Genomic DNA, 131,633 nt, shown 5'->3' on the forward strand with positions numbered 1-131,633 from the left:
CCATACACTCTATAAAGCTGGCCTTTAATGAGTGCTGGAAAGAAAACATAGCTGGGAAAAAATAAAAAAAAGTTATGGAGGCTGGTGTTCTAATCAGAAGAGTGTTCTTTCTATTCAGAATAACACACCATGGAGAAAAGTACAGCTGTTAAACTAAAGATGGATCAAGCTAATTACAAGACAGTTTATTTTAATGATCTCAGAGGATTTATCATTTCATATGCATAAAACATGCATATGCATGAGACATAGCCAAATATGGTTTGAACTTATGTTCCTCTACCAAGGATTTCAATCAAACAAAATGATTGCATTTAATGCATACGCCTACTGGTGAAATTAAGGTTCTATTTAAAATGCGACAATTGCTAGAATTTAAAACCACTGGACAGATAAATGTGTAGATTAACTGCATTTTCATGGATAGTTTCTTATTTTCAATACAGGCTCTAGACATTCCATGATAGTTATTTTATGTAGATTAGAAAATGTGTGGCTCAGCTTCATGATTTAATAGAAGAGTTTTGAAAGCTTATGCTATGCTTAAATGTAGATTTTCTTGTTGCTCTGCAGATCTTGTTTTTCTTTAAGCAGTTTTGCCAATATTTTAAAAGATTGTGAAAAGGAAGTCGGGTAGCTTAAAGGAATTAATTTATGGTATGTAGTGTCAAAAAGACAATGTACCATTTGCAGAAATAAGGATAAACTTTAGCACTTTTCATTCAATATTGTAAAAAAAAAAAAAAAGTGTTAACTTTCCCCTATATTAACCAGTTAAAACACTATGCAACATCTGCACATTTATATCCATCACACTACTACATACACTCACCGGCCACTTTATTAGGTACCCCATGCTAGTAACGGGTTGGACCCCCTTTTGCCTTCAGAACTGCCTCAATTCTTCGTGGCATAGGTTCAACAAGGTGCTGGAAGCATTTCCTCAGGGAGTTTGGTCCATATTGACATGTTGGCATCACACAGATTTGCGGCTGCACATCCATGATGCGAATCTCCCGTTCCACCACATCCCAAAGATGCTCTATTGGATGGAGATCTGGTGACTGTGGAGGCCATTTGAGTACAGTGAACTCATTGTGATGTTCAAGAAACCAGTCTGAGATGATTCCAGCTTTATGACATGGCGCATTATCCTGCTGAAAGTAGCCATCAGAAGTTGGGTGCATTGTGGTCATAAAGGGATGGACATGGTCAGCAACAATACTCAGGTAGGCTGTGGCGTTGCAACGATGCTCAATTGGTACCAAGGGGCCCAAAGAGTGTCAAGAAAATATTCCCCACACCATGACACCACCACCACCAGCCTGAACCATTGATACAAGGCAGGATGGATCCATGCTTTCATGTTGTAGACGCCAAATTCTGACCCTACCATCCGAATGTCACTGCAGAAATCGAGACTCATCAGACCAGGCAACGTTTTTCCAATCTTCTATTGTCCAATTTCGATGAGCTTGTGCAAATTGTAGCCTCAGTTTCCTGTTCTTAGCTGAAAGGAGTGGCACCCGGTGTGGTCTTCTGCTGCTGTAGCCCATCTGCCTCAAAGTTTGACGTACTGTGCATTCAGAGATGCTCTTCTGCCCACCCTGGTTGTAACGGGTGGTTATTTGAGTCACTGTTGCCCTTCTGTCAGCTCGAACCAGTCTGGCCATTCTCCTCTGACCTCTGGCATCAACAAGGCATTTCCGCCCACAGAACTGCCGCTCACTGGATGTTTTTTTCTTTTTCAGACCATTCTCTGTAAACCCTAGAGATGGTTGTGCGTGAAAATCCCAGTAGATCAGCAGTTTCTGAAATACTCAGACCAGCCCTTCTGGCACCAACAATCATGCCACGTTCAAAGTCACTCAAATCACCTTTCCCCATACTGATGCTCGGTTTGAACTGCAGGAGATTGTCTTGACCATGTCTACATGCCTAAATGCACCGAGTTGCCGCCATGTGATTGGCTGCTTAGAAATTAAGTGTTAACGAGCAGTTGGACAGGTGTACCTAATAAAGTAGCCGGTGAGTGTATATAAATAGCGTTGGTAGACTGATAATCCAGCATCACCTGCCTTTCCATTTGTTACCCTATTTTGGACACTGGTTCAGTAGGCTACCACAGTGAATGGAGCACCTATAGAACAATTAAGATTATATATATATTTTTTTTGACACTGTACATGTCAGGATGTGAAATGCTAAGACAGTTTGCAGGTTAGCATAAAGCCAGAAGTGATAGATTTCAGGTTTGAGTGCTGTGTCGAAATGGTAACTAGAAATGATCCTTTCCTGAAGTAAAACCAGGTGAATGGAGTTAGATTTTTTATGAAAGCATTCAAGATGCAAAAAAAAAAAAAAAAAAAGCTGATTTAATCATCTAAATACTGTTTAAATCATTTTTATCTGTGCAACAGCAAGGACAAAAGGCTTGATTCTCACAAAGAGGACTTTATTCCACAACTGACTGCAGAACTGAAGTCCTGCAGACAGGAATACCTTCACACCTTAATCCATCCAACACAAGAACAGAACAGGGAGTTTACCAAATAAAAAAAAAAGAATTGGTCAACAGATTAAATCCTTTTTCATGTGGGACGTTTCCTCAGGCGTGATGAGGGGGGTATGGATCGACCATCTGATGGAACTAAGCAGAATCGCAGCTCTTACATTTTTACATTTATAAAACTCTGTATAAAGGAGAATAAGGGCAACACTGGTACATTTCAGTCATCTGGTTGGTTTACTCCTTAGAGGCCATGTGGGCCATGAGGTCGCAAACACGATTGCTGTAGCCGAACTCATTGTCGTACCTTAAACAGAAGAAAAAATAAATTAGCATCGTTTTTAATAAATGTGGTTAGATGGATATTGATGGAGGCGCACCATGTAACAAGCTTGACAAAGTGGTCGTTGAGGGCAATGCCAGCGCCAGCATCAAAGATGGAGGAGTGAGAGTCTCCATTGAAGTCTGTAGAGACAACCTACAGGAGAGCAGGGAGTACAAGGTGAACAACTTTGATTTAAGTTGAAGAATTATTGGCTTTGGATGCAGTAGGTACATTTGGCTTATATTTTTATATTTTGTGATTTATGGCTCTCCGTCTCATCAGATATGTTCCTGCCATAGCTTTAAGTCCAAATTCGCAATCTGCAAATGTCCTAATCACAGTGCAAATCTGGGTCAACACTAAAAGGCAACCAGAGCAAACCTACTGGATGCTTAAGCCCAAAGTTGGGACATAATGAAGCAAAATGTGACATCAGGGTGCAGACCTGGTGCTCAGTGTATCCAAGGATACCCTTCATGGGACCCTCAGCTGCAGCTTTCACAACCTTCTTGATGTCATCATACTTGGCCTGTAAAAGATAAGAGTGCAACCTAAATCATACATTTATCACAAGAAACGGCAAAAGTGAATATAGAAATGAGCAAACTTACTGGTTTTTCCAGGCGGACAGTCAGATCAACCACGGATACATTGGGGGTGGGGACACGGAAGGCCATACCAGTCAGCTTGCTGTAAAATCGGCAAAGAAAAATTAGAGTCACTTAAGCAAATTAACATAACCCTCTTATAGACAAACATGCTAAATAAAGTGAATTCCACCCGCCCCCCAATACTGACCCGTTGAGCTCGGGGATGACCTTGCCAACAGCCTTGGCTGCACCAGTGGAGGCAGGGATGATGTTCTGGCTGGCACCACGGCCATCCCTCCACAGTTTTCCAGATGGGCCGTCCACAGTCTTCTGGGTGGCTGTGATAGCATGGACTGTGCTCTGATGTATTCAGAATGAAAGAGGAGCATTAAACAAGCCGGGGCAGCTAAAATACTTTGCAATAGAGTCAAATTCTCACCATCAGGCCCTCAACGATGCCAAAGTTGTCGTTGATTACTTTAGCCAGGGGTGCCAGGCAGTTTGTTGTGCAGGAGGCATTGCTATGAAGACAAAATTAGAGATTGAAATACATATTTAAACGTTGTGGTGCTTGGCAAGTTTTTTTTCTATTCATTTTAAATACGCAATTCTTACCTGACAACCTGGAGGGATTTGTCATACTTCTCATGGTTGACGCCCATGACAAACATTGGGGCATCAGCACTGGGAGCAGAAATGATTACCCTCTTGGCACCACCCTTCAAGTGAGTCTAAAAAGTGATACAAAAGTAGTATAAACCCAGTTGATGATCAGCCATTAAGGAGTGTCATTTCATGCAGAAGGCATCCTCATCTTCCAATTTTATACTCTTTTATGAAGGAGCCTATAATTTACTTAGATGTATAGCAAATAAAGCCAAATTAAATAAGTTTCAAACCTAAAAACGGAGACAAAGAAAATTACACAAAACCATACACTACCACTACAAATAATAATACGCATCCATGACCTTCTACAAAGGAGAATTTTAAAGCTGTGCTTTCACTTGTTTATTAAGACTTAGTGAATTTAAGGCATAATGTCAACTTCTGAAACAGCTTTGAAAAGCTGTAGATTTTAAAAACTTGTGTTCTCCTGTTTTAGAATAAGAGTGAGGACCATTTAGGTCCTTAACCTTTGGAGTGAGGACATTTTGGCCGGTCCTCATGAGCAATGTTGCTCTCGTAGGTTTAAGGCTCAGGTTAAGGTAATGTTAAGGTTGTTCTCAGGGTTAGAGCATAGAAAGGGGTTAAAATGACAGAGGAAAATAATTCAATTGAAGTCAATTGGAGTAAATGCCAAGAAGGTATGTTTACTACACATTTTCTTTGATCCAGTAGTCCCTTAAAATGTCCTACATGCTTTAGATGCTCGATCACATGAACTAAAAATAACGATTCACCAACTTGAGACTTTATGGCATGATGAAAATAATAGGATATACAGGTGCTGGTCATAAAATTAGAATATCATGAAAAAGTAGATTGATTTCAGTAATTCCATTTAAAAAGTGAAACTTGTATATTATATTCATACATTACATACAAACTCATATATTTCAGATGTTTATTTTGTTTAATTTTGATGATTACAAATGACAACAAATGAAAATCTCAAATTCATCATATCAGAAAATTAGAATATTACTGAAGACCAATAAAAACAAAGGATTTATAGAAATGTTGGCCAACTGAAAAGTATGAACATGAAAAGTATGAGCATGTACAGCACTCAGTATTTAGTTGGGCCTCCTTTGGCCTGTATTACTGCAGCAATGCGGCGTGGCATGGAGTCGATCAGTCTGTGGCACTGCTCAGGTGTTATGATAGCCCAGGTTGCTCTAATAGTGGCTTTTAGCTCTTCTGAATTGTTGGGTCTGGTGTATTGCATCTTCTTCTTCACAATACCCCATAGATTTTCTATGGGGTTAAGGTCAGGAGAGTTTGCTGGCCAATTAAGAACAGGGATACCATGGTCCTTCAACCAGGTACTGGTAGCTTTGGCACTGTGTGCAGGTGCCAAGTCCTGTTGGAAAATGAAATCTGCATCTCCAAAAAGTTGGTCAGCTGCAGGAAGCATGAAGTGCTCTAAAACTTCCTGGTATGTGGCTGCGTTGACCCTGGACCTCAGAAAACACAATGGACCAACACCAGCAGATGACATGGCACCCCAAACCATCACTGACTGTGGAAACTTTACACTGGACTTCAAGCAACGTGGATGAAGTGCCTCTCTTCTTTTCCTCCAGACTCTGGGACCTTGATTTCCAAAGGAAATGCAAAATTTACTTTCATCAGAGAACATGACTTTGGACCACTCACCAGCAGTCCAGTCCTGTTTCTCTTTAGCCCAGGCAAGACGCTTCTGACGCTGTCTGTGGTTCAAGAGTGGCTTGACACAAGGAATGCGACAGCAGAAACCCATGTCTTTCATACGTCTGTGTGTTGTGGTTCTTGAAGCACTCACTCCAGCTGCAGTCCACTCTTTGTGAATCTCCCCCACATTTTTGAAGGGGTTTTGTTTCACAATCCTCTCCAGGGTGCGGTTATCTCTCTTGCTTGTACACTTTTTTCGACCACATCTTTTCCTTCCCTTCGCCTCTCTATTAATGTGCTTGGACACTGAGCTCTGTGAACAGCCAGCCTCTTTAGCGATGACCTTTTGTGTCTTGCCCTCCTTGTGCAAGGTGTCGATGGTCGTCTTTTGGACAACTGTCAAGTCAGCAGTCTTCCCCATGATTGTGTAGCCTATAGAACTAGACTGAAAGACCATTTAAAGGCTTTTGCAGGTGGTTTGAGTTAATTAGCTGATTAGAGTGTGGCACCAGGGGCCATCAATTTTGAACCTTTTCACAATATTCTAATTTTCTGATATGATGAATTTGAGATTTTCATTTGTTGTCATTTGTAATCATCAAAATTAAACAAAATAAACATCTGAAATATATGAGTTTGTATGTAATGTATGAATATAATATACAAGTTTCACTTTTTAAATGGAATTACTGAAATCAATCTACTTTTTCATGATATTCTAATTTTATGACCAGCACCTGTATATAATATAGAATAGTGAACTCTGGGGGAAATTTTAGCTATATTTTATGGGATCAGTAGTGGAAGGATTTAAGTTTGTAAGTCTTCAGTTCATCGCAATTGCTTTATTAAGTAGCTGCCCTGCACCAGTCAATGGAATTTCTCATTTAGTTTAATGCTAAACATGGTAGCTGCTTTCCAAATTCAGTTTAAAGCATCAGGAAATAAATATTCCCAATATAAAAATCTTTTAGAACTCCGATGGATTGAGTGCTTACTGAGGCCTTCTCGATGGTGGTGAACACACCAGTTGACTCCACCACATACTGGGCACCAGCCTCACCCCATTTGATGTTAGCTGGGTCCCTCCTGTAGGGAGGAGGATAAAGCAAAGTTGTCTCCATCAACTTTTTTTCCCCCAGGGGTGTGTAATGATGGTTTTACCGTGCATCCAAACTAACAGAGACACTGGGAAATGAACTTACTCATGGAAGACTGTGATTTTGTGTCCATCGATGACCAGCTTGTCTCCCTCAGCCTTGACCTCGCCATGGTAACGGCCGTGTGTGGAGTCATACTTGAACATATAAACCTAAAGAGACCAGATTGCATTTTGTTTCCCATCAATATAGAACACATTTACCAGTGGTTGCTTAACATATTTTAGCCCAGACGACAACAATTTCCTTTGCTCCCTAATCCTCTACAATGGGAACCAATTTAGCCAAAAAAAAGAGCCCATACTTTTCAACTTTTTCTCCACATCAAGTTATCTTGGGGAAAATATTCAATAATAATACCCTTTCTTGTAAGTATCTGGTGTGTCTGGGATAAAAGGCAGTGTTCTGAAGAACATTTTTAACCTACCATGTACTCCAGGTCAATGAATGGGTCATTGATGGCGACAATCTCCACCTTCTTGGTGGTGAAACCAGCACGGGTCACCAGACGACCAATGCGGCCAAATCTGTAACAGGTGAACAAAAAAGCACTTCTTACTTTAGGCCTCTAGATGGCAACATGATGCCTCCTCAATCTGCTGATTGGCTTTAGTTTCAGTGAAATTAAAGGTGGAAACTTTCATGTAAATACAGAACTGAGTCGGTCAAATTTAGTTTGACATTTATTTAGACCCTGGGGGGGATATGGTTCACTCTACAAGTGAAGCCATTTTTCAACCATGTGGGAACATAGATAACACCCCAGGAGACATGAAACTGCAGTCAAAGAAAGGCCAGAGTTCGGGAGGAGGGGCAGGAGGAGGTTGTCGGTGAGAGTCAAAATGTTTTTCAAATGTGGTAATCCTTGTGACGAAAGTGCACAGTTTAATCAATGGTCAAGTTAATATTTAACCCTCTGGGTCCTAAAATTTGGCCCCGATATGCTATCCTTATACGTCAGAGCTACTGGGATCAGGAAGTTGAGCAGGTAGAGGGGGGCGAAAAAAAACAAAAGCTTTGTGACCCAACAAATAGATTCAAGTCAGACTGTGTGTTCTGCAACTTCTAGGTTTGCTTCCATCAGCAGGAAAACTGAACAACCCCTCCTATGATGAAATTACTGCCCACAATGTTATCTGCTAAAGGCCAAAGTTCAAAGATCAAGAAAGTCACCATGAACAGTTGCTCAACAGTCAGTTTGGAGCACGAGCACCTGTGCATGTCCTCCATTAGAAAATACTCATGGCTGCAGCTGCTGCAGATCATCATGCCCAAAAAGCCAGCAGTAATAAGGCCTTTGTCCTGTTTAGCATTAAATAAAGTTGGTGGGAAAAAGAAGAAAAACTGATGTCAGGATCTGACAATCAGGGGAAAACAAAAATAAAACCTCTAGTGCCATATTTCCTGTAGTTTTATACAACTTAGAAGACAGACCCCATGCTAAACAAAGCACATAGATTTCTTTGCAACCCCTTTCTTTCCTGCAATTTGTATAGCCAATACCATGAAAACCCAAATACCGCTTTCCCTAAATTAAGTCCATTATTTTGTTGCCCACAAGCAGACAAATCTTGCAGTTTCTTCCCTTAGACAAACAATTATATAAATGCAAACATCTCGTTGCACACATGTCAACAATAAAAGAATCCTTCCATAAATTAACTCTACTTTAGACAAGTTTTAATCAAAAGCATCACTTATAGAGACCTAATGTCTTTTACACAGGTGAAAAATGCCCTTACCCATTGATACCAACTTTCACCATTTTGCCTGGGTTGGTCTAGTCCTCTGAAAAAAGAAAGAGTTGAATTCATTTACAAACATCTAAATCCTATTGTTCTTCAAATGTATACATTTTCTCCTTAGGCATGCAAAAGTGAGCAGACTACAAAAGAATTTGGTGAAATAATTGAAGGATTTTGATTTTCATTTAAATTAAACCAGATTAAAACAGTCACACCAAGCAGTAAAAAGGCCCAGCAAGTCTACAGTCATTTCTTTAATAGTTGCTGAAAGTGTTCAAATGCATTTATTCCATGCATGCAGTCAACAGGTGATCTAAATTATAGTAACCATGCAGCCTGCTATGTCCCTTTAGTTTACAGATGAAAACTTTTTCAATGAATTGCTTGGAGGTATTTACCGTTTGTGAGATGACTCAGTCTGTCTTGCGACTCCGGGTGTGAGTGGGGAAGAGCAAAGTTTAACCATGCGTTTTTATGATTTACCAGACCCAGAAGCCACGCCCCCTTTACAAATGGTCACTGATCCTTGTCCCACCCCTTTCTGAATGTCAAGGTCGTTAAATGCACTCTTTAATATTTCACTTTCAATCAAACTTAAAACTTTTCATTCTTTTTTTCCTGCTCTTTTTAATTTCTTTTTTAAAACTATTTAATTTGCATGAGGTGCCGGGAATTCTCAGCAGTCCTGATTTAGATCACCACACCTTAAAGGCCTCAGATCACAGGCTGAAAAAAGACAGGGGTCCCCTGCTGACCTTCTCAGCGAATGCAGCCACATGGAGCGAACGAATAGGTAGGGGGATCAAATCTCTGTCTTACTGACTGTGACATTTAATGTCCAAAGACCATGACCCTTCACTTGACTGACTCTGGAGCAGCTATTCTTTTCCTGCAGCCCCTATCCTTCTGCAGAAGTCAAAAGTTGAAACCTGATTGCTCAATTTCGCTCACATATGCCCACAGAAGCGTGCTTGAGTCCATTTACTCAGTTGAATTGTGGCTTTTGTGAGGCTATTTGGAAATACCTGAAATGATGCAATAAAAGAAAGCTGTATTTTCTTTTTAGGTAAGCATGCACAAGCACTAGCGAGGTGCATACAAAAGATTGTGCCTTCTGCTCCCAGATTAACTGCCTTCCCTTCTCTTCCCCTGCACACAAACATGACAAGGCTCAGCCATGTCAGCTGCTGTTTCCACATCTATTTTTGACTTTCTTTCCTGGTAACATTGTTGACATCAGAAAAGAAAACTGCAGAGGAGATTAGAAAATGTCAAATCTGAATCATAGCTATGTCCATTTGAACAAGGTCTGTGAGTTGAAAACCTTCCCTAACAGCATGGCCTTTCGTCACAACTGCATGTATCTTGAGTTCACAAAAAGAGAAAAATCTTATTGGATAACTTTTATTCTCCATCTTCTTGCAGGGGGCTGCAGACATGCTCGAGGAGTTTTTGGCAGCTGTCCAGTGTCCTGGCATTACTGAACTACCACAACCCTGAGTGCAAGCATGCCAGTCTTGGCCGCTACTTTAAGGTCAAAGAGGGGAATTAAAGGTCAGGCTAAGATTAGACTCTGGTTTGCTGGCCAACACTGGGCCCAAGTTATACTTGGTACGTAAGAGGTACCATAATCAGATTATATGTTTCTTCTGTTTTACAGTAGTGATGCTGAAGGAAAAGATCTTTTACTTAAGTTAAAAAGTTATCTCTAAGGTTTCAGCAGAGAAATCAACAGTGTTTAAGCATTTATTTTATGTAAAAGTATCTCCTTTTCTCTTAAATGTCTCTTATTGGGCTGCAAATGTTAAAACAAAATATATTTGTATCCATGCAATTTGACCTAAAGCAACAGGTCTACACCTCATTGCCCCATTAGGAAATAGGACAATGACCATATTGCAACACCGGGATAGGACAAATAGTTGTGTGCAGACTGTCTTGCAGTGCCATCTTGTGTTGTTGCATACAAACCCAACAAATTCATTTGTTTGTGGATACAACTTCAAAAAAATGGCCTGAGTCTTTGAACCTTTAAGTTCTTATGTTGCACACACTTTAACAACTATTTTATTTCGAATTTATGAGACAGATACACTTAATTTAGGCCACAAACTGTTGAGTAAAGGGAAAAATGTACTTATTGTCATAAATTACTAAAAGATTGTAAAGGCATAACTCATTTATAATTCAGACAACTCTACAATGAACAAATGAAGTCAGCAACAGAGTACACTTTTTGAATCGAATACAGATCTATGAACCAAATAATTAGAACTGAAGAACACAGCAGACCACTCACACAAAAACCTGCAGAAAATTAACAAAGCAGAATTATGTTATATTGGGTTATAGGTTTAGGTAAATCTAAAATAATATCCAAAGCTTTGGATGTGTCCTTCTTTAAAGACTGTTTAAAAGGAATTCCCTAATTGTGTTCCACACAAATTCTAAATGTTATAAAAGTATTTTTCTAGACGTGCAAATTCTCCAAATCATTTATGATTGCACTGTGGCGCTGAAATGATTTCAATATTATTTCAGGATATTTTTTTATGTCATCATGCGGCTGTCTTCAGCATAAAAAAGAAGAGAAGCTGCCTCTGCATTGTTGTCACCTCACGATTATATTTAGTGCCTTTTCAGACCCATGTAGCTAAATTTTTTCAAAGAAAGATTAGCAACAAATCTAGCATCCTTTCCTGTCTTGTTAGAGACTCTCATGACAACACATAGTGAACCGATTGCTCTGAATTTACTGTCTTTAGATCTAGTGAGTAAGCACCTCCCTCCTCCAAAATACAGGAACTCAGATGCAGCAGCTGCAGCCTGTGTCTGCAGTCAGAGAGCAGAGCGACTCTCCTATGTTTCTACATTGAACTTGTGTCACACATGTGCAAAGTTTCCATTGATCCCCCCAGGAGACCTGAACAATTATTTTTTAAAGAAATTCGCCGGACTAACTAACCAGGAGGTAGCAAGTATTGGTCTAAAATCTCTTCAAAGGCATCAAATGTGACACATGATGTGAAAAAAGTTTGTTTTTCTTCTTCCGCTCTGGGGCCGCCACAGTGGATTGGTTCTCTTAATTAATAGGAAAAATATATATCATTTTGGTGATCAGAATGTTATGTTCTGGCCCAAGTTGGAAGCCCACCTTGACAGAACCAGCATCCAATCATCTGGGCTTTTAGGATCTAAGAGCAAAAACAACCAACTCTCCTAGTGCCTGGTTTAAAAAGTAGCTTACAGGGTTCAAACACCTAACACAATCTACTGACAAGATTTATTTAGGAGGTGTGATGGACAATTATTCATACAAAGTAATTATTTTAGACAGTTTTTTTTCTTACAAAAACATTTCCTAGTTTTTCAAGCTTTAAACTAATTTAGCCTAAAACACTGGAGGACCCAAGTTCTGAATAAACACAGACATTTTAAAACTTGTTTTCCTAATCAGCATGATTACCTTTCAGGTTTCATTAAACTTTTAATATTGGACACAGTTTTTTTTTTTTGATGACTCATTATGGTTGTATTCATGCAGCCATGTAGGCAGTGCATCATCTCTCCAGCCTCAGATGGATCTTATTTTTATGTTTTGCTACAGGCAAAGTCTAGACATCCATTTTCATTGCCAGCAGATAAGGATTTTGGTTTTTTCCCATCTTTGTCTGAAATACTACATTTCACATTTTAGAGCTAATGTTCCTCTCAGGTTGGCTTCCTAAATGGGTTTTAAGGTAGTATTGTAAATTCTGAAAGTATTCACTCTTATTACATTTTGTTTCGTTACAGCTTAATTTCATATGGTACTGTATTAATCTCTGTCCTTGAAAATTGTTTATTAAGATAGATATCTAAGAGCTGCCCCACCTTTGGCAACAATCCCAGCCCCAAGTCATTTTCGATATGATGCTTTAAACTTAGCACTCATACATATAGACAGTTTCAACCATTCCTCTGCAGTACCTCATAAGCTACATCACTGTAATTCGAATTTCAGATCTCTTCAGATGTTAAGTCAGCCGTACGTCTGGCCACTCGTGGACCTAGACAGAGTGGTACTAAAGCCGCTGCTTTGAGATCTTAACTGTGTCCTTTGGGTCTGTGTGCTGCTGAAAAATCTGTTTTTGCCTCAGTCTGAGATCTTGAGCGCTCTGAATCTGGCTTTCATCAGGGATCTTTCTATACATTTCTGCATTCATCTTCCCACTAATCCTGAATAATCTGCCTGTTCCTGGTGCTGAAAAGCATCCCCACAGCATAATGCTGCCACCACCATGTGTCACTTTCTCTCTCGTCAGACAGGAGATTTTTTATAAGTAATATCAGAGTTCTTCAGGTGCTTTTTGGGAAACTCCAGATAGGCCGGCCCCCCTCTCTCCTCAGTGGAATTCTGGTGCTCTGACAGAGGAACCATGGCCCCTCTTCTTCAGTCATTTAGTTTAAATGGCAAGTCAGCTCTAGGAAAAGTCCTGGAGGCTCCAAACTTGTCCCATTCAAGAACAATGGAGGCTGCTATGCTCATTGGGAGCTCTAAAGAAGCAGAATATTTTCTCTATCCTTCCCAGAAATTGGAGTGTTAACACAATCTTGTCCCTGAGATCTACAGAAAATTCCTTTGACTCGGAGTTCACACTCTGACATGCACTTTCAACTGTGAAACCTTATATAGACAGTTGAGTGGCTTTGTTAATCATGTCCAACAAATTTTTGACAGCTGGACTCAATTTAAGGTGGAAAAAACATTTCAAGGATGATCAGTGGAAACAAGATGCTCCCTGACTCAATGTTGAGCAAAACTGTGAACATTTATGTAATTTTTTTTCTTTGCTGTCTATTCTTAATTATAGTGCTACAGTCTAGAAAATAACAAAACTTAAATTTTCATAATATAGTATTTTGTGTTTTATATATTTATATAACATATATGTTCTGTCTTATATATGGTATTTTGTGTTATAATTCTGAGAGCATTGATTACAAGGTGATCATAAAAGGATGCAGTGGAGGTTTCCCTCGCTTTGACTTTTTCAATTTTAGTAACAAAGAGACCACAACCTTCTAATTGTTTAATATGGATATAATGTCATTTCACCACAATTAGAGCTAGAAACTCTTTGGCTGATGGTTTTGCTCATGATCTTTCACAAACTACTGGAAGGTCAATGAATCTGGAAGGAGAGGATCAGCACGGATTGCCTGCTTTTCGATCAACATGTGGAAATAAGTTTCTGCATGGTGATCAAAATGAGTTGGGCACTTTTTCTGCGTGTTTACAGAAAAAGGTAAAGCATTTAAATACTGGCCTTCATACAAAATTACATGAAATTAGCATCAAATCTTGTGCTTTAGTTTGATGCATGAAAATATCACACTACTCACTAATTTTCTTACTCTAAAAGAACATTTCCTTCACATCTCTGGCAGAATTCTCCACTGGCAGCTTCATACAGTATGTAAACATGTTCTCGGTGTAGAACCACATCGGCTCATCTCACAAACATAAAATCGTTTTCACCCTCCCCTCCCAAACTCCCCCTTGAGAACTTTGCGTGTGTTGGCAGAGCAATAAAGCGTTTTGGACGTGGCAGCAGGTCCACGCAGCAGAATGACGGAGGAAGGAGTGAACTTCTTCCAACAGCCACAAGAACGTTCAATAAATCATCAAGTTAAAACAAGATGTCATGAGGATGCAAAGCTCCTCGCTGAAGGAGAAATTGAGATGACAGGTGTCAATAGGGAGTGAACCATGTGGGCTTTGTGAGTGGGCAAGAATTGAATTTCTATGAGCAAGAAAGCAGAACACCCCAAATGTCAAATCCATTTATTCATGCAAATCATAAGAGAACATAAAAGGAACTGCAGAGGGTTTACCAGTGCCATCGTCTTTGGATCCTCACGTTTTTGTTACACACAAAAATGTTAAATTGGTCTACATTTACTACACACACTGTGAGGATATCATGGGAACAGCTAACATTTTCTAATACTCGGTCTGGAATGAAATTTGAGGCATCTAATCTACAATGGCTTAAAACACATTACAGTAAACTACATAGAAACTACGTGTAAACATCCTGTTTCTGCAGGTGAAAGCTTGCTTGTGAACATATCTACGAAGGATGCCCCCAGTCTCATCTTTTCTTCTCTCTGCACTAACAGCCAAGTCCGCTCATGGACCCGATCCGGTCCAGTTTCAAGCCAAAGCATCCTCTGTTCCATCCTCTCCGTGACCTTTCCGGTTCCGCTTGCCTCTGACTGGCCAGGGCTCCCTTCAGCAGCCGGAGCCAAGGGGTCTCGGGCTCAGTCTGGATGTCTGCCCATTTGGGGAACTCGGCTGCTTTGACCCCAGAGGAGGAGGAGGAGGAGGCAGTGGACCGATCGTCCGTCGGGCTGTTTAGAAGGTTCTCCAGGTCGTCCAGGGTCAGGAGGTCATCGTAGCGCTCAAGAAACTGCTCCAGAAACTACACAGAAGGAAGGAAAAAAAAGGAAATCAAATTTTTAGGGTGTGCACAAGGGAGAATAATTCAATCAGCAAGATATTTAATTTTCTTTCAATTTTCCTGCACCACCCAGTTTTATCCTAAGCCACTTTCTTATTTTTTTTCCCTCTAGCTTACCTGCGAAGCATCGGGGGCAGGATGAAGAGCACGAGCCTCTGTCATCTCAAAGGGAGTCAGGAGGAGCAGAGCGGCACACAGCAGCACGGGGCGCAGCATGGCAGCGGGAATAATGATTGCAGATATAAGAAGTGGGAAATGCACTGGCTGCAGAGATCTGAACGCTGAAGAAGATAATAGAGAAATATTATTAGAGAGAAGTTTAGGTATAAGAAATCAAACTATGAAAAAGTAGAAAATCAATGATCGACAATGGCTTTGTGTTTCTGTGAAAAACTTTATTTTGGTTTTGAGAAAAATTATGCAGTGAAGCAAATAGAAAGCATCTACGGCATATAACTGAAACTAAAACAATTAGTGGAAAAAGAAAATAATAGATTTTTCTGCCCGTACTTTTTTGAATTTTGATTTAAAGCTAACTCCATATTTTCTTTTAAATCAAACCTATTTCCTTATATATATATATATATATATATATATATATATATATATATATATATATATATATATATATATATATATATATATATATATATATATATATCCTTATATATATATTTTTTTCTTTTTATATATATACAAAGAGCAATTAACACAGGTGTGTTCACTTGCAAAAAGTGACATTTTATTTTCAAGCTGAGCAATAGAAAAATTAAACAAATAAAATTTGATAATTTGATATCAAGTTTGATAAAAATAGAATAAAACTCCTGTTTGATTAAACTACATAATTGGGAAAAAAAATGTCTATATAGTCATTCAATTTGTCGACATGTAAATTGGCATTCTATTGCATTAAAACAGATGAGAGGTAAAAGATAAAAAAAGATGAGAGTAAACATTTCGTAAAGCTCACCTGATGTTTGTTGTCTCTCAGAAAGCTGGGCGTCTTCTCTTACAGTCTCTTCTCCATTCCCACCTTCTCGGGCTCTCAGCTTCCTCTCACTTGTTGGCACCTGCTGGGAGCATCAGTTTCTCACTCCGGCTGGCTCCTCCTCCTCGTTTCCACGCTGTGATGGACTTAGGAGAATGATTATGAGGTTGATGGTGATTGTCTTGCTCCTGCTTCTGTATCTGCTGGGGCTTCAGGCGGGATGCTGCAGAGGTTTTGTAGAGCCAGAGATCCCCCCCCCCCCCCCCCCCCCCATCCAACCCGTCATCTCCTTTCTCTCATCATCCTATCCTCCTCCTCATCTCCTTTTCTTTGGAGTGATGTCATGGCCTCGGAGAGACTGATTGTCATTGCCAAGGTGACTGTATGTGTGGTGAGCGCTCTGCAAACCCAACTTCAGCCAGAGCGTTCCACAGGCTAAGGTCAGAGGCCAGCAGGCAGCCCCGGCCTTGTCCCTGTTACCTGTATATGATCAGGTACCTAGCATGGACACCCTTAATGCACTCCAGTCACGACTTATCCTGAATTATACATTTACCATGCGCTAAAAACACTCAGCGCATATTAGCCTCCCTCTTTTCCCTTTGTCTCTGTAGTTTTTTCCCAGCATGTGCTGACCTCCCCCTCTCTGCTGTGTAACTTACAGTCTGTCAGTGCCATCTGCTCCTTGTACCCCCTGCTGCCAAATTACAACACTACCAGAAGCTGCTGCAGAATTCAACACACTGACCTTAAAGTTCAGCAGCCGCTGATTATTTCAAGTAAATAAACCTCTGCCTTTACCGACGCAATCAGACGTTAACGAGTGGGGTATCACAGAGCATACAAACTGATTCTTTAATTTTTTCATTTGTTTCCAGGTGCACCGTTGTGCACAATTGTATTTGCACTCATAACCCAAATTGTGCTCAGATAAACAAAGTTACCCCCTGCTGTGGCAAGTGTCTTTACATAACATATCAGAAAAATGCTCCCCTCTCATCTTTTTGGAGAGGACACTGTGTGGGAGACAGCGTAGGAGAATAGGGAGAGAGAAAGAGATTAGTGATGATGGTGGGGTTTGAACTACAGTGGTATGTGATGTCAGTGGAGCGCTGGAGGAAAAGTAGGCAGTTGAGAGTAGGAGGAGAAAAGGAGGGAGAGAAAAAAAAACACACCAGAAAGGGAGCAGAGGGAGATCTACAAAAGAGATTGATTACAGGAGGGCAGAAAGAGACAGCTAGGCAACGGAGATTCTATCAGACAAAGAGAAGAAAAATTAAAACCGTATCTTAAAAAAAAAAAAGATTGATGAGAAATACAAGGAAAATACATCTCCTACAAAAAAGATGAATACTCAACTTTATATTCTCCTCTTCTTCACATTTTGTCACTTTATCATTTGAGCTACAATATGTTTGTAAGAACAGGAAAATGTTATGTTAAGATAAAGAAGCTATTCAACTCAATCAGGTGTGATGTAAAAAAAAGTTAATACTATGTCAATTTATCGGCTGCAATCAGGCTCTAATCCACCCTTACTTTTAATTGGAGCCAATTTGGCAAAACTTTATATTTTTTTTAAAACTGAAAAACTATTTGTTTTAGATCATGTCATACTATCTTGGTAGAATTAAGACTGGCCTTTCACTAGGCCATTTATAGTCATTTTTATATTTTGTTTTTTGCCAGTCTGGTTTGCATCATCACCCTAAATACAAGCCATGCTGCCACATGTGCCTCTGCTGTATGTATGTATATATGTGTATGTGTATACGTGTGTATGTATGTATGAATATATGTATGTATATGTATTTATATATACACAGTTTAAATGTTTTATTCTATTTTATGAACCTCTGTAGTCCAGCGAACACTTATTCTGTATTTTTAAATCAGTTTTGAGGAGTTATAGCTGTTTTTATTTCTTTTTAGATTTATATTTTCCATTGTAGAATGCTTACTGTTGTGGGTTTTTTTTTTTAGGTAGACAATTTTAAGATCTGTCCAGGGACAACAGATGAAAAATAGTCTTTTGGCTAATTCTGGTGCATTTGCAGAAATGCTTTTTAATGTACACTGTCCCTGTCAAATAGGAAAAAAAAGCATCAGTATTTTCCTGCTAAACAAGCAAATAGTTCCATCAGCTTCCATCATCACACTGCCACCACCATGCTTACCTGCTGGGGGGGGGGATTCTGCTGCTGTTAGTTTTATGTCTGATGTAACAGGACATACCCCTTCATAATAGCTGCACTTTTGTGTCATCACTTAAAAAAAATACGAAATCCCCAAAAGTCTCTTGGATTATCAGGTAGTTCTGGGGAATAATCTGATAACCTGGCTTTTAAATCAGGCCTGTATTGTTGTAGATGTTATTTGGCCCCTCCTTGGTTGGTTATCACTGTGCTTTTCGAGCAAATCAGGTAGGCTCACCATCATTTTATGTTGATTGTCGTGAATAATGAATATTTATTTTACTCATGATTTTTATTTTAGCCCAATTAATACATTTTATTTCAATATTTTTTTTTTACTCAAAAAGATTTTAACAGACAAATATCTGATGCAATACGGGAAAAAAACACATGAATGAATGAGTAAGCTGAAAATGCAAACTATATCCACTTTAACAAAACTTTTTTTTAAACCAAAAACAGAAAAATAAATGAATTTTAAAGAATGAAAAAAAAAAATGCATAACCATAGCCGCTGCTTGTCCTTTGGTCAGGCTGAGGCAACAGCCTGTCCAAACACACAAAACAAGCAGACGTTCACAGCTGCTTCGAACAGTACTATAAATTTACATGACATCACCTTGCAGACAATCCCAACTGTCGGGATGGTTTTAAGATTCTCACAGTGTGAGAAAAATGCATAGAAATACCAACTTCTCTTGGTGCACACACAGAAACACACACCATGATGTACTCTGATTCAAGTATTAATAACATTTAGAGGGATTATAGTGTAAATGGGTCTGACTGAGGTCAAAGCTACATCTTTCAGTTCATTTGTACCTTAGAAAAACACTTGGAGCTAACCTGCTACTATCAACTGGTTAATGATTAGACTGCTACCTTGAATAACACCTGTGATCAGCTGCAACTTGCCAAAACAACTGTCCATTCCATAATGACCCTCTTTAAGCCACCTGACCAACAGCGTGCAGCACCATGTAGGAAGGGGGAGGCACCTGCTAACTCTATAAAGCTGTAGAAAGATTCACCTTCTGAATGATTTGGTGGAGCATTTTAAGCTTTTAAAGCCCTGACTTTATGAAGCTATGGTAGTATTGGCATCAGTAATCAGACCACGCCTAGTTAAGAGTTTACTTCAGTGTAGGATAGGCAGGGGAGAGATTCTAATGCTCTGGTTTAGTAAAAAGAAAGTGAAAAAGAAAGTTCATAGCCTAGCTCCTTATATCTGAGTGATTAAAATAATTCTGTTAGTTTATAAATCACTCAATGGCTCAACACCGAAGTAAATTACACAAGTCAGATAATGAGGATTACGTCTACTCTGCATACCAAGAACCAGACCCAAACATGGAGAAGCAGCTTTTAGTTCTTATAACTAATCTGGAATAAACAACAGAAAATTGTGAAAGTGCTAAAACCCAAAATTACTTTAAAAACGAGATTAAAGTAGATATTTAAAGTGACTTTTGATTTTTCCAGAATCAGTTCTAAACGGGCACCAACCCCTGTCTAAAACTGCCGGCACACATACGTATACATATATATGAACTGCTCTCTCCCCCACTACTCATACATTCTGTTCACCATACCAGAGACCTTGAATACGGTGTTCCATGTTTTCCTTTCCTGTCAGTATCTCCCACCCAGCTGTTTTTTTTACTGGTGCCTCTTTGCATAGTCTGCACCTGGGTTTCTTGCCCGTTATGGTAGATCTGTTCTCTATTGCTCTGGTGCTTAAGGCCTGCTCCTGTGCTGTCCTTCAGCTCAGCCCTCTCTAACTGTTGGTAGGACTTTGTCATATCAGCCGCTTTAGCTATCTGTTGTGGTTACATCCCATGCAGGGATTCTTCCACTGTCTGAGACTTTCACTGAGCAGGTCGTGGCTTTGGGCCGTCTTCCTAAGGTATTCTTGAAGGGTGGCTGTTTCATGGTGTCTCTGGTTCCCTCTAGGCCTCTGGCTCCTTCTTTGCACTTGGTGTATAGACTGCATACTGGATTTGGGGTGGGATCCAGCATGCATGGAGAACAGCTTTTGTGTTTTACCACCAGTGGCCTGAATTTCCTCATTATGCCAAATTATGATGGTTTTTACATATACATACACAACTTCTTTTGTCCTGGCTGAGCAAAGGCTGTCAGTTGTTTTTCTCAATTTGGTCACTAGAATAAGATCCATATATTACTTAAGGCACTGGCAAAAAAGTTTTCACCGTCTGCTGAATTGAAAACCACAAATAACTTTGGATCTTCTCTGAAGATGTTCTGTACATATGAACCTTTGTATCCGCTTTGACTCACACACTTTCTGATCAGATGTGTTGTCATTTATTCCCCATACTATTCAATTGTAGCCTTGAGAGGAAGTTGAGGAATCTTCAGTGCCTTAAACATTTTAAACCATATTTAAAACAGACATAAGAGAAAACAGTAACATAAAGACTAAATTTAATAAAAGTTTCTACTGTGGACAAAAAGTTGATATAGGATTTTCCATCTGGGCACCAAAAGGTACTCTCCTAAAATAAAGCTATGTGGAAGGCTACAGGTGTTCCAGGAAAACATCTCCCTCTCTGGCCAGATGCAAAAAAGTTTAAGAGGGATATCCCCAGGTTATCCAAAGCTGAAAGTTTTACAGAGTGCTTACTAACCACTGAGCGATTACTCGCTGATAATGTAATAGAAGCAGATTTCAGGAAATAGCCCCCTGCCTGGAAATATTCAAGGAATGCCTAGACTTAAAAGCAGGCTTTAGAGTTTACATTAATAAATTATAATATAAAATAGTACTATTATGACAGGTTTGTCAATATATTCATTACTTTTATAATTGTATCACTTTATTCTTTTGTATTACTCTTAATTTTCTCTCCTACTATACTGCAAAGTAAGCTACTTTTTTATTGTTTTAAGTTTAGTTAATGTGCAGCCCTTTGAATTGTCTTGCTACTGAAATGTGCTATAAATAAACTTACCTTTCCTAACTTTATGGAGCTTTGGTAGTGACAACAGCAATTGGAACACGCCTAGTTAGATTGCTTTAGTGTAGGGATAGGCTGGTAGGAGAATTTTACACTAATGTAATAAATTGACCCTTTGTAGGAAATGAACTCAATTAAACACAGATGCATAGGAACAAACTCCACCCAAATATTGGGGCTCAAACTACTCAGATTAAGTTTGATTTACCAACAGACTCGGCTGCAGCCTGACAGATAAAAGCATAAAAAATGACTTGATTATTTCATCATAAACCTAAACTAGTTAACTTTTCCCATTCAGCATCTCTGATAAACAAAGGAAATGAGCTGCCTGCCCTCATTCGAGGCTAGAACCAGGACAGTGGCTGCTTCAGAATAGAGCAAACTTGTGAAGACTCGAAAAGCACAGTGCTGGATGTAAGAAAGTAGGTTGAAAGAAGTTAATTAGCACAGGACCTTCCAACAGTCCAATTCACCACCGTAGGAGCTACCGTTGGAACAGCCCCACTCAGTTGAACAAAACGCCCTGGTTTTTACGTGTACTTTGTGCAACATGTACATTTAGGCAGCAGTGTACATTTTGGATTTATTATTAGAGATTCAGCCCTTCACTGTAGTCTCAGAATAACCATCATCCATGTGTCTGTCACATAATGATACAGAAGGCAGTCTGGATTCAGCACAGTATTCCATGAATAAGAGCTAACATGAGCTACAATTTGATGTTAATTCTGTGCATTATGAGATTTACAAATTTGACCAGGCTCTTGTCTTATGAAATTAGTTCCCTTTGTTTTTGCATGGCTATCCCCAGAAGCAGCCATGCAGATGAACAGAGGACCACTTGCAAAGCAAATTGAACTTCCTGAACACCTCAGCAGAAACAATTGCTTCTCATCTTCAAGCAACGTCAGTGATTCTACAAAGAACAAGACTTTTTTTTAGATGATATTAACTGAAACAGAAACTAGAAACAAAATAGAAAGGATTATTATGTCATAAACCACGATTATGGTTTTGGACATTGGGAACCAATGTCCATGTTTCATCTTGGCATGATCACCAGAGAGGAGGATGCAGTTTTGCTCATGGAACAGCTGTGAGACCTCTCTCTTATCTGCGACCCCCTCTCAGCCAACTGGCTCAACAGGACCCCTACCGGAGGTGTGACTTGCCACCCCCCTCTGTGTTGAGAACACTAAAAGACGACAACACAAGATCTTTTTCCGTGAAGCTGCCCGGGGGTTCACATCGGAAGAGAAAAAAAAAAAAAAAAAAAAAAAAAAACAGCACCAAGCCCAAAGGCCCAGATCTTCAGAAAGATTAAGGATAAGTAATGCTGATTGACTTTTTAGAACTGCTGCAAAACAGAGTTTTTGAAACGCATTTCTCTTGAGTTTCAGAACTTACGGAGCTGGACTAGAGGAGAAAGTCTCTGAAGATCCCTTGGTGCAAGTCTCATGGAACAAAGGGCAACCCTGCCTTTTGCTGTGAGCCTGCCCTGCTAAGCTGTTGCTGGATGAAAACTCAAACCCTCCAGACAGACATGGACAGAGGTTTGCAGGTCCCACAATTAGGGACAGAACAAACAAATCTCTTTTGACGCTTTTGATCATTTCATGCGTTTACTGATGAGTAAAGACAAAGCTAACAGGATGGATCCCATGCTAGAGTAATATGCTTAGAGCTGTTGTTGAAGCTTGGACAAGCTTTATTTCACTAAGGGTTTAAACACTGATATAACATTAGTTTTCATGTGTTTTCTCATGGGCTCATTACAATTCGATTACCAAGTATGACCAAAGGTCATTTAATGGAATCCTCATAGCTATTCACTGATAGCTATTTCAAAGAGGATAAACCATAATTTAACTAAAGGTTACTGGTTCCTGATTAAGCAAATCATTTAATAAAACATTATTTGGCCAAATGTTTTACGTTTTATTCACCTTATGTCATTGCATTGGGAATGCTGCCAGAGCTGAGCTGAAGAGAGGGGTCAAAGAGGCTAAAGCAGACCACAGACAACGGCTGGAGTCCCACCTGTCCAGTAAGAATACCCGTAAGGTGTGGCAGGGCATCCAGGAGATCACCAACTTCAGGGGCAGCGTCGTTCAAACTGAACAACAGGGAGCACAGCTGTCAGAGGAGCTAAACAGCTTCTTTGCTTAGTTTGGAGAATCCCAGCGGCCCTCCCCTGTCCCCTCCCCCACCCAGCGCTGACACCCCCCCACTCACTGTCCAGGAGCTCAACATCAGGAAGGTGCTCCTTGCAGTGAACCCCAGGAAGGCCCCAGGCCCAGACGGAGTCCCTGGCAAGGTGCTAAAAGCATGCGCGGGCGAGCTCGCCCCCACCTTCACCAGGCTCTTCAACCTGTCCTTGGCCCAAGCCACCGTTCCGTCCCGCCTGAAAACCTCCACCATCATCCCGGTGCCGAAGACGTCTGCCATCACCAGCCTGAATGATTACCGCCCAGTGGCCCTCACTCCGGTAATCATGAAGTGCTTTGAGAAGCGGGTTCTTCAGCACATCAAGGACTGTCTCCCCCCACACCTGGACCCCCAACAGTTTGCATACCGGGCCAACCGTTCCACAGAGGACGCCGTTGCTCTCCACTCTGCTGTGAACCACCTGGAGCAGCAGCAGAGCTACGTCCAGATGCTCTTTGTGGATTGCAGCTCGGCCTTTAACACCATTCTCCCGGACAGACTCATCATCAAACTGGGCTCCCTTGGACTCCCCCCTCTCACATGTGCCTGGATTAACAACTTCCTGACCGACCGACCCCAGGCTGTGAGAGTTGGCCCCCACCTCTCCTCCACCCGCACGCTGAGCATCGGCTCCCCACAGGGCTGTGTGCTAAGCCCCCTCCTCTTCTGCCTCTACACCCACGATTGTAGACCGATCCACAACCACAACCGGATCATCAAGTACGCCGACGATACCGCTGTGGTCAGCCTCATCTCCAGGGGCGACGAGGCCGCCTACAGAGAGGAGGTCCTGAAGCTGGCTGATTGGTGCTCAGAGAACAATCTGACTCTGAACACCAAGAAAACCAACGAGCTCATCATAGACTTCAGGAGGCACAGCCCTGAGCCAGCTCCCCTCTTCATCAACGGCGAGCAGGTGGAGAGGGTTCACAGCGTCAAATACCTCAGCGTCCACATCTCTGACCGCATCACCTGGTCAGAGAACATCACCACCATCATCAAGAAGGCCCGGCAAAGGTTACACTTCCTGAGAATCCTCAGAAGGTATAACCTCAACTCCGATCTGCTGCTGGCCTTCTACCGCTCCTCCGTTGAGAGCTTGCTGACCTACTGCATCATAGTATGGTTCGGCAGCTCCACCGCTGCCGACAGGGAGAGGCTGCAGAGGGTGATAAAGGCAGTGCAGAGGATTATCGGTCGGTCGCCCTCTCCCCTCCCTGACAGACATTTACTCCACCCGGTGCCTCAGCAGAGCCAGGGCCATCTCCAAGGACAGCTCCCACCCTGGCTCCACCCTGTTTGACCTGTTGCCCTCTGGAAGGTGCTACAGGCAAATGAGGATCAGGACAAACAGACTCAAGAACAGTTTCTTCCCCCAAGCCATTGCCGCCCTCAACTCCGACCTGCACTGACGGACACTTTTCACCTGGTTTGCATTATTCCCCAAGCCATTGCCCCCCCTCAACTCCGACCTGCACTGTCGGTCACTTTACAGCTGTTTTGCACTACCCCCCCCCACAAACACACAATCTGTGCCAGTACTGTTTACATTTCCTTTTAATATATTTTTATTTTTTTTATTTATTTCACGGTAGCTGATATGGAAGTCCCTAATCTCATTGTATCCGTTGCAAAATATAATGACAATAAAGGCTTTTTGAATTGGATTAAATATTCCAATCGCTCTAAATTTGTCAAAAGCTAATTTGATCACATCCCACATTCTTAGATAAACTTTTATCAAACACAAAATCCATCTTAAACTATAATATGGCTTTCAACCATGTTTCCCCTTCCTCTTTGTACATAGTAGTTTAGTTTCACTAGTTTTAGTCAAGAGATTTTATCTGAAATATGTTTGACTTAGAGCTGAATTATTTTTTTTTAAAATAAACTGTTATATTTTGAACAAAAGTTGTGGTGAATTTATTCCATGTATGTGCAGAATTGACTGTTTGACCATGATTTGACCTCGAATCAACCTTTCATTTATTGTTCTAACACACAAGTAGTAGGGCACATCTTCATAAACAATATATAACAGCCCAAAAAATATCTGATTAAATAAGATATTTACCACCCCTACCAGGGAGGGCAATAAACATCTTAAAGTATCAGAAAATATGAATTCCCTGCAGGCTGGGAATTTAATATAACAGTTATTCACAACAGCATGGAAGAAGAGAATCAGAGTTACTCTAAAAAGCTGGCGAAAACTTTTTAACTTTGTCATCTCAACATAGCAGTTTGATGATAATTCTCTGCAACTTTGAAACTGAGCTCTAAAATACTGATTGTTCACATTATAGAAATCAGCCTGTGTACTGTGTAGAGACAAAAGTGAGACAGGAACCCTCAAAGGTAAAATAACCCGCAGGTTTATTAAAAAAGCAGCTCTAAAATATAAGATGCATCTTACGACATTAAAAGTTATGAGGAAGCAAAAGGACATCAATATTTACAAAGATGTGAAATAGAAGAGAAAAAAGGATTAAAAAGAAGAAATCAGTTTCGGATGCGAGCTCGACGGGATGTGCGTGAGATGGGAGTCGTCACTTTGGGGGTCTCACACTCAGCCATTACTGCATCTGCAGGAAGATCAGGATTAGTGAGGTCAGTCATTTCTTCAGTCAGTGTGTTTAATCTGAATTTAAGAAAAAAACACTAAAAGAAGAAATGCAGCATCTTCTAATCATTTCAGATGAAAATGATGCTGTTAAATAGTCTAGTTGTACGTCCATTTTTAAGATTGGTAAGAGGAAATTTAATTACGATATATCTCAATTATTAGCATTAATACAGGTAGAATCATAATTACATACAATTTTATTGCCAAGCTGATCTCTGTCTGCAAGTTTGTATTTTTTGGATGAACACCGTGATGCCCTTGGCTCAAGTTTTATGCATCTGAGGGATATTGCTAACTTGTTATAATCAAATATTATCCACAGTACCAATTAAAATCAACAGTAAACAAAACAACTTTGTCAGGTAATTAATTGAGCTCAGAAACTTGGTTAATTAGGTGCCACAAGAAATCAGATTAATGAATTAGTTGTTTATCGAAAAAAAAAAAAAAAAAAAAAAAGGTTTAATAGCACCGTATCTGATTCTTTTGATGTAAAGTATTGTTTTCCCTTTTCCTTTATGGTGTTTAGTGGTAAAACTGTTATTAGACTGAAACTAGAAATTAATTCAAACTGAAATGCAGATTACAAAACATGGCAGTTGAAGAGATATCAAAGAAATCATTTTTAAAATGTATACTGAAAAGAAATAAAAACCTATTGGTCTCACCTTCCTCATCCTCTTCTTCATCACTGCTGAATGTGATTACAGGTTTCTTTGACTTGCGGGATTTTCGAGGAGTTGCAAAGCTGTCATCACTGTGACTGGAGACCGAGGGCTTTGTTTGACCTTGAGAAAAAAATAAACAACCGGTTCTTTAGTCAAAGACAGTTATTGTATATATACACACACACATGTTTATAACAACATTCATAAGGCTTCAGAATCAGGCAGTGAATTCTAACCTCTTCTTGATTTCTGTCGGCCTTTGGTGGGCAGAGGTGTACGAGTGCTGGTCTTCTCAGCTGATCCTCCTTCCTTTTGGTTCTCATCCATCTCAGGACTTTCTACATTCTCTAAGCCCCGAGTGTGAACCGCTGTCAGCCGCTTCTCAAAGTCATCTATCTGGGCCTAATTAAGATTTTTGTTATTACCACATGAATAAAGATAACCCGCTTCTCATGGGGGAGAAAAATTACAGGAAAACACCTTAAACTGAAGTTTAGCCCAACGCCGAAGCTTGGCTGTGATGGAGAGCAGAGGCTGGTAGACCCCAGGTTCGGTTAGCTTGTCGCTGTAACACTCCCAACATTCCTGCAGCCTCTTAAAGCCCCGCTCGCACATCGAGAGCAAGGACAAGGAAGTGGCCACGTCGCACCACTGACGCTCTGTTCTGCAGAGACAAGAGCATGAAATGAGGGTTTGAGGGATTAGAAACTAAACCCGATTAGTAACAACATAATGCACAGTAATTCTTGACTGACAAAGAAAAAAAACAACAAAAAGCTCATTTCTGATAAACATGTCATTGCTCCGACATTTGGACCAAATCTCATTTCCAGGAACCTTATGTCTAAATTCAGTTTTCCATTATATAATATCAGTGTCCTTCCTTTGAGCTCTGCGTATGGATAAAATATGACTCAGAGACTAAAGCCTGGCCAGCCCAGTCATTGCATCTACTCTCTCCAACTACACACATGTCTGTTTCCATGACAAAAGCAATGATTAGGAAGATGTCAGTGTACATAACTGGTGAAGCGAACTGTGAACTTGATTTAATTGTCACTCTAAGAGTAAAAATCCACCCACTAATTACAAACACATCCACCCCCACGCCACACACAATAAAACACTGCAAGACAGGCTTGGAAATTAGGAGTGAAACTAGTAAGAGAAAAAAAAAAAAAAAAAAGTTAAACAAAACATGCGGTTTTTGAGGAGAATGTGGGAAAATGAGGTACAATTTACTTACTTTGCAGTCCTGAAACGCTGACAGAGCTTCTCCACCAAAGACTCAGTTTGCCTCTCTTTAGTGATGTAGGAGAACAATTGTCTGAAAATACCAGAAAACGAAACAACTTTACAGTCCCCTTTAAAAGCTTACATTGCATCTACCAAAAGCTCTCAGAATTATAATAGCTTAGTATCCTATTCTGTAGACAGAGTTTTGGATAAGTATTCATATCTATTGGAACATAACAAAAAGCCTTTGCATGTTTATGAATTTATGGTGACAGACCACAAAAGAAATGGTTCTTTGTTAAAACTGACTAAAAAGAGAAGAAATTAAAATGCCAAAATAAGGGCATTCTATATTTTGCTCTTTCACATAAAAATTTGTTCCTGCAATGTGGGAAAACAAAGGAATGAAAACTTTGGTTATGCAATGACGCAAACAGATAAAGACTTTGTTCCTCTTACTTCATGATTGTGTTAAAGTCCTCCGAGCTCATTCCTCTCTCTGGATCTGACAGGCGACTGATGATGTCTGGCAGCAGGTTGTAGATGGCGTTATCCTTATGGGGGACACAAAGTCATTAAAACTATTCAAAGTCTTCCGTTTGAACAATAGATTCTAGGCCGGTCTCTATGTGTTCACCTTAGTAGCCAGCTCATTGAAGAAGTTCAGGGCAAGGTTGGCAATGTGCGGCTCTGGGTCAATTAGAAGCACAGCAACCTCACTGACATGGCCTTTGACCTTTAGCACATCCTTAAGCACCAACTGAGTAAGAACAGTCACAGCTGTCTGTCTCACAGACGGTACCTCATCACTCAACCTGAAACATGATGTAGAGGAAGGGTGGGGGTGAGGGGGGGACAAGTTAATAACCTGAGAGTTCTTTACCTTTTTGGTTCAAAGAAAAGGCAAACGAGGTAATTTCTTTCTCCAGATAAGGATATCCGTATGATTAACCTAAATGCTTGAAAACTGTAAAGCACAAAAAAAAAAATTTTTTCTGAACACTGCACTAATGTCTTTTTTGGAAATTAGATATTTTGTTCCATTCCTTTCTGCATTAAGTTCTTTAGGATACATCTGATTGGACACACACAGCCTTCAACAGACTCAATTTTCCTGCTTAAGATGCTTTTATCTGGAGCACTATAGCAAATGCTAGCATATTTATGCTCTTATTCTTCAAAAGAATTTGTTTATATACATACTACATACATATTACCTATGGGTTCTAGTACCAACAAAACCTAAACCTCTTTTATTGGGAAACTTTAAGGCTTTCATTTTCAACTTTAAATTCTATAACCTTGGTTTCAGCTGCACCAGAAAGTCTTAAATGTACAAAGTAATAAAAAATAAAAGAAACTACAGAAAGAAGTACTGTCTATACTATAGGTTGTTCTGCTGCAAAGATAAAACCGCCCACATTCAATTTTAGAAATTTGTTAACAGACATAAAATGGACATAAATCACTTTAATTTATGTAATCTGGGACACCAGTACAAAACAGGGAATTTTTAAGCTTTTGCACACTGGCAGTTAGTGGATCTTGAACACACATCTTTAACAATTTTTTTCCCCCCGGGAGATAATAAAATAAACTCACTTGTTTATGGCCTATTGTGCAGGACTGCGTTTAAGGAAGACCGTGTTTGGTAGAACTCTAAAATTATTTTGTATAAAAGTCCAAAATATATAGAGCAAGTAGTTGCATATTTTTATTTTGAGACCTGACCAGTGGCGGCCGACCAATGAAGTGTGGCGCCCCACCCACCCAATGACCCTGAGAGAGAGAGACAGAGAGAGAGACAGACAGAGAGACAGACAGAGAGAGAGAGAGACAGAGAGAGAGACAGAGAGACAGACAGAGAGAGAGAGACAGAGAGAGAGACAGAGAGAGAGAGAGAGAGAGAGAGAGAGAGAGTCTGACACCAGTTCAGCCTTAGCCTCACCAGAAAACCAAAGAACAAAAGCAACTAATTTTCCATTTCTCATTTGCACCAAAGAGCAGGACTCCTGGCAGAGGATCACACACTTGTACATGCCACTTCCTCATGCCAATGCAGAGGCTTACAACTGAAATGAACAGGGTAATTAATTCTTAATGCGCTTATCAGGAGGCGCCAGGGCAGCAGCCTTAAGAGCGGTGGAGGTGTTGCTGTGTGGGAGACAATTAGGAATACTATGAAATGCTTATCTTGTGGAAAACACTATGAGGGCAGTGACGCATTATAAAAGAAAATGTTCTTCATGTCCCAACTCCCCCAATGTGAACATCATCTACCATCATAATTAAAACTGCACTTCATAAAACAGAGCAACTTCAGGCTCAGTTAGCTGTGGAAATAAATAAAAAAAGAAGAAGACAGCTGGTAAAGAGCTTTTTAAATGCAAGGTACGTACAAAACACAAACCTTTGAATGTGTGACTTCGTCCAAAATTATTTCTGCTCGCTTGTTCAGCTGCACCATATAATTACAACCTACTGGTCATCGCCTCTAGTCGCAATTTTCAACAGTAATAATTAAGCCGTTTGTTGTCCTATAGTGGCCGATCCTGATGTGGCCTGAGGCTCTGCCCAGGCTCCTGCCTGGTAATAATTTTTTTTTTATCCCCCCCCCCTTTTTTTTTTTTATCTCTTACGGAATATCCAGTTGTTATGGCAACCATATAAGCATATATTACAACAAAGTTTTTGACAACATATAGACAATCTCAAAGCTACTATCTGTACAAAAAAAGTTAACTTTTCCAATCATTCGGCTCAATGGAGCAATCTGACAGAGGTAACAGTCCAATGGCTGAGAGAAACATTGAATACTGTGTTTATGGGATACGGATAAAGGCCGGTGCGTACAAGGATGTGTGGTAGTGGGTGGCTGCAAGAATAAAAAAAATAATAATAAATAAACTGCACACCCACTCAAATGACCCATCCATAGTGGAAACATTTTCTTGTGATCTTTGATCAAACAAACTTTTAAAAAGATAATTTTTTTTAATGCTTCGAAGACAGTTGCATAAAGATGAATACCAAACAGAAGCCTACCTTGCATAAAGATTTTGTGTCCAGGGCTCCAAAATATTTGGGAATCTGACCGTTAGGTCTCCCAATGCTACAATGGTGTTGGCGCGAACGACGGGAAGAGTAGATCGCTCCAGCACCGTAAACATGAGGCGGATGTTGTCTTCACACACTGATGGGCTGAAATGATGGTGGGAGAGAGTAGTAACACTGAACATATCAACAGAGGTACAGATATATCTCAATGATTTGAGCTATAAGTATTTTATCTTTTTAAAATTTAACTAATCTGGATATGACCCCATATTTTAATGGTTTACTTCTGTTACTTTTGTTCAATGTGACTTACAGAATGAAAATCATGAACTCTGCTTCTAAGAAAATGTTAATATTTTTAAAGACTAACTTTTAAAAATTACCTTGTTCTGCTATGGCCCTGGGTACACCTACTCAATCTGAGCAGTTTTGTTAATGGATGGAATTGCAACCTGTTTTCCAATCTCAGTAAAACCAGGTTAGTTTAGCGTGACATTAAAAATTCAGAGTTGAACTGCAGCAGACTGTTAGCAGGAGGAAAGAAAGTACAGCCAAGTGGGACTGTTTCAAATGCCAAAAAGCATCCAATGTTAAATGTAGCTGTACTTTGACCTCATAAAGGTGCAAGGAAGCCTTTTTCTACATTAATAAAACACATTTCAAGGGTAGTTCTCTCCTTTAGCAGTCATGATAATCAACCATTTAAATGTCTTCAAAATAGATATTTGAAGATAAGTTTAACTTATTACCAGCTTTTCAGAATCACTGTACCCTCAGTATTGCATTCCTCCTTCACAAGGTTAAGACAATGGTGCAAAAATGAGTGAATATTCATTTAGCCTCTTTTATACCTGATCATCATGTACTGAGACAGTGCCAAGCAGGCAGCAGTGTTGAGCTGAGGGTGGGAATAGCGCCCTGGGGAACTGCAGACTTTTACCAGAAGAGGAAGGAACGCACTCAGGAGGTTCTCCTCTAAACAGATCAAGAAACATTTTATGTTATATGAAGTTACTGTAAACAGCTAGAAACATGCAAGCAGAAAAAAGGCAAGAAAAACCAAACACTGAGGAGTTTTTAATTTACCAGCCAATAATTCCGTCTCACAGATTTTTCTGATGAGTTCTGCTTCAGTGTCTTCAGCAGAGGCACCAATTAAACCCAGCTCCTCTTCCATGGCACTTTCATTGGCTGCCTGCTGAATTAAGGAAAATAAAAATGGTAGAGGCTTATAAAGCTCATGCTGACAGTAAAAATGATAAACTTAAAATCTTTAGCCTTTTCTTTAGATCAGGGCCAGTGCTGCACCAGCTACTGGTATCAATTTGATCATTTACACTAATAAAATTATGTAATACCGTATTTTCATGACCATAAGGCGCACCGTACTAAAAGGCGCATTTTTTATATACAGGTACATGTCCTCTACTACCTTTAAATACCTCTACTGCGTATTTTAAAAATACAGCGGGCCCAAAACTGAGTATGACTGTGCTTTATTCATGTATTTATTACGAAGTATTAATCAAACCTGCGAGCTGGCCGTGAGACAGACATATCGCAGATGACACAGCGCTGTGATCACTCCTAAATTAACTTAAAATCCTGAAACCTGCCGACGGAATATGTTCGCTTTTATTGCCGGTATCCTGGTGCCTGCAGTTTAAATTATTTAGATGAAAAACACCTGCCAGCCACCGCGGTGAGGCTGCTGTTGAATGGATTTCTGCTGTCGGTGCACCGCTGGTATGTGGGGGTCTGAGCGCCTCCGACAGAAATAGATAATCTGGATGAACTGACTGCAATTAAGTTTTCAGGTGGCCTTTCTCACTTAAAAACATATTAAAACTACTTTATTCCCACTGATCACAGCAAATATAGCTGCAAGATTTAGATTATTTAGATGAAAAAACACCTGCCAGCCGCCACGGTGAAGAGGAGGAGACCCGCCCACAGGCTGCTGTTGAATTAAGTTTTCAGGTAGAAAAATAGAGCGGGAGCAAAACTGAGTATGTTTGTGCTTTATTCATGTATTTATTACAAAGTATTAATCAAACCCATCAAAGTCATCCTCCTCTGTTTCTGAATAAAACAGCTGCGCTAAATCAGACATGCCAGTTTCCCATTCTTCGCTGTCAGTCACTTTCCGTGCAGCGCAGCTCCTCAGAAATAATGCCGGCTTTTGCAAAAGCTTGAACAACAGAGCCAGCAGACACGTTAGTCCATCTACAATCCATCCGCAAACGGTGGCGTAACTTGCCCAGCGCTGCCTTCCACTTATCCTGAAACTGTGGTCTCCGTCTGTCATCCATCGCTCCCACGCCGCTCGCAGCCTTACTTTGAACGGTCGCTTCACACCGATGTCGAGCGGTTGAAGCTCCTTTGTCAGACCCCCGGGATAACGGCGAGCACAGCATCCATTTGATTCACCTTTTTTTTCCACATCGGCTGTGAGATGGGCACGCAGCGATGGTGATGCGTGGAAAAAAGCACCTGGTCTCCTCACATACACCTGCCTTTCATCCTCTCCAGCCTTTTTCATTTGCGTTAATGTCATCAGAGCGCTGTGTCTGTCTCGCTGTCAGCTCCCAGATCAGCTTCTCTGATTGGTTGATGCGGCGCGTCCAGCAGCAAAACTTCAATTTTTCCATCTCGAGCAGCAGCAGCGCGTTGGCGGTGCGTCAGATACTTAAACGCTCCCGAGGCGCTGCGGCTGCTGCTCAAAACGCGCTTTTTGCTGCACCTATACGCGCGTCAACCATTGACTTTGCATGTAAACTCGCTGCTTCTGCTGCACCTGCTGGGTCCGGTTCACACCGATGTCGAGCGGTTGAACAGCGAGCACAGCGTTAATTTGTTTCCCCATGTTTTTCACATCAGCTGTGAGATGGGCACGCATGGAGTCACATATTAACAGCGATGGTGATGAGTGGAAAAAAAACACACCTGGTCTCCTTACATTCAGCCACTCTTTCACCATCTCCTCAATGAGGTGGTCTCAAAAGTCGCAGTTACAACACACATAAGGCGCACCGCACCAAAGGGCGCACCGCACATTTTGAGGGAAAAAAAAGACGTTTAAGTGCGCCTTATAGTCGTGAAAATACGGTATGCTATATGCTATATACCGTTAGGACAAGTTTGGAACTTGGAGCCAAAGGCCAGGGGATTTATTTTTATTTTTTTTTTGGGCATCACTATGACCTGGATGACTGAGGATCTTCACCGGCGCATCATTAGGACTTATAAAATAATTCCATAAATTAAGTTTTCTCTGACTGGAAAATAGAAATGCTACGTACTACCAGTCATGTGGCTGAAAATTGTATTGTGGATTACTCATGTTTTTCTTTTAAATCTTAGTTTAGAACTTCGCATAATTATATTGTTGATAAAATGAGAGCTTAAACAGTCTTCTATTCATCGCTAAAGAGCCTCGGCAGTGAATTGTTCAATTGTTTTCTTCTGGCTGCCCACTGCTATGGATAAAGGCTCATTGTCTCATGCATGTGCCCAATTGTTCAGTTTCATCACGACTTGCAAAGGTTAAACGCATATACCGGTACCAATTCCATTTGTTCGTTTTCAAAGAGAAAAAAAAATACATGCGTACTATACAGAATCTTAAAAAAAAAAGGATTAAAATAGTCTTTTTAATACCAACAGGATTCTCCTGGGTATACATAAAGCTTGAATTAGACAAAAAGGTAACTTGGAACCATTAATCTCAGCTTTAGGCTTCCATTAACCAAAAAGTACAGAAGTCAAAGCAGAGATTTGATACATCAAAGAACAAAATCAAGGGATAATCGACCAAACTTTCTTTAAATCAGCTTAAAAAAAAAAGAAATTATGAGCCGTACCTTATCTGTCTCTCACTAAAATGAATCTCATTATCAAGCTACCCTGCAGATGTCTCACCACACAGCTGCTTGAAAGAGTTTCAGATAACTTTTTAAAAATATATATAATTACTTAAAATGACAGTAGAGATCTAGTTTATCCACCTTTCCCATATAAAACATTCAGAGATTGTTTATACTCCTGGGGTCGGTTCAGCAGAAACTGAATTTTCAGCAAGTAAAAATACAAAATTATACTGGTAAGAATTAATTTATATAAACCTAGAAATGTTTACACATTTTAAATGGCGGTTTGGATATTTATCAGCTTGGCTGAATATATATTTATTATATCTGATATACTTTCTTAATAGTCAAAATAATACAAATGCTGACCAGTAACAATAGGAATATCAAGATCTATAGTTAATTTATAGACATCAAGAATGTTTATTCTCGATAGGAAGAATATAATTTTGTTTGAAATGGTTATTTTGACAAGGAAAAAAATGGTTTCATATATCAGGAATACCTTCAAATTCATACGAGTTTACTAAACAAAACTTGCTCTTGACCAGGTTAGGTCAGGGGAGAATGTTACTACAGTGACAGAAGTTGAATAAAATCCCTTTGCGAAACGTCAAGAATTTCCCTGATTTCAGGTTCAGTAAACCCGCTTCGTGAAACGGAGCCCTGCTTGGAGTCCATAAACTGCAGTTGTATAAATATTTTACCTGATTACTATTTCCAATCTATTAAACTATATTATGATGATTTTTTCAGTTAAACAAAACAAATATATCTATAAAACAAAAAGGTCCCTGCAATAATGACTCTTTCATAATAACTATAAGCTAAGACCTATTTTTGTGACTTGGATCAAGTTACAAAAACTCATAAGGTGGGATTCTAATTTACAGGTAGATAAACATTCATGTCTTCTGAACATTACCAGATATGCTTAACTTATAAAGCTTTATGGTGCTAAAGCTCATCATTGTCTTCTACGTCAGCTCAAATAATTTAACTAGTTTTAACCCAACTTTACTTTTCTGAAGCAAGTTTACTAATGGCTGCAGTAATAAGTAGACAAAAATACATTTATTTAAAGTTCTTGTTTTTAATGTGCCATGTAAATAGATGGATATAGCAGAAATATAGTTATATACAGGACCTTGAGAGTATTTAGTTTAGGACCTATCCAAAAAAAAAAAAAAGGTGTTTTAACCTTGTATTTTACATATAAAATCCTTCAGAAAATGTCTTTAAATTCATGTTCATGTAGAGCTTGTAACATTATCAGTTTGCTATTATTTATTTACCATACTCTCTTGGTCTTTTACACAATAGGTAAAAGAACTGACCACAAAGGAGGCGAGACCCTGATTGTTGGGATACGCCTTTTGGTGGAATAGAGCTGGGCGTTAAGAAAGTAAAGTTTGCTAACGGTAGCACTCTGCCATGAATCATATTAATTCATTAAAGATAGCTTCTCAGGTTTGAAAAAGAGCACACTTATAAACATACAAAAAAATAAATAAATAGGCCACCATTACGATTCAGATTTTTTTTAGCACCTTTAAGTATGACTTTATCAACTAAGATATTTTAGCATGCTGCTTCAGACCTTTTGAGAGTGTTGTATGTTGCCAAGGTGCAAATCTACTCCCCAGATAGTAAATTTACCATGTAAGAAATTAAAAAGCAGCAAATATTAAAGGGGAGGTGTGAAGTGTTTGAATTAATTTAAATATTTTATTGGGGGTTGTAGAGGAGCTGGGTCAGCTCACTTCAAAATTAAGGCCACTAGTGACCCAAATATATCTTATTGGAAACAATCCACCAAAAACAATAAAAGAACTGGTATGACACTAATTACAAATTACAAGATACTTGCATACATCAACCCTTACAACATGGCAGAGAGCAGTTTGTCCTGAAACATAATTAGTCTGGTTGTCCCTATTTCCCCAAGAGCTCCATCATCAGGTGCTGAACACCTGTACAGGAGCTCATTACCTTAGCTTTACTGCCTGATCCTTTCTCCTTTTCCTCCCTCTCTTCGGTCTCTCCTCTCCTCCTCCGCAGCTCAGCGCTCACACTACGCTCAAGATGAGACACCTGCCAAAAAGCGACGCATCCACAGAGAGACAGCAGCTGGGCCAGACACACACAGTTCACTGCAGGGGAGAAAACCCATGTGGCCATGTGTGATAGAGACTGCACTGACAAAGTGCGCACGCACACACGTATTGCAGCATTTTTCAGACATTCATTTATGCCAATACTTTTAACTAATTCAACAGGACTAACCTTGCTCCTCTTGGTCACTGGAATCTTGAGATCCATCAGGGATTTGGCAAACGTCTTTGTTGGTTTCGCTGCCTTCAGCAATCTGATCAAGCAAGAGTCGAGCGCTTCTCTGGAGGAGTCTGGAGCACAGCTGGTCTGGGGATTCAGCCAGGAAGTAGATGAGACGGACGGCCTGTTCCATAAAACTCTGCCAGTATGGGTCTTCCATCACCACACCTTGAGAAAATATAGTGAAGACAGAAAGATTAGAAAAAGAAAAAGTGATGAGAAGTAGAGCTAAAAGACTAAACCAAGGGCACATTTCTTACCCTCAGCAACAGCTCGTGTCAGGGAGGTGAACAGCTGGTGGTCCTGGGGGAGTCTGAATGGAGCTCCTTTTGATTGCTAAAGGACAGAAAACAAAGCAATAACATGACTGACTTGAGCATTTATTGGTTTATGAAGCCAAAAACTGGACCTAAAGATTATCTTTAAAATTAAATCTAAATCACACTTTTTCAAAGTGTATCAAGGTAATAGAACAAAATCAGTGCTATTTATTGTTGTGCGAAACTCTAAGGTGGTAGAAAAATGTTTCCCAAAATATTTTTGCAAACAAAAATCAGCCTGGATGAATTTAACCCTTTAAAAATTGTTATTAGACAGTAAAAAGTCCAAACCTATAAATCATAAAAGCAGTGGAAAAAAAAAAGTCAATATCTATTAAAATGAAAAAAAAAAAAAGAAAAAAAAAAAAAAAAGAAAAAACTTTTTTTAAAGAGTGATGGCAAATTTTATTTTTTTGTCCAGACTAATTTCAAACACTTCATTGCGTTGTTGCATCAAATATAAATGCTTTCTACATTTTATTATCCATTTAACTGTTAAAACCATGGATAATCTCTCCTCCAGTTTTCAATTAAGTCAAACATTGAGCTTGTCCATTACAGGAAATAAATAAATAAAAAAAACAACAACAACAGGAGAATTAGAAAAGAGGATTAACACTTATGGTTCTCGTAGTAAAGCTTTAGATTTGCTTTGAAATGCTCCTTTGGAAGGGGGGTATAGTCAAAAGATGACATTTAAGTGTTGAGATTATTGTCTACGGCCAGAAATGGTTTACAAAGACTTACCCTGACATGATCAGTAATGCTGCAAATCATGATCACTGTGTCTCTTGCAAGAAGAAAGTCTTCAGTCACTTTTTCTCCCAAAGCCACAGAACAAAGAGTGTCTAAGTTACTGAGCACCACTTCTCTCTCTGCCCTGATGGAGATTCATACAAAGCATAGATATAATTAAAAAAGCATTTCAGAACAACACATTTATGCAAAGTCAGACAACATTGCCCAACCTGACCCCAGCTACTGTGCTGGTTTTGCCAGTTCTGGGCTGGGCCCAAATATGACATGTAGGAGGATGGGTTAGAAGAAGCACAGAAGGTTTAATAGGTTAGAAATGCTGCTGATACAGAATGAGGAGAAGAGGCAGTGTGGGTGGACTGCAAATACTCTACTCTCTCACTTTCTCGCTCACTCTTCCCCAAAGCAACAGTAATCTTGGAGGTAGATGGAACAGGGAAAGAATTATATTTTACATGCATAAAGATATATGAAAAAAAAAAGCCCTGGCAAAAAGCCTAGTTTTGTGGTCGTGACTTCAATTACAATGAAGAGGACCAGAGGCTGGGCTTCTGTTCTGACTAACGAGGATTTCCAGAATGTCAAGTAGCTGAGGCAGGACTGAAATGTAAAGAGGGGTGCTGTTATTCAAGCAGGAATAACGTGATTTTACATGTAATTTCACCACAAACCTGCTTATCCCATTATTCCCTCCACCCAACATTTAAACATGTCAAATGCAAGACCACTGGAAATGATTGCCTGGTATTCAAACAGATAAAATGTCATCTAAAGATACAGTTGACATTTGAGTTAAAGAGCTACTGAAATGGAAACCCTAATTTTTTTCTTTGACATACTGATCCTGTAAGCTTTCATTCTGGTACAAATAATATTCTCGGCATTTCATTTTATTTAAAAATTTGCAGAAAGCTTAGGTTTATCAGACACACACGTTCAGGATAAATCAGTGAGCAGAAACCACGACCACACACGAATTGTAGAAACAAGCAATAGGGCTCCAGTCAAGACTTCAGCTTCAGCAGAACTTCTTGTGTGATGATTTTCCCACAATACCTGCAATCATTACAATCTCCAAATCAAACTTGAACTATACTCTGCAAGTCAGTGTTTGCTTACAAGCTTTGCATTTTTGCTTTCAATTTTCTTCGCAGCAAAGGGAATTATTATCAAAATAAAACCTTGAGCACTGTGTTCATTTTAAATATCTTTTTTTTACATAAAATGCACTGTGCAGGGAATTCGCTTTATTTTTTAGCACACTAAACAGATTTGATTAAATGTAACCCTCCTATTATAATACTTGTTATTACAACCTCTTATATCAAAGCAAAATATTATTAAAACTGCACTTTTAATTCTCCTTCCAACAACAAAAAAAAATAAGGTAGAAGAGATTAAAAGTGCTTTTAATTTACCGTGCTGCCATGCCCAGCAGTAACACTGCAGCTCGCTTCTGGATCACAGAGGTTTCTCTTTTGCCAGTAAATCTTTCCCATAACACCTGAATAACGGTGGACTGGAGATTGCTGTCACTGCCAAAGAACTCCTGCACCTACAGAGACATAGAGCACAAATATAGATCCATATAGGTTTTTATATCCTAGATGAACATATCTTTAGATATTTTACATCATCATGCAAAATATTTGTTTTTTTTTTTTCCTTCTGGCATTTAATCCAATAATTACTCACAATTTCCTCCAGACACTGGATGGTACCCAAAGATGCATCCACTATCAGCTCAGAGAGACTGTCGACAAGGGTCTGGGCCTTCATTCTGTTGAAACGATCAGACAGGACTTTTTACTTAAAAGAATAAACAAAACCAAGGCTTTTTGTATGAAAGCAACATAATATTCATCAGCCATCATAATGTTGCAATTTCATGCTGCTCTTGCTTTCAATGAAGGATAACGCTCTGCTTAAAGTAGAAACCAGCAGGGACCAACAGAGAAAAATGCTACTGTAATCCTTATTAGAAATACCCAAGCAAACCGGAGTTAAAGCTAAATACCAAATAGAAAAGGCTAATTGGTATATGAAGCACATGGGATATATCTCAACAGGATTAAAAATGGATACAACAATATTCAAATGTTTAATTGTGATATCTTTGTAAAGCCAGATTAAAGTGCCTTGCATGTGCATTGGGGCTCCAGGAACTTTTACACCTTTTGCCATATTTCAGGCTTCAAACATAAAGATAAAAAATTGTAATTTTTTCTGAAGATTCAAAACAAGTAGGACACAATCATGAAGTGCAATGACATTTGTGTGATAAATAAAATACTGGAGAGTTGGGCGTCCAAAATGAATAAGAACCTTTATTTTCAGTGCAGCAATCTCTATCCAGAAGTTCAATCAGGATCTCTGATTGATCCAATGTTGTCCTAAATGACTGATGAATATAAATAGAATACACCTGATTTGACCGGATTTGGATACAAAAAGATTTCCCAACCTTTAAACATTCCAAGGAGCTCTGTGCAAGATATAATATTATTGCATATTATAATATTGAAATGTAAAGAGTATCAGACCACTGCAAATCTACAAAGAACCGGACATCCATTTAAACTTTCAGCTCAAACCACAAGAAGAATTATCAGAGATGCAGCAAAGAGGCCCATGATCCCTCTCGATGAAATGCAGAGATTTACAGCTGAGGTGGGACACTCTGTTCATAGGACAACAATCATTGGTATACTCCACAAATCTGACCTTTATGGAAGATAGATATTTCTTACAGATATCCAAGTTTTCCACAAATCTCCTGGGAGACACAGAACATGTGGAAGCAGGTGCTCTGGTCAGATGAAACCAAAAATCGAATTTTTTGGCAACAATGCAAAACGTTATTTTTGGCATAAAAGCAACACAGCATTCCCACTGCCAGACAGGGTGGTGGCAGCAGGGACAGGGAAGATGGTTAAAACTGATGTGAAGATGGATGGAGCCAAATACAGGAGCTTTGTGGAAGTAAATGCTGTTGGAGTATGCAAAAAAAAAAAATCTGAGACTGGGACAGAGAATTATATTCCGTAAAGACAATGTTAAAAAACATAAAGCTAAATCTACAATGGAATGGTTTGCAAATAAACATATCCTAGTGTTAGAATAGCCAAGTCAAAGCCCAAACCTGAGTCCAATCGAGAGTCTGAAAAGCAACAAACGCTCTCATCCAACCTCACTGAGCTACAGCTGTTTTCCAAGGAAGAATGGGCAAAATTGTCAGTCTCTTAATGTGCAAAACTGATAGAGGCACAGCCCAAGTTCCAGCTGTAATCGCAGCACAAGGTGGAACTACAACGTATTAACTCAAGGGGGCTGATTAATTTTGCAGACCCAATTCTTTTCAGTTTGATAATAAAAAAAAAAGGGTAAAATGTCCAATATATTTTGTTCCACTAAATGATTGTATCTTACTTGTTGATTCTCGACAATTACAATTTTATATTTTTATGTTTGAAGCATGAAATGTGGCCAAGGGTCTTTAAGTTCAAGGGGGCAAATACTTTTGCAAGGCACTGTAATCTGGTTCTTTGCATCTACTAATCTTTTAAATTCCTTACTGTTCCTTTTAGTTTGGACTTTTCTGCTGTCATACTGACTTTCAGACATTTTTTAAAGCACCCAACTATATCTCAATTTGGCATAAATATGCACATCAAGCTTCACTGTAATTTTTATTACCATTTTACTTGTATAACAGTCATTTTATTATTTGAATACTGCTGAATAAAGATGGATTGAGTTGAAAAGTGATACAACAATGAGGGGAGCTCATTGGCCTAGTGGGTTAGAGCGCCCGGTTCGATCACCACAGCCTTTGTGTTCCTGAGCAAAACTACTACCCACACTACTCCCCAGGGCCACACAATGGCAGCCCACTGCTCCCCAAGGGGATGGGTTAAATGCAGATACCAATAAAGGGATTTACAATACAATAAAATAACTTATTTTAAACAAGAGTATGACATACCAAGTTACAAGCCAAACATTACAGAGGTACAATTTGTTCAAATGCTTTCAGCTGAATTTGAGAAAACCCATATTAAACCTAAAAAGGAAAAAGCAATGCAGATTTTTTTAAGGTGCATACTATTTTATAGTTCAAAATCTGGACCAAAGAAAAAAAAAGTAAAACCATGAAAGCAGATGTGAAAGAACAACAAAGATCTGCAAAGTCTAAAGAGGTATCCCTAAAATCAACTTCTGTTGAGAAAATATACTATGTGTATATTTTGAATCAAACCTTTTGAACAGAATTATAAATAAATCAGGTGAACTACATACCTTATTGTGTCTCCTTGTGGGTTGAGATACAGACGCTTGTAGGCCTGGACGACAGCATCTTTAATGGCAGCATCCATTGACCACACCAAAGGCAACATCTTCCTCACTCCACCGATAGAGTTGGCAACACTGAACTCATGGACTGTAACACAAAACTGCACTGCCTCTTGGACGACTTCAAACAAAAACAAATATAGGGAAGAAAAAAAATTTGATGATTAGACTTTATGTAAACAGAGTCTACACCAAGCTAAAATGACATGTCCAAGTTATGCATTTCTACCTGAAGTGGTTTTCCAGTACAGCATGTTGTTGATGACTGATATTGCTCTTTCCACTTGCAAAGAAAACGTTTCCGTATCTTTCAAGTACTGCACCAGCATTTCTTGCTTCTTCAGCTCCCCTTCTTCCCCCTCTTTATCTCCTTCTTTTTGTGGGGTTGGTGGTAAATTCTGGCTGACTTCTGTAGCATCTTCCGAACCTTTGGGGCAAAAACCAGAGGTAAATTAACCGATGAGCAAACCGTGTAAGCTCAATACAAAACCTTATTCAAACTGAGCAGATTCTGAAGCTATAACCATACAGTAAGGTTACCTTTTCAAATCATATCTGAACAGCAAATTATTATAGGGCATTTTGGAGCAAAACAAACTTAGTAATTTATTTGCCATCATCATAAAATCACCAGGAAATTATATCTCAAATTGACTTTAAGTGGAGATACATTCAGGTTTTGATTAAGTGGAGCATAAGTGAAGGGTGAACACGTCTTAATTGTGTAACAGACTAGCTCTGATAAATCTTCATATAGATGGAGTCTTTTTAAAATTAGATTTTTTACAGTAAAAAGAAAAAGACATTAACTTTACTCAATAGCTACATAGAAAATAGGTTTATGGCCACATAAATGAGACCTTGTAATTGAACCGTCACACCATCAACACTTTTCTGATGTGTAATTTGAGGCATCATCAAAAACACTTGAGTCAATTTGAACAACTTTGTATTTTTTGAGATTAAATTAGCTGTTGGTGCGTGAAGTGTGAAGAGAAGTGTGGCTCTGACTGAGGCTTGCGGCAAATTATACTGTCATGTAGGCTAATAAAATATGGCCTGGTAAGTGAGAAAGTGACACTAAAATGTTTATCTCAACACTATGAGGAAAAGATAATTATATAGACTTGTGATCCGTTTAGAAATATATTAGCATTAAGACATTTTACTTAAGAGCCTTTAAAGATCCATAAAAGCCACTTTCAGGGTGAAAATCACAGCTAAATTATCAAATAAACTTTAATAAGAAAGTCTAGGGTCCATAGGATTAAAGTTATTTTCAGCAGTTTTCTAGATGGATATATGCCTAATCCTTTTGAAGTTACTGGTAGAATTTACAAAAGTCGTTTCCCTCCCATCACTTACGGGACTTTAACATACCTAATCATCTTACATGCTACACAAAGGACGACCAAAAAACTGCACAAACGATAAAAAATAGCTCTTAGTTTAAAATCGTCACGGTTGACAGATATTTGCAGCAGTCTCCATGGAGAAGCTGAGTGTTTTATTTTAAGAAGCAACATGCAAGATTTAGCAAGATGGACCAATAGTATATTTGGTAGAGTCAACATGAGGCTTTCAAAATTAAGTATTCTATACTGTTTAACCTTGGCAGCATCATGCTAAGAGTCTGTACAAGATTTATGGATATGCTGAACAAAAAGTTATCAAAAAAAAAAAGCCATCAGCAGATACTTCAACTTCACCCAAGATCAAAAGCTAGTGTCAATATGTGAACATTTCCAGGGTAACCATTACTTAGTAACCTTATTACCTTTGAAAATTAAACCTAGTGTGTCCATCAAGTGTTCAGGGGTGATTGCAGACAGAGAGGCAAACAGCTCTGATTCTGGGAAGCAATCATGAGCTTTTAGGCAAAGCTTGACAGCATTCCTGCAGAGAGATACGCAAACATGTTGAAATAGGATTGTGCAGAGCTGATCCTTTAGCGATGACACTAAAAGTCACATTTGACAGGTGATTAACATCACCTGTATTTGTTGACTCTGAGATACTGAGCTATCTTCACTGCAGTTGCTCTGTCATCATCCTCTGGTTTTTCCTCCTCCACATCACCATCTTCCTCATCCTCTTCTTCACTTGTGGGCTCCAGGGTTGTCCTGACAGCAACAAGGAGCTCGGGCTCCATGGCAGCCCACAGCTCAGACGCCTTAATCACTGGGACTACATAGACGCAAGGGAATATATACATAAATTTAGCATAACTCACTGACAGCTAGTCATGTAAAAGCTAAAAAATAAAATAAAATAGAAGCCAATGTGTTGAAAGATTAAGAAGAGCAACAAAGCAGACTGGTGGTCTATAATTAGTTATTTGAAGTATTTATGTTAAGCTGTCAAATGAAAATTACAACATCTCGAGTCAGACAGCAGCATTGAGTGAAAGTTAATTTATTATTTTTATCTTGAAATGCAATTCTGGGGGAAAGCCAATGCAATTCTGGGGGAAAGAAAACTTATTAAGTGAGTTAAAATACTGGAATTTTGTCTGTTCAGCATTCATTGGGGGCTGACTTTAAGGAAATCTGAATTAGCCCTCAGATTTTCAAAGAAACAGCTCATGGCTCAGTGAACGGCAGAAGGACCAAAATGGGGTTCTTGCATCAGAAGCACACCCACACACAATGTAGGCTCTATTCCTGAGATTACTCCAATGTGACTCTAAAGGAATAATTTGGATTGAGCCAAGACTGTCGGCAGGCCCTTACAGCAGAGCAGAAAACCTCCTCTGCACTACCAAGATTACCTGCCATTCAAAGGCTATAAGAAGCCAACCATCGTTCAGTGAACTCACATTCGCCTTGGTTTCATCACTGGGCACAAAATAAATGTATGATGAAAGAAATCTAACAGCAGCAGAGGCAATTGAAGAAAAATCACAGAGGCTTTGATTACCAGGTGCTTTTCCCTCCAGTTTCTCTTTCATTTCTCTGAGTTTTGCCGTTTCTTTTTCCAGTGGTTTCTTCAGATCTGCACTGCTCAGCTGGAAGAAAGGGGGAAAAAAGCTTTGTGCTATTGTAAGAATTGAAATCACCTCCATCGAGTCTAAATCCTACTAGCCTATATTACCTTGCAGCTGTAGGGATTGTGTGCAATAAATGCTGCCAACAGCTGGATGGCGCTCTTCACTGCATTTATAGATTTGTCCATTAACCTCCCCACAGCAAGCTCCATAACCTCACTGTACCGGCACAGAGGCAGGGCCTGGATAAAAAAATAAATGCTTTTATTAGTCATCTTCTTCTCATAATGTTTCAGGGTCTTTTCTAGTTGAGCTCTAGAAAACTATCTGCCATAAAATAATTAATATCTAAAATATAATTTAAAAACAGTGTTAGATAATCCAAAGGTGGCAGCGTAAGGTTAGCAAAGCTAAAGTTAGAAAATTAATGTCAACCAAAAGTAGAGCATGCAAGGAAAAAATGAAAAAGGGGAGACCGAACATGAAGCCTTGTTGAACAGCAAGATTGTAATCATTTTCACAATCATGCTTTCAAGCTCTTAAAGGAATATATAAAAAGAGGCGTACTTTGCTGTTGACAATTCGAGTGAAGACTTGGAGCACACGTGCTCTGACGTGGGAGTGGACGTCATGAAGATGCTCCTGCAATATGTCAAAGAAGCGGTCGCGGTCGGCTCTGCCAGACTCATCCAGCCCATCTCCACATAGGACTCGTACAAGGATTTCTCCCAGGACCTCGCACACAGCAACTCGCATTGTGTGGCTCTGAAAAACAGATGTAAATAAAGCTGTTCATTTGTTTTAAAAGCACTTATTTTTCTACAGCAATGAAAAAAGGATACAAAAGTTTGCCCTCAGATTACCAAAGACGACAGTCATGGCTCACAGAACGGCAAAGAGAGCTGGGTAAACTTTTTTGCCTTCTGCACACATACAAACAACACACACACACACACGCTGTCAGCATCAGCCCAAGCAATTACTCCACAGTAACTGTAGAGGAATAATTTTGGCTGTGCTAGGTCTCTGTCGGCAGGCCCTTACAGCAGAGCAGAAATCCTCCTCTGCACTGCCAAGATTACCTGCCAGTAAAGGCAAGAAGAACCCAAGTCTCGTTCAATGAGCTCATATTCGCCTTATTCTCATCACTGGGCAAACATGAATGAAACAAAAAACAAACAAAAACCCTGCCAGGTTGTTTAGGAGCCAGAGGCTGCTAAAACAGAAATCATCAGATATTCTCCCATTATTTCAGGTTGAAGGGACATAGTCAGTTTATATGCCTGTACAAAACAATTTAAATAAATGAGCACAAAACATTTCACTTTGATAGGATAAATGTTTTATTCTGATAGTGGCTAAAACCTTTTAATTTGAATAAAGTAAATCAAATGTTATTACCCTAACAACATCATTTTTGATGATCCATGAATATCTTATCTAGTCTTCTGGACTTCCGCAGATGGGACAGAAAATATTGAAAAAGATCATGTAGCCCATTGGGTGAAAATGTGGGAGCAAATGTCATACGCTACATTGGAATCCTCCTATTAAGTTTATCAAAGCATTTTTATGTGAATGATTTTCCAGTTAAAAAACCGTCACGGCCTGTTACTGGTACTACGTACATTATGATTTCCCAATATTCTTGTGGTTTAAACTTATTTCCATGGGAAGGCAGAAAGTGTCAGTGACCAGTATTTTCTCCAGCAGCATGGAGCAAAGAAAAATCCCTGTCGATCTCCTAAAAGAAGGCAACATCTGCTTACCAAAGTAAAACAATTTAGATATTCTGGGAAGGTCCATTTCTGGCCTTGAGTAACTCTGATATTGTGGGAAAATAAAGAATTGCCACCATCATTGTGATCAAGGTAATACACTTAAAACTATAAACCAAGGAAGTGTTATGCAGCTCATTTCATGCTCTACTAGAACTTGTACCTTGATTGACTAATATTGGATTGTTAACTGCATCTTTAGTTCATATCTTAACTTAAAATATCTGTATTAAAATAAAAATAAGTAGGAATAATTGTTGCATTTTAATTTTAAATGAAAACTGTTGGATCACCATTTTAATTTTTTGTGCCAATGTGATTTCATAGTGTTTTTAAACAAGGTTATCATACTGTGAGAATCTCATTTAAGATGAAGCTAAGTAAAGAGCTTTGTTCCCAATACAAACCTCTCCTTCCAGGTGGGTGATGAGGACACTAATGTTGGGTATCATTAATGCAGGTACAAGGCCACTGAGTTCTGAGAGAAAAGAGGAAAATGCTTTGACACCTGAACCCTCTCGGGCAAGCTCTTCGCTTGACTTCTGACCGATTTCCCTGAAAGGAAAAAAAAAAGAAGAAAAAAAAACATTTATTAAACATTTTAATTAAATTGGAGATCATAAGCTTCACAAGAATCTACAGACCTGATCACTTCTCCAATAACTGCTCGGACTCCATACTCTGTGCTCCACACAGACACAGCTTGTGCAAACACAGAGGACAGCTGCTCAAAGTGTTGCAGCATCTGAATGACTTTCACACTGGCACCTGAAGAATTTAGATAAGGAAAGGTTTAATAGAAAAAATAGAATATAAAAAATAAAAGCAAACTGTTGTGTTTATAAACTGCATTCACAAGAATCCATACAGTTGGACACAAACCTAAGAGGTGGTTGTATTTGGAGATCAGTACCCCAAGAAGGTGAGTTATATTATCTCTTGTGGGTTTGTTCTTGACGTGACTGATAGTTGGGTTCTCCAGTAACTTGTAGAAGCAACAGGTCACACAGCTGGGAGGAATTCAAGACATAGTTAATCATTTGCGTTTATCTTCTGTGTTAACAAAAAAATAAAAACAATCAAAGAAATTAGGAAAAATTATTAAGAAAAAAAATATCAAAGAGAAACACCTACTAGACACTAGGAACAAACGACTTGTGTGAACTATTTACTTTTGGACAACGTACACATAACAAAAAGCAACTTGACAGTTCCAAATTGATCCTAGATATAAATTCCTTTGTGGTTATTGATAAGGACACAAAGAGGCAAAAAATATGCTACTAAGGTAAATAAGTACTTGTGCTTAGCCCAGAGCTAAACTAAGAGCAAAATACCTGATAAATTCCTCCTCCACAAGGGAAAGGCTCCAAAGAGAGCGGATATCCAGCTGAAGGAGCTGGACCAGAGCCTGCAGCACACTTTCTCTTTCAGAATCCCACTGCAGCAGGCCTTCTTTACTACCTTTACCTTTTTTACTGCCCTGTTGTACACAAAGAAAGCAAAGTCTTTAAATTCAAAATAAGTTAAACACCTAAAAACTGGGAGATAAAACAGCATATCAACACACCATTCAATATATATCCTCAGATTACCAAAGATGAAGTTCATATCTGTCAAACCAACTGTAGAGACAATAGCTTTTTACCAGCTGATACAAAAACATTCACACAACAAACAAGAAACCACACACAGTGTTTTGACATCTTCTACAAATCCCACAAAATGTCTCACCATGGGATAGAGGTGGTAGAAGGTGGCAGATTTAATATAGGTGAGCCCTTACAGCAGTGTAATAAAACTCAATCACACTACCAAGATTACCCACCAAACATCTGATTAAAAGCCACAGTTTCTAGGTCTGACCAGATCATAAATAATGCCAACGTCTCATCACAGGATATTTTCACATGCAGAAAAATTAAAAACATTTATCTAAGCCACTGATAACTTCACCTTTCCAGGAGCTGTGATGATATTCTGTCTATAGGAGAGACTTTCAAGACTCTCGGTGAGTTTACAAAGCAGGAAGACACTCATTTTAACAGCATTTAGTTTTTCCTTGCGCTCTGCAGCTGAGAAGGATGTGGAGTTGAGAACTGAAGGCAGGGACACAGCCAGGCCATTAACCACTGAAAGAGAAACCAGTTAAAAATAAGTAAATCACGACGAGAATGTCAATTTTTAAGCATGTTTAATTCATGTGCATGTAAAAATCTAACCTTGAATAAGCAATTCCAGGGTATCCTCTTTTAACCCGAGTTCCAACGAATTAAAATGCCTACAAACAAAAGAGAGACTAAGCTTTGTACCTCAGTTATTGTTAGAAATAATTAGAAAAATAAGAAGACTTACTGTAGCACACTGTAGCCTGTGTCAAAATGTTCCAATATACATGATGGCCCCTGGCTCCTAAGGGCCGCCTTGAATTCTAAGGTAAAAATGAAAAAAATTTTACTTTTATATTTAGAATATTTAAAAGATGAAAGCATAAATGTAAAAAAATAATCATCTAAAAATAAAAACAGGAATGGAGAATAAAATGTTAAAAGTAGATAAAAATGACTCATTAAAAATATATATTAAAATGTATATGCTACCTTTATGTTAATTGTTTAGAGGTCAAAATATCAGAAGCAATTAAAGAGTATTTAAGAATTTTCTATTTATCTTTTCCCTCATTTATACTGCAAACAAGATACATCATAGCTCTTCTAAACGGTAATACAAATGGCTCTAGACAAAGTATTTTCTAGGGAATAGGGCAAATATATGGAATCGTATTTCTTTTCTCCTGCATCTGTAAAGAGAAAGTAACGAAGGAACCAGAACTATTTGGTTGTCAGAACTAATCATTTAACTGTGATCACAATGATTAAGAGAGTATGGCATCTAAGAACAGAAAATCAAACAAGAGCACAAAAAACTACCACTTACTAGTAAGGTGGGATGGTAGTTGTTTTGCTGGAACCACATCTCTAACCACATACTGGTTTATACCTCCCGTTTTAACCAGATCTCCAACACACACAGGTACTAAAAAGTCCCACGACATCTCTGCGAGACAAAGACAGCTCATATTAAGTTTATCAAAACCTTAGCCAAGTCACAAGCAAAAAAAAAAAAAAAAAAAGATTTACAACTAACAACGTAGCAAACAGGTCAAAATATGTGAAATACTAAGTGTAGAAGTTAAACTATCAGCACTGGTAAGAAATATAGGAAATGCTTTCAAGTAAATTAAATACAAAGTAAAATGTAGTCATGTACCCTCAACAGTAACAATATGCTGTTGTCAGTGCAACAAGCTACCAATGCTACCGAAGCTAATAAGCTAACTGTTCGCTATAAACCCGCTAGTCTACAATATTTTCCAAGTGGAAAAAATATCAGAAAACTCGGTTCTACAGGTTTCACAAGGTCAAATCAGATACATTACCGGCGTTAAGGAGCAACTTCGGTCCTAATATTAAAAGTAACCCACTGTTTCTGCGTCCTGTTCACAAAGCCTCCGTAAACGGTTTCTGTAAGTAGCTTTTCAAATTTACTGCGACCGCGCGCCAAAGAAATGAAACTATGACGCCATCCCGGCGTATATGAATCCTGAATACACACCGCCACCTACTGGTCAACTACACACAGTGCAGCGCGAAGTGATTGCCGTGAAAAAAAGACAGAGACCAGAGGAATGTTTTTTTGAGGTAGTAGCTGTATTGAAATGATTGACAGCCCCATCATCCCCTCAACCCGGCACCAATATTTCAGCTACAGAAATAAAAATACTCTTCAAGAAATGTCTTTAAGTTCTATGCAGCACTGAAATAAAAAAAAAAGTTAAATGAAAATGGCCTATGTCACTACGACATACATCTAATGCTGTCACAAATCTTTATCTTTTTCTTCTAAAAATAGTGTTTTAATTTCAAATAAGGGAAATATAACAATAAAAAAAAACATTTCAGGTTCATTTCATTAAGAATATGTAGAAAGTTTTTTTCTTGTATGTGTGAACATCATGTGAATACAGTATTGTTTCATGTTACAACTACAAAATCAAAAGGGCCAGCTGTAGTGTATATTAGTAATGTGGACAAAATAAATGAAAAAGTCACAAAAAGAGCACCAAAGATAGCTAAATGAAAAAAAAAACAAAAAAACATTTTCTATTAAAACAAAAATTAAATACGTTTGTAACCACCTGGCTCCTTCACACGCATCAGACCAAGGCAAGGATGTAAAACAAAAAGTAAAAAGCACCAAATGTCAAACATAAATGTGAAGCTAAAGATGTATTAACAAAACTTTTTTTCATGTTCCATTCAATGGATCTTTATTTTGGTCCACAGTGACCAGTTGAATCACTTTCTCTTTCTGTCTTGAGAGCAGCGTGGGCAGTACCTGCAGAAGGAGAATAAATGTAGTTAAGGTCACCTGTATGAACTCTAAAACATTTCTGCTACACACAGTGATGACAAATTGATTTTCCTCACCATTTTCCCCGTGGTTTGGTTGTTAAGCCCACACATGCAAAATGGAACCACTCGATGGAGCACTGAAAAGGAAATTAAAATACTTTTACTCGAGCACAGACCAAACAATTGGACTAAACCAAGCTTTTCAAAAGATGCAGTGAAGAACTGAAAGTTCAAAGTTGTATTTTTATAAGGATATGGCATAGGCCTTAACAACTTAAAATACTTAAAAATATATTTGCATCCAATAAATATATCAGACATGAAAAGTATATACATGCCTGTTTGATTTCCAGTTTTTATTATCTAAATAAAAACTTAAAACACTGTGGTTGCAGAAATGTGTACCCCTGTCTGTGTTTTCGTAATTAACCACTATAATGAAACTGAGATTACTTTAGAGCCATGATTTAAAGTAACCTACTAAACCCAAACATATAACACCACCTTTAGCAGTGTTTTCTAGCTCAGTCCTTTCTATGTTGAGATGCATGCATAAAACCTTTTTTCATGTTTTTCAAAATATCAGAGCAAATTTAGAACAAACTTACAGAATAATTTTTTTATTATACACAAGATGTAAATTCCTTTTCTAAACTTGTGCACTGTTATGGTCTTAACAATAAAATGTAATCCTCAAGTCAAGTTTAGATCTCAATAAATCCTTTTTTAAATGCATTCTATGTGACCAGGTTTATTTGGTTTAAAAGCAATCACTGGGGAAGCATACTAGGAGTACTGGGTGAGGAGTTTCCTAAAGACAAATACACAGCAGGATACCCTCATATGTTGTTAGCATGTGGCTACTGTTGTTGCATATAATTTACTTCGCTGCAGAATTCCATTGTTTGCATACTTTCAGCATGTCTGACAATCAAAATGTGGCAGTAAATAGATGTTTTTGGCTGAGTATTTTTGCAAAGGAGAGTGGGCGATTAATGCCTAGTCAAGATGCTCCTTCCTGATAGATTAAAATCCAATACGGCAGGTCAAAATGTGATTCAACCAAGAATTAGTTTAAGGCTGTTACGTATATTTCATTCAAATCCGTGTATTTTCACAGACAGCCAGTTTACATGCAAAGTCTATGGTGTTAACCGCATTATCACTGGATATCTTCACATCAGGTGAAGCTTGTTTTTGAGTTGAATGCTGACGCAAACCCAAAGCGGCAGACGCCAAAGCTAGGAAATCTGAATTTGTCCTCCACTGGCTGGGAGCTGGCTGAGAGATAGTCACTTGATCCAAGCCGTTATCACTCCTCCTGCAGCAGTGCTAGCATAAAACCATGAAAAATAAATAAACGTATTTATAATAGGGTTACACTGCACTGCATTTACATAAAAGGCTAGGATAATCATAGTTTACTGATGTATAAGGGGACCCTTTGTAAAGCTAGAGCAGCCTATTTGTCCTCATTAGTGAAAGGAGAATAAGAATAATCCTAGATATCTTTTTAATACAGTTGCCAAACTCACCCAGAGCCATAGCTCTGTTGAACCGTCCATCCTACCTGCCCTTAGCAGTAATGATTTGATGGGATTCTTTAAAAAAAGGTTGATCTTATTAAAAATAAGATCCTTAGCACTCCTCTAACTACTACTGGTTTATCTCTGGAAGGCGAGGCAGTATCTGAGGTAGCCATAGAATATTAACCAGGTTCAGACTGCTTTGATCAAGTTGAACTTTCAGACTTAAAAAAATCTGTTGTCTTCATCTAAGCCTACAACTTGTATGTAGTTTATTTAAGGAAGTATTTCCTTTGATCTCATCCTCCATTTTAGATGTGATTAATCTATCTCTGTTACAAGGATATGTACCAAAGGCTTTTAACGTTGCTGTAATTAAACCTTTACTTAAGAAACTGTCTCTTGACCCACATGACTTGGTCAATTATTGACCTATCTTTCTTTCTAACCTAAAATTCTTGAGAAAGTAGTTGCCAAAACAAGTGTGCTACCACTTACACAATGATGACCTTTTTGAAGAGTTTCAGTCTGGCTATAGAGATCATCATAGCACTGAAACAGCTCTGGTGAAAGTCACTAATGATATTCCCATGGCCTCAGATAATGGACTTGTATCTTTACTTGTCCTGTTAGATCTCAGTGCTGCATTTTATACAGTTGATCATAATATTCTTTCAGAAAGACTTGAATATTTTTGTAGGAATTAAAGGAACAGCACTAGACTGGTTTAAATCTTAGCTATTTGATTGATTTCAGTTCGTTCACATTAATGACAAATCTTCCCCATGCTCCAGGGTTACCTGTGGAGTACCACAGGGATCAGTGCTAGGACCAATTATCTTTGCTATATATAAGATCCAAGTTGGTAGAGTTATTAGACAGCATGGGATTAATTTCCACTGTTATGCTGATGATACCCAGCTATATCTGTCTATAAATCCAGATGAAGCTAACCCATTACATAGATTACAGGCATGTCTTGAAGACATAAAAACCTGGATGACTCTTAACTTTCTGCTCCTGAATGCAGAAAAAACAGAAGTTATAGTATTTGGACCAGAGTCTTTGAAAAAGAAGCTGATTAGTCAGTCACTTCATTTGGATGGGATTACAGGTGCTGGTCATAAAATTAGAATATCATGAAAAAGTAGATTGATTTCAGTAATTCCATTTAAAAAGTGAAACTTGTATATTATATTCATACATTACATACAAACTCATATATTTCAGATGTTTATTTTGTTTAATTTTGATGATTACAAATGACAACAAATGAAAATCTCAAATTCATCATATCAGAAAATTAGAATATTGTGAAAAGGTTCAAAATTGATGGCCCCTGGTGCCACACTCTAATCAGCTAATTAACTCAAACCACCTGCAAAAGCCTTTAAATGGTCTTTCAGTCTAGTTCTATAGGCTACACAATCATGGGGAAGACTGCTGACTTGACAGTTGTCCAAAAGACGACCATCGACACCTTGCACAAGGAGGGCAAGACACAAAAGGTCATCGCTAAAGAGGCTGGCTGTTCACAGAGCTCAGTGTCCAAGCACATTAATAGAGAGGCGAAGGGAAGGAAAAGATGTGGTCGAAAAAAGTGTACAAGCAAGAGAGATAACCGCACCCTGGAGAGGATTGTGAAACAAAACCCATTCAAAAATGTGGGGGAGATTCACAAAGAGTGGACTGCAGCTGGAGTGAGTGCTTCAAGAACCACCACACACAGACGTATGAAAGACATGGGTTTCTGCTGTCGCATTCCTTGTGTCAAGCCACTCTTGAACCACAGACAGCGTCAGAAGCGTCTTGCCTGGGCTAAAGAGAAACAGGACTGGACTGCTGGTGAGTGGTCCAAAGTCATGTTCTCTGATGAAAGTAAATTTTGCATTTCCTTTGGAAATCAAGGTCCCAGAGTCTGGAGGAAAAGAAGAGAGGCACTTCATCCACGTTGCTTGAAGTCCAGTGTAAAGTTTCCACAGTCAGTGATGGTTTGGGGTGCCATGTCATCTGCTGGTGTTGGTCCATTGTGTTTTCTGAGGTCCAGGGTCAACGCAGCCACATACCAGGAAGTTTTAGAGCACTTCATGCTTCCTGCAGCTGACCAACTTTTTGGAGATGCAGATTTCATTTTCCAACAGGACTTGGCACCTGCACACAGTGCCAAAGCTACCAGTACCTGGTTGAAGGACCATGGTATCCCTGTTCTTAATTGGCCAGCAAACTCTCCTGACCTTAACCCCATAGAAAATCTATGGGGTATTGTGAAGAAGAAGATGCAATACACCAGACCCAACAATTCAGAAGAGCTAAAAGCCACTATTAGAGCAACCTGGGCTATCATAACGCCTGAGCAGTGCCACAGACTGATCGACTCCATGCCACGCCGCATTGCTGCAGTAATACAGGCCAAAGGAGGCCCAACTAAATACTGAGTGCTGTACATGCTCATACTTTTCATGTTCATACTTTTCAGTTGGCCAACATTTCTATAAATCCTTTGTTTTTATTGGTCTTCGGTAATATTCTAATTTTCTGATATGATGAATTTGAGATTTTCATTTGTTGTCATTTGTAATCATCAAAATTAAACAAAATAAACATCTGAAATATATGAGTTTGTATGTAATGTATGAATATAATATACAAGTTTCACTTTTTAAATGGAATTACTGAAATCAATCTACTTTTTCATGATATTCTAATTTTATGACCAGCACCTGTAAACTGATTTCAGATAATAAAGTAAAATACCTTGGTGTTATTTTTGATCAGGACTTGTCATCTAAATCCCATTTGAAAGAGGTTTCTAGAATTCCATTCTTTCATCTGCAGAATATTGCAAAAATTAGAAATATCCTGTCCAGGGGTGATGCTGAGAAAATAGTCCATCCATTTGTTACTTCAACGCTCGATTGTTGTAATTCTTTACTATCAGGAAAGTTTACAAACTGTAGTTAAAAGCAGATTCAAAATGCTGTAAGATATATTCGCTTTTATTATCCTGGTACCTGCAGTTTGTGAAAAAACGTTAATATCTACTTCCAGTTGCCCCAAACAGTAGCAGAACCCCGCAGCTGCAGCTGGATTCCCAGTGAGAGTGAACCGCCAGTATGTAGCGATCTGTGCAGCTCCAACAGCGCAATAATGTTTTAAGGCAGGATGGTAATCTTGATGCACTGACTGCACAAACAATGTTTTGAGGGGTACTTTCTCACATAAAAATATAGTGAAACTACTTTTTACCCACTTATCAAAGCAAATGTAGCAAAGTCTGGCATTGAACGCAAGACCACAAGCATCAGAGGCACCTGTACACACCTTACTGGACATTTGACCTTAATGTTGACAAGCATTAAAAATTAACTGAAGCAGCAGAAGCTTAATATTGCTTTAGGTGTGAACGTAGCATGAGAGTCTGATCATTGGAACTTAAATATTTTCTCAACTGGTTTAAAACCGTTTTAAATTAATACCTCCATTAACCTGAAATCTTAAAGCTACAGTGTGTAACTTTTAGCGACATCTAGCGGTCAGACTGCAGACTGCAGCAACATGAACATCTCCCCCCCACCACTTCTACCCCCCCCCCCCCCCCCCCCCCCCCCCCCCCAACAGTACGGCGAGCGTTACGGGACAAAATGTCTTCCACGACGTCTGCATCACCTACCTTCTCAAGTGATGAGGTTTATTTACATCGATAATTTTACAGATAGTATTTCATTAGTCTGTGTAGGGTATTGATTTCATGTAGACTTAAGATAATAAATATACCCGTTATTTTTTCTACATCGTTGTGACGTTTTGGCGATCTCGCAATCGCTAGTTTGTTGGCTCTGCGCTGCCGTAGCGCAAAGATGTCTGCCTCCATGGCTGCGAGACCCGCTCCTATGTAATTATAAATAACGAATTCTAAGGCAACGCAAATATTAAGGTTAAGAGGCTGAGCTCGTAGATGATGATAAAATAACATAGTTATGTATAATATATTACATTTCTGACTGTATATCCCTGTAATTATTACACACTGTAGCTTTAAAACTTGCAGGCCAAAAATTTTCAGTTTTATATTCTGGTACTTGCAGCTTTTACCGTATACATAAAAAGAGCTTTATGTTCACTTTCTGTTGTTATGAATGGCAACAGGAAATCACAGAGAACCTAGCCGGTTGGAGGGGGCTCTCATTTGGGATTCCTTGTGCTACTGCCAGCTGATATGCTGGGGTCTATGGCTCAGGATAATAGAATACTTCAATGATGAACCAACTTGCATCAATAATATTTTGAGGTGTACTTTCTTGCTAAAGAATGACTTTTTTCCCCTCACTCATCACATCAAATAAAGCAATGCCACGACTGCATCTATCGTCGAACATAAAAATTCAGCAAAGGAAGCTCCTTCCAACGCGTCAGAGGCATCTGTGCATCCTTTCTTTAATAAGAGTCTCACTGCTATGTGCAAAAGCATCCAAGTTGAGGCGTTGGTCTCTTTGATGCTCTAAACCCATACGGTCTGAACACAGTATTACACAACCACAATTTTTCACTTTAGTTTTTTGGTCACATCATATCAGCCACTGTAGCTACAATATATATGTATGAACTGTAAGTATTGTAGGGCTGCAACTAACGATTATTTTAAAAATCGATGAATCGGACGATTATTTTTTCGATTAATCGATGAATCGGACAAAAAATATTTTTTATATTAACCTCTTTATTCCAAAATAAACATTTTAGACAGAACAAACAAGCACACAAGTACAGGTTGCTCATTAACTGTACTGGTGCAATATGAAAAATAAATGTTTGTGTTAAAACTACGCAAACTTACATGAGAAATGTAGCTGTACATCCACAAAATATAGGGTACTTTGTTTCATAAAGCGCAAAAAAAGAGTTTTTTTAGACTAGAAGAGTTCTGCCTTTTAAGACAGGAAAGTATAGCAGTTAAAGTTGCTACTTGAGAAAATACTGAACCATAGAGATAAAAATAGCCCTGTGATTCAAATTATAAATTGTATTTGGAATAAAAATGAGAGAACTAGGGGTGCTAAAAAAACACATCCTCTAAAGACTCCAATTTACATGGGAATGTGGCATATAATTAATTGACATATTACTGATCTTGCTGGATTTTGTTCTGCTTTACTTCCATAAATTGCAGGATCTTCTTTACTTTATCTTTGCCAGAAGATTTAAACTTTAAAAGCCTTGCCCTCATAATTTGCAAGTTAATTTATTTATAAAGTAAATGTAAACGCTGCTTAAGCTAATTCAAATGAAATTAAAGGTAAAATAAGTAGCCAACCTTATCACTGTCTGTAACCTACTAACACGGTAAGGAAAGCATCAGATGAGCTACCTGAGAAACTAACGTTACGTTTCCCCACTTTAAAACCAAACAAACAGGGTGGTTCCGTGCCATGTTAATTTCTTTTGACAAAAGTTGCATGTTATCACTTTTTTCACTTTACAAAGCGCAGGCTATTTTAATTATTGTGATCAATTTGCGCCGTCAATCCCGGTGCATGCGCGCTTCATTTGCAGTCTGGACGCTGAGGCTCTGACTGCAGCGCTGAGAGGGACTCCTGCGGGAAAACGCGGTTGGGGTGGGGGAGGCGCCCCACGGCAGAGTAGGAACGATACATGCTTTCACGTAAGAGTCTCCAAAAGCCGCCAGTGACACCGAAAAAAGTCGCCAGATTTGTCGCTAGTCGCTTTTTTGAAAAATAGTCGCTGGAGGGGTCTGAAAAGTCGCTGAGTTGGCAACACTGCACCTGCGGCGCTGGCTCGCTCTGCCGTATTTTTTTTCTCTTCCTCTTTCAGTCAAGAGGCAGTGATGACGGCGCGGGGGATAACGCATTAATCGCGCAACACAACTAATCGATGATGAAATTCATTGCCAACGCTTTTAAAAGTCGATTTTTATCGATTTTATCGATTCGTTGTTGCAGCCCTAAAGTATTGTAGGAAATACAATTGAAGGGGGGCAAAAGGTTATTGAATATTTCATAAACTACAAGTCTTTAATTCATCTGAGCTATTTGCATTTTTCTAATCTTAGACAAAACTACACACGACACACAAGCATGTGTCAAATAAGTTCCTAATGGGTTAACATCTGTTTCAAATAAAAATCGATGCAGAGACTTTAGTTTTGTTCATAGATTAAACCAAACTCACATCGGTGTTGTCACAGCCAATCATCTCGCCATAGGAGACCTGATGGCACAAACAGTAGGTGGGTTCATTTGGGTCCACAGGCATGTCCAGCACATCGGATGGATGAACGTTGCCAAAGTTGGACGAAGGGCTGTTGAATTCCCCTCTAATGGGATGGAGAGAAAACATCAAATGAGTTTTCTTTTGGGTTTGAAACACAAAACCCATACACAAGGATAGCAGCAGATATAAAACATACTGCTGAAAAAGTTTGACTTTCTTCTGCGCACTCTTGGGACTTCCATCTTCATCTGAGCTCTTCACTTTAGATCTCGTCTTAGCAGCCTTCTTCTCCTTCTGTCTGGATTCTCCTGAAATCGCACACATGTTACAAAACTCTTCCAGTCATCAACACACACACTAAAAAGGAGTGAATACAAAGGACACATACGGACCTTTCTTTCCTTTACTGGAGGTGGAATCATAGTCAGTGCTCTCAATCTGTTTTTCTTTCAGATCAGCTTCAAATCGAGCCAGGTCTGTGTCAAGGCGGCGGATGTGTTTGTCGACCTGACACAAAAAAGGTATCTCTTCAGCAAGCTGATTTCTGATGTATAATTTCAATTTTTTTTTCTTTCATTTAAAGATGTACCAACCATTTCATAGGTCTGCATAGCCAGCTGCACCTTATCATCGCCAAACTCCTTGCATTTGCTGTAGGACTGCTGAATCTGCCTCAGTAGGGACAGTTTTTGCTCAGATGACAGAGTCCGGGCGTTAGACGTGTATTCTTTAGCCAGAGAGTCAATCTGTCCTTTTAAGTCTAAATGAAATAAAGATATATTTTAAGTTATATTTTTCAACATTTATATCTAAAATGCATCTAATGGTCATTAAGAATGCCATTTGTTACACAGAAATAAATTAATAAAATTGTTTTGGGGAAAAGAAATTATAATTTCAATAATAAAAAAAGTGTAAAACTTGTTTCAATTCTTTGTATAAATAAAACAAGCATGATGTGAATTGTTATTTAGTCTCTGAATCAATATTTTGTGAAACCCCCTTTTGCTGCAATCAAACCTCCATCCTAGAGGGATTTTGGATTACAGTAGGTTTCTCCCAGCCTTACACATCAGAAAGTAGGTATATTTGTGAGGTTATGTTTATAAAATGGCAAATGTCACAAAATCTCAACTGGATTTAAGATCAGGAATTTTTTTGATGCTTTGCTTTCATTAATCATTCATTTTCTGTTGGCTGTACTGATATAAAAAACAAAAGAAAAAATAATCAGACCATATTTGCCTTCGTCAATATCTTGTTCTAAAGTTCTGAGGGAAAAAATTGATAAATCTCTGCAGTGCATTTATTTTTGTTGAAAAATAGTAAGAACTAATGACAAATTTGAGCGACATTTTTTTTTTTAAATGTCATTTTTTTGGTTAAGAAAACATACATCTTAAAACAAAAGGTTGATTTGCTTTTTTGCTCTAATCAAATATGTAAAGCTTCAAGGAAATTGAAAACTACGAAACTCCAGATCTTCAATTAACAAAATTGATTTAAATTAGTTGTAACAAAAGAAGAACAAAAATCAAGTTTATTAGCACTTATCCCTGATGGGACCTAAAAAAAGTTTTTACAAAAACAATAAAAATGGACAGTGCTGACTATGATAAATTCACTAAAATGGAATTTTACATTTTTAATATGTAATCCACTATTCAATGGATTTTGTGATTAAAGGCGACTTTTACTTCATGGATTCTGCCTGTTTTCGCATTAAATTGGTTTCACTGCAGATCAGTCTCACCCTCTGTGCGTTGATCGAGATCTCTCATCAAATTAAAGTTCCTCTGCAGCTCGAAGGGAAGGTTTTCTATACCTGAATGGATGAAGATGGAAAAAACCCGACATGTTTAATCGCAGCATCATTGATAATCAAAGAAAATGATGCGAGCGATAGCCAGCCAAGTGTTGGACATGAAATGCATTTATTTTTGAGTTTATTCAACGAACATAACACATATAGCTGTGTGTGTGGATTTAGATAGTTTGAAATGCATATAGTATTGAAGAACTGCCTGTGTGGTTAAGGAACTATTGCAGCATCATTTTAGCCGCGCTGCAAGGCGCTTCTCCAGGAAATAGACAGGGCCCAAACGGACTGACCGTTGTGGAAACGTTATGGGGTTCAATTCCATGTAAAACCAGACACGCGCTATAAATTATAATTATATACAAAGCATGTGTTGACTAAATTATGCTAAGCATGTAGAAGATGGTTTAAAGCCGTATTTATAGCTTACTGTCCAAATAATGCTCCAGATACATGCCCGCCGCCATCTTGGAAAGGGTAAACAACGCAGCTTCCGTTTGGAAAAGGACCAAACGGGGGTTTTTAGGAGAGAAACTTTGCCTTTATGTCTAAAGTATTCACATATCACCTTAAATTAAATAGAAACAAAGCCCCTCTTCTTCTAACATATAAACAATACTGGCCATAGATTGCGTTGGCCCCTAAACTGGTTTATCATTTGTGCTCCCCGGTTCAAATTATTTTGTAACTGAAGAACAGTTTATTTCGTAGACCTAAACCATTTGAACTGATGCATTTCTAGTGTAGAGATACTGTTCTTATTAAAGTAGGTAAAGTGGATTTTGTTTGCACTTTAGTTTTTCATCAAATGATTCATCAGCAAAGAAGCTGCAGAAAGCCATTTAAATTAAACAACTTGATATAAAAACCATCAAGCTTTAGGTACATTTCCTCATTATGGTAAACTAAATCTCAAATAAAGTTATATTCCTTTAAAAACATGTTTCTCTGCGCTTGCACATCCAAAGCTGCAGCTAAATTCCCTCAAATCCTTTAAGCAACTCAGGAATAACTTCATGAACACCAATAGATTTATGCATGGTAATGATTACCTTTGATGTTATACAAACTAATAATAAAAAACAACCGTTGTTTGAAATATCAAAAATGTATTCCATCTACTTCCTTCAATCTATAAATGTCATATGCTGCAGATGGACAAAAAAACAGCAGTTTTTTTTATTATTCAATTAACAGAAATGTTTAAATGTATTTTGGTCTAAAATTGTTCTATTCATTTAAGTGATTTAAAACTAGCTTTCTACTGTTGGAATTAATTACCTTTAAGATGAAAAATCGAATCCAATAACAACCAGTGAACAGAATGGGAGAAAATAACGTCTTAAAATATTATTTAATTGGATATGGGAGTTGTTCTCACCTCCAGAAAACCTACAATCACTATATATCTGATAAAAAACAAAAAGTGAATCAAATTCATCATCGTACAGCCATGTCATATTTAACACATATGGGTCTAAAACACTGGAACACATTGACCCAAACATTATTTAAATGTAGAGAAATAGAGTCAGGTCTTTAATATGGCCCTACAAGGTTTCAATGTTCACATCCCAGCCTTTATTTGTTTTTAGGCCACTTGTGTTTCATCTTCTTGAATGTATTCTTTCCCATTCTGTTCTTCATCTTCAAGGGCGTTTTCCCTATTTTGGTTTGCTTTTTCTCAAATCTGCTTCCATCTTTTTTGACAGTTTTTGATTCCTTTGTCTGATCAGGGCTCTTCATCGCAGGCTTCTCCACTGTGCCTTTCTTCACCTGGTCCCCCTTTACAGGCTCTCCACCCATTTTGGCGATCTTTGCCTTCTTGGGCCCAGTCTGAGAGTCCTGCTGTCCTTTAGTCTTGATGTTTTGTTTCTTAGCTGCTGCCCCATTAGTTTTGGCATTTTTCTTTTGGGCATTCGTCTTTGCTGGAGCATCCTTAACCGTCTTGTTTTTGGGCACCGTTTCTTTTGGAGACTCTGTAACTTCAGTCGCCTCAGAAGCTTCCGTCTTCTCATCTTCTGCAATGACCACCAGAGAGTTACATCATAACACTAAACAGGGTAACAATTCATAATCCAGATGGAGATTTTAGGAAGAGTTACCTTTCCCAGCTGAAGCAGATGGGATCACATTGGAGAACTTCTTAAATTTGGCCACAAAAAATCCATCCATGTTGTGGGAATGTGGGTAAAAACGGCGTGTGAGTTTCAGGGAGGGATGGAATCTATATTTCTTGAAACTAAGGACGATATAGAAAGTTTTTCTGTTTAGTAATCCATGTTTAGTCTTTATGAGAACATATAGTTAACTTTCAGTACCTGGTGAAGCCTTCCTTTCCAAAATCAAGTCCTGTTGGGACTAATTTGACATTCCTTTTCTTCAAGGCATAATCCACCACCCACTCATTCTCCTCCACCTGGTAGAAGACAATCAGAGCTTAAATTAGGACATCCACACAAATTAAATGAGGAAAAATAAGCTAAGACATATAAATGGCAAATTTAAATAATTTTCTGGCCACTGGTTCTCTCGTTCCAACCTTCAATTGTACCATCAAAATCTATAAAACAATTGTTTATTTTTTTTCCCAGTAATATCAAAGCTTTTATTCTGTCCCAATCGAGACATTTTGTAGATGCATTTGTGTTTGAGAAATTGTTAATCAAAAAAATAAATAAATTGTAGCTGTGGCCTAAAAGAAATTCTTAGATCAACAGTTACTGATAAAAAATATTTTCCGATCATTCCAAATCATTGCATACAGCACACACAGCAGCTGGTGATGCTTTATATCTGTGTTAATTCATTACCTATTTCTAAACTATTTTTATGTCAAGCATGATGCGTTTAGTCATTTCCTAATTAGACATTTAATTTTAAATTTTGTAAATAAACTAATTTGTAAATCCTTTTATTATCCCAAAATGTGGAAATTCTCTCTCAGCATTTAACCCATCGACGTGGGGAGCAGTGGGCTGCCATTGTGCAGCACCCTGGGTTAAGGGTCTTTGCTCAGGGACCCAGAGTGGCAGTCTGTGGGAGTGGGGCTTGAACTCAGAACCTCTAATTACTAATACCCTAACCACTAGGCCGCCACTTTCCATGAAAAACTTCACTCCCCATGAAAAACTTCACGCCAAGAGGCCACCAAACTGCGTATCGGTCTACGAATGTACAATTGGGCGAATGTGGTGATGGTGTAAAGAACCCGGGGAGCAGTGTGGGGTAAAGGGTCTTGCTCAAGTACCCAGAGTGGAGGCCACGGGTTTAGAACCGGGTATTTTGCAACCTTCTAAGAGCATAAGTGCACCACTCTAACCACTAGGCCACCACCGCCCCTGATGAAAACACCTGAACAGGTATGGATGCATTTCCATAAGAGATCACACTAAATATAAAGAAACTGATTAATATCAGCCTAACCTTTAAAATTTCTACTTTTAATACATGGTATAGAATCACCCAGAGTGACTCACATTTCCCGTTTTCGGTGCACAATCTAAATGTGCACCAAGTTAAACATCTTAACATCTTTGGAGATCCTCTGAACAAAGTGCAAAGGTCATATATCAACATATACACACCTAAAGTTGACTTTGAAATGTTTTAATCAAGCATGTCACATAACCTTTACTGTCTTTAGATCCTCAGACCACACGCGTACTTAATATGACATAAAATATCTTTCATATCATATGATTTCAAGGATTATTGGCTTGATTAATTATGAATGAATTGATTTTAGTATGTTACAGTGACTGCATTGAGTTGTCTTGCAACCATTAATCAGACTTCAGCTAATTCGCAGTGATGGATAAACCCCATCCTGTGAAAACACATACCATTATTGAGCATGTGCAGTAGATCAGGTATCCTCCGGAAGAAGATGCAGCATTTACAGAGTCGATAGCTGATAAAATCAGTTCCTTCTGTAAATGAGCAGAGCGCAGGATATCTGCCTCGTCCTGATTGGAAAAAGCAGGATTAGAAGGAAAATGAGTTCACAATTAAAACCTTACTGAGAGCAATAGACAAAGATAACTTGGGGAGTTTTTACCTTACTGGTCTTTACAGCTGGATCTTTTGCAATGACTCCTGTACCTGAACACGGAGCATCTAGCAGAACTCTGTCAAAACCTCCCATGACCTGCATCAAACATCCACTCAGTTCAGGAAACATTAAATAAAACCAAACAAATGTTATGTGTGCACACATGAAATGAGGTTACCTTGGGGAACTGCCTGCCATCATAGTTGCAGACCACGGCGTTTGTGACCCCGAGGCGATGAAGGTTTCCAACCACACTCTTCAGTCTATCAGCATTGGCGTCATTCGCTACAATCACTCCTGTGTTTCTCATCAGCTGAGCTAAACATGTGGAAAACGAGTTAAAATTTTTAACACATAATTTACAGATAGGAGTAAGAGTAAACACACCGCATCTTACCAATATAGGAGGTCTTTCCTCCTGGAGCAGAGCTCATGTCCAACACCAGCTCCCCCTCCTGGGGAGACAGCGCCATGACAGGAAGAAAACTGGACGCTCCCTGCAGCATGTAATGACCGGCCAGATACTCTGGGGTTGCACCTGAATTTAAGCAAAACAGGACAATCACAACCCAAGCTCTTCAACACCCTTCCTCAATAAATGTAAAACAGCGAAAGGGAAATGTACCGATAGGGACCGATGAGTCGTAGATGACCAGACCCACTTTGGACCATTTCCCCAGTGGGTCCAGGTTCACCCCTCTGTTGATCAAAGCCTAAACAAGACAACAAAGAAACTCATCTAGTTAAAATTGTCTCATTTGTTTGAAATTGAACGCTAGCACAAATATGAGGCTTCGACTTACTTTCCTTCATAAATATTAATCTTTTACAAAATGTTACATTACGATAATTTCTATCCTCAACAGCTTACAAAAACACATGTGTAAAGCAAGGCTAATAATCCACCCAGAATGTCCATAGAGTGATTCAGTCAGAGCAGCTACCTGTGCAAGGTCCCGCCTCCTTGTTTTCAGCGTGTTAGTTCGGATTGTGACTGGTCTCTGGATTTCATTGGCTTCAAGGAAATCAACAAGCTGCAAAAGGAAATTAATTACTTTTTTCAAGCTGTCAGTCAAATATTTGTTAGTTTATTAGAGAAAAAAAAAAAACAGACCTCAGAGAGAGGAAAGAGATCCATTAATTTCTCAATGAGGAATTCGTTGTAGCTGTAATAAGTACAGAGATCTTTCCTCAGGAGAGAGAGGTACTCCACCCTGGCTTTGCCCTCCTCTCTTTTTGCTGAGAAATTACAGAGGACATCGATGTTGTCCTTTATTCTCTGATGGACTGTCTTCAGGTCCAGAGACAGGGCCCCTGTAAAAAGGGAGATGAAGGTTTGATCGGTTGCAGAACATTTTCTCTGGATTTGTTGTCAGATTTTACAGAAACCAGACTCACCCTCCTCACTCTCCTCAGCAGAGGGGAGTTTGAAATTATCCACATCATCTATGTTAGTTTGGATGGTATCCTCCTCATCCATTTCAGAATCCGATTTCTGCTCATCGTCCTCATCCTCTTCTTCCTCCTCCTCCTCCTCATCATCATCACTGCTTGGAGCCATGGATTCCTTTAGCTTCTTCTCTTTTTTAGCGGCACGTTCAATTGGAAGAAGCTAATTTGAATCCAAACAAAGAATGAAATAAGTTAATGTAATTTTTGTCACAATTATAAAATGTAATCCTTGAACAACACATTCATCTGAAAAGGTTAAGGACACCTTTAAGACAGAGATGCTAAAAAGAAGCATTTCAGATGAGGAAAATCAAGTCAATTAAAAACTAGACATGAGCAATTAGCTTTTTGTTCCCTTGCTTAAGATAAAAGACTATTTTTTAAAAGTTTATCAAAACTGTTTTTTATTCTCCATCTAAAGAGAGAAATAAATCCGATAACATACATCATCTCCGTCACTTTCCTCCTCTTCCTCTTCTTCTCCACTGCCATCATCATCTGCACCGTAGTCGTCAACCATTTCTTCTTCTGCATCATCATCATCATCTTCTTCGTCGTCTAGGTTTTTCAATCCTAATTCCACACTTTTCTTTTCTTGGTGTTTTCCTCCTTTCTTTTGCAGAGGTGCTTTTTCCTCCTCTTCCTCCTCATCTTCATCTTCCCACTGGTCCTCGCTCTCATCCTCACTTTCAGGCTCATCCATTTTGCGCTTCCTCTTTGTAGGTTTCAACCATTTACTGTTTTCATCACTGAAACCTTTGAATAGAAAAAATAATTACATTTTCATTCAAAACTCCAAACTGGTAGAGAGGGCATTTAGAAAGAATTTAAAATTAAAAACAAACTTAATAGAATAGTTGGAATAATACAAGTATTTAAATCCAACAGTAAATAAGACCTTATCTGTGAGTGTCTGATATCTACACAGCCAGCAGATGGAGGTCATGTTTCTATGATTAGAGAACTTAGATCTGGGAGTGAAACAGAAAACCAACTGGATTTGCTAGTTGCTGTGTATAAGGCATTTCTCTCCATCTTCATGCATTCATACACCGAAGGATGTGTCACTAGTAGAGGTTGCAAAGCAGCACTGGTTTGAGAGTTTAAAGACTAACAGCAGGATCATTTGAATGTTCAAGGGAGAATCTTAAGCCCTTCTTTTCATATTTGAATGTGTTTCTAGTGTATTCTGTTTCCACGCAGAAATTAGATTTCCTGAGTTCCCATTTGGAAATACAACAAGAATCAACAGAAGTTAGGACATTAATCACTCACAATGAGTGAGTTGCCTTGACTTTAAAATCCAACATGGCTGTTTCAACTCTAAATTAGAGGCCTGCGCGGGACAGATTTTCCAGTCCCACGCCCGCCCGCATCCGCAGTTTTTAGTCTCGCTCCCGCCCGCTCCTGTAATAGTTTGTCCTGCTCCCACACGTAATTCCCACATGATTCCGACGTTTGGCCTACTGCTCAAGGCAATTTGTGTCATTAGCTTGATGAATTAAGCACGCTGTGCTTAGCTGAGCACATTACTGGCCGATTCTTCACCGCATACTGCATGAGGTGGCACATGCTACAATATCCAGCACATTGTGATGTATATATACATGATAGGCATAGACTGATCATTTATGACTTTATTTTACGTTTTAAACCATGTTTTTAGTTCGCAGGACTGTCACTTATCACCGCTCCCGCCCAAACCCGCAATGAGCTTTCAATATTTGTCCCGTGCCGCACTGCTTTGCGAGCAGTCTGGTGTTCCTTTCCAATCCTTATAGTGGCCTCCACATGAAAGGTGGATAAATAGGAGCTAGAACAGGCATAGTCCAGATGGGGGGACAGTCTACCTCAGTGCTTTGGAATCAGTAGCAGGCAGCTTCGGACCAGGAGATTGAGAAGTTACTGAAGTTACTATTGAAGAAAAGGTCACTAGATTAAATCCCACATCAGAAAACCAAAAATATATCTGATCAAGTAGGTTTCATTTCTTCATCGATACTCACCAAGCGCTGTAGATTGACTTGAATCTTTGAATACATCTTTAATTAAGCTAGCACTTAAGTCAAAAGTTACAGTTTTGCTTTAGACTTCAAAATAGAACAAGATGTAATGACTGAAGGGCAAGAATTAAACAGATGTGAGAAAGGTGAGATAAAAATGTTAATTGTTGTTTAAGATGAATGACAAGCAGCAATAGTGCAGTCTGCTTTAAAGTGAACATCTATGCTAATGTTATTTCCCTGTTTGTTTGTTTCATTGGATGCACTAAAACAGTTAAAACACTTTGAAAAATCTCTGATTTTCACATTAATAACCGAGTTTTCAGTTGGATGCAAAACAAGCTGGAAATAGATTTGTAAATAACCAGTTAAACAAACCCCTAGGCACATAGGCCATGTGCTTGGTGGTAAAAGTTGTATTTACATTTTAAAAACATGTCACACATTAATTAAGATTGACACATTTACCTTTTTTTGGTTGTTTCTCAGTAATGTCTTCTGGCTTTTTTAGGTTCTGAACTCTTTTAGCAGCTCTGAAAAGAAAAAAAATGCAACATTATTAACCATACTTTACAAAGACAGCAGTTTTATCAAAGGCTGTATAAAGAATCCTCTGGTTACCTTTTTCTGGCTCTACTTGACAAACGTTTAGCTCCTGTATCTTCTGCAAAGACAATACAGTGTGTCAGACAAAATCAGCATTAAAAAAAGGAGGATGTGAGATTTGTTTTTATTAGTGACAATTAAATAAATGGATTACCCTCTGTTATAAAGTTGGCCAACTCAACCTCTGCTCCCTTCTGCTTTCTGGCCTTCTTACCCGGGCCCCTCTTCACCTTGGTGGTGGGATCCAACTTACGACCCATGTCTAAGCGCTAAAGGCTTGAAATGAAAAAGCAGAGAATGTGCTTAAATAAAGAGACAACTTATCATTACACTATATCAGTACTCATTTACACCAACAATAACTCAATGAAAATGACATATTTTTCAGTGATTAACAAAATATACACCACACTAGATCTGTCAAACTGAGCTTCAATAAAACCTAACCCTAAGTGGCTCCTAAGACCTGGAGCCACAAGCTCCTCTCTACGGCGGCTTCATTTAGCCTCGACCAATAAAGACATGGAAATACGTTATGTTCATTTGGAGGGTCCAGCACCACAGTGGAGACCATCTTCTTTACCAGCAAGCAAATGATTGTGGTAAAAAAAAATAAATAAATATTAGAGCAAATTCTTACACTAGATAAAGTGCAACCTCCTGCTTGAAGTAATAAAAAAATTAAAAAATAGCCAATTCATACACTTCTGGCCTTGTTTCAAATCATCTCTGGAAAGGATTTTTAAAGACTCTGGAAAACCATTTCAAGAGACCACTTAATGAAGCTAGTTAGGAGTATGCTAAGAATGTAGGGTATTGATCAAAGCAAAGGGCGGACATTTTGAAACATTTGCAACATGAAAGATGTTTACAGTTCTTTTGCACTTTTTTGGTTTACAACATATAAGCATGCATACAGAAACACCCAACTTCTGTTTAAACTGTTTGTAACCTACTGATATAAAATAGGATTTAGTTTTTCTCTTGCTTATTTTTGTTGCCAAATATTCTCTGTTTAAATTATGAAAATTGATCAAGCCTTTTCCAATATTTTACTCTTCAAAATAAGTAATAACAGTAAGCATGATTTATGCTGATACCAACGTTGGTTTGATATCAACATTGGTTGATACTCAAAGCTGGAATATCAGTATCATGCTGGAAATTAAATAGTTGCATCAGGACATCCTTTAGTGACAAAGACTCTGTAAAAAATAAAGAATAAAAAAAAACAGTCCAATCTGTTGATATGTTATTTTTCTATTGATGTTTTATTTGAGCAGGTGAACAGATTCTCAGCAGGATTTAGGACTGGAGTTAGACTGGACCATCTTAACACCTGCTGTTGGTGGTTAGACGATTTGGTGGCGCCAATTTAATTGCAGCTTGGCGACCTATTGGCTAGGGCATAGAGCTTGGAATCCTGAGGTACTGAGCTCAAGCCCCACTCCCACAGACTGCTGGGTCCCTGAGCAAGACCCTTAACCCCACACTGCTCCCCAGATGCCTAACAATGGCAGCCCACTGCCCTACAAGGCAATGCAGAGAGTTCTCTTAGTTGCTCTGTACTTGTGACAAGGTAATAATAATTATAAAAAAAAAAAAAAAACTGGTTAGTGTGGCCCCGGGGCAGCTGTATAGGAAGTGCAACTAGTGTATACAGAGTGACTGAAAATAGATCATCCTAACTTATTTTATTTTTACATTCATCAACATTATATATATATTATATTTTGGTCTTAATGGGGATTTTTCTTCGTCAATATATATTATTTTTGAATAATTGGGTAAAATGGAATCAAACAGCTTTGAAAATATAGTTGATGTAAAGTGATAGAAAAGAAATAACCTCTTCGTCCCACAGTATGGGGATTAAGAAGGATAAGAACATAGGAAAATGGAAGCAAAAAAATAAAAAAGTTGCAAGAGTTAAACTCTAAAAGGTGTGTATTTTGATGTTGATCGGTTTAAGATTCCGATTTATTTATTTATATTTACACGACAGTAATACACAAATGATCAATTTTACTAATGACCATGATTGGAAGTAGAGTGTAAAAATTAACTAAATTGATGTGACTTGTTAATGTAAACTAAAATGACTAGTAGATAATGTGCTAAAAAGCATTTTTTTACTGTAATGGGGACAGAGACGTGGCTAATAAATGGCAGACAGTGATATGCAGAGGAGACAGACTCATTTTATTTTCCCAGCAGATAACATGTGCCTTAATGAGGACATGGTATTCATGAAGAAGAAGGTGTAGGATTTAAACCTGACAGACTCAGTATTACTTACTTGACTGTTTTGTTTGCAGTCAGATCTACATGAGCGAGCTAATGCTATAAGCTCCACAGGGACAAACGAGATAAATACGCCTTACAAGACAATATCTACACACCCAGCTGGGTGTTAAAACTTTTATTTTAAATATGTTATCCGGCATCAAAGATAAGGTTAAATATGTCTTACACAAATACTCACCAACAACACGATGCTTTTAGACTCCAGACTTTTAGGTTTCCACACGTGAATTCCCCTCAACACGTTGCAGGAGAACATCCGGCGCACAAAATTGACGTAGTTTCCTTTCGTCGCTTTCAAATATTTTAGGTTAAATTCGACAAAATTAAAAAAACATTTCTAACTCTGAATTTCTCTAAAACATGTTAAAGTATATTAGCTAATATAAACTCAATACTTTGGATGTTTTATGTAAAAAAAAAAGGGAAAAAAGGGGGTCTTTTTCCTCTGACGTCATCTTCCTACGACCAAACAAGCATCATCAGGGGAAGAGGTACTAGATTTGATGTAGGGCATGGAGTAGAATCTGCAATTGATCTTACTATAGTCTCAGATCAGATAGCAGGAATAAGTCAATGGGAAGTAATGAATGATAACTCCCTTGGAAGTGATCATTATCCTATTCTGCTTAAATTGAATAATTTTAAAGTAGCAGTTGAAGAAAATTGGTATCCTAAATGGAGAATGAGGGAAGCTAATTGGGAAATGTACAAAAAGATAGCAAGTGACATGTTTATGGAGATTATGCCAAATTTAAGCAATAATATTGAAGAATTAAATTCAATGATTACAAATATAATATACGAATCTGCAGAAAAGGCCATTTGCAAATCTACTGGATTGAAGAAAAAGAAAATGGTTCCTTGGTGGAACAATGAATGTAAAGAAGCTATTAAAGTTAGGAATAAAGCATTTAAAAAGTTAAAAATAAATCATTCATTTGATAATTTAATATTATACAAAAAAGCACAATCTAAAGTTAGGAGAACAGTTAAACTATCAAAAAAGAATTATTGGAGAAGTTTTTGTAGTACAATTGGAATGGACGTTAAAATAAATGAGATCTGGGGAATGATTAGAAAGATGGGAGGAATTAGAAGGGATTTTTCTTTACCTATAATTAAAGATGATCAGTGTGAAGCTATAACAAACAAGGAAAAAGCAGAGATGTTTGCAAGGTCCTTTGTGAAGGTGCATAGTTCAAAAAATGTATCAAATGAAGAATTATCATGGAGATTGGAAATGATTGAAGATAATAGAGAAATTTTAAATAGAAAAGAGATTGATGGAAGTATTTTAGATAAAGAATTTACATTGTTTGAAATGAATAGAGCATTGATAGGAGTTAAAAATACATCTCCAGGTAAAGATGGCATATGTTATAGGATGATTGAACATTTATCAGATGATGCTAAAGGAATTATTTTCAAGTTATACAATAAAGTATGGAAACAAGGTGAATTGCCCTTAAGCTGGAAGCATTCAATCATTGTACCAATATTAAAGCCAGGTAAGGATAAATGAGAGGTTAAAAGTTATAGGCCTATAGCTCTTACTTCTAATTTATGTAAATTGATGGAGAGAATGATAACTAGGAGATTAATGTATGAAATAGAAAAAAGAGATCTTTTATCCCCTTATCAGAGTGGTTTTAGAAGTGGACGGACAACAGTAGATCCAATTGCTTGTTTAGAAAATGAAATAAGAAAGGCTCAGGTAAATAAAGAAATTCTCTTGGCTACATTTTTTGATATTGAAAAAGCATATGATATGCTTTGGAAGGAGGGTTTATTAATTAAGATGAATAAAATGGGAATCAAAGGAAAAATGTTTAATTGGATTAAGGATTTTTTAAAGAATAGAAAAATAGAAGTAAGAGTTGGGGTAAATTATTCAAACATTTATGATATACAAAATGGAACTCCACAAGGTAGTGTATGTAGTCCAGTGCTTTTTAATATAATGATTAATGATATTTTTGATAATATAGATTTTAGAATTAATAAAGCATTATATGCAGATGATGGGGCATTATGGGTGAGAGGAGGAAATCTTAGTTATTTAAAAAATAGAATGCAATCAGCAATTAAAACGGTAGAAAGATGGTCACACGAATGGGGGTTTCGTTTGTCTGTTGAGAAGACACAAGTATTATGTTTTTCAAGGAAAAGGGATAATCCAACAGTAGATCTTAGATTATATGGGCATGAATTGAAACAGGTAAATATGATAAGGTACCTTGGTGTATGGTTTGATGAAAAACTTTCATTTAAGATACATATGCAGAAGATTATTGATAAATGTAAAAAAGGTATTAATATATTGAAATGTTTGTCAGGGAATGACTGGGGGGCAACTAGCTCATCCTTGAAAAGAATATATGATGTTTTAATTCGATCTGTGTTGGACTATGGATGTATTGTTTATAAATCAGCTGCAAATTCTTTGTTGTTAGATTTAGATAGAATCCAAGCCAAAGCGCTTAGGATATGTAGTGGTGCTTTTCGAACATCTCCAGTTCCTGCTCTTCAAGTGATTACTGGAGAAATGCCACTGGACTTAAGGAGGATGAAACTGTCAATAAATTACTGGTTAAATTTACAAGGGCATGAGGAAAATCACCCTACTAAACAGATATTCAGAGAATGTTGGGAATATGGCCATAATATAAGGAGTTTTGGATGGGAAGGAAATATTTATGCAGAGTATTCTGGGATAAGTAATATAACATACTGTAAAACTGTAAGTACATCTAAAATTGCTCCATGGTTTTTCGAAATGCCAATAGTAAATTTAGAAACTAAAAAAATAGAAGAGTCTTGTGGAGGTTTGTATCAAATTATTCAGCAGCATTTAGAAGTAAGGTATGAAAATATGACACAAATATATACAGATGCATCAAAAGAGGAAAATGGTAAAACAGGAGTAGCAGTATATATTCCAAAAGAAAATATTTCTATCAAGAGAAGAACAACAGATAATTTATCAATTTTTTCAGCAGAGATGTTGGCAATTATTTTAGCATTGCAATGGGTGCTGGAGGTGAAGCCTAGAAATGTAGTTATCTGTTCAGATTCAATGTCTTGCCTGACTAGTTTTAAAAGTGGAAAATCTGAAAGCCGTCAAGATCTTTTAGATGAAGTCAGTTATTTAATGTATGGTATAAGGCAACAAAATATAACTATTCAATTCACATGGGTTCCAGCACACAAAGGAATCTTAGGTAATGAAAAAGTAGATAAGTTAGCTAAAGAAGCAGTTAAAGTAGGAGAAATTGAATATGATGTCCCGCTAAGTAGAACAGAAATAAAAGTAATTATTAAAGATAAAATAAATAAGGTATGGCAGAAGAGATGGAATTTAGAAAAAAAAGGAAGACATTTATATAAAATACATAAAGATATTAGCATAGGATATAACAGTATAATGAGTAGAAGAGAGGAAATATGGATAAACAGGTTAAGGATTGGGCATACTAGTTTAAATGCAGGTCTAAAAATAATAGGGAAACATCCAACGGGTAATTGTTGTTATTGCGGAGAAATCGAAGGAGTAGAACATGTGTTGATCTATTGTAGCAAATATACAAAAGAGAGGAAAGAACTGGAAAGGGTAATGGGGAGTTCAGTAAAGATGGCAGATTTATTAGGGAAGCATCAATCAGATAAGATAATTAAAGCACTTATTAAATATTTAAAAGATACAGAATTAGCTGGGAGAATTTAGTGTGTGTATGTGCGTGTGTGTAAGTATAGATAGAATTTAGTTTCATGAAGATATAAAGATATACAGACATTATATTTCTGAATTACATCTCCGTCCAGTTGATGGCGGTAATGCACACAGGATGCAAACTGCCAGAAAACTCAATAGAAGAAGAAGAAGAAGAAGAAGCATCATCAGGCATGGACTCAGGGAGGAAGCGTGGTCTTGAACATTTGGACGAGTATGAACCAAAAGCAGCAAAAACAGGCAAAATTAGCCTCCATGATCGGATGGCTGAGAGGAGGCTCATTGTTATTCTGGAAGGAGCATCGTTAGAGACTGTGAAGGTTTGACAATAACGCTGATTCTGATCCTAATTACCACCACACTCCACCACAAACCTGCGACATCTTCGAATATCAATGGATTTAATGGTTTTTTGTTTTGTTTGCCATATTTTAGGTTGGAAAAACGTTTGAGTTGTTGAACTGCGACCAGCACAAAAACATGATCATCAAAAGTGGAAGAGACCCGGGACACATAAGGCCAGATATCACACATCAGGTAAACATAACCCATATTAGTCTCAGCAGCTCTTTAGATCTTTATTTGTTCTAAATTATAATAAAACATCAAGTGCAGCCCTGTTCCCAGTTGTAATACATTCAAACTTCTTAAATCTATTTAGAAATTCCTAGATCTCAATAGCTTCCTTAAATTCTTTCTCATTCAATTTAATTTAAAAATATTTCAGTGATCTCAAAGAAAAATGAGATAAATGACAGACATGATAATGCATCATATCATAACTCTTGATTTGTTTTTGTGTTTTTTTTATGTGGTGGAGTTTGTTTTTATTATCATCATACTAATTGTGCCTTTTTCTTAATTCCAGTGTCTGCTCATGCTGATGGACAGCCCGCTGAACAGAGCAGGCCTTTTGCAGGTTTATATCCACACAGAGAAAAACGCCTTAATAGAGATCAACCCACAGACCCGCATCCCAAGAACGTTCAGTCGTTTCTGTGGCTTAATGGGTACGGATATTGGTTCTCTATTGCTTTTTATAATGGTTTTCACAAGTATTTGTGCCCCCTTTAACTATTTTCACATTGCAAACACAAATTTGAATGCATTTCTTGTGCATAACTGGAAAGTGGAAGTGAATATTCAGAATCACTTCAATATATGAATATATATTTGTATATTTGAGACCATTCCATTTTAGCTCAGCATGGATTCGCAGCCATCATTACACAGGATGGTAAACTCCTTCCCCAGTCAGTGTTTTGTACCTCTAACAGATTTTCTTCCTGGATTGATTTTGCATATTTTCTCCCATCATATCTGACTTGGTTCCTTGTTACTGTTGAACTTTATTGTTTCTATCACTATGATGTTTGAAGCTGTGGGTGGTGTTTACAGAATTACCTGCAGTGATACCTTTTGGATCGATTTGCAGATTAGCTACAAGTATGGAGGTCTTTTTTGATCTTCTTCCATACATTAGCTGTGTCTGCTTATAGCAAACTGCACATCTGATTTTTTTAAGGTTTTCTTCTTGTAAAGCTTTTTGACTCTTCCATGTTTATCAGTCAATACCATACATCATTCCGTCTCACATTTCTGCTCTTCTATGACAAGCAGTTCATATTCCAGTAAAATATATTAAATGTAAGATTTTCTCTCTAACATTAAAGTTCAGCTGCTGCACAAGCTGAGCGTCAGAGCCTCTGATGGTCCTCAGAAACTGTTGAAGATGATTAAAAATCCAGTGTCTGACCACCTGCCTCCTGGATGCCCCCGCATCGCCACCTCCTTCTCTGCCGGTGAGGCTGTTAATGCTCGGACTGTGGTGCCAGAAGGTCCTGCAGCGGTGGTGATCGGAGCATTTGCACATGGCTCGGTGAGGAGATGATCTCATTCTGTTTCATGTTCTCAAATATTTTCTCAATGTAATCAATGTTCTGTTTTGTCAGGTGAAAGTGGACTACACAGAGAAGAGCGTCTCCATTAGTAACTACCCACTCTCTGCAGCGCTGACCTGTGCCAAAATCTGCTCCGCCTTTGAGGAGGTGTGGGGTGTCCTGTGACACACATATCATGATGCCTGTATTTAAAAGGCGTATTTACATTGGACTACAGATACATGCTGAGTGTTGCCATATGAACAACTACTAATACCTGAAAACACCCATTCCCATTATAAATATGATTTTTGTTTGGTTTTCTCAAGAAAATGAGAAGATAATTTATCATTATATGAACCCCAAAGTCAGTAACTCATCATAATGGGATTTTTTTTGTGGGTCGTTTTTTTGGTTTACAACGGGAAGGAAAAGCTTTCTTTTTCAAGTTGACAGTGGTTGTGATCTAAAAACTCTTGTTTTTTACTCAACATTTAGTTTAGTCCTGCTTTATTGAGTTACTCACTAGTTAAGCGTTCTGTAGAGCTTTCAGGAGCTACATGAGTGCTCCTAATAAAATGTAAAAGAATGGTCTAACATTCTCCTTCGATAAGTTGATGTTTGGGCTTTATGATTATTTTTGTATCCATTATTGTCATTTTTTAAAATTCCATAATAGGTCCTGCGAAGTTTAAAAATAAAAATATATTATTCGGAAATGGTGTTATTATTGAAGTTCCATGTAGGAGATCAAGTTCGTGGATGAAAACATTGTGTTTAACACAACTGATGTAACAAATAACAGTAAACAATTGAAGATTGCTGAAATAACTTTAATCCCAATCTTTGTGCTTCTGTCATCTTTTCCTGGTATTCTGTTGCATGTACAACCTTGAGGGCTGAGGTTTTTGAAGTTGTCCTCTGGTTTTCTGTATTTCTTTGCTTTCTTTTTGATTTCCTTTCAGATTTTGGGAAATTCAATATTGTATTGATATATAAGGATTTCCTTCAACAACTTTGTGTAGAAATGTTATCTTTTAAGGATTCATGCATGATAGATTATAAAGCCTATGTAATTTTGGATTTATATAATTTATATGCCAACATAACAATTCATAGGCCTAAAGTAATAATCGTTATTTTTCTTATTAAAGCCAAGAAAAGTTGTCTAAATGTTTGGTACCAAGTACTAAACATGGTATATTTTTCATGATAATCCCTCCTACTAGCAGTAGCATTGAATAAAACAAATTAAACCCGATTTTTATTTTGTATTAGTAAAGCTGATGAATCCCAGGTTTAAAAAGTTTATAAATGTTAAAGGTACCATATGAGTTAAAGTTACAATGACGAGAGTATCAGTTCCTCTGATAAGACTTTGCTCACTTGGCAGCGTGTTTTCCTGCCAGTTCCACCTGAGGCTGAATGACCCGTAGCCGGCCCAGGCGTTTGGCTCCAGCTTTTCCAGCTGTGTTTATTAAGATATTCTACTGTTTCAATTCACTGAAAACAGCATTGTCTCCTGGTTTGCAACAGGCTAAAGTATTTAGCTCAACACCTCCCTGTGAGGCTTTTTTTCCTCTTGTTTTTCTCCTCATTTGCTAATTATTTTAAATGGGTTTCTTTTTAACCTCGAAAGAAATCTTAAGTGTGAGACCTTTGCTGCTAATTTTAAATGACTGGATTCTTTTTATGAAATTACAATTTGTGGCTTTTTGAAAAACATAATTTTGTAAGTTTGCTTTAAAAAACAGTTACCATAACAACTACAGAACTATTTTTTTTTTATTAGGTTTATAAGCAATTTGTTTTTAGAAACTATGAGAAAGTTAACTATATAAATACATTTGCATCTAAAAAAAAATTCAACCACAGATTTGAATATTTGGCAAATCTCACAAAATGGTATCTGTTTAAAATAAAGGAATCAATCACAAACCATTTCAAGCGCTACAGTTCTGCATTCTCAAATTTATTAAACACCTTTATAAATAGACTCTTTAGAAGTTATAGAGCACTTGGTGGCAGCCACTGATCACATTAGCAAACTACTGTTCTTTGTTAATTGAATAGGGGAACATTTATATCAGGGTTTATAAATCCTGTTTTTTTTTTTTTTTTTCAAAAAACACATTTAATTGGAGGACTGGAAGAGTCACTAAGAAAAAGTACTACTACTACTTCAACAGTAATCTTTAAATCCTACAATTAGAAATCTAATTAGAAATTGTTTTGTAAGTCAACATTTTAAATTGAATTATTAAGGAATAATTATAAATTGTATTTATTAATCCATCATTAAATGCTGCAATTTGAAAATACATTTTAAAGCCTTTTCATGAAGATTTAAAAACCACAATTCATAGATCTGAATATAACTACTTTACTTATAGAATGTTGAAAAAGGTAACTCCTTTACCCACTTTCATTTTCTTTTTTTTCCACCTTGTATTTTCAAATCTTTTTGCAATTTCATTTTATTTTTGCTTTCCTTTCTCTATTTAGCATTTCCGTGGCCCTTCTGATGTCCATAAGTTTAATGCGTTTTTCTCCATATATCCTTTTCCTTGTTTTACACATTGTAGAAAACCTCTCTTGTTGCAACAGAGAAAGCCGTCCACAAACAATTCTTATTTAATTAAACATGGTTTGACAAAATGTTACAAAATAGTCTCCTTTTATCGTAGACATTGATTTGTGTAAAAGACAGAGGCCTAAAAAAAAGTAATATCAGTATTTGTAGTTTGCCTGGATAAAACACAAACAAATTTTTTCTTGGAGGCAGATATAATCACATTTAACAAGAAAAAATTTAATAATTGAATAACAATTGCTTATACATAAATAAAATTATATTTTTTTAATTTGTTTAATCCTTCACATGTTGTGCAAGTAATGCAATTTGCATCATATCAAAACAACAACCAGGGCAAAAATCAAACTGAAGGAAACATGAACTGCCTGGCCAAAAAAGGTCACACAGTAACATCCAACAGTAACAGTTGGAACACCTTTAGCTTTGATTATGGCACATATTCACTGTGGCATAGTTTCGATAAGCTTCTGCAATTCCACAAGATTTATTTCCACCCAATGTTGCATAAATGTTTCTGCAGCATCTTGCATTACAAATGGTTTTCCAGGAAATCCCAAGGATTCTCAATGGGGTTCAGGTCTGAACTCTGTGGTGGCCAATCCATGTGTGAAAACAATGTGTCATTCTCCCTGAAAAATCAATTCTAGCCCGATTAATCCTGGTAATTCAGTGTATTCAGATAGCCAGTTGACCTCATCATTTGAACACATACCTAGGCCTGACCAACTGCAGCAACCCCAGATCATAGCACTGCCTCCACAGGCTTGAATAGTAGGCACTAGTTATGATGGGTACATCCCCTCACCTACCTCTGTTCTAACCCTGGTGCAACAATCACAGGGGAACAAGGTAAATCTGGACGTACCAGACCATATGACCTTGTTCCATTGACCCGAAGTCCAATCTTTGTGCTTACTGGGCAAATTAATCCTTTTCCCTCCCATTTAGTCTCATGGATTCCTGGTTTTCTTAAAGCTACATGACTGTTAAGTCCCAATCTATTGAGTTCTCCTCACACTGTTTGTGTTTAAATGCTCTTACTTTCACTATAAAACATTTCCCCAGAGTTCTACTTTTAGTTGTGTTTTTCCATCCACTTATTTCTCCTTTAAGATTATGGGTCTCCACTTTTGGTAGCTTCTGCAATCTCCTGTTTACTTTGCTTCCAAACAGACTCACATCTTTTCCATGATGATAAGATTTTTATTTTGACACGGTTTTATAAGAAATTAGAAGCAACAAGCAACAACTCACTGCACCAGATGTGGTTAAATTCACCACATAGAAGCTATTAAAAGGGAATGTCCAGCTTATGGTTGCAGCCTTTGGTCAGCATGTTTGCGACTGGTTCTGCAGAGCTTTTATTGAGCACTGTGGATTTGTTGGACACAGATCAGACTTTGCACACATGACTGGGATAAAGAACGAGGGGTCCAAAGGCATGAATTCACTGTATTGGTCAATGTCACAGCTGACCTGCAAAAATAATAAATTATACAGTTAGAGTGCTGGAGAAATACAAGATGAAAGGTCAGGAAAGTAAAGTAGCTAATAAAGGCCTTCTTTCATCTGGTTTACTCCATCCATCCATCCATCCATCCATCCATCCATCCATCCATCCATCCATCCATCCATCCATCCATCCATCCATCCATCCATCCATCCATCCATCCATCCAGATGGGGTGTTAGTATACATATACAATTACCTGAGAGAAAGATCTGAAAAACAGTTGAGTGTGATGCAGCCCTGAAACAGAGGTGTCAGCAGGATTCTGGCTTAGACTGTGATGATAGGCCTGAGGAAAAAGTTTAATGAAAAATATGAATGGTAAGAATTAAAGTGCAAATCTCTATACGTTTAGCATGCCTTCTTACCTGCAGCGCCACCTGCAGTGCAGAGTACTGCAACCACAACTCTTGCTGCTGCCCTTCGGAGAGCACTGAGGCCTCAACCTGCCCTGAATTTTCAGATGCATTGAGGTAGTGAGCCCATACACATTCCCCCACGGCATACATTGTCTCATTGTGAGAGAAAACTACAACAAACACAAACATGAGAGTTTGATGAGGACAGAAAGGATTCAATAATAAACTACACTAGATAGTGAACAAAATATTTTTTCTCTGTAAATATGTTTCTTTTGGGAGTTCCAAGATCAGCTATTTTAATTCTTATCTACTGACCACATACATTTTTTTTTACTTTACAATGTGTTGCATAAAATACACGGCAGTGTTTAAAAATGTTCTGTAATTTAACATTACTAACCTATTTGGCGTAAAACAAACTAATAGCACTGATTTTAGACATATTTAGAAACATTTAAGGGAACAACACTATTATTTAGTTTAATTCACAGACAGTCATAGAGAGATCTGGACGTAGCATCTGCAGTTTTTCTATTAAAAAAACACAACCGTACTGACAGTTGCATCTAATGAACTCACTGTACAACATACCCAAGGAGAAAAGACACCAAAAACATCTCACTAACAGGGACATTTTGGAGTCAGGAGCATCATGGTGTGGGCCAGGTGTTCTTAGCATATGGTGCTGGGAAACTTTATGACAATACTGGAAGGAAAATGATTAATCTTCAGAGACTTAAAGGTATAGTGGAGGATTTCTTGCAAAGTTTTGAAAAGACCCGCCCTCTCCATTTTAAAGAATATTACATATGCACAACCCTGTACCTGCTCCCGAGAGGGAACACCTATTAAACGTGTGAGAGAGCATGCAGGAGCCCATTTCTCCTTGTGCACGCTCTGTTTAAAAGTTGCTGTATGCATCGCTGAAATAAGCTTATTTTCCAAAAGAAGATTTGCAATTTTTCCTCTATGTCAGACTCACCACCGGTAAGTGAAAAAGGGGATGAGCACGTAGGACGGCCTTAGAGGACCACTTATTTTGATGATCCACCTGGAAAAAGAACATCCTCCACTATACCTTTAATGAGAATCTAAATAAGATCTGAAGATTGGATTTTTATACAAAATTATGATCCAAAACGTTAAGTAGATTCTCTACTACTTTCAGAAATAAATCAAAACAAAGCTTCTCGAAAGGCTCAAACAATCACCTGACTACAATCCTTTGAATAATTTAGAGAAATAACTGAAGATAACAGTACAGGTCTGTGTTAAAGAGTGGATCAAATCTCAGCAACAGATATGATTAGTTTCTTCATACAGGAAACGTCTTACAGCTACCATTGCCAGCAAATTATTTTCAAAAAAAGTACTAAACGAATTTCATTCAGCATATTCAATATTTATTGAATATGCTGAATATTTAATTTACTGCATATAGTAAACACATTTACTTTTTGATGTGTTCAATTCCTGGTTTATACACAATATAGAGCTATGAGTACTATGCTCCTTCAGTTTTGTTGCTATCATAATTTAAAAGTATAGTAGTGGACACAAAATGCTGCATCCCTCAAGACCAAAGGTAAACATGATGCCAAAAACAGAAGTCAACTTTTCTTACTCTCACGCACAAACAGGTGAAAGATATCTTTGGCAACAAGGAAACCCACTGCACCATAACTCATGGCCCTGTTCACAAGAAAAGAAATGAGTCGTTGTGCTAAAATGAAATATTCAGAAATAGTTTGAGTTGATTACATCTTACTTTGGATAGGTGGGGTGGAAAAGAGGGGGGACGAACATTCCCATCGGGAAGACAACCCCATCACTCACAAGGGCAGGTGTGACAGAGAGACTGAAGGGAATGTCGGAGGATTATTGCACCTTTAATTAGGATTATATCAGAATTCATCAGCTTGATATCACCAAGGAGAAACAAACCTATAGGCAGCATCGGTCTGCTCAGCCAAGAGTTTACTGCGTCTCTTCTGCCATAGAGATAGTAGCTGAAGGTAGTTGGAGAAGAAGCCATTGGAGCTGATGGTCACCTGAAATCACATAAATTGTCATGTCATAAAATATTTTCTGCTGGGAAATGTATTTTCTTGCATTATCATAATTCTACAACGAAGCAATAGCTCGTCAGATTTTTCTACACATTTTTTTATTTACCCAGTCTCTGATCATTTTTAAAGGGATTGTCTTTGTTTGTTTGTATTTATCTTTATTAGAATTGATTACTTCAACAGTGTCTTCATAGCTTTGCCTAAAAAAGTCCATCAGACAGATGCAGCTGATCCAAAGCGCCGCTGCCTGTGTTCTCACTAGAAGTAATAAAAGTAGAACATCAGCCTGGTTCTGAAGTCTTTACACTGTAGCTCAGAGAATAGGCTTTCAAAGCCTTCTGTTAGCCTATAAATCACTGAATGGATCAGCACCTCAATGCATGTCAGATTTAATGTCAGTGTATCAACCTCCCAGACCACTCAGGTCTTCTAGTTCCAGCTTCTCTGTCCAACCAGAACTAGAACCAAACATGGAGAAGCAGCATTTAGTTCCAATGCTCCACTGATCTGGAACAAACTTCCAGAAGACCAGAAAAGTGATGAAAGACTGAGTTATTTTAAGTCTTAGTATAAAAAAAAATATATATATATATATATATATATGTATGTATGTATATTTAGAACTGCCTTTGACTGTTGAAGTTAAACTGTTAACTGAGGTATTATTAGTTTAAGGTTGTGGTCCAACTGTTTTATTGTTTTACTACCTGCTTTTATCTTGTTTTAAGCTTTACTCTCTTTCCATCAGCTTTTTATTTTCATTCTATTTTACTTTACTTCAATTTATGTAAATCACTTTGAATTGTGCTATATAAATATACTTACCTTGCCTTATCTGAACCTTTGAATAATTTATATAACCAAGGGATGCTCTTCCAAGCCTTATATTGAGATGGAGGGCTCCTGCTGTCGTTTAGACTTCCCTGTCAGATACTGATCGGGTTATAATTTTCAGAGCTGACTCCGTTTTTGTTTAAACTTTTTCACTTTCTTGATTTTTTTTCAAACCTGCCATGGCCATTCCCTTTGACTCTGACCACTAAAGAAAATCATGCCCACAACATGAAGTTCTTCAAAACCATGGCATTCTGCAAAAGGGGCATTAAGGTCACTTTGCATTAAAGTCACTTTTGGTCTCATCTGACCAGAAACAAATTTAGACTGGAGTAGAACAATATAAGGGAAAACATGTAACATACGATGATAATAGTGAACTGCAGTTTGACAAAATGTGAAAACGTTCAAAGAGTTTAGAAATATTTGCAATGCACCATGTAGGAATAGAGTCCAAGGGCCTAGAGGGAAGCAGGAAAATTACCTGATAAGATGAACTCATTCATAAGAAGAGCTGTTGGTTATTAAGAAACAAAAAAAAAAACAAAACAAAAAAAAAATAATTGTTTTAAAAAACATTCTTTTACCTCAGAAAATAATAGGTCAAGATCACCCTTATCAGAAATCTGGGAGGACCATAGTCTTGGAGGTGAAGAGTAAACCTAGAGAAAGAAAATGCCTCTCATAATGGTCACCATATACAAAATACAGCCTCATACAGATACAAATGTTTTTTTTTTGTTTTTTTTTTTATATATTACTGCTTTACCTTGTCAATAAAATGCTGAAAAGGCTTGTGATCTTTCCACTTGAGCTCCATTATTTTGGATATGAAGGAAAAAAATACATTTTCAATAATCTCTTCAGTCTGTTATTGGGGGAAAATAAACTATATCAGATGCAGATTTGAAACTTTTAATAAAGTCAGTAAGTGTGACTATAATTTCACCTTCTGGCGTGCGATCCTCTCACTGAGAAGATGTGTGAGAACTGTATCGAATCCTGTTTCGGTCTCCAGTAAACAGTGTTTCCAGCGAGGAACCTCCTGGTGAAAAACACCCAGCCCAAGATTGAGAAATCCTTTCAAACTTCCATTTTTATTTGGTTTTTACTCAAACCGTACTGACTGACCTCTTCAACGTTCCCTAATGCTAACGACATATTCTTTGCTGTTTCAGAAAATCTGGAATCCATGGCGGGCATCAGAGTGTGCAGCAGATTCAGAAACATATATGTTTCAAGAAAACTGCTTTGTTCAACAAGATGACATAAAAAGATGAATTAAAAAAAGTATACTGAGATGTTAAAATCATTTTCCAACAACTTAATATTACCTGCTGCTGATAAAAGGCTTTTGCAACCATCTGTTGATGATTTTGGACATTTGAATAATGTAGGGTAGGTTATGAAGAAGGACTTGATCATCTTCACTTAGGGAGAGTGGATGGAAAGCAGCCTGCAGACAGCCCAGCCAGTCAATTGCAGGAGCCTGACTCTGTGGGGGAAAACTTATTTTATAAATCATGCTTCTGGAAAAAAAAACATTGCAAGATGCTAAGCAGCCACAATTATCATTGGTAATAGTTGTTAGAATTATTTTTATTGATGTGTGAGCCTTTTAAACCAAAATATTAACTACCTGTTACATGTCGACCTCAATGACTCCCCATTTCTAAATGGTGGACCTGTATTTTTGCTTCAATTTGCATGTTTTCTAAGCCATAACACAAGGCTTTTGTTTCAGCTGCTCTATGAGCCTGGAACTCAAATGCTAATCCAGACATATTGAATTGAGAAAGCTTCCTGGATGGGAAGCAAAACGTCTTCAAATTTGGAAAACAGTGGTTTGTTTTTCAACTTTTTTAACTTTGCTGGAATTACTATGACCTGGATGAGTCTTTACCAGTCAGGATACAGTCATCGTGTTCATTATATACATAACAGAGATTTTGTAATGAAATGAGAGAATACAGATATCTAAATAAAAAAAAATAAAAAAACTGAAAATGTTAGAACTGTAAATTTACAGTCATGTTTATATTACTGTTTATATATATATATATATATATATATATATATATATATATATATATATATATATATATAGATATATATATATACATATATTACTATTTTTCAAGGCTGCACTTTAAAAAAAAACAAAATTGTCCAGAGAGCTGTTCTAAACAAAATTCCTTTTTGTTTTTCACTTGTGTAAAAAAAAAAAGACAAATAAATATATATAAGTCTAAGTGTAGTGGCTAAAATAATGGCGAGCTATCTCTCACAGGGCGTTGCCTTGATCTAAGAATGTATTACTTTGATATGGCTGGAGTCATGGATATCTCCTCATTTACAAACATGTATGATGTGATGATGTGGCAGACTGGAGCCATATAAAATGCTTTAACTGTGAATCATGGCCACTTCACGAGATGTGACCCTGGTTGGTAAGCACTGCCTTCTGTAACCCTGAGCAATGTCTCTGGACTGAGTAAGATTATAATTTATGTCCAAATCTGTTGTCATATCTCACAGTTTTTTAATACATACACATTATGAAGTGCTATTTAAAGAGTTTGTCCCTAGGAATCTCTTCTCAGGAAAGTATCGGGGAGAAAAAGCTCAAAGGTATAAACACAGAGCTTCCCTTTATAAAGTGTTTGAAAAGCCTTTAAGCAGATTGATCCTTTAATGTAGTTTTTAAGAAAAGCCCAAAAAGCATGAGTAATTCCCAAAATCTGACAGCCATTTCACATTTACCTTTGGATGTATGTCACGCCTACAGGAAGAAAAAACAAATCAGAGTGATCTGACTTAATGTTCATGACGGTGGGTCAGAAAAGGCCTTTTCATGTTCTGCCTCACAAAACACTGATAGGCTAGTAGTATCTAATGTTCTCTGTAAAAGGGCCTTGAGAGAATGTTGTGAATTGGCACTATATAAATAACATGCATCAAATTTAATTGGTGACCCCGAAGATGCACATTTTCTTCTACAGTTCGCTATGAAGATAGTAGAGACTTCTTAACTTACAAGGTTTAACACATATTCACCTTAGTTGAATAGCGTGTTCTCTTGCCTTTCCAGTTCTGAAGCGTGGCTAAGGGAATTGGTCGTTCTATCACATGCAACTCACAGTAAAGGGAGAGAATTCATAAATTCTAACTTAAAGTTCGTCAACACAATGATGCCTTTTAACCCATGATGTTCAAAACACACCAGCTGATCTTACACAGGCAGCTTTTAAAATATGAAATCTCAAATTCAGCCTTGTCATAATGGGTGTGGGCATGTCTCAAAACATAATCTATATTGACTAATTTTACTAATTTAAAGATTCACAGAAGTTTTTTAAATAAAATATTGCATATTCCTGGCATTCATATTGTAGTTAATCTGATCCATAATGTGGATTGCTTCCTTGTTTAACTGAATCTTTTAATGTGTCAAACCTTGAAAAATGCAATGGAGCTGACCAGACTGGTACCTGTAGCTCTCTAATGGTAATTCGCTGGTAGAGTTGTCCTTTTAACCGGCGATACTGCACAGGTGAGGTGGCCACAGCGAGCTCAGAGGACAGAGAGATGAACGTGCCAACATGGAACAAGCGGTTGGAAGGAGGGGATCCCAGGAATGCCAGGTAGCTCTGACATGACGACAGGAAGGGGCGTAAGGTCTGGATTCAAAGATATTGTATTAATTCAAACACACCGAGCCTGACCTGGAAAATATCTGCAACAGGAATTTATTTACGGATGACCAACCTCAGCTTTAGCTCTTGACTGCTGTTTTTCACTGTTCCATTCAATTGGGATCAAGAGATCTGGTTGGTCAATCTGTTGATAAAAGCAGGCTGGATTTAAAGCAACAACACGTCTCTTACTTCTCTGATTTTGCTGTATGCTAAAATATTAGAGTTTGACGAACAAGATGATGGAGATACTGGCCTGAATGTATCTTTTAGTCCTGTTGCTGGGAGCATCATTCGGATTTTTGCCTACATACAGGTTGAAGAATGGAAATGTCCCATATTCTCTCATTAATAAACCAAGAGTGTAGTTGAAATCCGTCTTATTCCACTGACCAGACACTGCCCAGCCTCCCAGCTATGAAACAGTAAGAAATTTGAAAGAAAAAAGACAATTATTCTGTCATACAACTACTGGGTGCAGATTTTAAAATTAAAAAAAGAAATTGATCAGCTTATTCATTTAATGTTGTTAGATATCTCATGATAGAAGAAAAGATAGGGATTTTTAATTATAAAAGGCTGGAACAACAGAAGCTTTGATGATTTTTTTGCTGACTAACTTGACATATTTGTCCTGTTCTTTTTAGAGTTTGAGACCACAAATAAAAGTCTATCAGTAAGGTAGCCAAAAAAAAAAAAACATGTGTTTGTACCTTCTGGATGAGTTCTAGGAAGGGCTCTGCCCCTGCAGTTTCTAAAGATTTGGTGTCTAAGCAGGAATGGTAGAAGTCTTTCGTCTTCCGGACAGCAGAGCTGTTTGAACTGTGGTTGGTCTCTGACAAAGAAATACACGAGATTTAACTCAGGTTATTTTAAAGTTGTTAGATCTTTATCCCCGTTCAGCCAAACAAAATCCTCCCTAAAAAAGGACAATCTAAAATCACAGTTTTTGATTACTTTAATGAGGAGTGGATACTCCAACCACATCGCCATTGAGGTCATGAGCACAGAAATTAACTGACTGCATATTCTCAATTGAAAATGAACAGTCATATAATAAAAAAGGCTTTAATATCAAGGTGTCTCAAAACTTTGCTGCTTGCACAAAGTTCTTATATAGCTTTATGCAACCTGATTCACACTACTGCAACACTCTGCATTGCAGTAAGTAATTACACTTTAAAATCAGCTATTCCACAAAGCATGGAGGTACTTGGAGGCCTGTAGCAACTGACAGCAGAAAGTATTTGACAAAGGGCCTCAGTATGCTTTTCAACATGACCTGTCACTTAGCAGCTGTTTATAATTCATAGAGCTCCTGAATGCGACTCATTCATTAAGAAATTTGATAAATGTATGTATAGTCTACATGTCAAAGAGCAGGATTTTTAACATCCATGACAATTAAAGTGATGGAATAATTTTAATACAGTGATTTGGATCAATGACTTATCACCTTTGGTAATATACTGTACCCAAAGTTTTTGCCTTGTAACTCAACACATTACTAGGATTGACTTATGACCCAAACTATTGGTTAGAATATAAATATTTCTAAAAAAAACTTTTATCTATTGGTATAACATTAATAAAATTTGCATAGACAACCCATGTATTCTGTTTTGTCAATTTTTAGATGATGTTTTTCTATCTTTTGCAGAGCAATACTTTTTAAGGATTCCAATGAGTATTGCAGAGACTTATTCTGGTCCACTTCTCTTGCTGGCTTACATGTCTGCAGGCTGCAACTCTTTTGCAACCATAAAACAATAAAGGCAATACTCTGTTTTGGTAGTCCTGGAGACTAGTAGTAAACATAGGCTACATACTGCAACAAATAAGTTCTACAGCATCTTACGGTTCGATAGACAAAAAAAGGACACTGTGGACCAATTATTATTACGTGATATTACTTCAAACCATAGGGACAAATAAGAATGATTTTGGTTCATTCTGCAGTAAATTTCTTACTTATTGCTCATCATACATATGCATCATCACACTCATTTTTAGTATTTTCATTTTCTTTATATGATAAAAAAAGACCTCAGACTTTTACTTAGTGCCACAGATTATATTACATCAGATGATTTTGTTTTAATCTGGTATTATTGGTGAGCTTTGTCTAATTGTTAACACTTCAATGTCTCTTTTATTAAGAGATGGCTACATTGCCATTAAAGCATATAATGTCTTGCTACCCTTGAGTATTCGAATTATGGATTTGATTTTAAATCATAGCCATTCATACAAATAATGCACCAAGTCGTCAACCTGATGTTTTTCCACTTTGGTTCAAAGTCTGTTTTGCATTTTCATTAAATTACTCCAGAAACAATTCTACGTGTCTATCTTTGGATCCTGCTGCATGAAACATGACAGATGAATTTGATCAAGATTACATGGGTTGAATCTCTTCACCATAAGGCAAAAAATAACATGTCTCACTCTGGTTTATTAGGAGCCTTTGTCCAGTTTCAGGGGGACAAAATAAACTTGGCTCCAGTCCTTGGTTCCAGCTGCGGAACCCGCAGCCATCTGAAGGCTCTCAGCTTAAAGCCTCAAAGTCCTCGCCACCTTCCTCACCCTTGGCTTCAGCACAAACTGCCTGCCTCACCACTCTGTTAGCCTGAATCCTCACTCTGCAGGGGTCAAGCTGACCAACACTCTTTCTGCAGGGTTGTTTTGCTGCACACACATTTTTACTGCATAAAGCAGCACCTTCTTCACATGCAGCATTACTTGTACCTTTTTTGAACACCATCAGTATTATAAATTCTCTGGCTTCATGCATTCCGTGACGTAAATCATCACCACTGTCACCAGTAATATCCAAATCATCTTCCAAACTGTTGCGTCATCTTTATTTGCAAAGTTTTCTGCATTATCCGCATCTACAGACTTGCCTCATTTCCATCTCCAGTGCCATTATTGCTTCCCTTGTTAGAACTGTTATTAACAGCTACCTTTACAGTAATCCTTTATTAGAGCATCTGCCATCATGGTTACTATCAGTGGAACTGCCTTCATTTCTTAAAAAAGCTTTACGCCATAACCACATTCGCCCAATTGTACATTCCTAGACAGATTTGCAGTTTGGTGGCCTGTTGGGGTGAAGTTTTTCATGGAAAGTGGTGGCCTAGTGATTGGGGCATTGGTATCCAGAGGTTCTGAGATAAAGCCCCACTCCCACAGACTTCCACTCTGGGTCCCTGAGCAAAGACCCTTAACCCAGGGTGCTGCACAATGGCAGCCCACTGCTCCCCAAAGGGGATGGGTGAAATGCAGAGAGTGAATTTCGTTGCTCTGTACTTGTTACAGTGTAATGACAATAAAATGCTGGGGAAAAAAAAGATTGTCTTACCCAGGGACATATTAAATTGCTACAACTACACCTTTTGATCTCAAGAATACCTCTATTCTCATTGAGTCACATAGACATAGTCTCCAGTAGATCTTCCTAGTTTTCTTGCTCACAGACTTCATAGTCTCTTTGACTGGTCCTCATCATAACTATCCTTACCCTCTTCAGATCACTGGCCATGTCTGCAGTCTTAAGATCCTCAGCCAGCCCTCAAAAGACCCTGTTCACTACTATATTTCTAAGCACTAGAAACTTCTCCAGTGTTTACATCCTCTACCCTAGAGTACTATGGAGGTGTGTCTATTCTATAGTACTTGAGCTCCTCGAGGGTTTTGTGGAGTAAACACCTCTCGAAGTCCCACCTGTTCTGTAGAAGATGTCCCACCTCATTTAGGGACAGTTCCTGAGTTCTCTGAAGAAGTAGAGCACAACCAGTCTCATTCACTGTGGAGGTGCAAACTATTGAGTCTGCTTTTCCATTGTTTCATCAGCTCTCCAAGGTTTTCTAGACATGATGCCCCTTAGAACCTCCTAACTGGCCATGCTGGCCTCTGTGGAAGTCTTTAGGCATTCCTCTTGGACCTTGTGGCCCTCAGGTTATCTCCTGAATCTTCCTGCTCTACAGTGACTCTGGTGACTGTTTATTGTTCTTGGTGTGGCTCTAAAGAGAAACTTCTTGGGATAACTTTGGGGATGATTTTCATCAAAACCTTAATAAGGCTGGATAATTAGACCAGTAAAGCAAACGATGGCACATGTTAAATCATTACAACAATCTTCAGTCTGTTTCTTACCTAAAATCCCCCTGAGATACTGCAGGAGCAGATGTTTCCGGCTCAGATTCCTATCTTCTGTCAGTGTTCTATGATCCTTTTTGTTTTCTGGCTCTGTTTCTGCTGGACGATCCATCAGGTTTTGTGAATAACCTTGCATACTGTGACCTCTTTGTCCCCCTCTGCTCTTCAATGGAGATCCTTTTGAGCCACATGGGGACATAAAGTAATCACAGGGCTGGGTAAAGGGGTCAGTAGACATGGACAGGCGAGCAGCTGCCCACTGACAAGCTGAAGACACACACGGCGTTACTGTATAACAAAGTTAGAGCAGAGTTAGACAAGTGGGTAAAACATTTGAATTTTGTGAGTTGCCGGGCAATTAAGGAAGCCTACCATACGCTGCATTGTTTATGCTTCCTGTGTTCTGACCATATTGGATGTAGTAGATCAGTCCCAGAATGGCCGTGCCTATAAAAAATCCTAGAAGAAGACCAATCAGTTTCTTTTGACGCTCAGAGTTTAACAGTTGTTGCTCTGACTGGAGTGGGTTCCGCTGAGGGAGCTGGTGGGAATTGTGAGGTTGTTCCGTCAATTGCAGCTCAGATGGAGCTTGATACTGGTTCTCTGGTTCAGGATATGACTTTGACTGGTCTGTTTGCAGAAGCTAGAATAGGATGCAGAAAACCAAACTGTATAAATGTCTACTGACTGACACTCTCCTGATTTATAATGACTGGTACCATAATGTTCAGGCAAGATATAAAAGACATTCAAACTTTTAATCAGAAGTCAGAAAAGCATGTGTAGTATTCATATTTAGGCTCTATATGCAACTAAACCTAGATAAAAATCATTAACCTTCCAAGATGTGGCTGTCCATCCAGACTGACAAGAAATGAAAGGAGACTTTTAATAAAGGAAGCAGCTTGATCCATTATGTCCATGTTTACCCAGGAAAGCTACAGAAATCTACAGCTAAAGTGGAAAAATCTGTCAACAGGATAACTGTATTTGTCATACATTCCACAACTCTATTTAAGGTGAATGAATAAGCCATGGGAGGCCTGGTTTTCAGGTTACATAATTTTGTCTGAATAGAAATGGTAAACATGCATTGACACTGCACTACATGTTTTCTTTATCAACATCATGTGAAAAGAGAACCTGGTCAGCGTTAATGGGAGATTTGATGGAGCTTAATACTATTAGGGTCAAATTTCCATTATTGTAAAAATGTCCATAGCTGTATATTGGTTATTTATTCTCCAGGTGCACTGTATTTATATTGCTAAAACACTTTACAGTACAGAATTTAATTTTTTTTTTTTTTTTTTAACTACACTTTTCTATGGTCCACATTTGTGTGACCATTTTTTTCCTATAATCTTTTTGCTGCTGTAAACACCAGTTTCCCCATTGTGGGACAATAAAGGGATTTTCTTTTATATTCTATTCTATACAGGAAAATCCTTTAAGAATGCCTGACAGTGCAAGGGTCTTTAGTTGCTCATTACTGGTTTTCTGCTGTATAAAAGAGCATGCCAAAGGGAAAATCAGCCATTTGGGGAAAGTGTGCATATATGCTTGTACAGGGGTTTTCAGGACCCACTGTCCTGCATGTTTTAGGTGTTTCCCTGCTTCCTCAAACCTGACATAAATAAATGGGTAATTACCTGGCCTCTGCAGCCCGTGGCGGCTGCTGAGGAAGGAATGTAATCTTTCAGTGCAGGTACTAGAGTAGGGACGCATCTAAAGCTTGCAGATTGGGTTTGGAAACCAATGCATTAAAAGGACGCTGGATGGGAAGTGGATATTAAACTAGAGGCTGCAAAAGATTGGAGACTTGCTCCACCGATTATAGTAGTGCTTTCCTACACCTGCATTATTTGTTCTGTGCCGAACCCACCTGAAGGCTTTGTTGAAACAGAGATCAACCTCAGCATACAGTTAAAGTTTCAGTGCTTTTAAAGGAACCAAAAACGTTGAGGTTGGTGATGGTAGAAAAGGAAACGATTTCTCTAGAAATGCCCCAAAAATCATTCTACGGACACATGGCATCTCATAGGACTTGGTGAGCCCTACCCACTGCTCACCTCTAACTGTGAGCTCACCATTTTATTTACAAAGTTGAGACCACCTTGTTTTTTTTAAATTCCAAGTGTTTTAAACTTTTAAATGATTACATTGATTTCAGGTATAGGTCAGTTTAGCAGGCAGTTTCCCGTGAACATTTTTAATACAGTGAAGATGCTTTCTTGACTTTTCATTTTACAGCCGGGGTTAGAAAAAAAAGCCAGTTTCACACATACTGGTATATAATACTGCAGGGAAACAGGAAGTACTAGATTGCTTAGAAATCCAGAAACTCTGAGAGGATTGGGGCCTACATACATTAAATATATAATTCTCTAATGTAAAAGGAACTACTCAGGGTTCCAATTGGATTATTTTTTTTTTTCAGTACAATTATTTCTTAATTTTTTTTTTTTTTTTTTTTTACAACACTGAATAAATGTTCTATAAATAAAAATCAGATTTCCCTTAACCAAAAAAGAAATTGAGAGGTATGCAATAAAAAAAAAAAACATTTATTAATATGCATACTTTATAGTATAATGGTAATTATGAAGTGTGGGTAGATTCAAACCAGGAATATTTGTTAAAGCCTGGACCATGACATAAATGACAGAAAATTCTATAAAAAAAAAAATAGTTGCCATTGAACTGTCTAATTAAGTTAGATAAGATGATTTATTCTCCTCAATTTTGATACATTAGGCATTTGTGTATAATATTTATACATTTTCTGTTCAGTACGTGTGTCTGATTGTGTAAGACATGGTTTTCAAGATTAAAAAATCCTGCTGATGATGCAGAAGACTCAAAATCAGGTGTTGAATGTGAACGTGATACTTGGTTTTAAAGGTTAAAGTTGAACCAAATGTTGGGCTATTTAATCATACATTCTCAATCTTTCTCCCATACATTGTGGGGAGTGGTGGCCTACTGGTTAGGACATAGATCTCCCTGGATGCCCCACGACGGCGGCCCACTGCTCCCCAAGAGGGATGGGGTTAAATGCAGAGGTACATTTCTCCAATGTGAGATCAATAAAGTTAAATTATTATTTAATGAATCCCTTTTGTTTATGTACTTTTAAGGGAAGTGCTGAACCACAAACATTTTTGTTTGCAACGTCTGAAACACTCAACATGATTATCAGTCTTCTTTTAGAACATAAAAAAGCACTACATCGTTTTATATATTTCTGTTATTTTACACATTTTAACTGTAAAGTTACTTTTGGTGTCAAAAAGCACCAATGGAATTCCACATTTGGTGTGATGTAAAGATTTTTTTTGTTCAAAGTTAAATTTCTTTCTGCTAATAACAGTTTGTGCTCAACAGAATAAAATTCAAATATTGTAAAAGCATTCCCCCATCAAATGTTCCTTTTTCCTAAACAGCACAACAAAATAATGACTATTTTCTATTTAAGAGGATGATTTTCATGTTTCTTACCTGAAGCTCGATTGAAGTTTGACTCATGCTTGCCTTGTTTCTTGTGCCGTGTTGTGTCCTGTGGCGTTTAAATTCACATGTACCTCCTCCTGTTGCTGCTGTCCCTGCGTCAGACTGCTGTCATCTATGCTCTGTATCTCTTTTCATCACTCCTTTCCTCTTCTGACTTTGCGATAAAAACAACTCTGCAGGTTTCGTCTTCACCTCCTCATTAAAATCCAAATAAAGCAGGGACTGAGCCCTCTGTTTTCCATTTATGGATTTGTTTTTAATAACATGCAGAAATGCTGGATACAGATTGCAGTTTTTTTTCCCTTTCCTGCTGTATTAATAGTGTCAGGAAAGAAAGCTGGGAGTGGAGAGTAAACACCAACACGTTGGCTGTGCTTAAACATCACACTAAGTAGGAGGTCAGCTTGTCTTCCTGGAAAGGACCTCTACATATTGCACACGCACATCTGCTATCGTCACTATCAGTGCAGCACATGGCTGGTAGGAACTGATAGAGCAGTCCGGAGGTCCCATTCTGACAAAGCACTGAAAACAAGCTTCAGTGATCTGATGTTGAAAATAAACTGGACATTTGTCAAAATAAGAAAACAAAAAACAAACAGAAGAAAGGCAGGAGATGCACAAAAATTTGGTATAATAACCATTTCTTTTAATTCGATCTTTTGATACAGCCAAAAATATGGGGTTGGACTAAATGTTGAAGTTTTCGCACATTCTTATGTATCAAACCTATAAAAAAAAGTTATAGGAAAAGACGAAGCTTTCACAGGTAATACAAGGATGTACAATGTAAATGACGCTGTGATAATATCTATAACAAACATTGATGGCAAAGTCGCAGGCACAAAGGTAAGAAACACTGACGCATAATACAGAGAACATAATACTAGGAGAAAGGCATGCATCACTATCACCTTGTTTTGTTCACTCTGGTGTTTTACGCCAGCTCAATTCAAGCGCGAAAATTGTCATACTTTAAAATTATTTTCTACAACTGCACACAAGCCTTACTGAATAAAAAATGAAATACAGAAGCATGGAACAGTATGGAATTTCATCAATGCAGCTCATGGCAGAAAGATGGAAATAACATTTATGAAACTTAAACTCAAGTATAAAAGGCTGACCAACAGAAACAGTGGTATCAAAACAATAAGAGAACATAACTGGGCAACATGAATGCTAAGCTTTAAATCTAATCTACTGAGCATCTTTCAAATCAAGCTGTGTTTATGGTTCTATTATCCTGCTGCAAGACATGCATTTGAATACTTTTAATATTAGATCCATAAATTACATTAAAGACTTTAAGAAATGCCCGCTATTTAAGCTACTATAGATTTCTATTTAAAAATGATTATGTGCAGGGATTGTTCTGAGTCAAAGTTTAACTAGAACACTATTTAAGTTCACTATGGCACTGTGCAAGAATACATTACAGGTCCTGTTCTCAGCCATGCTATGAACTTAACTGATTTGCTGTTAAAAGATTTCTTTCCCACAGGTAAGGGAAGCTGTGCTTAGCAAATCTGTGCTCAACTTTTAATCATAAAAAAAAAAAAACATGCATCCAAAGAACAATCTATCAGACCAGAAAGCATTTTAAAGAAATTGTCCTTATAGACAGTATCATTAACTAAATTAAAGACAGTCAAACTCATGTCTGATGATTGAGAAATTCATACAGTGGAAGGCTGTAGCAGCATTCACTGTTTCTGTAGCAGAGTGAGCCTGGTGATAGGGAGCATTTTGTTTTTAGGCAGGAATGTAACATTAATCGCATTTTTCAGGGAAAAAGCTGTAATGATCAGGTTCTGATGCTTCTTGCTCCCTTGTGTAAATCTTTGAAATGCACAGACAAATTGGTATTGACCTCTTCTAATCCCAACAGGGGGCCGGGAGACTCAAAGATTGGATCTTTCTCTGATCAGTAAATTCACCTCAAAGAAGCGCTAATAGATCACAGAAACAAGAATAATTTTCAATGTAAGTTATCGAGACAACTCAAAGTAAACTCTACTCTGCGTCAGTGAGAACTGGAAAAACTAAGAAGCCATTTCAAAATAAACCATTTTCTACAGATGCATGTCAGCTGGTCATTCAAGTTGCTACAACACAAAGCTAGACTTTGGCCAGCGCTGGTCTTAAAAGGTAAACTGACATAGAAGCAACTTCAGAAGATAACAGGAATGGTAAAGCATTTACAGTAAAGCTGCTTTGTTTTTTTATTCTTAGGAACAATCCTACACAATGGCAGAATTAAGTTTAAGATCTAGATTTTCAAAAGAATAATCAGAGATGTAGTAAAGGTAACCATGCTACAGGTGCTCACAGCGAGTGTGATCGCCAATCATCCTATCTGTAGTTATATAAATAAAATCTGACTTTACGAGAACTGCTTTTTCTCGCCAACTGTGACATCAGGTCTGCTCCCAATATAAACAAATTACAACCAGTCACAACAGGAAGGTTTTAGAAAATTACTTTGAATTCTGGTAATCACAGCTTTTAGGAAGAGAACTCAGAATTGGCTAAAGTCAGGATTAGCAAAAGTTTACAAACACAGGAGATTGTAAATCCGTGCATCTCTTAAATTGGTCGTGGAACTAATACAGTTGGATAGAAATGGGAAAAGTAACCAACTGAAGGTGTTAAAATAAAAAAAAACATCTCCGTTCTTGGTCTTATTTACAATTTTCAGGAAAGAGACAGAGAAAGGCAACTCTAGATTTATCAGATGGCTCTTGTGCAAGTTCTGCTGTAATTGTAGCGTAAACATTGATTTGGCACATTAAACTACGCTGTAGTATATACACAAGAAAAGCTAGCTGGATGCCTGGAGCTTTGCAAATATGCAATAATACACAAGGGTATTTAATTCAGTGCAGTACATTACCTCTGCACTGGAAAAAGTGGTCAAAGACAAGAGGATACTACACTAAATCTGCATGCAAACATACTTTTTTTTTTTTTTTAAACGATGCAATACATTCTCACAGAGACAAACACACCTGTGAACATCAAGAACAAAGCCCTGTTGCAAAGGCAAATCGGTAGCTGAATTAATCCTGTGCTTTGCGATTTGGTTCGTAGTTTAACTGAGAGATGCGTCAGCAGCCAATCACTGCGCGGCCTGCTTGGCTCGCTTGGTGTGGCACTTCATGCACAGGATCTTTCCATCCAGTGGATAACAGCCGTTTTCATCCGCCTCAATGGAGAGAGGGCGAGCACAGTCCTGTGGAGTGAAGAATAACGTGTGTGTTAACATTCTTTGGCACTTATTTAGAGGATATATTGATTCTTTAACTGCTTACCTCACAGCGGTAACACTTCAGGTGGAAGTTTTTGTCGAGGGCCACCACTCTGACCGTTTCCTCGCTCCCTGGGGCTGGAATAATGGGTTCATTGCAGCTCACACACAGAGGAGAGAAACGTCTAAAAGAAGAAGACAGAATTCTGTGGTTATTTCTCTGAAATTCTCAAAAGTAAAACAGCATAAAACATTAATTGAACCAAAACAAACACTCTTTTGACTGTCTATTAAACAGCAGAAGATGAAGAATCTAATTTAACAGTGTTTTCTGATTGCTTTGGTGACGTTAATCATTTCAACTCAGGGGTGTCCCAATACAAACCCATCTAATGGTTGTTGTTTGGGTTGTGTTTTCCACTGTCCTTACAGGGCTGCAAACTGGCAACATCTGGTGTTGTTGCCTTTCTGAATTAAGATTGCATTTTTTTCCTGGGAACAGAGGGGTTCTCACTGGGTGCTCCGACTGGCTGATTCTATGCACTATATACGAGACTGTTGCACCTACATGCACGTTCGTGAGGGGAAAATGCTGCAAAGTCTATTGGCTAAGCTTCTTACATAGAATTTGACATAAACTTAATTGTTTAGAAGGCTGTTAATCAGTCTAATGATTTAATGGGCTCTATGCACAACTCCACTACTTCCTGAACTTAAAGCAGCTTTTTTGTTTCCTGTCTTTTTCTACTGGATTAACTGAATAATCCAGGTTCATGGCCTCAGTAACCATGACCACACACATCTGGATTAATCAGTCTATTCAGAGATGAAAGCAAATGAATAAATGAGCTGCCTTAAGGAAGTATTGGAGTGGTACATAGAGCCCATGACCTTGCATAGCCATATATAACTTCGAATTGTTGTTTTGTGAATCGTCAGTACACAAATAAACTGGACTGAAAATCACAGTCTTCAACAATATTTATACCAGATATTATTAACAATAAAACTATATTTAATCAGAAACACAAAAGAAGAATCATGCATGTTGTTTTAATAATCTGGAGGCACCTGTGGTAATCCTGGACACAGTAGGGATTGTTGTTGTCATCAGTGATAAATGGCGCGCCCTCCAGAACGCAGGAGCAGGTGCTGCAGCGGAAACAATGGGCATGGAAGCACTGTCCCACGGCCTTGAGGACACGGTCAGTGATTCTCTCCCCACATCTGGAGCAGATAGCCAGGGAACTCTGTAGAAGCAAAAACAAAACTAATCAACAGGAATCATGTAAATAATGATGGTAAATATGCTGTGTGTTTTCCTGTTTCTACAAAGATAAAACTCATGCTAAAATCTTGATTAGCTTCATTAAATTGAAACAAATTATGTTGCAGAGCATAAACAATTACAGCAAATGCCTTAGATTTATTTCAACTTGGTAAAAACTTTTGTTTAACACCCAGGAATTTATTCAAACAATCTGTTTATGCTGCATATGGACTGTGGTTCCTCACCACGTAACAGTCTTCACATTGCGGTGAGCCATCCCTGTCGTAGAACTGCATGCCCTGCAGGGGGCGATGGCAGCTCATGCAACAGAAGCAATTGGAGTGGAAGAGCTTATCCATGGCCCTCACAGCAGGCTGAGTGCGGGACAGAGCCTCTCCACACTTCCCACAAACCTCTGGAGAAATACAAGTTCAACAACATTCTTTACTAACATAGATGTGCTTTTCATGACCGAAAAGCACATCTACTAAAGGAAAATAACATCATAAACCGTTTGGCTCTGATGGACAAGGTTCATTTAAATTCTTAAGATTTCTTTTGTCCCCAAACAAAAAGGAGAAATTCACAGTTAAACGAAGGTTAAATCATCAGAGCAGTTAACAAAGACCTGCTTCAGGTGGAGATAAATATATATTGTTTTCAAACAATGAAGAAATGATGCAATATCATAAAAAAACTAAATACAATTCTAATATAGCACTAACACTGCAGAAATTCTGTCTCTTATCTAAAAGCATAATTAAGGTGAAGTTAAATGTTAAGAACCAAGAAATAAATACAAACATGAAGCTACGTAGTGAATGATAAAAATGGCATCTGTCTTTTATCTACCGTATTTTCACGACCATAAGGCGCACCGTACTAAAAGGCCCAGTCTCAGTTATGTGTCCCATTTCTGTATTTAACACACACATAAGGCGCACCGGACTATAGGGCGCATTTTTTATATACAGGTACAAGTCCTCTACTACCTTTAAATACCTCTACTGCGTATTTAAAAATACAGCGGGGGCAAAACTGAGTATGACTGTGCTTTATTCATGTATTTATTACAAAGTATTAATCAAACCTGGCAGCTGGCCATGAGACAGACACATCGCAGATGACACAGCGCTGTGATTACTCCTAAATTAACTTAAAATCCTGAAACCTGCCGACGGAATATGTTCGCTTTTATTGCCGGTATCCTGGTGCCTGCACTGTAAATTATTTAGATGAAAAACACCTGCCAGCCGCCGCGGTGAGGCTGCTGTTGAAGGGATTTCTGCTGTCGGTGCACCGCTGGTATGTGGGGGTCTGAGCGCCTCCGACAGAAATAGATAATCTGGATGAACTGACTGCAATTAAGTTTTCAGGTGGCCTTTCTCACTTAAAAACATATTAAAACTACTTTATTCCCACTGATCACAGCAAATATAGCTGCAAGATTTAGATTATTTAGATGAAAAAACACCTGCAAGCCACCGCGGTGAAGAGGAGGAGACCCGCCCAGAGGCTGCTGTTGAATTAAGTTTTCAGGTAGAAAAATAGAGCGGGAGCAAAACTGAGTATGTTTGTGCTTTATTCATGTATTTATTACAAAGTATTAATCAAACCCATCAAAGTCATCATCCACTGTTTCTGAATTAAACAGCTGTGCTAAATCAGACATGCCAGTTTCCCATTCTTCGCTGTCAGTCACTTTCCGTGCAGCGCGGCTCCTCAGAAATAATGCCGGTTTTTGCGAAAGCTTGAACAATAGAGCCAGCAGACACGTTAGTCCATCTACAATCCATCCGCAAACGGTGGCGTAACTTGCCCGGCGCTGCCTTCCACTTATCCTGAAACTGTGGTCTCCGTCTGTCATCCATCGCTCCCACGCCGCTCGCAGCCTTACTTTGAACGGCCGCTTCACACCGATGTCGAGCGGTTGAAGTTCCTTTATCAGACCCCCGGGATAACGGCGAGCACAGTATCCATTTGATTCACCTTTTTTTCACATCGGCTGTAAGATGGGCACGCAGCGATGGTGATGCGTGGAAAAAAGCACCTGGTCTCCTCACATACACCTGCCTTTCATCATCTTCTCATCCATCCAGCCTTTTTCATTTGCGTTAATATCATGTCATCAGAGCGCTGTGTCTGTCTCGCTGTCAGCTCCCAGATCAGCTTCTCTGATTGGTTGATGCGGCGCGTCCAGCAGCAAAACTTCAATTTTTCCATCTCGAGCAGCAGCAGCGCGTTGGCGGTGCGTCAGATGCTTAAACGCTCCCGAGGCGCTGCACCTGCTGCTCAAAACGCGCTGCGGGACCTTTTGCTGCGCCTATACGCGCGTCAACCATTGACTTTGCATGTAAACTTGCTGCTTCTGCTGCACCTGCTGGGTCCGGTTCACACCGATGTCGAGCGGTTGAACAGCGAGCACAACGTTAATTTGTTTCCCCATGTTTTTCACATCAGCTGTGAGATGGGCACGCATGGAGTCACATATTAACAGCGATGGTGATGAGTGGAAAAAAACACCTGGTCTCCTTACATTCAGCCACTCTTTCATCATCTCCTCAATGAGGTGGTCTCAAAAGTCGCAGTTACAACACACATAAGGCGCACCGCACCAAAGGGCGCACCGCACATTTTGAGGGAAAAAAAAGACGTTTAAGTGCGCCTTATAGTCGTGAAAATACGGTACATTAATGCTAATAATCATAGGGAGAAGCAGATGTTATGTTTAATGATTTTATAATCAGCACATGCAGGATATATGGCAAAGATGGCTGCCTGAGAAGTGAGGTGTGATTAATGTATCTGTCTAAGAGACATAATAGTACCTGTAGGAGGGGAGGTGATGATGGGGGCTTGTTTGTCCATGTTTTTCATGAAGTCCTGTGTCATTTTCTCCAGTTCCTCCACTTCTTTCATATTTAGGGGGACGCCACCGCCGGGAATGGAAACTGGGCCAGGAGGTGACGGCTGTCCATAAAACATATTCAATTTGACATTTATGCTGGCATCAATACATGCCAAAGGCTGAAACAGTGATAGATGCAAAACCTCTGATATGTCCCATCTATGTTTGAAATGCTCTTAATAAGATGCCAGAGAAAGTTCTGGAGCAAAGTTTTCTATTCAGGGCTTTTTCCCCCATACAGATTGAAAGGAAAACATAAGAATAAAACTTAAAAATTAACACAGAAAAACAAAATTGTGATTAACAAGGCTGGATAAGGAAGTGAAATTACCTTCCTGTTAAGCACGATGGGAATGATTATTGATAACAGTTTATTTTTAGTGTGAGCATTAAAAAGTGAAAGATTAACTTGTTTAAAAAGATTTTGATGGTCCTGTATCTGTTCCTGCTATTTCTTTTTTAACAGTACTTGCTAAGAAAAAGCTGCAACCTACCGTCGACGAAGGGCTTGTTTTCATTGGCTGGCTGAAGGAGGATGGAGGAGATGCCATGGACTTTGGTTGAGGAAGAGGCACAGCAGCAGGGAGGTTTTGGTTTGCATTAACAGGACTCTTAAAAAAAGGTGCAGGAGGAGCAGCCATGTTATTTGGTGGAGCAGGAGGAGCAGGTGGAGCTGCAGGCGCTGGAGGGAATGAGATGGTGGCTGTGGGAGGAGGAGGTTTTGGTGAACTGTTCATTGGGGGAGTTGTTTGGTTCTGATTCAGGTTCTGGTTGATCTTTTGCGCCAGTGAAGCAGATGAAGACGTCACTGTCCTCCCTCCGAACTTTGGAGCCACAGCTGGGGCCTTGGTGAACGGCTGAGCGCCAGGGTTGGTTCTGGCTTTGAGTTCCTCGGCCCAGGGAGCAGGAGGGGGGCGGTCTCCCATCTCAGGGGGCGGAAGGAAGGAAAGGGCCGGTTTAGGAGCAGTGGGAGGAGGACCTGAAGGCTTGGGTGGTGGTGCAGATGAATACTGGCTTGGTACCTGTGGATGAACATGAACAATAAAAGCCTGTATTTATAGACTCTTATTAACAGAAATCATTAATATTGAACTAAGTGAAGTTAAAGTTTATCCAACATAAACAAAGTTCAGCACAAAGAAGCTAATATCTAGTGTGTAAACACAGCTTTTGATACTTCAAGCAAACACCTTTATCATATTAAATATGAAGCATTGATTGAAGCGCTCCACAGTCAGGGTACAGAGTCTTTTGACATTTATTTAGCAGTTTGGGGCCATCATTATTCTTCCAGTCAGATAAAACTCCATTTATGGCCCTCTCACCAAGTCCCTTGCAGCACACTCTGACTCAATCACACCCTCCTGCTCTCAGTGTGCATCACTCTTCCTTTCCGCTTGCAGTTTCACTCAGTATGAATCACCATGTAACTTTTTTTCTTTGGATTTCCTCTTTCAGTCTTGTGAGTCATGTGTGCGCTTCACTAATAGATGATTTTTGAAATCTGACGAGATGAGTGACTTATTATAATCCTTATACTTTTCTCACTGGCCAAAGTGGGTGTACTCCCTTTTTGCCTTCAAACTATTTCTTTTTCCACAATGCAATTCCTCCAATCTTATTCCCTTTTGTCTCCTCTCCTGTTTCTCTATCAATCTGAAGGACCTTAATCCTATTGTTTAAAATTTTTAAAGAACTCCTCTGTCTGGGCAGTGTACCTTGGGATTGAATGGTCCTCTGGTTTCCATCTCAGACAACAAATCAGTCAAAGAATCAAGCTGTTTGTCAAAACTTGTCTGCTTTTCCATTTGTCTCTTAATAGGATAGAAAGAGAAAAAATATCAATATAAAAAAGTACATTTATTGACTTGAGAACACTCACCATTGAGGCTCTGGAATGCCAGCTGTTAATTATCAAGCTTTTGCAGAACGTGACAGAATATGGTGTGTAGGCAATTCAAGCAAACTTCATAAACATTTTAAAACACAAAAAAGACTACAAGAGGTATAAGTAGCTCTAGTCTACAGAAAATGTGGTATATTTGGCGGTATTACGTTATTTTGACTTGTTAACAGGCTTTGAACAGTTGTCGTCATGGATGCCCTTCAGGAAGCAAAAGGGATTCCAACTGTTCAAAGTACAGCCTATAAAGGCAAATTTCATCAAAGACTTCATAAATCCACAAATCAGCAAAAAAAAATGAAGAAAAAAAAAAAAACTTTCTCCATCAGGATCAGATTATGAGATAACAGAAGCCATCCAATCATATGTTAGTGGCCTAAAATTATTTTATTTTCTAATTCTATAAGAGCTGTAGGATGTAAAAGACATCCTACAGTCTTTTAGTAGGAAACACATGGAGAAGCACTGAGCCGAATACAAATAAGCAACACACTTCAATATTTAAAACAATTAAAGAACCATTTATTTCCACTTAACAATTCTACATGACTTCGATTTTTTATTTTGATCTAGTTTGCGTTTTGGGAGGGGAGAGGATTAGTCATGTGGTATTTGTTTGTTCATGTGCTCGTGATGCAGCGCAGGATTGTGGGTGTTTAACTGAAGCAGTGAAGCAATGCCAGAGCTGCGGTCAGTTCTTCACAATGTTGACCGTATAGGGATATGTAGAATATGAGTCGATATTTGTGGCTGTAACAACAATACTAATATCAGATATCCGTATCGACGTATAAATCAATTAAAGATTGATTTGATCATTGTATGCACCCCGCCTCTTGCCCGTTGACAGCTGGAGATGGGCATCACCCCTCATGACCCCAGCAGGGATGAGCGTACCAGAAAATGGATGAATGGAAGTTTTACAAATGAAAAATTTAAAGTAGTATAAATTAAAAGTCAGTGAAAAAGTCAGAGGGTAAACTTGAACAAAGGTTGAGTTGGAGAGATGTATGGATTTGTTTTATTTTATGGTTTAATAATATATTTTCTACTTACTAGATTTTTAATTACATGTGGAACAATCTGTTATTTCAAAAACATAGGTATTTATAATTTATTTTCATATAACCAAACATAAGTTGCAGGGGAAAAAAATAAAAAATAAAAGAAATAAAGAAAAATCTCTGGGTGATCTATAGATTACTTAATAACATAAACCAATGCTGTCCAGTCTACAGTCTGGCAATGCATCTATTCAGGGAAGCAGTGATTGAATCGATGTGACCCACCTGTGAGTTTCCAGCAGCGTTAGGAAAACTGGAAGTGGAGGCAGGAAGAGGTGGAGGTGGTGGAGGAGGAGTGGGAGAAGGACAGCTGGGTGGAGCGACAGCCTCCTCAGGGGGAGCTGGGAGGGGGAGGTCATCAGCCACCGGAGGCGGAGCAGGAAAAGCAGGAGCATCAGAGCCAGGAGGAGGAATGTTGCATTCAGGGGGAGGGGCTGGCAGATCATCATCCACTGGAGGAGGAGGAGGAGGGGGTGGGAAATCTGATGATAAAATGATAGGGGGGTCATCAAAACATGGCGTTGGAAACCATATAAAAAAAATAAATAAAATAAATAAATTTGAGTGATTGCCATGTTTAGATTTAAAAGAAGGAAGCAGACCAAAACAAAAAACAACAAAAAACAAAAAGTGCTGATCTGAAAAGTGTAATTTATTTAAAGCAATGAAGCTTGCCTGATGAAAGCTTTTCAACATGTTAAGCAGAAGCCTACAATGAAAATACTTTCAAAACATAAGAACCTATTTATGTTGTTTCCAAGAAGTCCTTCCTCTTTCAGTTCTCACTATCTGAACTGTGGCTAACAGATTTGCAGGGCATTCTACCTTGCAGTAGGAGACTGCTCGCAGCAGCAGCCTTCAGCCAGACAATGCAAGTGTACAATGATAGTCTAGGATGCTATGTATAGTGATTGGTTGATGACATTAACAGAGCACTTGAGTCTGCAATTTTAACCGCTAACTGCATCCATTTGCAAATTAATAATAATAATAATAATACATTTTATTTGTATTGCACTTTACATTTAAAAAAAATCTCAAAGTGCTACAAAATTCATAGTTAAAACAAAACCGTATAATAAAAACGGTATACATAGTTAAAATGAGACATTACAGTAAAATAACATACGTAGTAAAAACAAAACAGTAAAATAACCATAAAACCACACAGATAAAATACTAACTAATGTTCATAGGCTTTTTTAAATAAAAATGTCTTGAGGCCTTTCTTGAAGGCCTCCACACTCTGTGGGACCCTAAGGGACTCTGGGAGGCCATTCCAGAGTTGTGGGGCAACTGCCTGGAAGGCCCTATCTCCCATTGTGCAGAGCTTGACTCTTGGCTGGTGCCAATTATTCTCTGAATAAACTGTTGCTAACATAAGACTGGAAAACAAACATAAACAAACAGACAAAAGGAAACTTATGGTAAAGCCCAAACTTTACAGAATGGAAATTCAATAAAAGAGGAAGAAACTTTTAAGCTAGTGTTGCATTGCATATTTTCATTATTGCATATTTTCCAAAGCTATCTGTACAAGTTGTGTTAGTTACCAAAACAAACAAAACTGCTTTCAGAGACAAAATAAATTAAGATGATGTTGCAATGATTGAAAAAAGAACTTAAATTAAGAAAATACCTTCACATGGAATTGAAGGCGGTGGAGGCATGTCTCCGACCCGACCAATGACAGCTGTCCCTAGGGGTGTGGGTGATGGAGCTAAGGGAGGGGTCTGACTTTTGGGCCTCGGCGGAGCCACAGAAGCAAACTTCTTTGGCTGGTTGTAGAAAGACGGAGTGGTGACTTTGAAGTTCAGAGATGATGTCACTACAAAAGGCTTGCTGCTGTTGGAGTTCTCCATTTTGTGGATTTATCTGAGGAGGAACGAAATAAAGAAAGAAATTAAGCAGCCAATAAACAGGGTCACTAAATTCATCCCACAGTAGCAGACTGGAGGAGAGCACAAAAACTATTCCTCCAACTAAAGATTAAATCAGCACTTAATCAGTTGACGAATGTCAAATGGTTTGCATTCCTCTGCAGAACCTACACGTCAGGCGTTAAGCTGTGAGATCAGTGGAGATTACGCATCAGTGAAACATTTGGCATGCAAACTGCACACTAATGCATACCAGCTTTGGAGGCCACATTACCAGCCCAACTCTAGTCTTATAAAAAGATGCTGGTAATGTAATAAAAGTGACAAGATTTTTCCAGCTGCTGCATTCTGCAAGAAAAAAGGTTGCTCAAATTAAAACAGCTGAAGGCTAGTTTCTCGTTTTTATTCACTGATTCATCTTCACACCTACAGTAAAAGTAATATGCCTTCCCAAGTCTTAAAATGTCCTGAATTATTGGAAAAAGCATAATAAAAAGGATTTTTGAGCAGTCTGTCTTAGCACGGAGTTAATCAAACAAAGGGAACAGGCAGATAGCTTCCAATGAAGAGAGAAAAGTGTGTGGAATGGTCATTAACTGGATCATAAAATCCCAGAAGTTAAAGAATTTACAAATGTATCAGCAGGCTGTTTACAGCTTCATAAAAGCCGGAGAGTAGTACGTTTTAATGACAGCAGCCTCTTTTCAAAAAGGATGATCGCAACCAAACCTTAGGTTAAACATAAATATTTACACAAAATACATGAGGTACAAAAGCTATTTTGGTGCTTTTAAGCATTCCACCATTTTAATCAATCTCTGAAGAACTTTGCATGAACTTTTACCAGTCAGGGCGGTTCTTAAGTTTCCCCATCTAACCCTTGTGCATCACCAAAAACCCACACATGAACACTAACATCCGTTCAGGAAGACGACTACCCCTGATCCCACAACAGTAACAAATCGCAGCACAACAACGCTGTCACTAAGGAGTCAAACTACAGCTAAGCAGTCATTGTCACTGTGGGTAATAGAATGGGTCAACACATGGAAACAATTCCACATGCAATTATCCTGTTTGTGTTACGTAATGTTTTCTATGTCTGAGTTGATTGCAACCATGATAAATCATTTAAGGACAGATAAGAAGGAAATTAGATTTTTAGGACAAAAACATTGTTGTAGAATGATTCTTTAAAAAGCCATCTTAGTTTATTTCACAAAACCACAGCCCTGCAGGCAAAGACCGTTCTGCCAGTCTAACATGTGACAAAACTCACGCTTTACCTCTCTTGCACAGTCAGTTATTGCAAAACACCACCACACCCATATAGTAATAATAATAACAATGATTTTGAAAACAACGTCATTAGGAGATTGCTAGAGTTAGGAGATTGCTGAAGTTTATTTATATATACAAATAGATGTCAGGAATGTAATAAAATGATTTTGGAATTATAGCAAACAAAAACAACAGTAAAACATGATTTTTGCTGCAATGCAAGAAAACCCCTTTCAGGTATTGCTTTATATTTATTTTGAGCCACTTCATAACAAAAATTGTTCCAAGGAGCTTTACAACCCAGGAGTTTAAACCAGAAGGGGCCCTTTGCTAAGAAGGTGGAAAGAAAGAAATAAAGAAATTCCACATCACATTTTCCCAAATGCAGGTAAACAGATTTATAACATTGGAAATATGCTTTTTAAACAGCGAGGATGTAAAGGTAAAAGGAATCCAAGTGTGTTTTTTAATCATTCCTTTTTGTGATGCAGCATCAATTCGTCCATGTTCCAAGTCAAAATAAACCCTTACAGTTGCTGAAAATTATCCCTGCTGATTATGACAAAACATGCACAGTGAGCAGAATTCGTTCCCTGCATCAGCTTTTTTCCAGACAACTTTAATAAAGTATTTTTGAATTGAATCATATTAAAAAAAGATGTTCATATTTCCAAGCCAAGGCCAAAATATTTCACAGAATTGTCAGCTGTTGCTGTGTCCGGAGATTGGGTAAGACTCCAAAAAAGAATCATGGACAGATTAACCTAATGAGCAACACACACACTCTCAAGGGCTGGTTATACTCCCCGCAGCAGTTTGTCGACACAAACATTTTTTATTTATGCTCAGTTTTGAAGCGTCTTTGCGTTCAATGCGATACCTACCCAGACGACCTAGTTTTGAAGTATAAATCAGCCTTAAGTCAGGAACTGTGTAAAAACTAGTCATATTTTTGTTAAAACTTTGCAAAAAGACAAAGAAAATTAAATAATAATTATGCATAAGACGGAGCTTTACAAGCGATTAAGTTATGTGATTTGATTTTCCATTGTGATAGATTTAACAAAATACATCATCTTTTTTTAAATTTTGATTAGGTGAATAAAAGAATTAATAAAAACAACCCTCAAAAGTGCAAATTAAAAACACTGCCTCTCCAAAGACATCAAGCCACTACAACTTTACGACAACGACAGAAATATAGCAGCTTTTGGCCAAGCAATTTTTGCCTGCGTGTCAGAATCAGAATCAGAATCAGGTTTATTGCCATTGTTAGTGAAGGAGTTCACAAACTAGGATTTTTTTATGGTACAATCGTGCAACATGAAACATATAATATATAATAGGGAAAAAAAATATATAAAAATATCTAAAAACACTGTGGGTATAAGGCATGCAAAAAATAGACTAATATACACTTAATAAAAATATGGATAAAAAATATAAAAAGTAAAATAGCATCTTACAACCTTGCATGGGCAAATTATAGAGTCTGACATACAGTTATGTGTTCATGAGTCTTATGGCAGAGGGGAAGAAGTGTCCATAGTGTAGTTGGTTGCATGCAAAAGTAGTTAATACAAACTAAAAAGAGTCTATTTTGGCAATAAGTGCTTGTTCTGTACCTTTTTGGTGACAGTTAGGAAAGTGTTTAAATGATGAGTTAAACATCTGGACACAAGGCTGTTCACTTCAGGCTCTGAAGGAAGAGACTCGTGTTAATCTGGGCATACTTGCCTTTTGCTCTAGTCTAAACAATAAAACAAATAATGCGCCTTACTTCATCCAAACTGATAATGAGGAAACTCCAAGGTGAACCTGTGCAAACATATTCCATACTTTTTCAATCAACCCTAAGGAATTTAAAGCTTACAGCTGTTTAGGATAGTCCTTTATATAAAGCAGGCCTTTCCTATGATTTTTTTGTTTAAAAGGCATCTTTTAACTATAATTCCAACTCCATTTCTTAAAGGAATAGTACACCCAAAACATGATTAGCCTTCATTTTCTACTCACCCCCATGCTGAACAACACTCTGGAGTACTTTTTTGATATCTCAAATGCATCTGGAGATCTGGGAGGCTTCTTGCTGTCTGCTGACATTAATAATGGAGGTCTACGGTGCCCGAGACAGAAAGGTACATAAAAGTCCACAAAAACGTGTCAATATTCCTCCATACTGCTCGTCCAATGTATTCCAAGTGTCCTGAGTGGGTAGCATCCAGAATTTACTCGAAACGAAGTCATTTAGAATGTTTTTAGAGCATAAACAGTAGTGTATAGGATTTCCTGAAAGCGCGCGCCAGCGTGTTCAGGACGCTACGGAAGCCGGCAGACCAAAACAGATGAAAGTGCGCATTCAGCGTCTGCTCTGCCGATAATGCAAGCGTAGAAGAAGAAATGTGCTGTTTACCTGTGCAAAGAAAGAAACAACGAAAGAAAAATGTCTGAGGACTTCAGTGTTGAGGAAGGGCATGAGTTCTTTGCCGAGCTGAATGCGCACTTTCATCCGGTTTGGTCTGCCGCGGTTTCCGTAGACTCGTGAACGCGCTTTCAGGAAATCCTATACACTACTGTTTATGCTCTAAAAACATTCTAAATGACTTCGTTTCGAGTAAATTCTGGATGCTACCCACTCAGGACACTTGGAATACATTGGACGAGCAGTATGGAGGAATATTGACACGTTTTTGTGGACTTTTATGGACCTTTCTGTCTCAGGCACAATAGACCTCCATTATGTGAATGTCAGCAGACAGCAAGAAGCCTCCCAGATCTCCAGATGCATTTGAGATATCAAAAAAGTACTCCAGAGTGTTGTTCAGCATGGGGGTGAGTAGAAAATGAAGGCTAATCATGTTTTGGGTGTACTATTCCTTTAAACTTAACCTTGCTCACCTAAATAGACCTTCACTCTATTATCTGTCGACAGCTGATTTGATAGCTCATGGAGAATGAGGGATACACAGTGGAGAAAATGGAAAAATCATGAAGAAATTTCTGCTCAATCATGACCAAAAGCTATCACAGAAAAACATTTCCATTAACCGCCAACAAATATATAATTTATAAAGATATATCTTGTAAAAGGAAAAATGGTGCAGAGAAAACAAATGAAGGAAAGAGGACAGATGCTGAGCCTCAAATTAGAGAACAGTTGTCGACATATTCAGTTTAAGGAGCTACTCAATTTAAAATGGAGAGGACTTCTATCAACAGAATACTCGTGTCAGAACACTAAGAGTGCTTAACAGGGATAGTACCGACTGTGATTTGGTCCTGTAATTTGAGAACTGAGGCCTCTTTGTCTCAGAGACAAAGGTTCTCTTAATTATTCAACAGGACCGATAACTTGTGGCGAGGTCTAGTCTTTCCAAAGGGATTCTGTCTGGTGAGATCAGCTATTCACTCTGCACCGTAGGGTCCTACAAATCTATCGTTAAACCTGATGCTTGAGGAGAGACCCTCTGCTCAAGAACATTTCTGATTCAACTCAATGACGTCAGCTGTTCTTTCCCTTTGCTGCTAACATCTAATCCACTCTCCTAGTATCTTTGCAGCTGTACCCTGTTATTTGTATTCCTATAAAGAAGAAAAACTGTCTGACATTGTGGTTTCCTTTTACAACTGGAGATGCAGATTAACGCTCTGTGGCAGAGCAGCCACCCCCATCTCTTTCCTCAGCCTCTAATTCAAGTCTCACTCACTACTTGAACTGAATGACATCACTCGAGACTGTGTTCAATCATAGCTACCCTACAGCTGTAATGGGGGATGGATTCCAGGGAATTTTTTGAAGGGCCCCCAAATTCACCACAGAGCCAGGGAGTTTTCACAAACAAGAAGACCTCAACAAGATTTGGATAAACATATTGTGTTGTTTTTTTAGCTTCCTAATTTACATACATTGTGTACCCCTATGGTATTAGTGATGTGCTATGACTGTGGATATGTTAGAATAAAGCAAAATGTGTGATGCTGGCTGCATTTTAAAGAGAGAATTATTACCCACAGTTAAACCACTAATGTACAATTAGTTAATGCATTTAGGGACAAAGACCCCAAATAGGCTACTGGAGATGTTTCTAATGAAAACTAAAATAAAGGTGTTTAAAAGAAACAATTGTTTGCATGCAGGGAAACCATAGGTGCCCTGTAAGCCAGAGAGCGGCAACCAAAATGTAAAAAAAAAAAAAAAAAAAGAAAGAAAGAAAACAGGGTGGTAACCTCATTTATAGGGGTGTAAATAATAATCGTTTTGTATCGATGCATCGATCCAAAAGCCGACGATCCGATGCATCGACACGTCCGCAAGATAATCGATTCATGTTTTTTTTTTTCCTGCGGTCTATTTTTATCCATTTACTCCTGGGCGTAATTCTCCCTCCCGTGCTGCGGTGCCGCTAAACCTATTTTGCCCTCCTACCGCGCTTCCTGGTTATACTCTTACAGCAGTTTGTTGCAGCAAGCTTCACACAGACATTTTTAAATTATGCTCAGTATTGAAGCGTGGTCTGGGCTACACGCAGTGGGTCTAGATACGGCCGAGGCGATGAGGAAGTGGGGGCGAGTTTAGTCCGACGACAGAGGGACAATGGGGCAAAAAGAGCGGAGATTCAGCTGGAAAAAGGCTCCCAGCGTTCTCGCGCACCTCGCTCTTCTAGCGGGTCAAACTTCACGAGTTGTTTTCCGCAATTTCGGTCATAAAAACAAAACAAGCCGGCCTCCTGTCTGCAGCACTGTTTGCGGTCTGTCGCTACCCGATCCGTACCGGTAGCACGATCCGTACCATCAGCTCATTTGCGCCTGCGCGAACAGAATAACTTCCGGGTCGCCAAAAAAATAATGTAATTACGGTACTGAAAAAACTTTATTTATATCCTTAAATAATTAAAGAATGCTAAACTACATCGTAAAGACAATATTGAAGACTTTTCTGGTAGAAATGGATGCTTTTTAAATTCAATCCATTGTATTGCTTGACGTAATTTTTTCTGGAATAAAAATCCAAATTTTCGGGAAATGTTCCCTTATCAATGAAAAACTGCAGGTCACGAAAGGTAGCAAATGAATCCATTGTGGGATCAGTACTGCTGGAGTGCATAGTTAAGTACAAAGTAAATCAAATATTTAAACAAATTTAAATATATACGCTGTGTGACGTATATTTGCGCATGCTCAGAGCAGCCAAAGTAACTATCACAAGGCGATAGAACTTTTTTATGTATTTCTGTTTTTTTATTTTTAGAAAATGCAATATTGACGAAAATACAAAGATATACAAAAAGAAACCCATGCCTCTAAAAAAAATACAAAAGAATAAAAAAGTAAGAAAAAGGAAATATTTCCACCGGAAGTTATTCTGTTTGCGCACGCGCAAATGAGCTGATGGTACGGATCGTGCTTCCGGTATGGATCGGGTAATGACACGGTCAGCTACAATCTGGGAGAGGAGCAGCGGAGCGTCTCTCAAGGGGGCGGTGACGCAACACTCTGGAGCCTTCTTCTTCTTCTTTTTTTTAATGGCGGTTGGCAAACAACTTATAGGTGCATTACCGCCACCTTTCAGAATGGAGTATGGACCAGACAAACTATTATATTCTCCCTAAAATACCCGTTCTTCTTAGAAAATTAAAAATACTACCAAAAACTACATCCCCAGATGACCTTTGAAACAATTCCCTTATATCTAGTTTATTTTTATTCCTGTCCAACTCTCTACACAACATCTCTCTTTCCTGAATATATTTATTACATTCTAAAAAAATATGTTGGACAGTTTCTCTGGAGCCGAGGTATTGCATTGAACTCATTACACTCATATTGTGCAGTATTTTTGCAGTATTTTTTGATGCAACTTTTCTACTTCTGTTATTTGCTGTTGTTTCTAAAGAAAATGCATAATGATATTACAGCTTTCATTGATTTATTTCAAACTTGAAACTTTGTTTAGCCTGTAAGGTGTAAAAAAAAAAAATAATAATAATTTAAAAAAAAATTAACCGATTAATCGATTAATCGAATCGAATCGTGGTGTATTCTTAAGTATCGAAAATAATCGAATCGTTGGGTCAGGAAATCGATACTGAATCGAATCGCCATGATGGATGTGATTTACACCCCTACTCATTTACTGACATTATTCTGGTGCAGGAAAGACTTGGTGAAATGGATGGCCTCAGGAGGTCAGAACATTAAGATGAAATCTTGGATCAACATGCTCAGTGGCTGTAAGCATATTGCCACACAAACAAGTCACCGAAGAGGTGCAAGGACAGCAAGATCATGGGTTTTTAAATTGCTATTACAGTCAAGATTTTAGACCCATTTTACATTTTTGGGAAGAGCTGAGTGTGTGTGTGAGCAAGGCAGCTTACTGTTACTGTTATCTGGAGAAATGGGCCAAAATTCCTGCAAACTATGAATAACTCGTGAGATGATATCAAAAACTCTTCTTCACTCATTTCATATACTTTAAAGAGCAATTCTATGACATAATAAAAAATTTGCTAAAAAAATGTACCTAATGTTTGTTATTCTGGCATATAGAGGGTAAAAGTTATTTTTAGTAATCCTTAGCATTCTAAAACAGGAAGTGTTTGTTTTACAGATCTGGTTTCAGCTGAGTTACAAAAAAAAACTTAAAGGGGGTTTAAAACAAAGGAAGATCGTATACTTTAGTCTGCCTGCAAAAGCTGCTTTTTAAAAAATGGTTAAAAAGTAAACAGAAAGATCTGATGATTTATGGTTTTCCAATATGTCCTTTATTAACCCACAGAATATTACAAAAAATAAGACAGAGGAGAATAAAATAACTAGGGCTGCAACTAACATTTATTTCACTAATCGATTAATATGCCGGTTTTTTCCCCCCGTTTAATCATCAGATAGCAACAGGTGCCTTAAAGAAGATTTTAGACCGAATTTAAACCAAGTGAAGCTAAAACTAGGCCACTTGAGGAGTTTTGGATACAACGCATTTACAGACAAAAATATTTTTTTCCATCTAAAAAGTGTTTTTATACTTTTACATTTTTACACAATTTGGCATAATTATTGCTATGAGTGGGTTTCTCTTTCTGCTAATGTTGTTTGTTAGAGTCTGTGTACTCCAATGAACAATTAATTGATTAATAAATTAGTTGCTGATCATTTCAATAATCAATCTCATAAATTGTTTCAGCCTTAAAAACAAGATCATTTTACAGTAAAATGTTCTTTGATTCAAGTCACAATATACTTTATGTTTTAATATAGTACCCTCTATCGCTGAACAAGTTTATCAAGACAAAAGTAAATAGGATATTGTTCCCTAAATATTTAACCATTTATACCGTAAATACCAGAATGAGAAATAAAATGTATTAAATATTTACCAATGTTTAGTTACAGAGAATTTGATTTTCTGAGAGATTTGTCAGTTATTCCCTCCAGTATCAGTGGCTAGTGGGCTGTGCTGAAACTTCCCATTGTTCCAATGTTAATAGCACACCCGGTTTCTGGGAAAGCCTGTCTAGGTCGGGGGTCACTACTGCTGAGACAAACAACCCTTTTGAGCCCAGCCTTACAGGTCATTGGGTATGAATTGTGTCGCTGCGATGTATTACTATTTGCTCTCATTCAACTGACATCTCAAAACTTGTAACGTCAGCTACTGGATCCTGCAGGCAGCCCCCTCCAACAGCCCTGGTTACTTACACCATCACACAATGTAATGAAGGCCAAAGCAGAGTCACAAGATACCAGCAGACTGAATCAAAGCAGCAGACAAGAAGCGCTTTGAGCCAGAGAGATGCTCTGAAATAACTGGAGTGTTTTCACTCATGAAGGCTACAATTAAGTTAATTTTCAAATCACTGCAGTTTTATGCACAACTTTTTACCCTTCACTTTTAGAAATGTACACAAACACAACCTCAGACTAGAAGCTTCAGGTAAGATGCTTAAACCATTTCCTTTGACTGCAGCATTAGATAAATCCTGGAAAGAAAAATTGTTTTTTTTTTTTTTTACAGTAATGCATCAACCCAGAGCTCCATTTCCATCCAATGTAATAATTCTTAATGCTAAAGATCATTTGAATATTTATAAACTACATCTTTTATAAGCGATTAATATAAATAAAGTGTTCGAAATGGGTGGCTTTTGTCACCACCCGATACGTACCACCAGCCCGTATGCTTATGCTAAACCAGAATACAGGTGCTGGTCATAAAATTAGAATATCATGAAAAAGTAGATTGATTTCAGTAATTCCATTTAAAAAGTGAAACTTGTATATTATATTCATACATTACATACAAACTCATATATTTCAGATGTTTATTTTGTTTAATTTTGATGATTACAAATGACAACAAATGAAAATCTCAAATTCATCATATCAGAAAATTAGAATATTGTGAAAAGGTTCAAAATTGATGGTCCCTTGTGCCACACTCTAATCAGCTAATTAACTCAAACCACCTGCAAAAGCCTTTAAATGGTCTTTCAGTCTAGTTCTATAGGCTACACAATCATTGGGAAGACTGCTGACTTGACAGTTGTCCAAAAGACGACCATCGACACCTTGCACAAGGAGGGCAAGACACAAAAGGTCATCGCTAAAGAGGCTGGCTGTTCACAGAGCTCAGTGTCCAAGCACATTAATAGAGAGGCGAAGGGAAGGAAAAGATGTGGTCGAAAAAAGTGTACAAGCAAGAGAGATAACCGCACCCTGGAGAGGATTGTGAAACAAAACCCATTCAAAAATGTGGGGGAGATTCACAAAGAGTGGACTGCAGCTGGAGTGAGTGCTTCAAGAACCACCACACACAGACGTATGAAAGACATGGGTTTCTGCTGTCGCATTCCTTGTGTCAAGCCACTCTTGAACCACAGACAGCGTCAGAAGCGTCTTGCCTAGGGCTGGGTATTGTTAAAAAAATTTCGGTTCCGGTACCAATACCGATACCTTCACTTCGATACCGGTTCCTGAACGATACTTTTTTCGATACCAGTTTTATAATATCAATTCGAAAAAAAAGAAAATTACACAACATAAAAAAGTACAAATCTTGAGTTTTATTTTAAGCTCTGTTTTTCCATTTACATTTTTCCTCTTACATAAAAAAATAAATAATTCAGTGTCTAATATTCACTGTTACATTGTGAGGACCTTTTTACTTAGCAGTTTTCCTTTAGAAAAATTACCATGTCTGACAAACAAGCCCGTTGAATGGGATCCTACTGAAAGCGCACCGCTGGTATGGGGGGGGTCTGAGCGGCTCCGACAGAAATATTGAAGGCAGGATGAACTGACTGCACTGATTACGTTTTCAGGTGGATTTTCCCACTTAAAAACATAATAAAACTACTTTATTCCCACTGATCACAGCAAATATAGCTGCAAGGCAAATAAAGGATAGAGTAGCTCCGCCCAACGCGCGTCTGACCCACTTCGCGACCGCGCAGCCAGAGCAGCAAAGCTTCTTCAGCAGCGCGTCAGAAGCTGGTACAAGCAGCAAAAAATGAAGCAGCAGACGAGATTTTGCTGCTCCTGCTGCATCCAGTTTGAAAGCAGCATGTTTCACTCCGCTCTGGCTTTGCTCTGCCCACGGGCTGCTGAGAGGAGGATGGTCGCGCTGGCTGCGGTCCGCTCTTCTTGCAGTCAAACACAGAGCGACTTTCTGCTCTTAAATTATTTCCGTGCACGATGTATTGCATTGTGCACTATTAGCATCAGTCTTAATAAAGTGAAGCCGCACTTTTGACCTGGGGGGCATTTTAAAGGGGTTCCGCGACGCTGCAACCAGTTCACAAAAGATACACATGAACCCTGGCTGTAGGTGTGACCACCAGTGTATTTTTCCTGGATGACGCAATCACCTTAAGTGTTCCAGCCAATCACCGAAACTTGGTACCGAAAGACGAGGCATGTTTCGATACTCTGTAGAACCGAAGGATTTCGGTCGGTACCATAAAAGTACCGAAGTTTCGGTACCCAGCCCTAGTCTTGCCTGGGCTAAAGAGAAACAGGACTGGACTGCTGGTGAGTGGTCCAAAGTCATGTTCTCTGATGAAAGTAAATTTTGCATTTCCTTTGGAAATCAAGGTCCCAGAGTCTGGAGGAAAAGAAGAGAGGCACTTCATCCACGTTGCTTGAAGTCCAGTGTAAAGTTTCCACAGTCAGTGATGGTTTGGGGTGCCATGTCATCTGCTGGTGTTGGTCCATTGTGTTTTCTGAGGTCCAGGGTCAACGCAGCCACATACCAGGAAGTTTTAGAGCACTTCATGCTTCCTGCAGCTGACCAACTTTTTGGAGATGCAGATTTCATTTTCCAACAGGACTTGGCACCTGCACACAGTGCCAAAGCTACCAGTACCTGGTTGAAGGACCATGGTATCCCTGTTCTTAATTGGCCAGCAAACTCTCCTGACCTTAACCCCATAGAAAATCTATGGGGTATTGTGAAGAAGAAGATGCAATACACCAGACCCAACAATTCAGAAGAGCTAAAAGCCACTATTAGAGCAACCTGGGCTATCATAACACCTGAGCAGTGCCACAGACTGATCGACTCCATGCCACGCCGCATTGCTGCAGTAATACAGGCCAAAGGAGGCCCAACTAAATACTGAGTGCTGTACATGCTCATACTTTTCATGTTCATACTTTTCAGTTGGCCAACATTTCTATAAATCCTTTGTTTTTATTGGTCTTCAGTAATATTCTAATTTTCTGATATGATGAATTTGAGATTTTCATTTGTTGTCATTTGTAATCATCAAAATTAAACAAAATAAACATCTGAAATATATGAGTTTGTATGTAATGTATGAATATAATATACAAGTTTCACTTTTTAAATGGAATTACTGAAATCAATCTACTTTTTCATGATATTCTAATTTTATGACCAGCACCTGTACATCTGGGTCACCATAGATACCGCTTTATAGGAAAAAACAACAACAAAATAAATGACAAAACTTCCTCTAGATATAAAGAAAAAGTCTGTTCAGAAAGGAGTAAGCAATAGGTCATTATTTATACCTAAAACTAATACATTTGCAATGATTTAATGAATTTAGCATTAATCAGCCAAAAAAAAATAAAATAAATTGTTGCCATTACTGAGTACAGGAAGAGCGATTTTTGCCCAAATATAGTAACACCTCACTCCTGATGTCTTCCAGCAGTGACGTCACAGTGCGGTATGCCGAAGCCATTCTCCCCACTTTACAAGCAAAATCAATAGGAACTACTTGACATATCTGCAATCAACAACAATTATTCAAGAATTATTTAAGAGAGGCCTTCACCATTGAAAACCGTCACCGGTTCATGATTGGACTGCCAACTAGAAGAGGAAAGATTTTCCATTGAACTTCTGGCCAGAGAAAATGTCATACTTAAAGCACTTTCAGAAGTTTGTATTCTAAATGTGACCGGACTTTTCCTTTAAAAGGTTAATAACTTTTCAGAGAGAATAAATGCATTTCACCCTTTCTGTTACATCACTTGTCTGTATGACATCTGTCCAGAAAATTGGATCCTACTCTACTTCCGGCAGCACATATTTTTTTAGCTTTAAAATGGGTAATGATTGTAGCACTTTGAATTTTAATGTTTGAATTTTGTTGTACTTTCAAACTGTATAGTGCATAATATAAAGAGAACTAAAATACAGATAAAAATTGTGTAATATAATCAGATTTTTTAGGTCTCTGATCAGTTCTGATGATGACATCAGAAGCAATATAACAGAGAGGATATAAAACTCATCCAATTCTCTTGGAAAAGTCCTAAACTGTTTTAACACAATGTAGTTTATCATTTTTTGATGATTAAAGGATAAAAATAAGTACTTTCAGTACTGTAATTAAATAATTAATGGTGACCTGGATGAATATCTGGTTCTAGGTGTGCAAAAAAGCTTACGGTATGAATTGTACTTGCACCAACTATTGTGTGGTACTTGTGACAGGTCTTATCAAAAAGCAACCATGGCAAAGCATTTTAGCCAACTATATGAAACTATATAATATTGAGTATAAGTAACAGATTAACGCATAAACTTGGCTGAACATCTGTTTACTTAGATGATAATGCAGATAAAAAGCAAGCTATAAGTCTAAAGGAAATATTTGATCTCCATTTACAACCAGGAGTTTGCGGTGAGATTTCAATACACCTAAGATGGACTTAAGGTTTTACAATGGTCTTTTTTTTTTAACCACAGAAGTCACAGCCTTCCCCATCACGGGTACCCCATTAGATTTTTAAATCAGCCAACTCAAACTGGTGCACTACTAGATAAGAAATCTAATAAACACAAAAGCTGTAGCCTGATAAACCAAACTCAATGTGAGATTAAACATGTAATTTAACCAAACTTGCAGGCAAAAATTATTTTGGCTGCTGACGGGTGGGGCTAGTTTATTAGGCTACAAAAGCTCTTGATGTTCTCCAACATTTGTCACAATGAACTCTGCATTTTCAACAGATACTTTGAAAAAGCAGATATATTATGCCTATAGCATGCACTAGTTAAATTAAACTAAATTAATTGCTAAAAGGTATCAACAACCTCACAAAAATAGCTCAGCGCCCTGTTGATTGCTCAGTTATTGTCTCCTAAAAATTTTTAAATATTGGCAAGAAGTTACAATCGGAAAATAGCAACCAAACAGTTGCCAGGGAGGTTATTCAGATCAATGACTCCTACTAAATATTCCCGGGTAATTTTGCTTAAATAAATAGTGATTAATAATTTCAGTTTGCACCATTTGCCAACTTGTGTCAACTATGTTAAATTAGTAATAACCTTCTCAAACTTAGGCAGAAGCACGCAGATTACCAGTGTGTGGATAAGAGGAAGACAGAAGAATAACAATGCAAAATATGGAGTTAATAATGGTAATTACCTGGGTTTCATCATGTACAGTAATTGGTAACAATTGAGAGGTGTAGAGGAGAGTGGAAATAGGTTGGAGTAAAGGAAGAAATTAATCAGGGATGACTTGTAAAAGAAATGAAGCTGTGAAAATGAAATAAAAATGTTTGAAAGTTGTAGATGTGAATTTTAGGTAAGAGACCAAAAATAAGGATATAGAGCTGAATATGAACATGGGATATTTTAAGATTTTAAACCAAGAATCATCTTCCCTCCAGCTGATACACTCTTGTCATATTAATATGGTTTCAACCAAAAGATGGTCTGGTCCACGAAGCTGAAGCTAATGACAAATCTGAGAGGACAGATAAGAAAAGTGGATTTCTATAATCTTAAAAAAGCTCATATTAAAAACCACAGCAGTTAAAGCGAACCTTTACACCAAACAATAGGTTATAAAATAGCATTTGCATGAATCACTCTGACGTTTTAGAGGTAGGAGTTGTTTAAAGAAAGTAGAAGTCAAATTTGGACTTTGCCCTTCTTTAAATAGCAGAGGTGTTAAGCCTGAACAAAATACTGACCATGTAGATCCGCTGTTTATTAGAACTGACAAAAAACTAATTCTTTAATCATTATTGGCACAAAGAAAATTACAGAGAGGTAATGTATGAGATTGTGAGAGGAAGATAACCAGGGTTATAGAGACATAGCCGGAAATTTTTTATAAGGGTGGCCAGGCAATAACCAATGCACACTGAGGAGTAGCCACCCCTGCAGGGTTAGGGATGGAAAAAGGGAGTAAAAAAAAAAAGGGAGTAGGTAAAAAGAGGAAATTACATAGAACTGATCTTCATTTTCTCATAACACCAATTTGAACCAATAAAATAAAAGTTGGCAGGAAGTGAATGAACCCCATGCATAAAAGCTTTAAGGAATATGATGGGCTAAACACTTGTCTGCAGCGTGGATAATTAGGTAAATTTAGATATAAACGACCATGGGTGGTTCTAGACAGGGGCCAACGGGGGCCAGTGCCCCTGTAGATCATGTCCTGGCCCCTGTACTGAAAAAAATAATACTTAAAAAGAAATTCTAATGATGATATGTACAGGAACAGACGTGGTTACTGATAGGTTCTTTTTCTTTACAAATGATGTTTTACTAATTATTTAAAGCTACAGTGTGTAATTTTCAGCGACATCTAACGTCCAGATTGCAGACCGCAGCAACATGAACATCTCCCCCCCACCGCTTCTCCCCCCAACAGTACGGCGAGCGTTACGGGACAAAATGTCTTCCACGACGTCCGCATCACCTACCTTCTCAAGTGATGAGGTTTGTTTACATAGATAATTTTACAGATAGTATTTCATTAGTGTGTGTAGGGTATAGATTTCATGTAGACTTAAGATAATAAATATACCCGTTATTTTTTCTACATCGTTGTGACGTTTTGGTGAGCTGCTTTGCATGGTGATATAAACAGACAAAGTAATTGTAGTCATTAGTTTAACAGCGAGATTGTGTTTGCTGGAAGAATATATATTCCCCGTTTACAGAGTCCAAGTCTTGCTTGTGGCACGGGGGTTACAAGGCGAGGAAGAGGGCAGAGAGGCCGGGGTGGGCGTGCAGCGAGGGCCAGGCGAGGGAGAGGTGCCAGCGGGGTGATTGGAGCAGAGGAGGAAAGGCTTGAAGATCTCCAAATGAGCCGGAGAGAAGTAACCGTGGTATATATCCAGAAAATTATTTTACAGAAAATTACTGAATCATTACCTGTGAAACGTCAGGGACGTTGCTGAATAAGTATACTGGAGAGTAACAGCATCATCACGCAGCATGTTATTGTCAGTGATGGGCAGTAGCGCCGCTACATGTAGCGAAGCTATTAGTTTAACTACATTTTCCAGTAGCTTCACCGTAGCGTCGCTGCTTTATTTATCAAGTAACTTTCCTGTAGCGACGTTATTGTTTTGATCAAGTAGCGACGCAGCGTCCACAAACGCTACAAAATCCAGGGCAAAACTTAGAAATGAAACCAGGTTTTCTATTTTGAAACAACAATCAGCCACAAGCTACTGTAAATAGCAGTTTCAGCTGACGCTCTTATAAGTGGCGTAGTAGCGGAGGCACACTCAGTAGAGTTAAACAAGCGCACCCTTTCCGAGGCTGTCGTTCTATTGGCTGGAAAGGTTGCTAGGCAACGATCCAACTGCAGTCTGAGAGAGCAAAACAAATCCGCAAGCAGAGCCTACGGGTTTGCGAGCGTAACAGAGCGCGGTTTGTGCGCGAAGAAAAGGAGGCAAGCGAGAGGAGAAAATATCTGTGCAAGAAGGGTTAAATCTGAGAGAAGAAACAAAGAGAGAAGAGAAAATATTTGAGAGAGAGCGCATGTTTTGAGTGTGAGCATTATAAGTTTTGAGAGCAAGAAGATGAAATTCTTTTCTCAAATTGAAATGATGTGCTCTTGCATTATGGCAGGATAATTCTCCCATATCTATGTGCCACTAAGATACTCTGATTAGAGAGCAGTAGTGAAACTTCCATATTGTGTTTTCATGGCCTAGTTTACCTGACAGGATGTTTACATAAATCTGTTTTTAGGCTTTGCACAGACAAGATGTTTTTATTTATGGAGGAACAGCTCTACCGTATATAAAATAAATACATAAATAAATAAATGCTCAATAAATAAATAAATAAGCATTCAATTAATTGCCTCCAAAAATACAATGAATAAATATGTAGGTAGAAATTAAATTAAATGGTGAGACATATATATATGTATCTCTTAATTAGCTTCTTTATTTTTTCACCTTCTTTTGTAAACAATTTTGTTTGTTACTTGAATCAACTGTTTAATTGAGGTCTTTTGTAGGGTTTTGTTTTCCCTAGAGATGTCCATTGAATGCAAACTCATAGCCATGTCTCGGTGTGTAGAACACTACACAGTACCTTTAATTTGGTTCTAATAACAGCAGATTGTTTACTAGTTTGTCTACTAGTAATTACTTTAGTTTTTATTTTAATATGCTGATCATAAAGCAATGTTTACACTGTGATATGTCATTGGCTGATCTTTAATAAATATTTTAACTAGTGTGTCAGACTCATTTTGAATTGACATTAGGTTGGTACAACGTTAAGTAGCTTCTGATGTAGTTAAGCTACTTTTAACACATTAGTGTAACTTAGCTTGCTATAATTCTTTAGGTGGTAGCTGTTGTGTAGTGAAGCTTAATTTATTGTTGAGTAGCTGATAGCTTAGCTCACTACACTGGACAAGTAGCTTGCCCAACACTGGTTATTGTAATGGGCGATCTCGCAATCGCTAGTTTGTTGGCTCTGCGCTGCCGTAGCGCAAAGATGTCTGCCTCCATGGCTGCGAGACCCGCTCCTATGTAATTATAAATAACGAATTCTAAGGCAATGCAAATATTAAGGTTAAGAGGCTGAGCTCGTAGATGATGATAAAATAACATAGTTATGTATAATATATTACATTTCTGACTGTATATCCCTGTAATTATTACACACTGTAGCTTTAAAAAGAATAAGGTGATAGCTTCAGTGGGATTGAGATAGGTTCCCAGTTTTTATCTGCAAAATCTTTTTTTTTTTAAGCAAATAAAAAAAATACTCTAATTTTTACAGCTGAATTTATCAGTTTTTCGAGAGTTCCAATTCAGATTTCATAGAAAATGGTAATTTGAACTTAAATTAAGTGAAAAATATGTAAAATTCCTAAATTACGAATGTACATTGACCTCATATGAAATAGAATTTTAATTAAACCAAATTGAATAGAAATTACACTTCTTGAATCCCTTGCCCTGTTTTTTTTTTTCTTTCTGTGCCCCCATGAAAACACACTGCTCCCCTCCTAGCCCCCCTGGTGTATTTGGTCTAGAACAGCCACTGCAAGCGAGTAAAACATTTCCAGCATTTTGAAACCTCTGCCTCGATCATGTACGTGATAGACCAGCAACAACCCCAGACTTATGTCTGGATTAATGTGACAGTAACCATGACAGCTACTAGCAAACATTTGGTTGACAAAGACACTGCAGATAAACAGGAGCAGCTACAGTCATTAACCCCCCACCCAAACAAAAATATATATTCAAAACAAACGTTTTCAGCTGAACCACAACAGCTAGCAAAGCTAACGCTTCGTTTGACCTTAAAATTAACCGATATTATTCAGCACACCTTTGAAAAATAAACGTCAGTGTAAATACAACAGCTCGGTTTTTCCATGAGGTACATATATTTTTTTCTTAAATCCAAGTCTGAAAGGTAGGAGACACTCACCTCCACCTCCGGGGGTTTGAGCGATCAATAAAGCCTCTGGTTGTCACCTACAGTAACGTTAGCAGGTCTGCACACACCCCACCACGTTTCCACGGTACGTTCACGCCGTGGGTCAGTCGGTTTCGGTGGTTAAACGCCGCCCCATTTTTTTTTCTTTACCTCATATGGAAAAGTCGCTGGTTTCTTTTAACTGTTATCGCAACTGCTGTATTTCCTTTGTCTTCTGTTATTAAATCCAGGTGTGTCGCTAGCTGTCTAGATTTTACAACTTTTTTCCCCCCTCTTTTAGCTGACCTTCCTGTTCGAGCTTCCGCATAGCCTATCATCAGTGTCCATCGCTCTTTATGGATATGGCAGGCCGTTTATGTATATTATTTGATACCTAGGATCCTTTTTTGCTCACTAGTTCTAAACATTTCTAGTTATAATAGAAAGTCATCTAATCACACTACCTCAATATGTTCCTGCAACAGTAAAACAACAACTGTAGTTTTAAAGCCTTTGTCATCTAGTAATATATTTGTGCTACATGTAGATGAAATTAAATTAAATTCAGTTTATTTATATAGCGCCAATTCACAACACATGTCATCTCAAGGCACTTTACAGTTCACCAGATCATACAGTCAAATTGATTCAAAGTTTTCTAAGGAAAACCAGTTGATTGCATCAACTCATTGAGAATGCAATCTCACACTAAGCATGCTTGAAGCGACAGTGGAGAGAAAAAAATTCCTTTTAACAGAATGAAAGCTCCAGCAGAACCAGCAGAAATGCTACCTTTGCATCGATCAGGACCCAGATGAAGGGTGAATGTGTTGTGAGGATGTTAAAGCACATCCTTCTTAATTCTAAGAACTGTAATCCTTCAGAATAAAAAAAAAAAAAAAAAACAATACTATTTTTAGATCTTGGAGAAACTAAATAGACAAGAGGTGGTTCTTATACGGGAAAATGGCTCACTACTCAGGGCAGCATTACCTGAGGAGCAGCATGACCATATATATATAAAAAAGGTATGTCCCTCATACATTAAACAACTTTAAAGAAAAAACTATGAAAATATAGCTGTATAGTGCAGGTGGCTAATGATGCTTTAATGGGTTTCTGATTAATTTGGCTGTAGTCTAAATGGCATTTTTTGTCATATTTAAAAGATTTTATCATATCTGGTTCTCTAGTTTGGTCCATTGCTTAACAACTGTATCAAAAAACATGTTAGTTGGGACTTTATTAAGTCTATTGTGCATTAAAAGTTCTACTACTTAAAAAAGTAACAAGTTAAAATTTTTCTACCTTGTTTGAGCAAATGTCTAAATGAGTGGAGGCTAGGAGCAAGCCATGCAGTAATATGAACATTTACACAAATGGCTTGCCCAAGATGTAGGCTCACTGCATGTTCAGATAGTTTATATTCACTAAAAAGACAAGAGTCTAAGGAGCACGACCCACCACCAGCAGCCATCTGTGAGGCATTTTCTGTTACAGTAAACGCTGCCTGGATATGAAGCCAAAGTGCCTGCCATACCCCAAAGATGACATTTCACAAATGTATTCATAACCTGAAATCTGCACCATCTTGATGCAGTCCAAAGACTTTACCTTATTAGGTAACCTGTTGTAGTCATATCCATAAACAGCAGTTACTATTTGAATTAATAATTCACAGCAGAATTACTTACCCTGTTATAACAGCTGCAGTATGGATCTTCTTTTAACTTCCCCTCTCTCTTCCTTTTGTTCTTTTTCCCCCTTCTCGGCCCAGAATGAGTAAGAGCTTTGAGGTTGTGTCTGCAACGCTAACTTCTCTTTCTCTCTTCCACTCTGCTGCTATTAGACCCTCCCCCTGTGCTTTTCAGCTTGGAAAAGGAATGACACCATCCTCCCAAACAAGTTCTTTCTCGTCCGACTTTGGCCCAGGACTTGTGTATCTCTGTGTAAACAGCGGCCCTCTATCTCTCCTTCTCTCCCTGTTTCTGTATATGTGTTCATAAACGGTTCAGTCAGACCCCCCCCCACACACACACACACTTCTTCTTCTCCTGCAGCTCTCTCCTTTCTCTCTGGATTCTTGCAGCATTCTTCATTCAATGACATCAACCCTTTTACCTCTCCATGTAAGGTCAGGCCAGGGGAATGAGGGAGCCCAGAGAGGGGGAGATAATGGGGACTTGATTAGATACAGACTCAGAAAATGGTCAGGGGTTTGAACAAAAAGAGGTACAATGGCTAAAAAAAGTATGTTCCACCGAAGCTTGACTGTGGAAACTGCTTTTTATTTCACTTTCAATACATTTTGGCATTTCAATCTGAGAGGCCACCCTCTGTGTGATTGATACTGACTAACTACTCTTACGCATGGTACTGCATTACACCCTTCAGGTTCTTTCCTATCATAAGAGTGTTGTCACCTTAAGCCTGGTGTTAATGTGAGACACCACCCATCCTGTAAGCCAGCCATATGTCTGGTTTTATATCCTACTCACACACCTCACATCCGTTTTTTACTCATCTGGCCACCACCTTTGATTGCTATTGCCTGTCATAGGTGTCGTCATTGCTTGTTCAGAATAGGAAACCTGCTTTAACATGGTGGTGAGTGAAGCTTCATAAAACAATCAGTAATTATTTCAGGTAACAGTGGAAATAGAAATACTTCTTACTTTTTATATGCTGTCCTGCAGTTCATGAATGCTGGGGGGTTAGTAACAAGAAAGATTAAGCAATCCGGTATCAAGTGCCCTACACACGACCTACCACAGACAACAAGCACAGCTCCAAAGATGGAGATATTGGGAAATCCATATGATATAGATTAACTATACATAGAGTGAAAAATTTCAAGCCATTTTCTCATAATTTATGCTAGTATGCCTTACATAAAATAAAAATTCAATGCTCTATATTTCAGTAGATTTAACTACATATTATCAATACAAAATCGATATTTCAAACAAGAATTTTAATTTTCTGAAAAGTTTGTTTATTTCCATGCACTAAAACTCCTCATTTTGGGATCATTTTGCATTAATTACCATCTGTTTAGAGGTGATCAGTTTTTGGTTCTGCAGATGTGTAGCAGAGGCCCAGATTTATTTTCTATTCTACTTTAGGTCATCTGCATTGTTAGATCTAAAGCCTCTTAATCCTCCAGACAATATTTCATAGTTGATTCATGGTGTTCAGGTCAGTATAGTCTGCTGCCCAATCATGCAAATTAACATCATGGTCACTGAATCCATTTTTGGTACCTTTGGCAAGAGGAGCGGGTCCAGAGCCTGCTGGAAAAGTAAATCAGCATCTTCATATAGGTTGTCAGCAAAGGGAAGTGCAAAGTACTTTAACTTTTACAGATGGAAGGCAGAATTGATTAAGTACTTTAGAAAATACATACAAAATACCCCCCACCCCCCCCAAATAATCACTGATGATGGAAACCTTTCACTGGAGTTCAGGCAAAAAGGATTTTGTGCCTGTTTTCAAACTCTTGGACCTTTATTTAAAATGAAATGCTAACTTTACAATCACCTTAAAAGAGTACTTCAGACTCTTAAGCAACACTCCTTAGTTCAGGTGCCAATTAAAGAGCTTTGTATTCAGCATCCCAAAACCAAACAGCTTGAACTACACCATCATCTCTAGTGGTAGGTCTGTAGAGATTTGAATTTTCCTTCAGACGCACAGCTGGATTTAGGATTAAGTTTTGATTCTGAGTTTGGATCTTTAGAGCCCTTGATAAACTGGATGGTAAACTGTCTTCAGAGTCAGATGTCTTTTGCAGGTTCTAACAGGTTTTTCTTCCAGGATTGTCTGGTATTTTGGTCAATTCATTCTTCATAGTAAAAAAATAAATAAATAAACTTTTCTTAGTGTGATGGTACCACCACCACGTTGCATAGTAAAGATGTGTTTTGAAGTTTATAACTGTTGTAACATTTGCATCCCAAATGTTGGTAAAAAAGTCTCAGTATATGTTTGCTGCATCCAACTTGTGGAATGAGATCTGTACATCAGACTTCATATTCCTCTCAGTGTAGGTGGATGCCCATGTATATTTAGGTTGGCTTTCGTTTTGTGATCTATTTTCAAGTGATAGGATGGAGAGTGAATAAACCCAAACACCCCACACTCAATTTTTGAAACGTAGAAAACATGTTTAAAAAAACATTCAGTCTTTTTCTTCCACTCTTCATTTATATTCCAATTGGGTTGCTGTTTAAAATGAAATGTGAATAAAGTACATTGAGGATTGTAGGTATAACAGTGTGAGAATGGAAATGAATCTGCAATCAATCCCAACATCAGCATCTGAGACTCATGTTGAGACATGGCACAGCCATGCATACTCAGGTTGTGAAACTGAGGAAAAACTCTACGTTGAGCTTTGACAAGTTTCTGTTGTGTAAGCCGTTGTTGCATGGGTTCATTTCTGCGAGTCGCAGGGAGTGGTCACCGGGGGTCTTTGATAGCCCATTGTGCCACAACAGGACAGGAATGTTTCCAGTTTCTTGTCAATTCCACTTCCACTCCATGCTTTCCACAGAGACCATTGTTAATGTGCAGCCAAATATGACCCTCCTTATCTTGTCTGCAGCTCCCTGTTCCACTGATA

The 131,633-nt window shown here is 38.2% G+C and overlaps 8 protein-coding genes and 3 non-coding genes across 18 annotated transcripts; 1 reads left to right on the forward strand and 10 right to left on the reverse strand.

Moving 5' to 3' along the window:
- Window positions 1-2,434: 2,434 nt before the first annotated feature.
- On the reverse strand, window positions 2,435-9,153 carry gapdh (glyceraldehyde-3-phosphate dehydrogenase). Its single transcript, XM_038284417.1, has 12 exons — window positions 9,044-9,153; window positions 8,643-8,688; window positions 7,328-7,427; window positions 6,946-7,052; window positions 6,739-6,829; window positions 4,040-4,155; window positions 3,864-3,945; window positions 3,633-3,784; window positions 3,446-3,524; window positions 3,280-3,363; window positions 2,890-2,987; window positions 2,435-2,816 (listed from the first exon to the last, which is right to left on the reverse strand). Exons 2-12 carry the CDS (start codon window positions 8,663-8,665, stop codon window positions 2,747-2,749), a joined length of 1,002 nt encoding a protein of 333 aa, XP_038140345.1. The 5' UTR covers window positions 8,666-8,688; window positions 9,044-9,153; the 3' UTR covers window positions 2,435-2,746.
- Window positions 9,154-14,457: 5,304 nt separating this feature from the next.
- wu:fj39g12 (uncharacterized protein LOC563937 homolog) lies at window positions 14,458-16,369 on the reverse strand. The gene is made up of 3 exons (XM_038284210.1): window positions 16,125-16,369; window positions 15,269-15,432; window positions 14,458-15,112 (listed from the first exon to the last, which is right to left on the reverse strand). The coding sequence occupies exons 2-3, from the start codon at window positions 15,365-15,367 to the stop codon at window positions 14,804-14,806; spliced, it is 408 nt and encodes a 135-aa protein (XP_038140138.1). The 5' UTR covers window positions 15,368-15,432; window positions 16,125-16,369; the 3' UTR covers window positions 14,458-14,803.
- Window positions 16,370-25,886: 9,517 nt separating this feature from the next.
- On the reverse strand, window positions 25,887-51,097 carry ncapd2 (non-SMC condensin I complex, subunit D2). Of its 4 annotated transcripts, none has more exons than XM_038284534.1 (32): window positions 50,955-51,097; window positions 50,453-50,572; window positions 49,871-49,946; window positions 49,738-49,796; window positions 49,472-49,647; window positions 48,853-48,998; window positions 48,398-48,525; window positions 48,160-48,283; window positions 47,923-48,070; window positions 46,305-46,502; window positions 45,845-45,979; window positions 45,671-45,758; window positions 44,746-44,938; window positions 44,529-44,647; window positions 42,981-43,178; window positions 42,698-42,872; window positions 40,094-40,178; window positions 39,817-39,953; window positions 38,390-38,522; window positions 37,583-37,658; window positions 37,275-37,490; window positions 36,981-37,141; window positions 32,206-32,314; window positions 31,971-32,094; window positions 31,108-31,263; window positions 28,700-28,877; window positions 28,522-28,616; window positions 28,073-28,153; window positions 27,307-27,490; window positions 27,063-27,228; window positions 26,827-26,946; window positions 25,887-26,117 (listed from the first exon to the last, which is right to left on the reverse strand). In XM_038284534.1, the coding sequence occupies exons 2-32, from the start codon at window positions 50,568-50,570 to the stop codon at window positions 26,035-26,037; spliced, it is 4,185 nt and encodes a 1,394-aa protein (XP_038140462.1). In that variant the 5' UTR covers window positions 50,571-50,572; window positions 50,955-51,097; the 3' UTR covers window positions 25,887-26,034. The 4 variants fall into 4 exon arrangements, with proteins under 4 accessions (XP_038140462.1, XP_038140460.1, XP_038140461.1 ...); XM_038284532.1 differs by having other exon boundaries at window positions 32,206-32,317; XM_038284533.1 differs by having other exon boundaries at window positions 32,206-32,317; window positions 51,000-51,076.
- On the reverse strand, window positions 45,308-45,594 carry LOC119783190. Its single transcript, XR_005280762.1, has one exon. It is a non-coding gene; the product is annotated as a small nucleolar RNA U85 (small nucleolar RNA).
- Window positions 46,587-46,891, reverse strand: LOC119783189. Its single transcript, XR_005280761.1, has one exon. It is a non-coding gene; the product is annotated as a small nucleolar RNA U85 (small nucleolar RNA).
- LOC119783188 lies at window positions 49,097-49,417 on the reverse strand. Its single transcript, XR_005280760.1, has one exon. It is a non-coding gene; the product is annotated as a small nucleolar RNA U85 (small nucleolar RNA).
- Window positions 51,098-51,206: 109 nt separating the features above from the next.
- Window positions 51,207-62,083, reverse strand: ing4 (inhibitor of growth family, member 4). Its single transcript, XM_038284545.1, has 8 exons — window positions 61,934-62,083; window positions 61,438-61,509; window positions 60,278-60,444; window positions 60,077-60,191; window positions 59,881-59,992; window positions 59,643-59,787; window positions 52,006-52,067; window positions 51,207-51,913 (listed from the first exon to the last, which is right to left on the reverse strand). Exons 1-8 carry the CDS (start codon window positions 61,968-61,970, stop codon window positions 51,874-51,876), a joined length of 750 nt encoding a protein of 249 aa, XP_038140473.1. The 5' UTR covers window positions 61,971-62,083; the 3' UTR covers window positions 51,207-51,873.
- A 755-nt stretch (window positions 62,084-62,838) lies between these two features.
- nop2 (NOP2 nucleolar protein homolog (yeast)) lies at window positions 62,839-72,242 on the reverse strand. Of its 3 annotated transcripts, none has more exons than XM_038284539.1 (16): window positions 72,104-72,242; window positions 69,773-69,900; window positions 69,634-69,676; window positions 69,481-69,545; window positions 67,455-67,765; window positions 66,956-67,169; window positions 66,672-66,871; window positions 66,502-66,591; window positions 66,183-66,270; window positions 65,955-66,095; window positions 65,736-65,875; window positions 65,564-65,653; window positions 65,349-65,471; window positions 63,825-63,922; window positions 63,609-63,745; window positions 62,839-63,524 (listed from the first exon to the last, which is right to left on the reverse strand). In XM_038284539.1, exons 2-16 carry the CDS (start codon window positions 69,876-69,878, stop codon window positions 63,085-63,087), a joined length of 2,286 nt encoding a protein of 761 aa, XP_038140467.1. In that variant the 5' UTR covers window positions 69,879-69,900; window positions 72,104-72,242; the 3' UTR covers window positions 62,839-63,084. The 3 variants fall into 3 exon arrangements, with proteins under 3 accessions (XP_038140467.1, XP_038140469.1, XP_038140468.1); XM_038284540.1 differs by lacking the exon at window positions 72,104-72,242 and adding an exon at window positions 71,918-71,936 and having other exon boundaries at window positions 63,085-63,524; XM_038284541.1 differs by lacking the exons at window positions 69,773-69,900; window positions 72,104-72,242 and having other exon boundaries at window positions 67,455-67,769; window positions 69,484-69,545.
- A 3,575-nt stretch (window positions 72,243-75,817) lies between these two features.
- Window positions 75,818-77,896, forward strand: emg1 (EMG1 N1-specific pseudouridine methyltransferase). Its single transcript, XM_038284546.1, has 5 exons — window positions 75,818-75,975; window positions 76,091-76,192; window positions 76,524-76,665; window positions 77,329-77,534; window positions 77,608-77,896. Exons 1-5 carry the CDS (start codon window positions 75,829-75,831, stop codon window positions 77,719-77,721), a joined length of 711 nt encoding a protein of 236 aa, XP_038140474.1. The 5' UTR covers window positions 75,818-75,828; the 3' UTR covers window positions 77,722-77,896.
- Window positions 77,897-81,313: 3,417 nt separating this feature from the next.
- Window positions 81,314-96,671, reverse strand: kel (Kell metallo-endopeptidase (Kell blood group)). Of its 2 annotated transcripts, none has more exons than XM_038284538.1 (18): window positions 96,263-96,671; window positions 93,134-93,404; window positions 92,759-93,049; window positions 89,314-89,435; window positions 88,857-89,015; window positions 88,674-88,745; window positions 88,397-88,585; window positions 86,240-86,400; window positions 86,037-86,151; window positions 85,855-85,950; window positions 85,675-85,773; window positions 85,493-85,567; window positions 83,947-84,053; window positions 83,771-83,860; window positions 83,627-83,694; window positions 82,009-82,169; window positions 81,840-81,929; window positions 81,314-81,607 (listed from the first exon to the last, which is right to left on the reverse strand). In XM_038284538.1, the coding sequence occupies exons 1-18, from the start codon at window positions 96,287-96,289 to the stop codon at window positions 81,461-81,463; spliced, it is 2,340 nt and encodes a 779-aa protein (XP_038140466.1). In that variant the 5' UTR covers window positions 96,290-96,671; the 3' UTR covers window positions 81,314-81,460. The 2 variants fall into 2 exon arrangements, with proteins under 2 accessions (XP_038140466.1, XP_038140465.1); XM_038284537.1 differs by having other exon boundaries at window positions 86,037-86,154.
- Window positions 96,672-98,494: 1,823 nt separating this feature from the next.
- On the reverse strand, window positions 98,495-128,990 carry zyx (zyxin). 2 transcript variants are annotated; one of them, XM_038284542.1, is made up of 10 exons: window positions 128,704-128,990; window positions 108,309-108,544; window positions 106,895-107,151; window positions 105,421-105,516; window positions 104,197-104,724; window positions 103,623-103,764; window positions 101,040-101,209; window positions 100,596-100,774; window positions 99,589-99,709; window positions 98,495-99,509 (listed from the first exon to the last, which is right to left on the reverse strand). In XM_038284542.1, the coding sequence occupies exons 2-10, from the start codon at window positions 108,529-108,531 to the stop codon at window positions 99,396-99,398; spliced, it is 1,830 nt and encodes a 609-aa protein (XP_038140470.1). In that variant the 5' UTR covers window positions 108,532-108,544; window positions 128,704-128,990; the 3' UTR covers window positions 98,495-99,395. The 2 variants fall into 2 exon arrangements, with proteins under 2 accessions (XP_038140470.1, XP_038140471.1); XM_038284543.1 differs by lacking the exon at window positions 128,704-128,990 and adding an exon at window positions 127,022-127,354.
- Window positions 128,991-131,633: the final 2,643 nt, after the last annotated feature.

The sequence above is a fragment of the Cyprinodon tularosa genome, unplaced genomic scaffold, assembly GCF_016077235.1.
Source record: "Cyprinodon tularosa strain WSP-4 unplaced genomic scaffold, ASM1607723v1 ctg2, whole genome shotgun sequence".
NCBI lineage: Eukaryota > Metazoa > Chordata > Actinopteri > Cyprinodontiformes > Cyprinodontidae > Cyprinodon > Cyprinodon tularosa.

Coding starts and splice junctions, on each gene's coding strand:
- kel (XM_038284537.1), bottom strand. CDS start 96,289: ATGAGTCAAACTTCAATCGAGCTTCAG. Junction 86,155..86,239: donor AAGCCTTTTATCAGCAGCAG/GTAATATTAAGT, acceptor TGTTGAACAAAG/CAGTTTTCTTGAAACATATA. Junction 83,861..83,946: donor CAGACCGATGCTGCCTATAG/GTTTGTTTCTCC, acceptor CATTCCCTTCAG/TCTCTCTGTCACACCTGCCC.
- nop2 (XM_038284539.1), bottom strand. CDS start 69,878: ATGGGTCGTAAGTTGGATCCCACCACCAAGGTGAAGAGGGGCCCGGGT. Junction 67,766..69,480: donor TGAGAAACAACCAAAAAAAG/GTAAATGTGTCA, acceptor TTCTATTCAAAG/GTTTCAGTGATGAAAACAGT. Junction 66,096..66,182: donor CGACTCATCGGTCCCTATCG/GTACATTTCCCT, acceptor GCTTAAATTCAG/GTGCAACCCCAGAGTATCTG.
- emg1 (XM_038284546.1), top strand. CDS start 75,829: ATGGACTCAGGGAGGAAGCGTGGTCTTGAACATTTGGACGAGTATGAA. Junction 75,976..76,090: donor CATCGTTAGAGACTGTGAAG/GTTTGACAATAA, acceptor GCCATATTTTAG/GTTGGAAAAACGTTTGAGTT. Junction 76,193..76,523: donor GGCCAGATATCACACATCAG/GTAAACATAACC, acceptor TCTTAATTCCAG/TGTCTGCTCATGCTGATGGA.
- gapdh (XM_038284417.1), bottom strand. CDS start 8,665: ATGGTGAAAGTTGGTATCAATGG. Junction 3,525..3,632: donor GTCATCCCCGAGCTCAACGG/GTCAGTATTGGG, acceptor CCGATTTTACAG/CAAGCTGACTGGTATGGCCT. Junction 2,988..3,279: donor TTGGATACACTGAGCACCAG/GTCTGCACCCTG, acceptor GCTCTCCTGTAG/GTTGTCTCTACAGACTTCAA.
- ncapd2 (XM_038284532.1), bottom strand. CDS start 50,570: ATGTCGTGGGACTTTTTAGTACCTGTGTGTGTTGGAGATCTGGTTAAA. Junction 48,999..49,471: donor TCATCACAGCTCCTGGAAAG/GTGAAGTTATCA, acceptor TGTGTACAACAG/GGCAGTAAAAAAGGTAAAGG. Junction 42,873..42,980: donor GTACTGGAAAACCACTTCAG/GTAGAAATGCAT, acceptor TTTTGTTTGAAG/TCGTCCAAGAGGCAGTGCAG.
- ing4 (XM_038284545.1), bottom strand. CDS start 61,970: ATGGCGGCGGGCATGTATCTGGAGCATTATTTGGACA. Junction 60,192..60,277: donor CTATGCAGACCTATGAAATG/GTTGGTACATCT, acceptor TTTTTGTGTCAG/GTCGACAAACACATCCGCCG. Junction 52,068..59,642: donor TTGGCTGTGACAACACCGAT/GTGAGTTTGGTT, acceptor TTTCCTTTTCAG/TGCTCCATCGAGTGGTTCCA.
- wu:fj39g12 (XM_038284210.1), bottom strand. CDS start 15,367: ATGCTGCGCCCCGTGCTGCTGTGTGCCGCTCTGCTCCTCCTGACTCCC. Junction 15,113..15,268: donor CTGCCCCCGATGCTTCGCAG/GTAAGCTAGAGG, acceptor CCTTCTGTGTAG/TTTCTGGAGCAGTTTCTTGA.
- zyx (XM_038284542.1), bottom strand. CDS start 108,531: ATGGAGAACTCCAACAGCAGCAAGCCTTTTGTAGTGACATCATCTCTG. Junction 99,710..100,595: donor TGTGTCCAGGATTACCACAG/GTGCCTCCAGAT, acceptor TTCTTCTTTTAG/ACGTTTCTCTCCTCTGTGTG. Junction 99,510..99,588: donor TGAAGTGTTACCGCTGTGAG/GTAAGCAGTTAA, acceptor TTCACTCCACAG/GACTGTGCTCGCCCTCTCTC.